At 39.7% G+C, this 107,804-nt stretch overlaps 1 protein-coding gene and 1 long non-coding RNA gene across 2 annotated transcripts; one reads left to right on the top strand and one right to left on the bottom strand.

Annotated features, from left to right (window-relative positions):
- The first annotated feature begins 14,996 nt into the window (after positions 1-14,996).
- LOC148187727 (uncharacterized) lies at positions 14,997-44,896 on the top strand. The gene is made up of 5 exons (XM_088086708.1): positions 14,997-15,239; positions 19,049-19,229; positions 19,787-19,877; positions 44,433-44,571; positions 44,678-44,896. The coding sequence occupies exons 2-5, from the start codon at positions 19,111-19,113 to the stop codon at positions 44,806-44,808; spliced, it is 480 nt and encodes a 159-aa protein (XP_087942834.1). The 5' UTR covers positions 14,997-15,239; positions 19,049-19,110; the 3' UTR covers positions 44,809-44,896.
- LOC148187726 (uncharacterized) lies at positions 35,037-93,136 on the bottom strand. Its single transcript, XR_015778461.1, has 4 exons — positions 92,920-93,136; positions 89,937-90,005; positions 64,619-64,760; positions 35,037-35,523 (listed from the first exon to the last, which is right to left on the bottom strand). It is a non-coding gene; the product is annotated as an uncharacterized LOC148187726 (long non-coding RNA).
- Between the last annotated feature and the right edge of the window lie 14,668 nt (positions 93,137-107,804).

Raw genomic sequence — 107,804 nt, 5'->3', positions numbered from 1 at the left:
AGTATGTTTAGGATTATTATTTTTAAGCAGGTTGTTGTTGTTTGTTTAGTTTAGTTATTTAGTTTTTTTCGAAATTTTCTGTGTGTGTGTGTGTGTGTGTGTGTGTGTGTGTGTGTGCGTGCGCTAATTTTTTTGTACTTTTTACTTATTTATTGCCATATTTTGGTAAATTTGATAGAAATCAAGTCAGTTTGCCCAAATTTCAAAGGGTTAATGACAGCCAGTTCGAGAGCGCTCTTTTCAATTTCCCAAAAAATATTTGAAATGATTTTTATAGTATTGAAATGGGGTTTTGTTCTGGTCAGTTCATTTTTTGATGTTTGGATGATGGGCTGTTTTTTGTTTGGTTGGTTAGTTGGCTGATTAATTGTTTTTGTTGACATTGTTTTTATAGAAATGCCTTCTCTTCATATTTTTGAAAGAAATCAAGCCAATTTGCTCAAGTTTTGAAGGGATAATAGCAGCAACTTTCAGGCAAAGACCTGTAAAAGAAATTTCTCTTTGTAATTAGAATTGTAATAGAATTCTTATAATATTGAATCTTGTTTTTATGTTTGTTTGTTTGGTTGGTTGGTTGGTTCATTGTTTTTGTTTGTTTGTTTGTTAATTTTCAGCTAATTTTCTTGTACTTTTTACAAATTTCTTGCTAATTTGGGGATGAATATTTGAAATTATTTTCAGAGAATTATTATAACTTTTAAGCAGTTTTTAGGTCCGTTCCTTGTTTTTGTTTTTCCTTTGCTGTTTTTTGGGTTGATTATTTTGTTTGTTTGCCAAGTTTCACGTAATTTTCTTGTGCTTTTTACTAATTCCTTGTTATTTTTGTGGCCATATATTTTTTAGTTGCTCATCGCCTTCTTCCCATGTTTTTGAAAGAAATGGAGCCAATTTTCAGAGGTTTTAAGGGGTTTAACGGCAGCCACATTGTGAGCAAAGAACCTGTTATAGCAAGTGCTCTTTGCAATTATCCTCCTTTAATTTCAACCCAGGTAGATTGAATTTGAATGTTCGTCCATTTATCAAACTGTCTTGAAAGTGAATTGGTTCCTGCATGAGTTGCTTCCGCCATTAATTACCTCTTTTTTGGCTCAGAAGGAGGGCCAACAGCTGGCTTCAGCTCGCTGCCCAGGTCGTAACCGTTCTCACTCTTTTCTTTGCCTCAGATTTATTCATTGACGTGTATTCTGTTTCTTCTCTCTCTCCCTCTCCTGCAAAAAGAGAAGAAAAAGAGTCTGAAACAGAAGGCCACACAAATGACTTGATTGTGTTCCTTTAATGGCTTAATGAATAACTGCCGGAGAGCCGATCCAGCCGTTAACAGCCAGGCCATCAGTATGCAGGGCCTCACTGCGGGATTTCTATTCTGTCCCGCTGCTTATACTCAAGGCTACCACCCAGCTCGCCAAATGGCACTGATAACAACTCCCATCCTCACTTGTCACTCCCCTTCCCCATCTTATATGTACTTAATCCCTCTTTTTTCTGTCTGTCCTTCCTTTTCTTCCACCTAAGGAAACCAGGCAGATACCATGCCAACTCATGTTCTCCCTGCGCCCCACCTCCTCTGATTTCCTGGAAGCCTTGTTTCCATCTGCTGCTTGGCTTCCACCTCTTCCCCCTCCTGAAATAAAGATTCAAAGTCAGAAACACAAGATTAAGTGAACTTGGATCCAGAGCTGTTAGGAGCACTTATGCTCATTTCTCAGATGGAAATCACTGGCCGTCACTGTTTTCACACCGCATACGGTCGAGAATTAACAGCCGGCTCCAAATCAATCATACACGGTAGTCTCGCTGCATTCTCAATCATCCGTGTAAGCAGCCGTCCAAGCAGGGGCCTCCATGTGCAACAAGCAGAGCCAGAGCTGCGCGGCCTGTGTGGTAGAGACAGTACAGGTCATCCAGTTCCCATGAGCATGTTCTCCTGCGGTGCTGACAGATAGCTTTATCCAGGATGGGCAGGTCCATGCCTGCTCGCACTACTTACTGAAAACCCACCGTGTCTTCCTCTGCGTTTGTGTTGTTTTCCACTTTGTTTTGCTCCTCCTCGTTCAGGGTTACCACTGAGTTCATTCCTCATTTCCTCTGTAATTATCCACACCTTCCATTGTTTTCTCAACACCCTCCCCAGACGTTTTGGAGCGCTCACACCCCAGGTAGTGGAATTATATCTGGGTTGGGTGCCTGCAACATTTTTGAGGCTAATTATTTGTCTAAGTATGTTGATTGCCGTTTCACTCTTGTCCTTTTGACCTGTGTTGAAACTAAGGTAAACTGAACTTGCACTCTGTTAGATTTTCGCATCCTTATCTTCTATATATTACTGTAAATGTGGCACTATTACATTTTCTTGCTCCGAGTCCACTTCACAGGAAACCCAATCTACACATGTAAAGGTCATATCTGTACGTCTCACCCCGACATCACCTCCCCTCGCCCGCATCTTGGGGTATTGCCTGCTGTGGAAGGAACCCACAGGCCTGATCTCATCTGATATCCACAGCCAGCCCCCTCCTCAGATAGGTTAAGAATGATTTCCCTCCCTCCTCTTAGCATCTGCTATTGGTCGTGCTCCCCGTTCCCCCTGATGTTTGCACTCTGGTTGGCCGATCATTGCCGCCGAGGGCCCTTGCTGGAGCCTCCAGGGGATGTTTACGTTGAAAGTATTCAGCCCCCCAGCCTTATCTGATCCCATTCAGATGAATGTCACAGTGTTCAGCAGACCATAACCTTGCCTCGCCACAACATCACACTGCTCCCATTTACTCAAGGCAGGAGCGAGAGAGAGTAAAACATGGGACGGGGGGCAGCATAGGGGTAACAACAGGATTTATGGAACATTACCACACGATGACAAACTCTTATCGAGGCCCCGGTAATGACTTGCGAACAGGATAATCTTTTTAAAAGCTCCTGCTATCTCTAAAACAGCTCTTTTGTGGCTTTCACGCGTGCATGTTGCGGCCAGGGCTTGTTATTTAGAAAAAGCAAAGAGGAATCAATGAGTGCATTGTGACGGGAGCATGAGGCTGCCTGTGTCGATTACTGCAGCGTGGTCTGCACAGGCTTTTACACAATTCTACACTGCTAATCCTCAGAGAGTGATCAGTGTTTTATGAGTGAGAAACACACGTATGATTCGCTCAGACAGTTGCATGTGCGGACTCTATTAGATTGACAGACCTGTTGCACTGGGGGGAGCAGGAAGTTTATGTGATGATATTAATGCCACGTATAATAGTAAATCCTTGCTGCTATGTCAACAACCTGAAAAGGCATGGCTGAAAGATCTCTTCCCAAGCTGTTGTTGACAAAGCTTTAAACCACATCCAGACCCTCTGGTGTCTGTTTTTTGTGTGCAGATAGCAGACACTGCAGAGAGATCCTATTAATAAATGCACAATTATCTAAACAATAAGGTGTGGATAGATGAAGAAATGCATAACCAAACATCGTGCACATTAGGGAGGAGGAAAAGTTAAGCCACGTCTTTTATATGCAGACACGAGAGCACTAAAAGGGATCCAGAAATCCAAGCTATGCCACAAAATGTGTGTGTTTTATGTGCTTCAATGAGGTAATAGAGATGCCAGAGATGCCCTTACTACTTTGAGGCCCTCCCCAGGCTAATTGCCACTGTCCTTTGGGAGATTAGAGCAGGGGAAGGCAGGGATGATTATGAAGGAAATGGCCTCTCATAAGCCGCTGTATGCTCGGCCAGCCGGGCCCAGGGCTGTACAGACCAGAGGTATTCCCTTTCATCGGCGGACAGTGGGAGCCAGTAGAGGATGTAAAGGATACCTGTGCTGCAGCTGACCCATTTCCTGTATTGTTGCTTGTGCATGTATGTGTGTTTATCTGAAGCTGTGTATCCATGACTTTAACTGCCCCGGCCTCTTTCCTGTGAGCGCACAGAGACTATCCTACTGCGTGCGGCTCTCTCGCAGAGCTGCCTGTTTTTGTTTCTAGTCAAGCGGAGTATGTGTGTTTCCTCTCTGTGTAGTCCAACCGGACACACTGTTGCCTGTGTGTGAGAGCAGGGCCATGGGGGGACGCTGGAGGCTCAGAAGCGGCGGGCTGTTATGCTGCGGCCCATGCAGGCCTTTGCTCATGGGGATAAGCACGTGCTATGCTGCCAAGAGAGAACCGGGTCCTGGCTCAGTCTCTCTGCGGTGGTTTTCAAAGGAAAACATCCGCTACGCCGTAAAGCTGAGATGACAATCAATCACAGAAAAGTCATATCTGTAGTGTGGGGTGCAGAGACATAAGCTTTGTTTTATGGCTGCAATTCCTGAGTGTTCAGTTGAGACAAGCACTTTGTCCCAGATGTATTCTTCAAATTCTAACCATGTCAAGAGTATACAGTATGGCAGAATAAAGGAAGAACAAAAGAATTTCGGAATGTGGCATTGATGGACACTGATGTCCTACAGTGCAACACACCATAGAAATGGAGGTTGTTTACAGCTGCTGGGAGTAAACAGATGTGGACGAAGGTGTAACAATTTCAGTGACAGAGCAAAGACACAAAGAAATCAAGAAGTGAATCTATAGAAATAGAAAAGAAAATTTAGAAAATTTCCTGTTAATAAAAAAAAGTGCAGTTCATTCATGGTTTGTAAAAATATGTGCAATAGTAGTTAAAGAATACAGAAAAGTTCTAAAATTGGTGCAGAAATTCACCAGAATGCAGGAAATAAGTGATGACTGATGATTTTGATGCTCAGCATTTTCTGGCAGAGGACCATGAGCCCCCTGTTTTGTATGTGTCCCCCTCAGTGTTGAAAAGAAGCCTAATCCCTTTCCCGATTCCCAAATCAAGACTTACAAATCCTGACAAGTCTTCACCAAATGTAATGCCTTTTTAACAACAGAGTAACAATATATGACAAAAAATTATTCCTTACAGTGTGCAAGATATAATTAAAAAATAATTAAAAATGAAAAGTGTGGCCAGGGCTTGTTGCTGAAAGCTGCCTGGTGTTTTGAGTCTTGCTCCATCATTATCGAATCATGGTCAAAGATGCTTTTTCTTCCGGGCAGCTGACATCGTTGCATCTCTTCCCCCTACACTCGATCCCCAAATTTAGACTACACTCCTTCTAACACAGGTATAAATGGCTAATGTAATGAAGTAAAAAGTAGATTACTGGCTCAGAAATAAACTTGAATAAAGAGAAGAAGCAGTTTTTTTTTTTACTATTACCCACCTCTGTTTATTTCTAAATGAAATGAAAAGATGTGTGTTGTGATGTTCACATCAGCTGATTCTGGAAGTGAGCTATATTGTGGACTTTAATAGTAGCACACTTAAAAAGTTTGAATCTTTGGGCTTGGGGGCAGACATGATGTATTTTCAAGTCAAAGGACTCAAGTCTAAGTGTAGTGTTGAGCCATTGGTGTAAAAATCTAACTCAAGTTGCAAGTCTTTTTTGATTTTGTCAAGTTGAGTCTAAAGTCATCAAATCTGTGGTTTGAGTCCACACTGCTGAACATTAGTATCATTTGTATGAACATATGTGGCATTTACTGTACATTAGTATTAGTGCAGGATTAATACCTTTATTGTGATTCCACTAGGGGGCAGCAGAGCTCTGGAGAACAGATGTTGGAAGTATCTGGCTGTGAGCATCTTCCTCCTCAAGTCCAACCCTTTCCCAACCCCAAAACCCTAATTTAGAATTTGGGGATGTACAATTCCCCAGACCAGTCACCAGATGTACTGTTTATAGATTGGACAATAGAAGTATGTTTTGTAGATGCAGCTAATTAAGATGAAAATTTGTGTCCACTCAATGACCTTATTCAAAACTACATGTGATCTGTTCTGCAGTTCAGTGGCAAATTATATCACTGCATCATCCCTATTAATAGAAATGATGCATGATTATTGGTAAACTAATTAATCTTTTTAATTTAGTCGGTTCAAACATGTGATTTTTGTTTTTCATAGGAAACTAACTAGGCTGCAGAATCTTTGTCCGCATCCCATTGAAGAGTCACATTCCAGTGCGTCTGCTGCGTGTTTCTCTTTGGCTGAGGTGTGTGTTAGTGGGTCATGCAGTGAGAGAGCCAACCAGAAGTCGCAGGTCCATTTCAAAACAGCTCACTGTGTTTGTGCATGACGGCGCCATGTTCCCTCTATCACCGAGACAATCTGACACCAGCGCTGCTGCCTGTTGCCTAATCTGGGAATCAGCGTTTCAGCTATTCCTTCTAGCCACCGCTCAGTGCGGGGAAACCTCCTCTCGGATGTGCCAAGCTCACACTTGTGATAAATATTTGGAGGTCACCGTTCACTGACACTCCTGCTTGATCTCTCTGAGGAGACTTTGAGTGATATTTGATGCAACACAGCTGGGAGAACTGCTGGCACTCTGAAAGTGTATTACATCAGACTTAGACAGGAGTGTAGCAGACAGGGAGAAGAAAGAGAAGCAGGCGGGAAGGATTGAAAGGTTAAAGTGATGAGGAGACAGAGTGCGGAGGAAAGAAGGATGACAGAAGAAGTGGAAAGAAGGGTGTATGAGGGAGGGGCAGGGTGCTGACAGTGTTTTGTTGGAGTTATGTAGATGTAATCCCTTCTGATGGGCAGGTCAAGCTGCCTGCCGAATGCAGAGGCAATGGCCAGCCGTGAGTGAGCGCGCGCACGCAATCACACACAGATGCATGCTGTGTGAGTCTGTGTGCTTGTGTGTCTGTTGAGCCCTCTTGTTGCAATCTGGCAAGACTCATGAAAGGAGGGGGGGGACAAAGGGTAGATTTTCTTTTTCTTTAAGCGGCAAGGGCCGGCCGAAGAGGAAAGAGAGATGGATCTTCTCCAAATGCCACCGTGGGCGTACTAATGCCTGCTTTGTTCGCCACGGTAATTCTATTATGGTAATGGGGGATGAATCCCAGCTTTCTTGCCCTTCTTGCTCCATCCAAGTCTCCTGTCCCCACACCCCCACCAGAGTGTTTCCGTCACAAGAACACAACAGATAAATGGCCCCTAGAGGCCCCTTGGAGATTAGATGCAAAGTCCGACAGTTGCACATATGTAGTGAGTCGTGCAATAGCTTATTTTTAATATTTATTTGAGTCACAAGCAGTTTAAATGTATCATGACAACCTTGTGAGTTTCTGTTCTTCACATTTATCAATAGGTCATTGTTTGCAAATCAGCAGCAGATGAGATGCAATAATGACGTTCTGCCTCAGTAAGGTAAACAACAGGGGAAAATAGCGTGACAGATTTGGAGCAATTTGGAAATCATCCATGACACTACTTTGCCATCGTGCCATCCTCTGGGACTTGCCTTGCACGATGGCATGCTGGAAGAGTACGGGTGGCTGTCAGGCCGCACCCTGAGGCCATGCAATGACTCGGTAAATACCCAGTAATGTTCACTCCACTGGGACTGGCTTCTCTCTCCTCTGGGCAACACTTCACCGCTTTCCCCAGCGGCCCCTCGAGAGCCCCTAATCCCTCCAGCCTGGGAACAACTCCAACATGCAGTCCCTTAAAATGTCTTGGTTTATACATTATGAGATGCTATGAATTACACTTATAGGGACGTATGGAGGGAAAACATGGCAACTGGCAAACATGGCAATGATAAATCTGAAATAATGAAACAGGGCTCTAAGTGAAACCAGGAGGGCTTCGCTGACCCAAAATCAGGGTAACTCGATAGGCCTGCAGAGCTGCTGGAGGCAGGACTTGCTAGTAAAGCCCAGCTGGACCTGCGGGTACCTAACCCCTGTGCAATGTGGAGCTCATTGGAGCCCTGGGAGATCTGAGGAGGGTCACATTCCTGGCCCTCAGAGCAACCCTGGGAGAGATGGTCGGACTGTCGGACAAGGTGTTGGTGAAAGTGAAATTCTTGGCGTGGCTCTTGCTATCTCTTTATTTTTATTCTTCCACAAAGAGTTATGGTCCTATCAAAAGTTAAGTAATGGGAGGTGGAGGTAGAGCTAACTAATGACAGGCAGCTTAGCTTTGATCTGTGATGAGTTATTGCTCCAGACGGGATGAATAAATGACTTAACCAAGACAAATACCCTGCTGTCTTCCACCTCTGGATCCTCTGTCTGTCTGTTCATTCATTAATATACAAGAAAACCAAATAAAGAGGCCTTTTTTAAGTGTGTAGACATAACTGCCTTGTTGTAATTCCCCATATTTGCGTGTTTTCTGAACCCAGTGTGTATGAGGCGCCTCACTACTGTGCAGCCATAAAGGGCAGCCTGTGCACATGAGCGATGGAGCCCCGCTGCCCCAGACTGAGGCGTAGTTGCTTTTTCATTCTGAAAGCGATATAAATTCCCAGCCGGTAATATAACATGTTTGGGTTGGTTAGTGTGTGCAGAAGTGTGTGTGTGAGGAGGAAAAGAGGGCATGTGCGTAGTGTGTGTCAGAAAGAAAAGGGTATTGCAGGGCAGAGAATGAATGGCTCTGTCGCAGAAAGGCGAGCTAATAAAGTAGGTAGTTGAGGGAGGCGGGTAAAAAGAATGCATCTCGTCTTTCGACCCCTTCGCTGTGGGTTGTCATCGAGGGTGAATTAGTTTTTATGCTGAGGCGAATGCAACCAATAAAGCTCCATGCACTGGTCAGGCCATTCCCACCATAACCCCCCCTCACTGCCTGGCGGTGGAAATTGCATTGGCTATGGTTTAGGAGACGCATGTGGCTCAAGTTTCAAGCCTTTGAAATTTTCATCGTCAATAAATTGCTAGATCAAGCAGATTAGTTAAGTGTATTTTGGCTTCTTTTCACAGCTGGGCGACCTTTGTGTGTGTGTCTGTGTGTATGTGTGTCTGTGTGTGTGTGTGTGTGTGTGTGTGAGTGTGAAAATGTAGAGGTGGTTATTCTTGGACTTTAGCTTTGCTTTTCCAGAGCCCTGACCCTCGTGTTGAGCGATGTGACAAAAAAGAAAAAAAGGTGAATTACTCTGAAAAATTAAAGTTTAGGAACACTGGCATATTTTTCTTTTCAGTGTTGGATCTTCCAAAAGGCCACATGGAGGGGATGCCAAAGTTTTTATGGACATTCAAAAATATCAAACATAAGTGAGTGTATGTGGAGTATGAAGAGTACAAGAAAATATAAAAGGCAAAGCCATCTGGGGTACAGTGCAAAAAAAAAAAAAAAAAAAAAGGCTAAGGCGAAATTTATAAATTTGCTATCGTGACTATTTACTGTCTGTCCATCCATCCATTTTCATTCGCTTATGCGGGCTGGGTCAACAGACTGAGCAATGTACTCCAGACATCCCTTTTCCCACCAACACTTTCCAGTTCCTCCTTGGGGACCCCGAGGTGTTCCCAGGCCAGATGAGATATATAATTCCTCCAACGTGTTCTGGGTCTGCCCTGGGGCCTGGAAAACCAGGAAAACCTCTAATGGGAGGCACCCAGGAGGCATCCTGATCAAATGCCCAAACCACGTCAACTGACCTTTTTCAAAGCAAAGGAGCAGCCGCTCTACGCTGATCTCTCTAAGGATGTCTGAGCTCCTCACCATCTCTAAGGCTGAGCCCAGCCACCTCCAGTAGAAACTCATTTCAGCTGCTTACATCCATGATGTCATTCTTTTGATCACTACCAAAGCTCATGACCAATCGGTGAGGGGCAGAAAATAGATGATGGACACTCAGCTCCCTCTTTACCACACAGTCCAGAAACAACACCTGTATCACTGCACCAAAACGTCTGTCCATCTCACGCTCCATTTTACCCTCACTCATGAACAAGACCCCGAGATACTTGAACTCCTTCACTTGGGGCAGTAATTCTCTCCTAACCCGGGGGGAGGGGCAACGCCTACTAAAAATGTGTTCTTTCCATATTTTTTCAATGTTTTTTTGGTTAACGATTGACAGCTTAGTTGTTTATTTTAATTGATTTCTCATTTGTTGAGGGGGCAGTAAAGGGAAGCAAACCCAGGGCCCCAAATGTGCTGGGTCTGGCACTGGTTCTTTTCATCTTTTTCTCAACAGAAAAGTATATGCCTTCAATTGACACGATTAGTGGTGTAGTATTTCACTTTTTCTCTGAGGTCTCAAGAAATCCATAATAACTTGCTATTTGTCTTCTTTCTGCTCCGCGGAGAGTCTTGCATCAGAATCTGTGTGAAAAAGTATTTTATCTTGAAATGCTATAATCCCAAACATTTGTCACAGCAAGTCTGTGAGATTCAGCCATCATCAGATGGATAGGGTGTGCTTTAACACTACCGTTAAAGTCTACTAATACCATATTGAACAAGCACAATACATCACTGTAAAAGAGCCTCTCGCACGGTACTCACTTGACTGATATCTACGTTCGACCCTGTCTCAGTGTAAGGCTTTTGACAGCCGCATTCACAGAGAAACAGCCCGTTCTCTATCAGGCTAACAGCTCCAGTTTAGTCAAACTTGGGTAACAGCTCAATCCCTCCAGCCTTGTGCCTTTTCCCAGGCCTTTTTCTCTGGAAGATGGGAAAAAAAGGGAGGTGTTTGGGACGATAACCCCTCTCCATCACGCGGACACTGGGAACAGAGCAGTGCGGTCTCTGGATAGAGCTGTGGTCACCCCCAGCTAGGAGTTGGAGGAAGAGAGCAAGGGCAGCAAAGGGAGGGCAACGGTGGGGGGATTGATAAAGAGAGTGAATGATTGAGGTGTAGCTGGGAGTTATCTATGTGGTCATATGTTTGACAGAGTCTTTCTGTCTCTCACAATCACTCACTCTGTCATGTGATATCAGTTCTGCTGTGGCGCCAACTTGTTATCTGGCCCACAGAGGCTGATAGGTCTATGCACATTTGGGTTATCATAAATGTGCATTACTACATACCTACTGTATGACTCCACTGGGCTCCACAGATAAGCCCAGACTGTATGCTGACGTCTTTTCAATGTTGATCGGCTTTTCACTCTCTGCTGATAGATATGACATACAGTGCAAATGCAGGGATGGAGGTCACATGCAGCTACTCTTATATATGGGAGCGCTAACAGGGAAAGGACAGGCTCCCGCTGAGCCTGGCTGCTGCACAAATAAACATCAGTCCAGATCCATGAAGGTGGGGAGAAACTCCATCTGTCACCATGCTGCATCGGCCCCCATCAGAGGTAGAGAGGAAGGGAGAAGAGGAAGGATGGAGGGAGGTGTGAGCTTAAATGCAACCCAGGCACTCGCATGATAGATAACAAATTTCACAATGGGGAATGAGGGAATACCATAATGTGAAGCAGCCCTATGAGGGGTGTGCAGTGCAGCTGCACTGACCAGTACAGCTCCAGCAGTACACGAACAGCCACTGCTGCTCTAACTGCAGCAACAGCAGGGACGAAATTCTTTCTTATGCAACAGTGTGTTTGAGGCGTTAACCTGCATGGCATGTTGAAGCATGGTACGGCCTACAGTAACAGCTATACCCGGCAATTAATTTTACTGTACATTTCTGGTAGCTACATGTTCAAAGCCACATAGTAACGCAGTGTATTGGTAAAATATATACAGCCCCAACCCCAAAGCTAGGTAAAAGCAGCACATTGTTTACAGGCAAATCTTCTTCTCAGCATAAATCATGCGGGGACAGGTGAGCCCTTGCAATCATGGGGCAACATAATTGTGGGAATGCTGGGTTTACATAAGGGATTGAGCAAGGCTTCTGTTGAAACAGGCTTGTTGTGATTTCACACTTTGCTTCATGATGCCAATAAAATTATTTTTTGCAGATGTCGTTCTGGTTTTCCTTACTGGAAACCATAAATAGACTTTGTATACATTTTCTCCGCTTCTTTTCATTGCAGTGAAAAATGATTCTTCTGAATGCATCATAATATTTTCTGGAAAACATTTTATAATTACAGTGTGCTCAAAACAAACAAGGATTTTGCTCCATTTGCGGAAAAAATAAGGTTTCGGGGAAAAAAACATCCCCCTCCATTTTGGAAACCAGAGTTCAGAAATGCATGTCTAATCTGTTTCCATGTAAATTTTGACAAATGAACAGAGACGTGACGGTTTAAAGAGTCTTAGGATCCATACACTACGCAGCTGGTTGGGCTTGTTTGCAGATGTAGCATGCAGGGTGCAGACTTTAGCCTCTGCACGGTGCACAACTGAAAAGTCACAAGAGGCGTGGGGATGGATTCGGCTCATTTTTAAATTAAACAAGTCATGCTTTTCCACTTCTCAATCAACGCGTGTGTCTCGTTGCAAATGTACAGGCTATTAATCAAAGCTAATGTAAATACGTTGTGATGGCAGGAAGTGTAGTGGTCTGTCTGTGTGAGCGCTGGCAGTGAGTTCTGAGAGCCCGATAAACAAAAGATAAGCAGGAGAACCAGACAAACAAATGAGACCACTTCTTCTGGCTGCCAGTATCTCCTATATGAACACTGCTCTGATTTTGCTGTTAATGCTTCGCACCATTTGAAGTCCCTATTGTGCCAAGGCAGTGCTGACATACAAAGATGGATGTATTTTTACACTCCTATACAACCAACCGCCCAAACCTCCCCTGAAAATGTTTTGTTAGAGGTAAACTACTCGGCATGTGTGTTTTTGAAACCCACACCAGTGAGAAAAGACTGAACGACGTGTTCCAAAGGATTGGATAAATATTTAATATTCCAAAGCCAGGCCACACCAAAAGCATGCTGAAAGATCACAATGAAACACAGAAATGCACGTAAAGTCTAAATAAAGAAAAAATACCTACATTTGTTTTATTAGGGTCATGATTTTTTTTTTCCCCCCAATTTGTTTCTTCGCTCTGGATTCGTCAGTTGTCAACTTCAAAGCTTTGGCATCCCAGCCAACCACTCGGAGAACAAAAGAGTCTCTGCATGTTGTCATTTTGGAGCTGCTGCCCAGCTCTAGTGTTTTTAGAGATATTATTATTTCATTTGAAAGCCTCTGCAGTGTATATTTTCTCTCTGGGTTCGAACTGTGCTGTTCTTCCTGAATCATGAGCTGCTCTTCTGCTCCCTGCTCCTGTTTGCTTGCTCCTGGCTCGCTTCAGTTCCTCACGTCATGGGCCGGTGAAGCTCTTACATGGGACCCCCCCCACCGTTCATCTTCTTGACTTCGCTCTTGATTCTCAAGAGTGTGTTTGTTGTCATTAACTGGGCTTCCAAACAGGAGGACATGATCCTCTCTGAGCTTCTCTGTCAGGATTTTTTTACACTCACTTATTTAGGTGCATTTCAGAACTTGTAATTCTAAAGTGGACGTTCGGTGTGTAATACATTTTAATACCTCACCTGTGACTGCCCCCCCCCACCACCACCTATATCATTGCCAAATGTGTTTCTGCAAGTGTGTGCATCTATACCATGAATGCGTTCGTATGTTGAGGTCATTACTTCTTTGTTCATGTCTGTGTGTCTGCTGCGGTCTGTCTGTCATAGCTTGGGAATCGGGGGTCAGCACATGCTTTTAATAAGGCAACCTCTGGCTTTGCCAGACGACTGCACACTGTTCCCCCTCCTCTGTTTTGTTCGCGCTCCTTCCCTTCCCTTCTCTGTAACTTTTTCTCTCACTGCTGCAGAGGAGACGGCTCACTGGCTCCACACAGTGGCCGAGATAAACCTCATACAAGCTTACTGTATCCTCATTTGCTGTGGTTGGATATAACTAAGCACATTTACTCTAAATTTACTTTAAATACAATTTTGAGGTACTTTTTGAGGCTGCTTGACCATTTCCTTTTCATGCTAATTTACATTTCCCCTCCACAACAATTCATTCGAATAAATGCACTTAATACTCCACAACATTAATTCTACAAGTGTAGAACTTTTCAGATTAATACAGCAACAGTAATGTAACAATGAATTATCAAGAATTAAACCGGTGGTTCATGGCATTTTTGGCTTGTAACCCTTTAGCAGTCTCTGGTTGGTGCTCCTTGACACATGTCAGATATCTTTGAGTTGTTCCAACAAGAGTTATCCCACTCTAAACTTCTCAAAATGTTTCATTCAAATAACAGTTTGAGACTCACTGAGACTAATCTCTGTGTTGTTGCTCACAAAAAGCAGAAAATTAAGTAATATTCCAAAAAATAAATTCTATTAAATAAATTTCTCCTTTCCTACATAGTAATTGTTGACCCTGTGGAGTGCGCCTGATAACCAGGTTTAGAAACCACGATACTATATACTACTACTACTACTACTACTACTACTGCTGCTGCTACTACTATTACTATATAGAGAAGTTAAAAGTATCTATTCCTGGAGTAAAACTGTAAAAGTAGGCCTTTACAGTGATGCATTAATCTTAACAATCTTATAATGTTATATATGATAAAATGTCAGTCATTGGACATTGGACATTTTTCAGCTGAAAAAAATACTTTAACTTATGATATTTAAAAGGTATACTAAGTAGGAGTTTACTTTTGCAAAAAGTATTGTGAGTTAAAGTGAATTCTTTGGAAATTCCTGCATAGTATATCTTTCAATATTTTAAAATTAGGACATTTTTTGTCTTTGGCATGTGGGACTCTAAATACAGGACATTTCCTTGTACTGGTGTAAATTTGAATACAGTGTGGTGTTGGTACTTTTGCAAAAGTAACATGACAAAGTACTTCTCATGACAAAGTACTTCAAATTTCTTTCTTTTCTTTCTTTCTTTCTTTCTTTCTTTCTTTCTTTCTTTCTTTCTTTCTTTCTTTCTTTCGTTTGCCCTTTATTTCACTGATCACTTTTTTTATCTTTGAAAAGGTTGATTTAAAAAAATTAAAAGAAAAATCACCTAATGCAGTAAGTGTGTGGAACTTGTAAAATACTGTATGTTCTTGTATTTCAGTAAAGTGATCCATTAATAATAATCTTTTGTCTTCTATGATATTACAAATGTAATTTTTTTCCAATTTGGCTTGCTCTACAGTCTTAATTTTCTTGTTTCCTTTCCTTGATTAATATTTCTTTCATTTCCTGCCGCTTTGCGCCTGTCTCGCCTCCTTACCCTGGTTTTTCCCGTTGTGTCTATCAGGTGAGAATAAGTGACAGTTGGAGTGACAGGCTCATTAGGGCTTCATTACATGGCTGCTTGGACAGGAGGAGGAGAGAGGCCCAGGAGATGAGCTATAAAGCAGGACTGGCTGACTGGGCGACCCCAGCAGGCCGCTGCCTCACAGATGGCCTCTGGGATGGAAAGCACACCTGGGCCAGGTGAGCTTTTCCATGAAGAAGGGCACTGGGTGCAGTCTGCAGAGAAAGCGGGGGCGGATTCTTCACATTCAGCCCTGGAGGTAAGCCTGAGGCACTGCTTCATAAACACTGCACACATAATACACTGACATGCATGTACACATACACACGCACTGTCTGCCAAGGGTGTTACAGCAAGTTTAGAATTTTCAACAGGTCTACTCAACTAAAAGAAAACAGAGCGAACAGTGAAATTACTTTTCCAAGCTTGAATAATGAGAATTAAGACAAGACACAAGTCGTGACATGAGGTTTTCACATTACATGTTTTGGGCTGCTCCTCCTTGAACTGCACCACACCTCTGAATCCTGTCAATCGACAGGAAAACTTGAAAAGTCATAGCTGATTGTTCTGCAGTTGGATTTGAGTTCAACGCCTGGCAACAAATGTCAGTTTGTTTTCTTGGGGAGCAACTGAGAAACGTATCTCGAACTGCGGCGATTAAGGCATTGAGGAACCATTATGTAGTTAAATTAAGTGGTTAAATGGAGACCAGCTTGCCATTCGCTTTTAAAAGATTTGAGGGTAAAGATCGGGTAACAGCTTTAAATCGAGTAAAGCCCTTGGTCAAACAATGTTTACACATGATTCATAATGTTTAGAGGATTACATCTGCGGAATTCAGCAACATCATTAAAACAGAGTTTTGTGTGCCTCTTTGAGCTGATATTAAAATATTTTCCACTGGTAATTTTGTACAGTTTAAAGTTCTGCAACAAAATAATACTGGCTAAGGGCTAATCCTCCTCCATGGTGCTGCTGTCCACTTCATTATTGGTTCTAAATACTTTAGCCACTGTGCAAAATACTGATTGTGATGGTGTTTTGTGTCAAAATATAAGAAAGTCCGTGCAAGCAGGTTTCACCACCTCTCCTGGGCCCCTTGCACTTTCCTAATGGTGATAAATGAGCCACGTTGAGTCTGTTGGGGTCTTACTAAAACAGGCTGCACCCAGAAGTGTGTGCCAGTGAAATATATCTTAATGAAGGAAATGTGGCTTCACTGAGACTTACAGCTGCCACAAGTATGCGAGAGTGCGCTGTTAAATGTAGTGTGAGTGAGTGGAAGAGGTTGGAATAGGAAAGCATAGTGAGCGTGACGTTAGATTTGTGTCAGTGTTATATTGTGTGTGTTTGTGTGCGTGTGTGTATAAATCTTCCTTGACTGTGGGATTCCTCTGCACTTTCCTCTACACCTTAAGAGGTGTAGGCCACAGCTATCACTCACAGTAATGTAAATGTAGTGCAGAAAAGTGTATATTTAAATATATATCCAAACCAAAAATGTGGCCCCTTTTTTGACTCAGTGTGTTTAGTGACAGGATGATGAACATCTGAATTTTCCAGGGTCATGATGTAATATTAAGGTCTTGTAATTACAGATTATAAATGAATTGATCTGTTTTGTAATTCTTTGCGAAGCTATCTCTTTGGCAAAAATGCTGCAGATATCTTGTCAATGGGTGTTTTAGAGCTATGGTCTATTTTTTCACTGTCTGCATATTGTTTAATCCAGATCTTAGGGTCCTGTACCGACCTATTTGTAAATTGGACGTTGGCCTCCAAAGTTTTATCATTTTTTAATTGCTGACAGTTGTAGGCTTTATCGTCAAACACCAAATAGGCACCAACATTAGTGACCAAAAGATCAAAAGAGCTTTCAGGGTGGTCCTTCAAACATGTTATACTATCTCTTAATATACATTTAAGGCTCAAGATCATTAACAAACTTCAGATTTGTAACATAACGCCCTTTGACTTAAGAGCTTCTCTTTAAATGGGCATTTGTCTTACTTTATACCCAACATTTTTGGTGATGAATTATTTACAGACGACAATCTATCTATCTGATGACAGCAAGCTCTTGGGGCGAGGGCCAATATTTTGGGCTGATTCCTCCCCAGTGTGGCTAATCTCCATCAACAGATATCCATATATGAATGCAGATTTTTTTTTTAAAAAAAGCTAACATACATCGATTTTTGCTTTGGAGTATTTAAAAATGTCAGTTCAGCTGAATTTTGGCAGATGAGTGTATCAATGAATAACTGAATTATTTTTAGTGTGGTTAATGCATATGACTGACGTTGTGCAGTAACACAGAAGTAACTGTGATTGCTAACTGAAGTCTAGCGATCCACAGTCAGCACAATATATTCATCCCCCACCACTACATCTTCCTCTTTTCTGTGCCATATAGCTGCTGGATTTTGTACACAATTGTGCATCTCTGTGGTGGCTTGTAACCTGTGTCAGAGGATGCTATCTGCAAAGCCCCTGATAACCCCATGTCCTTTACCCCCGAAACTGGTCTGCAGTCCATTGCAATTCCATTTTAAAAGTGATTTGGTTAGTTGGTCACAGGACAGACTTAGACAGTGAAAAAGGCATTTTGATAATTTACTGACTCTATACCACCTTTTATTACAGTTTCAATGTCTTTCAGTCACAGAGATGAGGAAACACAATGTTTTACTCAAACTTCCCTGCTTCCGTTTCAAAATAAAATCCCTCTGACGTCACTGTTAACACAGTCCAATCAGATGTTGGCAAGGCATTTTATTTTGAAATATTTGCAGGATCGTGTTGCTGGTAATGCAGGACCTTGACTTCGTAAATGAACGGAGTTTGTGCTTACGAAAGTGTAAATACAGAACTCATAGCAAAAGCGCGCGGCCACACAACGCCGCCACTGTGAACACCACGAGCGAGAAACACACTGCAATAAGACCAGGTTGCCGTCACGCGCTGCTTCCGCGTCCACGTGAATGCTGCTCAGTTTGCGTCTGATCTGGCTGGTCGCGTGTTTCCTGAAGAGGCTGGCTGCCAGCGCCGCTAGCATCGGAGGCTGTGCTAGCTTGGACTTCCGGGTTTGCTGCTAAATTCTTTGCGTTGAGGTGATATTTCAGGCTTGAAGTACTCCGATGGTACAAAAACTCATATTGCAGAGCTACTGTGGCTTTCAATGACGCACCGGATCAAAGGACACTGCAGAGCGCGATCAATCAGCGTTATTTTTTATGTGATCGATATTAACGCGTTATTGTGACAGCCTTAGTTCAAATTATTTAGTGCCTGTTAAAAACCAGTTGAAATCACTCACCTCTTGAGCTTACAGCGTCGGTAGGCTTGTTTTTTTTACCGAGCTGGCATATAGTTAAGTCTGCTGTGTTTGTGTTTCAGTGCACATCTCCATTAATGCCTTGGTCAGACTCATTATGGAACTCATTAAGAGAGGAGATGAGGCTATCAGCTGTTGATCACTTGGTCCTCATCAAAACTGGCTTAGCAGTGAGAAAAGAGCCAGAATGAAAAACATGCAAAAGCACCCAAAAGAAGCCAACAGAGAATAGACATCATTTATTTCATATCATAGTTAGAGTTGAACTGATTTCGTGACTGCAGCTTAGGAGCAGCTTCCAGGTCACAGTTTTGGGTTCAGCTTTATGCTTCAGATATCAAATTGACAGATTTATGTGTTGTTTTTTTAACATTTACTTTCCACTGCTGTCTCCATACAAAGCTCCTGTGTTGTACCCCTTTGCGTTAGACTGCATCACTTGTTTTCAACCAATCATCACAGAGAAATCCCATTCAAAGTGAGTCTGAGGTTTTTGAATTTATATCTAAACAGGAAGGCCGATCCCTCCAAAGAATTAAGCACGATTTGGCTCAGACTGCAGGCCAAAAATCATAGAGGAAATATGAACATACACAGACTCTAAACCTCTACTTACAATCTCATCCCTTTTTTCTTTCTCTAACCACTGCTTCTCATTTAATTTTGCCAGTGAATACACAACCACCCTGCATTGGTCTTTTCCTTCATCCCCCTTCTTTTGGCTGCAGCGGTTTCCCATCCCCTGTGCTCAGATGTGACCTTTCACCCTTGGCGGCATACTGACTGCGCGATGGCAGACATGCTGGTGTCTAATGCTCACCGCTCCACATATCAGTTTAAGTCGCGGTCATCTTCGATCGTCACTGTGGCTGAGAGAAAAGAGGAGCTGGATGGAGATGGAGGATGGATGTGAGTATTGTCTTGGCCGCATACAAACTACTGTATTATTGAATTCACTTTTTCCTCGTCCTGTCACTGCTTGGGAGACTAGCGGACGCCTCATCTCTTCCTGCACTCTTCATTACTCCCCTGTTTTTGGGGTTTTTTGTTGCATGGGCTGCCGTTGGTAAGCCTGCGCTGCCACATGTGAAGAGGGAAGGGGAAGGAAAAAAAGGATTGTCATTTGACAGCTCAGAATGCACTGGTTGTTTTTGTATTATTTTTTCATGATGTTTTTGTATCAGTTTAGAAAGTGGTTGGTTCATAAATTTCTCACAGTGGCCACATCCAGTGACACACGGTATTCTTTCTGTGCCACTACTTCCCACGACTGAATACACAAAAAACGCTAAATTAAAGACAGACTGCAAAATAGGAGCGAAATCAGGCACGTCAAGCTGACATTCAAAACCCACGGCAGCCGCATCCCTGGTCATCATAGCTCTATTCGGTGAAATGATAATTATGATAATTGTTCTGTGAACTGTAGCAGTGTGGGGTTGTAATAGTCCCTCTCTCCACAACAGGAACTACTGGGATCTCGGCACCAGCTTGCCAAAACCGCAGAGCTTACACAGCCCTGAGGATGACAAGACAGGGAGAAACGAAAGGGAAGGGGTGAGTGAAGCAAAGAATGAGGCACACTATAGGTTCCCATAAAGACTTTCATATGTCCCGTGCCCTGCGTGCTTGATATTCAGTGACTGCGGCATGGTTTGGCTGCCTGTCAAGGCAATCCAAGAATAATTTCCATGAGTAGAGGAGTGGATCTATGACTCCACAGATCATAGCACTCAGTTAGTCATATGTATCCCATTGATTCGGACTTTTCTTCCCTGTCATTTGAGTGTTTCAGAATCATAGCTGTAACTGACCCAGAAATACAAACCTGTCCGTCAAAACTCTTAAAACAACTCAATGTTTAGACATTTTTGTTAAACTCTTAAAAAAACGTGATAACTGAAAGTACACTGAAATAAAACAAAAAATTTAAAATCCACCCAATATTGTCTTGGAAATGGATTTGTGAAGGCATTGTCAATTAAGACACTAAACAAGTAATATAGAAATAGAGATGGCCAGTTAAAACCCAAATAAAATAGTTTCCAACCAGAAACCATGTCTCTCATATATATAAAAGGCTTACGACTCACAAAGTACCTGGAACATCACGAAAACATTGAATTAAATATTATAATTGAAGATAAATGTAGAGACCAGTGTACAGGCTGTCATAAAAATAGTCATAAAAAGAATTTGAGAGGAAATGAAAATGAGATATTTTAATATGTCTCATTATTTCTTCGTATGTTAAAGAACCTTGTGTAGTATAATGTTGGAGACCGTGTGGAAAAATAGGAGACCACACACATTTCTTCTGGGCTTGCCCAATAATTCAAGGATTCTGGAAAAGGGCTGAAGAAGAAATTTTAGGAGAGGATGTTGCCTTAGATCCGTTTATATTTTTGTTGATGATACATGGCACAGATCAGAATCATAAAGGCCTATAGTTGATACTTTCAGTGATTAAAAAAAAAATATGACTCTGAATAAGAAGGATGCAAAAACATAACCTAGTGGTTGCAGATACTGAAACACAATTACAATGTTGCACCACTGAAAATACCCTACTCTGCTGCAAATTTTTGTAGGTATCTGATTCTTTTTTTTTTCATTTTTATTTATAGATTTTATTTATATATTTAATATAGGTCTTATATCAGGAAATGTTCTGCTGTGTTTAAAATGGAAAATTATATACAAAGTTAAAAAAGAAGAAGATTTACTTCTAGCATCTAGTTACTCTAATTAGGCGTCTGTAGCAGCCAACACAGTGACGGTTTGTCTTCACCATTGTTGGTGGACGTATCTGTGCTTTTAACAGACAATAGGTCCGCCAGGATTTCTTTCAGTCTTGTTTTTGTTCCACACAATTCCATTTTCTAAACTGCAACGCTGAAAGACACTTTTAGTGTTATTGGCAATTTCTCTCTGAGACAGTGGCTGACTCCTCACAGCTTTTGTTTTGTCAGTGTTGATTTGCCACCGTCATGGTAACAGAATGTCATACAGAGGTCCAACAAAGTCATGAATCTCATGACCTGTTAGTGGCACACTCCACGGTCCTCGTGGGACCTTTGATTAGAGCCTTTTTGCTGGCAGCTGCACTGATACACTCGATCTGTTATTATTGGTTACAAAATAAAGACAGTGTTGGCATCAGTTGTTGTTTTTATATATCTGTCTTTATTTGATAAATTAGATATTACACTTTAACTAGAGAGCCAGGCTATCTGTTCCCCCTGCTTCCAGTGTGTATGCTAAGCTAGGACTACCTAGGACGTGCCAAGCGCTACTACAGTTTTAAGCATTTGGCACGATCTGTGTCGTTTTAACTGAAACATTTGCTGTGCTGGGCATGCTCTCACATACATGTGCCCTTTGCGGTGCACACAGTCATTATTCGGAGTTAGATAGAGTTCTGTCTCCTTTCTCTCTAAATCCCCTCTTCATATCCAGTATCCCTTCTGTCTCTGGCTTGCGTCTTGTTTTTCCAGAGCTCTCCTTTAGCACTCTGAGCTGTCAAAGAATGACACTGCACAGCTCTGCCAGGCAGAGGTGAGGATCGAGAAGTGAGATGAATCTCCTTCCTCTTTATCAACACCTCTGTGATGTATGTGGTGCTGCATCTGCGTCCTGTGTAAAGGCACTGTTCTGCTTTAATTCTTACATTCTGCGGCTGCCGCTTCATCTCGTCTGTCCTATGACATCACAGCTATCAGATATTGGACGTGTCAGCAGAGTACAGCGAGAGTCAAAGATTAAACAACACTATTTGACACAAAATAATAATTAACCTGATTCCATGAACCATGCCCGCTTGGCTATTTTCAGATACCGGTCTGATTTGCACATTCTCACCTGCACACGCTCACACACACTCACACACACATAGAGCAGGCATGTTGCCGGTGTCACACACTGGCACAGTCTCAGCTCTCAAGCAGGATTCTGTTTTCTACGTCTAATTTGGGATTTTCAGGCGGGATATGTGCAAGGACAGTCTGTGCATGTTGCCAGGTTTGTGTCAAGATTTCCAGTGCTCCCGCAACGTTAATGGCTGGGCTGTGAATCGTCACCATGGCAATGGCCAACCGTCGCCAGATTGGTGACGTACACCGGTGAGTCCATCCAAGGGAAACAGCAAGTGTGTGTGTATCCTGAGGTGTGTTCAAAGTCCTCTCTGCCCTTCCTTCTCTCTGGTTCCTGAGAATTAGGCAGCGGTGTGAACTGAGGGTCACTGCCAGACTCTGCTTTCTTCATCCACTCCGGAGGGCTCTGGTGGGGCAAACTCTGGCACCTCGCAGCTTTTGTGGAATCCAGCGTCCTGTCTTCTCTCAATTGTGCTGGCACAACCTCATTTAGCGGGACTGATCCTCACCAGGGCAATGAGAGAGCTTAATTTAATCATTGTGTGACTGTGTGGGCACAACACAGATTTCAGAGACAGTATAATGTTGTCGAGACACGGCTGCCTGCTGGACAATTTTGTGTCTGAAAGGTTGCAAGTTCAGTCCAAACAAGATCCAGAATCCTTTTTTTTTTTGCCTTTAGGCTTCATAGTGAATTGAAACCAACCATCCATGATAAAGTGCAAACCACTCAGCAGGAGCTTTATTTTTGTAAAAACAGTTTTACTTAATTGCTGTGACAAGGTTTGCACTGTCACGACAGCAGCCGCTCCACCTTCTTTTCCCTTTCTGCAAACACGTCCATATGTGGGAATTGATGTGCCGTGATGTTTGCTTAAATCTTAATTTCCTCAGTGCCCTCGGCTGGCCCGGCCCGGTCCAGGAACTGCAGCAGCAGTGCAGCGGGGGCCACGCTGCTGGAGGGCAGGAACTCGCCGAACAGGAGGCCTAATTGGCCCGAATGGCTGCAATCAGAGCCAATAAGAGATAAGCGCTGGATTGCTCTCCAGATCGGCAGCGATAGCATTGTGCTGTGTGACCGGGCTACGATTGCGCTGTTGACCAAACAGAGAACAGGTGTGCAGGCTCTCTGCTGCTCAGGTGGCCTTCCCAGCAACCCCTGAGCGAGCTCCGTCACGGCCGGGCCTCACACGCCCTGAGCAAACACACTGAACGCTTGGATTGCTCTGCACTATATGCTTTTATACTTGGAGAGGAAAATCCATCTCCGTGTGACAGGCTTGTTCCCGAGTTGTAGCTGGGTAATCTACAGTACGGAGGAATGTATTCATAACTGTTGGAACAAAGGCAGTCTTAACCTGCTTCCTTCACGCCTAATCGAGCTGTATTGACTTTAGAGATAGGGGGCTGGTTAGACGGATGTTGGCGGGTTGAACCGAGTGCAGTGCGATATATTACTACTTCATTTTTTTGATGGATCACAATGTGGCAGCTAGTGAATAGTATTTTCGTCTTTCCTGTGACTGCTCTGAATACTAATTACAAATCCCCTCCATCCGCACAGCCTCTGCTGAAGCTTGTATTTTTATTTCACAAACAATATATACTGTAAATGTTTGGCTCAGATGGCCAGTCTTTGTTTTGATTAGGAGCCATAAGTGTATAAATATGCCTATAACCTTCTTGGCAAGCAAACCCTCTGACATTAATGGCTTCCAGACGGCAAAGGACCGATGGAGGAATGTTAACAAATTCACATTAAGTATTGTAAACAAAGGAAGAGAAATAGGAAAAAGAATAAGCAGTAATATCAAAACAAACAATTCTTCACTAGTTTCCCTTTTAGACTTCATTTTTCTGTTTGCTTAAGCACATAATATCTTTTCCATCAGTCATTTTAAAGGTCCGGTGTGTAGGATTTAGAGGCATCTATTGGCAGATACAGCACATAATATTCATAAATATGTTGTCATTAGTTCATCAGAAAATAAGAGTCATTGTGTTCATTACCTCAGAATTAGCCATTTATGTTTTCTTCCACAGAGACTGCCACTGGCTCTAGATAGGGCCATTAACGTTTTTGCACGTTTGGTTTGGCCCTCATAGTTCTCCTACATGCTTCTATGCGACATCTGGAGGTGAGCATTGCAACTACCTAAAACTTCTCCGAGTGAGAATTCCCTCAGTATTAATTGTTCAGAAGGTTTTTTACCAGGAGCCGAATTATCCACAGAGGTATCTTCCTCTCCAAAACAAAAGGACTAGGTGGTTAAAACCTGTAAAAACATCGAGTAAAGCAGTTTCATGTTACAAATCAGTGTTTCTCCGACCCTGTTTGGCATGTCGCAGACAGGCTGCCATTCCAGCAACTGCTAATGTGTATTCACCTTGTTTCTGATTCAGACATTTAGGAGGTATATGCGGTGGCCAATTTGTCCACAGAGGTGTCTTCCTCTCCAAAACAAGATGATCCAGTGATTTTTACGGATAAACCCACAGAATAATTTAAGACTAACAATTTAACTGATAACTTAAGATCCAGGCGTTCAGGAGGGTTTTACCAGGTGATTATATGCTAATGAAAATATACTTATGTATATACTTATTTTATTCCATTTCTGCCAATATATGCCCCTAAATCCCACACACTAGACCTTCAATGACGTACATATTCATTCTTGATTTTTAGAAAATAGATTTTGCCCGTGAAAATGTGTGGACACAAAACACTAAATTTGTTGCGTGTCAGTTCCCTTGAATACTGTCACATGTGCGCCGCCCTCTGTGCCAGTGCTGTTTACATCTGAATTTGACTGAGTGAGTGTAACTTTTTCAATAAGAGAGGAAGGGGGTCTTTTAGGGGGGGGATCACATCCTGGGCCAGAGCCCTGCACTCTGTTTCCAAAGCCAGCAGAAGTGATGGGTGTGCTGGGATAATGAGGGGGGTCAGTATCAGAGGGTGAAAGCATTCGGGGATAAGCCATGGCTAATGACGAGGAAGTCCGAGGTGGCTTTGATCTGCACGGGTCCTTTGGCACATCGAGGGAAAGCTGTGTGGTATACCAAGGAGACCCCTAATCTTCTTAGGGATATGCTTAACATTCCTCTACTTTCGGGGACCGAAAAGAGCGCTCCATCTCTCCGTCTGTCCCTTTTAAGGGTGCAATTCAAAACAGTCTGCAGGCCTGCATCCTATTTCGCTGTTGGTTTTTAGGGAAAACCAGAGAGAGCTGTGGGTTGGCTGCTTGATAGAGGGAAGGCCTCTTTTGGTTGCAGTGTGGGATGGTTTCTAGTAAGCTGGAACAGGTTTTTTCAGTGGGTTTTGGGAAGATTTCCGCATCAGTCACTGGCATCGCATAGCTGAGGCTAATTCTTCAGAGGAAATTTTGATTTCATTTTGGATGTGGAAGTCTTTTTCAAAGTGGCATCATCATCACTTCGAGATGATTGATTTCTCCACATGTCTGCAGAGATTAGTTTCGACAAAACCATTCTTTTTTTTCTCTCTCTGCTGTGGTTGGAAGGTATTTATAGATGTGATATTTCCAATTACGCTGAATTGGCCTAAGAGTGACATTAAGCACTATTCTCTGAGGCGTTTTGAGAAAGGACAGAGCTGGAAATTACAATAGCCATGCCAGCCTGCTGCCTGCCTGCGTGCCAGTCAAGGAGAAAAGCCCAAAAAGCAGCAACAAGGACGGAAAATATGGAACAGTCCTTTTTCTCCTCTGGCTGGACTGGCACTGTGAGTCACCAAACAACTGAAATGAGTTCAGCTCAGTTCGCAGCAGGACATGTTTTCTATAAACACTTTCCTCTTGTTTTTTTGCTTTTCTTACAACACCACTTTTATTCTCACAATCGAAATTGGTTTTTTACAGTAAATCCGTGTATAATGAGAAAGACCAACCAGCAAGGCCTTTTGGTCCGGCAAAGCTTTGGAAAAGGCGAAAGTGATGCACCCTGAGACCCCTCTGTCCCGCTCACTGTTAAGCCAACAGAGCATTAGCCAGCCGAGGCCTGCGTGTCTGCAGGGGCTTAGGCCTGCCTTCATTCCCCGTTCTGCAGCCAAAGCCGACACCCCTCCAGGGCATGAGGAGAGAGGAATGCACTCCGCCTCCCCACCCTCCTCTTCTCTCTCCCTCCAGAGGAGCAGGGATGGAGGCCCCTTTATGGAAAGCAACCAAGACCCCAGGCATCAGATCCCTCTGTTTTTCATCCGTCTCTTTACCTCCTCACCCTTTGCTTGCTTTTTCTCTCCTTTGTGCGCGGGCTTGTTTGCAGTGGTAGAGTACACATTGCGGCTGTAGCCGCAGCCTTCCAGAGGGCCGTGGCGAGCTAGGCCGGGGCCCCTGATAAGGGCTGAGCTCGGCTGCTGTGAGGGCCATGAGAGCACAAACATTACACCACTGAGTAAACGGACCCTGGGGCCCACTGCTGAGCGCCTTTTGTTATTGCGGCTCACATGCAGCCGGGTCAGAGCAGATAGAGAATGCAGCTCATATGGCTGGCTTATCACTAAATCCAATCCCGGACCTTGTGGTACAGCCTATTCTTGGAAGTGGGAGCATGTTAACTCTCCGGTTGTTTTTCCTGCCTTTTTTTTTACTGGCTCTTTCAGGGATTTGATGCAAAGCTATTTATAAGCGCGGTTATGAAAGGGCATTTTAGGATAGTCTCTGCTCCAGATGGCTATCTGTGCTGTTTGTTTAACTGTGATAAACCAGATCAATCATTTATTTTGAATATTTGCCTGTGATATTAATGTTTAATTAAAAAGGAAATGGCTCTCCTCAAATCTCTGTTAATCTCGCTGAAACTAATGTTATCTTGCACTGCTGTGGGAAAAACACATCTCCGCCTCAGTTCAGATCAGATAATCTGTAGATGTCCTTGACTTTCTGCTTGTTTTTTTCTTTTAAAAGCACTGAAAGGGATAGGAAACTTTCCTCTCGGTCAGCTTAAATCATATTTACAAATCACACTTCCTGACAGTTATTTACAAAATTACTGGAGATTCCAGCACCATCTAGTGACAAAATAAGATCTGTGTTTGCATCTGTGTTTACTGCTTCTTCTCTGTCTCTGACGCTCATCTCAGCATCTTCCTTCCTGGTGGTGTAGGATGGAGAAGGAAAGAGGAGGCAGGGTGAGTTATAGCGGGAAACAGAGACTTAAGCAGTTGTCTAAACATTGTCAGCACTGTTCCTGGGCTTTAGAGAAAGATCCCCTCGTGTTGCTGTGTGTTCTGTCTGAGGTGACACACTGGAGGCTCTGGTTCCTGTCCTGGACCCTGGTTCCAGCTTTGCACCACTACTTTTAAGCCAGTGGCTCATTGTGGAAAATATATATGTTTGTGTTGCTCATGTTGTTATCGTTTGGTATGTGCAAACTTGGTTCATATCTGGGATTACTGCCTGCTGATTAGACAAGCATATGATTGCCTAAGCAACACATATTGTAGACTACTCTGGAATTCATGGAGCATGTTATTTTTTTCTTCCAAATGATGACTTTGCTGGAATTTGCCTGTAAGGACGCAGGGCCAGCGACCCGAGTCACCGGCTCTGTATGCACATGCCAAACACGCAACTCCAGTTTCCTTGCAGCTCAGGTATTTTACTGGAAGTTCAGGTCACTGTGCCGTTCCAACTCTCTCAGTTCAAGTCCACAATCCACAGCTCGGCGTCTCCATCCAGACTGTGCGGACAGAGTGGTCTCACATTGGTAAACCCATGGCACTTAATGAAAACTGATGACAGATCGGTCATTAGAGCTGCACACAGCAGCCATTTATACCCTTAATCTGTCATACACAGGTGACCTTGGGATCCACGTGTATGCGTGTATGATGGTGCCCCTTCAGGTGTGTTTGCACACTGGGGCTGGTGATGGCATGAATATGATTGTGTACATCGACATTCTTTTGTTAATGAAAATACTTTTTTCACCTTAATTTTACTGTGACAAGTGAGGTGTGATCCTAATTCACAATCGTGTTGTGTTACAAATTAAAAATCTGAAACAGAATCAGCTTTAATGGCCAAGTAAGTGAATGCACATACAGGACTCTGTCTTTTTGTGGTCTCCATGTAGATACACACAGAATATTTATTATATTACTAATTCAAAATGAAATTAAAAATCCCTCCGAAAATGACAACACTTTTGATAAAACAACACTATGTCTGTAATAGCTGGGCCCTGCTGCAACTTTAGTAGAACTTTAAAGCAGCTATAGACAATATTTTTATAAAAGCAATGGATCCAGAGACTATGTGAAATTTGAAAGTGGTTGCTTACAGTGAGAAATCCACAAAGAAATAATCACCTGGCTCCCTCAGCTCTTTGAGCTTGAGTGTTTTAGCATCTTTCAGTCCATTTTTTTTGGTTTTCAAAAAACATTTTTGCTTCACTCTCAGCGCTCCTAACAATGTTATTTCAAGCTGCAGCTGCTTTCAATGAAAAAGTTCTAAAAACATTTTGTAGGCCACTTACTTACTACCAAAAGCAGTAATGTAATGTTAATGATTAGCTGATTTACACAGTGGAGCGTTAGCAGCTTAAGAACCAGAGATTTCCCTCAGAAGTTGGTGGAGACCAAAACAGACATTAAATGAGCAATCCAGTTGCCGCAATAAATGTTGTCATGGTACATTTTTGCAAGCCATGGATATGAAACATCTTTTAACATTTTTTTAATATTTAACATCTTATTATGCAACTGATATGTTGAGACTTTACATTTCTTAACATTTTAACAATGTTGCAGGTAACGTGTGGTTTTCTTAGGCCACAACAACCACTTGGTCATGGCTAGGAAAAATCAGGTTAAGCCAGAAAAAAAAATCACCTTTCCTAGGTGTCACACCATTAACCATCCCCCCACCCCCATGACAAAGTCAGACTTGTAATCAGAACTATGTCACTTTAGAAACATTGATATGAAATGTATGAAACGTAGAAATGTAACATATCCATGGCTTGCAGAAATGTACAGTGCCTACATTTTCTTCTGCCGATTTGGCTAAAAGGAGAATGAATAGTGGACTTCAACTCAACACAAGCCCAAATGAATACTAATTTTGTAATGTAGACAACTGTTTGCTACCGAGTTCGCCATATCAACTTTATAAGATAAACTGATGTCAGTGTCAAGTTTACAGGTTGTTTCACTGCCCCCAAGTAGCCAAAGAGACTCGCGTTTTTGCACAAATGAACAATAACGGAGAAATGCATTGAATAAAATACAAAACTTTCCACCCACAAAACCTATGTAGGCCATAATGCAGTGCAGCCACAGTGCATGTTTTATTTTTTAAATTATAGGCAAACTGCCATTTTTGTCTAAGCTGGGAAAGCTCACCCTCTTGCTGCTGCTACTTTTGCCATCACTGCTGTTCTTTCTGCCTCCACTTATAAATTCATCTTTTACAGACATACACAGGGTTTGTCATTCTCAGAAATGTTGGAAATAACAGCCAGCAGTAGAGGTACTGCAGACGAGGCAGGGTGAAGGAAAGTGGGAGCACTTTAAAAGTAAATTGCAACACGTCCCACATTGCGCTGAGTAAAAGATTGATTACTTACAACACTTCAAGAGAGTCCAAGGATGGAATTTTCCTGTTAGGTGTGCGCCTCAATGCATGTCTGTGTACATTTTCATACATCCAGGAATATAGGTCCTACTTTAGAAGCTGAAAGCTGAACGTGTCCCAGCAAGCAGAGGGTGAGCCAGATGAAAGGTAAATCAAGACAATCTTTGAATTTGGTTAAGTATCCGGGAGGCTTGAGCAACTCAGCTCTGCTTTGTGAAAAAAAGACTTTTAACTTGGAACGATTTTATTTGTCATAAATTACACTTAAACAAGACATTGGGAAGAAATCCAATACACATTCACTTGTAGTCTTTCGAAACAATCGCCTCAGCACAGTTTGCAATGTCAACATGAAACAGATTGAGTCAACTAGATACACTTATTATTGTTTCCTGGTCGGAGCGGAGCTGGAGACGAGCCAGGACGCTTTATAACCCGCAACAACATTTGCAAAACATTGTCTCAGTGATCTCTTGTTTTTGCCACTGACTTCTCCTGGCTCATTAACATGATTAATGGATATCTGAGAAACTAATGGAAATGCCGTTGGATCCAAGCATAGCATTGGATTTCCACGGCTTTTTAATTTCGCATCACTCATTAAGAGAAAGTCATTCAAGTCTCTTGCTGAGATATTAGCTTGAGCGTAATGGCTGTGACTCTAGAGGGAGAGCAAGTTAAAGGTTTTCTTAATGAGCTTTTCTGCCCTCTCATGGAAGAACCACTTCTAATTTCATCCTCTGGAGGCATTTTTCTTCATTTTTCCTCTTAAAGGAATTTAAAAAACACCCGATCCTGATGCATCTGTATGGCTTGATTTCTGGGAATGACTCTGGGCATACACTGTGCCCTCTCCTGCTCCATACCAGAGAAAGTATTACTAACCTTAACCCCTCCTTCTTGTTGCTCTTCCTAATGGGGAATTTCATTTAGCGGAGAAGTGATCTGTTTTGTCTGAGCATAAATTGCAGATAATTGTGCCATTTGGATGCCGGACAGCGGGGTCGCTAGACGAATAGTCAGGCTGGGTGTAAGTGGATGCTTGGGAGTTCATGGTTCGCTGAAGCCAAATGCACAGATACACGTGTGTGTATGTGTGGCTGTGTGTTTTCACTTGGTATGTACTGTGTGCAAGAGAGCGCTCCTCCCAGTGTTTGCTCTTCTATTCACCATGGGTTTTAAAACAGGCCGGCGCTGGCTCAGGAGTATACTTTCTAACTGTATGTAATTGTCCTCTACAATAACAGCCACCATGTTTGCTCTGGCAGCACTCAGCGTACAGACTGTGTGAGAGGGGCTTGGGTCCAGCACTGTAAGGCCCGTGTTTTATTTTCTTTCGGTATCTCACTTCACCGTGGACTGCCAAGAACTGCGAGGGCAATGGGAGTGCATGGAGATATGTGCGAGGCGTTCCTGTATCCAAGCATTTTCCCACTCTAACATCCAACTCTCAAAAATCATAAAGAATGACAGAAAGCCAGTTTTCCTTTCTCTCTCTCTCTCTCTCCCTCCCTCCCTCTCTCCCTCTCTCCGTCACACAGTGGCTGGCACACATGCCAGCAGGTTCAGGGTGAGGCGCTGCAGTGTTGTTTGCCCCTGAGGTGAGGTGACATCCCAGCACAAGCTCAGTCAGGTGCATTTGTTGCAGGGCGGGTTAAGTGGTGCCCCGAGCCAGCATACGGGAGCTTAAGCTTTTTGACTGACAGCTCTTTAAAGCACAGAGCCTGGAGCTGCTCCAGGTGTGAGAGAGAGGCTGAGCTTTAGCACACACAGACTGATTAGGAGCGTCTTCTGAAAGCAGCCCAGCCAGGCTTATTGGAATGATTTATGACTTGTGACATATAGAGAGACAGGTTGATTTATCAGCTCACAGAGAGCTACTCTGTGCTTTGGCAGTGCATTTGGCAGGTTCCTACAGATGAGACAGAGTAATCAGAGAGAGATAAACATTATTTAAGGGTAAGGCAGGCGATACTCTATATTTTTGTTTTTGTCAACAAATCCCAGAATATAACCAAAACCAACAATGACTTGTCCGTGCATCCACAGCTTTACGTCTGTGCCATAGACTGTTGTTCCAAAACTCGCCACATTAATAACAGCCACACTTGTGCTTATTATGTGGTTTTGTAGTTTAGTTTAACTCAACATTCACAGCCTTACTGCACCACATTTACAGTTAAAAAAAAGTTCCCCAAAAATACACTGTTTACTCCTACACTATATACTCATGCAATTAAGCGTGCAGCTGTTTTACAAAACTATTTAGCTTTTTTTTTTTATTTTTATTTTTAACCAAAACTATGTTTTCATGTTTTGTTTTTAATGACATTTTCAGGAGGAATGAGTGGGTATGGGGTTCAGTCCTGTTAGTATGATTTTTTATGATTATGCGTCCTCCATAGGTAGTAGTTGTATGTATCTATGAGTAAGCACATACCTATATATGGCAAAGTGCTTACAAGTTATGTTGAACCATGGATACCTAAGATGGACCAGTGCCAGTAAATTAAGCCACACAAATACATGGCTCATTTCTCAAAGAAGTCTAGTACCTGACATGTTAGTAACTGATACCTACCATCTATGTCATAGTATTGTATAAATACTGCTGCCTTTCCATGTGGTCTGTGTCAGCCAGCTTTCTATGTTTTGTGTTGGTTAGTCCGCTTTTAGTCTTGTCTCTATTTGGACTGACCCGAGCGCTCGTTGTACTCATCTTCATCTTAGTTCATCTATTTATTTGTCTTTGTTTGTGTCGTCCTTGTTTAATGTTCTTGTATTCCTTGTAATTGTAATCATAATTGTATACTTATACTCTTACTCGTATTAAACTTGTACTGATTGAAGCATCAACCGGTGTCTCCATGAAGTCACTACAGAAAAATCAGCCCATCAAGCCCCACAAAAAAAGGGGGAAAGTTTGTTATTAACAAAAATTCAAGCTATTGCCAGCCTAATCCTTTCAATGGAAATCCCAGTTTTATGCAATTTAGGAATAAAAGCCATATCTGAAAAAACTAGACCCATCAGTAAAGACAACAAGGTACTATGGAATAAGTTGCACACAATTGTGCTGCTTCTTATTACCATACATTACTACCTCAAAACAATGCACTAGTATCACAGGGCAAGTTAGGGCAAAACTTTTATGGCACAGAGAGGCGATTTGAGAAACAGACAGTAATCAAAAGTACAGCTAAACAGAAAGAATAAATTCATTAACACAAAGAACACAAAATAACACACTGCCGGAATAAATCATGGACATTAAGGGTCAGTGCTTGTTAAGATAAGCTATAGCAGACAAGTACTAGGACAGTTTTTTAAACATACTATGGTAGGACCATTTTTTATTGCGTACTGTACTATGACCATTTTTTTAAATTACATGCTATACTGTGAAGATGTTTTTTATGACTTACTATACTGTGACATTTTTTTATCACAAACTTGACCGTGACAATTTTTTAAATTACTCTGCTCTGAAAGTTTTGTATTGATATGCTATGCAATGATGACATTTTTACTACTCCTGGTTCTATACTATAGCCACTTATTTAATTGAAAAATATACTATGACTATTATTTTACATACTATGCTATGACATTTTTTTTGTTATGCACTATACTACATTTTAATTAAACACTAATATATACTGTACTATCACTTTTTTTAATCACGTTCAATACCGTGACGATTTTTTAAATCAAGTACTGTACTTTGACCTTTTTTTTTCAACATACTTAACTTTCATATCAACAAACTATATTCTGACATTTTTTATCACACTTTGCAATTTTTTTGTTGCATGCTATCTGTGACAATTTTTTATCGACATACTATATAATTTTTCTTGGCATAAACTAAACTTTAACATTTTTTTTTTCCAACAAACTATACTATGCTGATTATTTTTTTATTGACGTACTTTACCAAACATTTTTTTAATTAACATACTGTACTGTGATGATTTTTTGTGACATACTTAATTATGATTTATCTTCACATACTATACTAGTTTTTAATTATTATTTTTTTATTGCACGTGGCAAGTTGTGTACAACATACTATACTATGATCATTTCTTTATTACATATTATACTGTGACCATTTTCTATTGACATACTACAATGTTTCATACATTCGATTTTTTTTACGACATACTATATTGATTATTGTTCTCATCGGCAGACTACATTATGACGATTGTTTTGATTGACGTACTATACTGATTTTTGTTTTTATAACATTATACTGTTAGGTTTTTTATAACAGACCATACTATGAGCGTTTTTATCGACATACTATATTTGAATTATGTTTTTGTCACATACGATACTAAAACAATAGGTTTATTATATATTATACTATGACCATTATTTATGACATACTATTTTTATGGAAACACTACACTATTATAACTTTTTTATAAATATATTTTTCTTTGATAATTGAATCACATTTGATATGTGATATGTAGATTTCTTATTTTAATTTTTTTATTTTCCATACAAAATTTTGGACTATGACTTTTTTAATCAACAAACTACTGTGACCATTTTTTCTTTTTTTTATGTAGTATACTAAGACAATTGTTTTTCTAGAAATGCAATGCTATGACATTTCATTAATTACATACTAAACTATGATACCTTTTCTTTTTAAGACATATTATACTGACATTTTTAAAATACATGCTATTATGTGACCTTTTTTTTATCACAGATTATACTAACACTATTTCTAGTATTTCTAGATATACCATACCATTACCATTTCTTGACCACATACTATACAATATAGTATGCTATGACAGCTTTTTTTTTATCAACATACTATTCTATGACTGCATTTTCATTACATACTATACTATGATTTTTTTTTGTATAAACATACAGTACTATTACCATTTTGCTGCATACTGTACTGTGACTTTTTTGCAGACTTTCTGTATTTTGATGTTTTTCTCATATACTATGATGATTTTTTATTACATAGTATACCATGTCAATTCTATTTATTGCCATAATAAACTATGACAATTTTTCAAAATGTACATACTATACTATCCTGGTTTTCTTTATCACATAGTATAACGTGATGATTTTCTGTAATTGACAAACTAAACTATGACTTTTTGAATTTTTGATCATGATTTTTTTGTAATTATATGCCATACTATGATGATTTTTTTTATCAGCAAACTATATGATGACATTTTTTTTTCTTGACATACTATACAATGACAATTTGTTTATTACATACTTAACTATGATGATTTGATAATGGCATACTATACTACGACAATCTAGGATATACAAATATATAATAAAATATTTTTTTTTTTTTATTAGAAGACAGACAAAGGCAGATTTATTGATCATTTTTTAAACAATGTTTAAAATAAGATGTGCACAGAGCAGTCTCTGATATCCCGTTGCTAAGTGAGCCTCAGTCACATCTCATCCACTTTATTCTCCTGCGACAGAAGAAGGCTTGGTAGAGAAACAGCTCTCGGTACGAGTAGGGTCAGCTTCACCCTGATACCGGCTCTCCTCCTTCTCTTGGTTTGGCACTTTTGGTTTTGTTTCCCCCCCTGGTCTGACTGACCACTCGCTTGTGCCATTGGTGGAGATCCACTTGCAGTCTGCTGCATGCAGTCCAAGACCCTCGAAACTTTTTCCCATGTTATTGTAGAAGTTGTGCTTCAGCATAGGAGGCCATGGACTCTAAAAAATAAAGCAGAAAAGTAGCATGATTTCAGGATATAGCAGCTGCTGCATCTACATGCACTGCCGTCGTGGTAGCACACTATACTATAACCTTTTATTTTTTCATTACCATACTATTCAATGAAAAAAAATTACATACTAAACTGAATTTTTCCAAACATATTAAACTATGACTTTTTATAATAACATGCTATACTAACAATATTATACTATGTATGTGTTTTTATGACGCACTATACTATGAAAACATTTTTATTAGACACTACATACTATATACTAAATTACAAATGACATACTATAGTATGGCTTCTTTCTGCTATTTTGAAAGACATACTATTCTATGGCTTTTTATGCTATTTCTGAAGACATACTAGTACTACTTTTTCATGCTATTTGGATGACATACAATAGCATGAATTTTTTGAGCTATTTAAACAACAAACTATAGTGTGACTTCTTTTATGCCATTATGGACGACATACTATAATATGACATTTTTTACGATATACTATACAATGACATTTTTATCCTATTTTATGCTATTTTTGACGACATACAATAGTATCACTTTTTTTAACCCTATTCTGAATGACTTTTTGATAATATTTTGGACCATACTATATTATGACTTTTTTGTGTATTTTTGGAAGAAATACTATACTATAGCTACTATAATGAGGTACAAAAGTATGATAATATGATGATGTGATATTTTTAACTACATACTATAGTATGGCTTTTTTAATGCCGCTTTGGAAGACATACTATAGTATGTTTTTTTTAATGCTATTTTGGATGACATACTAAAGAATGACTTTTTTTATGATATTTTGGAGGACATACTTTACTATAAAAAAAAACTATATATATAACAAAAAACATAATAATTATAAATTTAAAATTACGATATAGAAAAAGAAATATACTTTTTTAACATTTTCAGCACTTCTCAGCACATTATCTTGTTTTTGACTTTTCTCTTTTGTTTATCTCAGAAATGTTTTAACTCTTTCTAATTTCTTGCTTATTTTTGGGCCATATTTTGTGAAGACATCAGGGATATCAAGAGGAAAAATGACCTGATAAGTGGTTAACGTCATGCCAAAACCCCAGTTATATTTTATTTCTCCATATTTTCTTCCATTTCCATATATTTTTAGTTAAACACTGGGAAAAGGGTTGTTTCCGTTGGCATATTAATCAGGGAGAGGAGTTCTGAGTTATCTAAATGTACAGTGAAAAACATAAGCGACAGAATGAATGAATGAACATGAATGTTGCAGCTATTAAAAATGAATCCGTTAATGGATCGACATCAGTTTTCTTTTGCTGCATTCAGATGCCTTCCTGAATCTATTTTTAATGCCGCTTTGGAAGACATGCTAAAGTATGACTTTTTTTATGATATTTTGGACAAACTATACTTTGACTTTTTTATGCTATTTTAGATGACAGACTATAATATAACTTTATTAAGCTATTTTGGACAACATACTATATAGTATGACTTTTTGATATTTTGGACAGCATTCTTTAGTATGACTTTTTTGTACTATTTTAGACATTATACGATAGTTGTACTTTTTCATGATATTTGGGACGGCATACTGTAGTATGACTTTTTCATGATATTGATTTTTTACATGATATTTTGGACATTATGCTATAGTTTGACCTTTCATAACATTTTGGACGACATCCTAATACTTTTTTATATTTTAGACGACATACTATAGTATGGCCTTTTTGTGCTTTTTAGGACATTATACTTTGGTATGACTTTATAATGACATTTTGGACAACATCCTTTATGTTATGAGTTTTTTGTGCTATCTTAGATGGCATACTAAAGTATATCTTTTTAAAGCTATTTTTAATGATTTACTTTACTATGACTTCTTAGTGCTATTTTGGACTACATACTATACTATATATTATACATTTTGGGTAATTTTTTCAACATGCTATGTCAAGATAAACCACTGAAAACTATCAAAATATGACATGTCCCGAAAGCAGCTGAAAACCACATAAAAATACTATACCTAAGCACATCATAGGATAGAACATTGCAAAAATGGCCCAAAACACCATAATATAGCATGTCGAAAAAAGAAACCGAAACTACCGACTATAATAAAAAAAATGTCAACATAGGACGTGTCCAAAAACAGTTGAAAGCCAGATACTGTAGCATGTTTAGGCATTCGTTGTAGTAGCAGTATAAAAGTGGCCAAAAACACCATAATATGGCATGTAGAAAAAATGACCCAAAAAACAAGGCTATAGTATGGTGAAATGGTCAAAATATGACATATCCCAAAAGCAGCAGAAAACACCTCAAAGTAGCATGAAATAGCATGCCAAAATGTGCCATTATGTAGAATGTTCTAAAAACAGCCAAAAACACCAAAATTTTGCATGTCAAAAAAATGACCGAAAAGGTAAGGCTATAGTAAGGCAAAAATGTCAAAAATTGATGTGTCCAAAAAACAACTGAAAACACTCCAAAACATCATGAAATTCATTGCGGAGACACCCCATAGCATAGTTTCATGCAGAAACAGCCAAAAACACCAAAATTATGCATGTCAAAAAATGACACAAAAGGCAAGGCTATAGTAAGGCAAAAATGTCAAAAATTGACATGTCCAAAAAACAGCTGAAAACATCTCAAAACAGCATAAACTAGCATGCAGAGAAACGCCATAACATAGTTTGATGCAAAAGTGGCCAAAAACACCAAAATAATGCATGTCCAAAAAATGACAGGAAATTTGGCAAATATGTCAAAAAATGACATGTCCCAAAAACAGCTGAAAACATCTAAAAACAGCATAAAATATGTTGCAGAGACACCTCATAGCGTAGTTTGTTGCAAAAACTGCAAAAAAAACCCCACAAAAAAACCCCACCAAAATTATGCATGTCAAAAAAATGACAAACAAGGCAAGGCTATAGTAAGGCAAAAATGTCAAAAAATGACATGTCCCCAAAACAGCTGAAAACACCTCAAAACAGCATGAAATAGCGTGCAGACAAACGCCATAACAAAGTTTGATGCAAAAACCGCCAAAAACATCTAGATTATTCATGTAAAAAAAAATGACCAAAAAAGCAAGGCTATAGTAAGGCAAAAATGTCAAAAAATGACATGTCCCAAAAACAGCTGAAAACACCTCAAAACAGCATAAAATAGCGTGCAGACAAATGCCATAGTATAATTTGTTGCAACAATAGCCAAATACACCATGATATGGCATGTTGAAAAAATGAGCAAAGAGGCAAGGCTATAGTAAGGCAAAAATGTCAAAAAATGACATGTCCCAAAAACAGCTGAAAACACCTCAAAACAGCATGAAATAGCCTGTAGGGAAACGCCATAACATAGTTTGATGTAAAAACGGCCAAAAACTGCAAGATTATCCATGTAAAAAAAAATGACCGAAAAGGCAAGACTATAGGAAAGCAAAAATGTCAAAAAATGACATGTCCCAAAAACAGCTGAAAACACCTCAAAACAGCATGAAATAGCGTGCCAAGGCACGCCATAGCATAATTTGTTGCAAAAATAGCCAAATACACCATGATATAGCATGTTGAAAAAATGAGCAAAAAGGTAAGGCTATAGTAAGGCAAAAATGTAAAAAAGTGACATGTCCCAAAAACAGCTGAAAACACCTCAAAACAGCATGAAATAGCGTGCAGACAATGACCATAACATAGTTTGATGCAAAAACGGCCAAAAACAGCAAAATTATGCATGTCAAAAAAATGACCAAAAAGGCAAGGCTATAGTAAGGCAAAAATGTCAAAAAATGACATGTCCCAAAAACAGCTGAAAACACCTCAAAACAGCATGAAATAGCCTGTAGACAAACACCATAACATAGTTTGATGTAAAAACGGCCAAAAACAGCAAAATTATGCATGTCAAAAAAATGACCAAAAAGGCAAGGCTATAGTAAGGCAAAAATGTCAAAAAATGACATGTCCCAAAAACAGCTGAAAACACCTCAAAACAGCATGAAATAGCCTGTAGACAAACGCCATAACAAAGTTTGATGCAAAAACGGCCAAAAACGCCTAGATTATGCATGTCAAAAAAATGACCGAAAAGGCAAGGCTATAGTAAGGCAAAAATGTCAAAAAATGACATGTCCCAAAAACAGCTGAAAATACCTCAAAACAGCATAAAATAACATGACAAGGCACGCCATAGCATAATTTGTTGCAAAAATAGCCAAATACACCATGATATAGCATGTTGAAAAAATGAGCAAAGAGGCAAGGCTATAGTAAGCCAAAAATGTCAAAAAATGACATGTCCCAAAAACAGCTGAAAACACCTCAAAACAGCATGAAATAGCCTGTAGGGAAACGCCATAACATAGTTTGATGTAAAAACGGCCAAAAACTGCAAGATTATCCATGTAAAAAAAAATGACCGAAAAGGCAAGACTTATAGGAAAGCAAAAATGTCAAAAAATGACATGTCCCAAAAACAACTGAAAACACCCCAAAACAGCATGAAATAGCTTGCAAAGGCACGCCATAGCATAATTTGTTGCAACAATAGCCAAATACACCATGATATAGCATGTTGAAAAAATGAGCAAAAAGGTAAGGCTATAGTAAGGCAAAAATGTAAAAAAGTGACATGTCCCAAAAACAGCTGAAAACACCTCAAAACAGCATGAAATAGCGTGCAGACAATGACCATAACATAGTTTGATGCAAAAACGGCCAAAAACAGCAAAATTATGCATGTCAAAAAAATGACCAAAAAGGCAAGGCTATAGTAAGGCAAAAATGTCAAAAAATGACATGTCCCAAAAACAGCTGAAAACACCTCAAAACAGCAGGAAATAGCCTGTAGACAAACACCATAACATAGTTTGATGTAAAAACGGCCAAAAACAGCAAAATTATGCATGTCAAAAAAATGACCAAAAAGGCAAGGCTATAGTAAGGCAAAAATGTCAAAAAATGACATGTCCCAAAAACAGCTGAAAACACCTCAAAACAGCATGAAATAGCCTGTAGACAAACGCCATAACATAGTTTGATGTAAAAACGGCCAAAAACTGCAAGATTATCCATGTAAAAAAAAATGACCGAAAAGGCAAGGCTATAGTAAGGCAAAAATGTCAAAAAATGACATGTCCCAAAAACAGCTGAAAACACCTCAAAACAGCAGGAAATAGCCTGTAGACAAACACCATAACATAGTTTGATGCAAAAACGGCCAAAAACGCCTAGATTATGCATGTCAAAAAAATGACCAAAAAGGCAAGGCTATAGTAAGGCAAAAATGTCAAAAAATGACATGTCCCAAAAACAGCTGAAAATACCTCAAAACAGCATAAAATAACATGCCAAGGCACGCCATAGCATAATTTGTTGCAAAAGTAGCCAAATACACCATGATATAGCATGTTGGAAAAATGAGCAAAAAGGCAAGGCATTAGTAAGGCAAAAATGTCAAAAAATGACATGTCCCAAAAACAGCTGAAAACACCTCAAAACAGCATAAAATAGTGTACTCAGACACCCCATAGCACATTTTAATGCAAAAACGGCCAAAAACACCAAAATTATGCATGTCAAAAAAATGACCAAAAAAGCAAGGCTATAGTAAGGCAAAAATGTAAAAAAAAAAAGACATGTCCCAAAAACAGCTGAAAACACCTCAAAACAGCATAAAATAGCCTGTAGACAAAAGCCATAACATAGTTTGATGCAAAAACGGCCAAAAACAGCAAAATTATGCATGTCAAAAAAATGACCAAAAAGGCAAGGCTATAGTAAGGCAAAAATGTCAAAAAATGACATGTCCCAAAAACAGCTGAAAACACCTCAAAACAGCATAAAATAACATGCCAAGGCACGCCATAGCATAATTTGTTGCAAAAATAGCCAAATACACCATGATATAGCATGTTGAAAAAATGAGCAAAAAGGCAAGGCATTAGTAAGGCAAAAATGTCAAAAAATGACATGTCCCAAAAACAGCTGAAAACACCTCAAAACAGCATGAAATAGCGTGCAGACAAACGCCATAACAAAGTTTGATGCAAAAACGGCCAAAAACGCCTAGATTATGCATGTCAAAAAAATGACCGAAAAGGCAAGGCTATAGTAAGGCAAAAATGTCAAAAAATGACATGTCCCAAAAACAGCTGAAAATACCTCAAAACAGCATAAAATAACATGACAAGGCACGCCATAGGATAATTTGTTGCAAAAATAGCCAAATACACCATGATATAGCATGTTGAAAAAATGAGCAAAAAGGTAAGGCTATAGTAAGGCAAAAAACTAAAAAAGTGACATGTCCCAAAAACAGCTGAAAACACCTCAAAACAGCATGAAATAGTGTACTCAGACACCCCATAGCACATTTTAATGCAAAAACGGCCAAAAACACCAAAATTATGCATGTCAAAAAAATGAGCAAAAAGGCAAGGCTATAGTAAGGCAAAAATGTCAAAAAATGACATGTCCCAAAAACAGCTGAAAACACCTCAAAACAGCATGAAATAGCGTGCAGACAAATGCCATAACAAAGTTTGATGCAAAAACGGCCAAAAACGCCTAGATTATGCATGTCAAAAAAATGACCGAAAAGGCAAGGCTATAGTAAGGCAAAAATGTCAAAAAATGACATGTCCCAAAAACAGCTGAAAACACCTCAAAACAGCATAAAATAACATGCCAAGGCACGCCATAGCACAATTTGTTGCAAAAATAGCCAAATACACCATGATATAGCATGTTGAAAAAATGAGCAAAAAGGCAAGGCTATAGTAAGGCAAAAAAGTCAAAAAGTGACATGTCCCAAAAACAGCTGAAAACACCTCAAAACAGCATGAAATAGCGTGCAGACAATGACCATAACATAGTTTGATGCAAAAACAGCCAAAAACAGCAAAATTATGCATGTCAAAAAAATGACCAAAAAGGCAAGGCTATAGTAAGGCAAAAATGTCAAAAAATGACATGTCCCAAAAACAGCTGAAAACACCTCAAAACAGCATGAAATAGCCTGTAGTCAAACACCATAACACAGTTTGATGCAAAAACGGCCAAAAACACCTAGATTATGATTGTCAAAAAAATGACCGAAAAGGCAAGGCTATAGTAAGGCAAAATGTCAAAAAATAACATGTCCCAGAAACAGCTGAAAACACCTCAAAACAGCATAAAATAACATGCCAAGGCACGCCATAGCATAATTTGTTGCAAAAATAGCCAAATACACCATGATATAGCATGTTGAAAAAATGAGCAAAAAGGCAAGGCATTAGTAAGGCAAAAATGTCAAAAAATGACATGTCCCAAAAACAGCTGAAAACACCTCAAAACAGCATAAAATAGCCTGTAGACAAAAGCCATAACATAGTTTGATGCAAAAACGGCCAAAAACAGCAAAATTATGCATGTCAAAAAAATGACCAAAAATGCAAGGCTATAGTAAGGCAAAAATGTCAAAACATGACATGTCCCAAAAACAGCTGAAAACACCTCAAAACAGCATAAAATAGTGTACTCAGACACCCCATAGCACATTTTAATGCAAAAACGGCCAAAAACACCAAAATTATGCATGTCAAAAAAATGACCGAAAAGGAAAGGCTATAGTAAGGCAAAAATGTCAAAAAATGACATGTCCCAAAAACAACTGAAAACACCCCAAAACAGCATGAAATAGCTTGCAGACAAATGCCATAACAAAGTTTGATGCAAAAACGGCCAAAAACACCTAGATTATGCATGTCAAAAAAATGACCAAAAAGGCAAGGCATTAGTAAGGCAAAAATGTCAAAAAATGACATGTCCCAAAAACAGCTGAAAACACCTCAAAACAGCATGAAATAGCCTGTAGACAAACGCCATAACATAGTTTGATGTAAAAACGGCCAAAAACTGCAAGATTATCCATGTAAAAAAAAATGACCGAAAAGGCAAGGCTATAGTAAGGCAAAAATGTCAAAAAATGACATGTCCCAAAAACAGCTGAAAACACCTCAAAACAGCATAAAATAACATGCCAAGGCCCGCCATAGCATAATTTGTTGCAACAATAGCCAAATACACCATGATATAGCATGTTGAAAAAATGAGCAAAAAGGCAAGGCTATAGTAAGGCAAAAATGTCAAAAAATGACATGTCCCAAAAAACAGCTGAAAACACCTCAAAACAGCTTAAAATAGCCTGTAGACAAAAGCCATAACATAGTTTGATGCAAAAACGGCCAAAAACGCCTAGATTATGCATGTTGAAAAAATGAGCAAAAAGGCAAGGCTATAGTAAGGCAAAAATGTCAAAATATGACATGTCCCAAAAACAGCTGAAAACACCTCAAAACAGCATAAAATAGCGTACTCAGACACCCCATAGCGTATTTTGATGCAAAAACGGCCAAAAACACCTAGATTATGCATGTCAAAAAAATGACCAAAAAGGCAAGGCGATAATACGGCAAAAAAGTAAAATAGTCACATGTCCCAAAAACAGCTGAAAACACCTCAAAACAGCATTAAAAAACATGCCACAACATGGAATGTTGTTAAAACGGCCAAGAACACAATAATATATCGTGATGAAAAAATGACCAAAAAGGCAAGGCTATAGCATGGCAAAAATGTCAAAATATGAAGTTTCCCATAATCTCCTGAAAAAAACTCAAAACAGCATAAAATAGCATGCCAAGACAGGCCATAAAATAGAATTTTGCTAAAAGGGCCAAACCAATCATAAAAATTCATGTTGAAAAAAAAGTCAAACCATGACATGTCCCAAAACCAGCTGAAACTGTGTTGGTTGTTGTTTTTTGGAGTGATTGTGTGGCTGTGTTGTGTGTATGCTTGGTGTTTGGTGTTCTGTGTCTTCTGTATTGCAGGGACTGGGTGTGGTTTCCAGTGTCCTGGAGCTCAGAGCACACGTCCTCATCTGCATTTCGTCAGCACGCACCTGCCACTCTGCATTTAGGCTTCAGCCTCACCCGACTTCGGCATCAGATTGTTTCCACTGCTACCATGGTAGATTGACCGTCTCTCTCATGAGATTCACTCCTGTAAATTTTTGTGATTCTGGTTGTCTCTACTTCTCATGCTCTTTGTGTTTTTTGTTCCTTCCTGCTTCCAGTGCTTACCACCTCCGAACTCCAGTGCCTCGCCGCACAGCCCTCGCCTTCATGCCCAGCCACTCGTGTCCACCCCTTCCTCGAATCCTCAACACCCTCTGCTTCACCAACCTCACCATCCCCCTTCGCCTAGCATCTTAAAGATTCCCAGTTCCCATTCCCTGACCGCCATTCCTCATCTAACTCCTCGTCATCTTCATTAAAGCCCTTTGTTTGTGCACCTCCAACCTGTCTTTGTCTCCTTTTGGGTCCACCTCACACAGACACAGTGTATACAACTATGACAGAAAAGACCTCAAAAAAGGATAAAATGGCATACCAAGACACACCATAGCATAGAATGTTGCAAAAAGTGCCAACAACACAATAATAAAGCATGTTGGAAAAATGAGCAAAAAGGCAAGGCTATAGTAAGGCAAAACTGTCAAAAAATGACATGTCCCAAAGACAGCTGAAAACACCTCAAAACAGCATAAATTAGCATACCAATTCACGCTATAGCTGAGTTTGATGCAAAAACGGCCAAAAACACCAAAATTTTGCATGTCAAAAACATGACAAAAAAGGCAAGGCTATAGTAAGGCAAAAAAGTCAAAAAGTGACATGTCCCAAAAACAGCTGAAAACACCTCAAAACAGCATAAAATAACATGCCAAGGCACGCCATTGCATAATTTGTTGCAAAAATAGCCAAATACACCATGATATAGCATGTTGAAAAAATGAGCAAAAAGGCAAGGCTATAGTAAGGCAAAAATGTCAAAAAATGACATGTCCCAAAAACAGCTGAAAACACCTCAAAACAGCATAAAATAGTGTACTCAGACACCCCATAGCACATTTAAATGCAAAAACGGCCAAAAACAGCAAAATTATGCATGTCAAAAAAATGACCGAAAAGGCAAGGCTATAGTAAGGCAAAAATGTCAAAAAATGACATGTCCCAAAAACAGCTGAAAACACCTCAAAATAGCATAAAATAGCGTACTCAGACACCCCATAGCATATTTTGATGCAAAAACGGCCAAAAACACCAAAATTATGCATGTCAAAAAAATGACCAAAAAGGCAAGGCTATAGTAAGGCAAAAATGTCAAAAAATGACATGTCCCAAAAACAGCTGAAAACAACTCAAAACAGCATAAAATAACATGCCAAGGCACGCCATAGCACAATTTGTTGCAGAAATAGCCAAATACACCATGATATAGCATATTGAAAAAATGAGCAAAAAGGTAAGGCTATAGTAAGGCAAAAAAGTAAAAAAGTGACATGTCCCAAAAACAGCTGAAAACACCTCAAAACAGCATAAAATAGCCTGTAGACAAACGCCATAACAAAGTTTGATGCAAAAACGGCCAAAAACGCCTAGATTATGCATGTCAAAAAAATGACCGAAAAGGCAAGGCTATAGTAAGGCAAAAATGTCAAAAAATGACATGTCCCAAAAACAGCTGAAAACACCTCAAAACAGCATAAAATAGCATGCCAAGGCACGCCATAGCATAATTTGTTGCAACAATAGCCAAATACACCATGATATAGCATGTTGAAAAAATGAGCAAAAAGGCAAGGCTATAGTAAGGCAAAAAAGTAAAAAAGTGACATGTCCCAAAAACAGCTGAAAACACCTCAAAACAGCATAAAATAGCGTACTCAGACACCCCATAGCATATTTTGATGCAAAAACGGCCAAAAACACCAAAATTATGCATGTCAAAAAAATGACCAAAAAGGCAAGGCTATAGTAAGGCAAAAAAGTCAAAAAGTGACATGTCCCAAAAACAGCTGAAAACACCTCAAAACAGCATAAAATAGCCTGTAGAGAAACGCCATAACATAGTTTGATGTTAAAACGGCCAAAAACAGCAAAATTATGCATGTCAAAAAAATGACCAAAAAGGCAAGGCTATAGTAAGGCAAAAATGTCAAAAAATGACATGTCCCAAAAACAGCTGAAAACTCCTCAAAATAGCATAAAATAGCCTGTAGACAAACGCCATAACATAGTTTGATGCAAAAACGGCCAAAAACAGCAAAATTATGCATGTCAAAAAAATGACCAAAAAGGCAAGGCTATAGTAAGGCAAAAATGTCAAAAAAAGACATGTCCCAAAAACAGCTGAAAACACCTCAAAACAGCATGAAATAGCTTGCAGACAAACGCCATAACATAGTTTGATGCAAAAACGGCCAAAAACGCCTAGATTATGCATGTCAAAAAAATGACCGAAAAGGCAAGGCTATAGTAAGGCAAAAATGTCAAAAAATGACATGTCCCAAAAACAGCTGAAAACACCTCAAAACAGCATAAAATAACATGCCAAGGCACGCCATAGCATAATTTGTTGCAAAAATAGCCAAATACACCATGATATAGCATGTTGAAAAAATGAGCAAAAAGGTAAGGCTATAGTAAGGCAAAAAAGTAAAAAAGTGACATGTCCCAAAAACAGCTGAAAACACCTCAAAACAGCATAAAATAGCCTGTAGACAAACGCCATAACAAAGTTTGATGCAAAAACGACCAAAAACAGCAAAATTATGCATGTCAAAAAAATGACCATAAAGGCAAGGCTATAGTAAGGCAAAAATGTCAAAAAATGACATGTCCCAAAAACAGCTGAAAACCCCTCAAAACAGCATAAAATAGCGTACTCAGACACCCCATAGCATATTTTGATGCAAAAACAGCCAAAAACACCAAAATTATGCATGTCAAAAAAATGACCAAAAAGGCAAGGCTATAGTAAGGCAAAAATGTCAAAAAATGACATGTCCCAAAAACAGCTGAAAACACCTCAAAACAGCATGAAATAGCGTGCAGACAAACGCCATAACAAAGTTTGATGCAAAAACGGCCAAAAACGCCTAGATTATGCATGTCAAAAAAATGACCAAAAAGGCAAGGCTATAGTAAGGCAAAAATGTCAAAAAATGACATGTCCCAAAAACAGCTGAAAACACCTCAAAACAGCATGAAATAGCCTGTAGACAAAAGCCATAACATAGTTTGATGTAAAAATAGCCAAAAACACCAAGATTATGCATGTTAAAAAAAATGACCAAAAAGGCAAGGCTATAGTAAGGCAAAAATGTCAAAAAATGACATGTCCCAAAAACAGCTGAAAACACCTCAAAACAGCATGAAATAGCGTGCAGACAAACGCCATAACAAAGTTTGATGCAAAAACGGCCAAAAACGCCTAGATTATGCATGTCAAAAAAATGACGGAAAATGCAAGGCTATAGTAAGGCAAAAAAGTCAAAAAGTGACATGTCCCAAAAACAGCTGAAAACACCTCAAAACAGCATAAAATAACATGCCAAGGCACGCCATAGCATAATTTGTTGCAAAAATAGCCAAATACACCATGATATAGCATGTTGAAAAAATGAGCAAAAAGGCAAGGCTATAGTAAGGCAAAAATGTCAAAAAATGACATGTCCCAAAAACAGCTGAAAACACCTCAAAACAGCATGAAATAGCGTGCAGACAAACGCCATAACAAAGTTTGATGCAAAAACGGCCAAAAACGCCTAGATTATGCATGTCAAAAAAATGACCGAAAAGGCAAGGCTATAGTAAGGCAAAAATGTCAAAAAATGACATGTCCCAAAAACAGCTGAAAACACCTCAAAACAGCATAAAATAACATGCCAAGGCACGCCATAGCACAATTTGTTGCAAAAATAGTCAAATACACCATGATATAGCATGTTGAAAAAATGAGCAAAAAGGTAAGGCTATAGTAAGGCAAAAAAGCAAAAAAGTGACATGTCCCAAAAACAGCTGAAAACACCTCTAAACAGCATAAAATAGCCTGTAGACAAACGCCATAACATAGTTTGATGCAAAAACGGCCAAAAACAGCAAAATTATTCATGTCAAAAAAATGACCAAAAAGGCAAGGCTATAGTAAGGCAAAAATGTCAAAAAGTGACATGTCCCAAAAACAGCTGAAAACACCTCAAAATAGCATAAAATAGCGTACTCAGACACCCCATAGCATATTTTGATGCAAAAACGGCCAAAAACGCCAAAATTATGCATGTCAAAAAAATGACCAAAAAGGCAAGGCTATAGTAAGGCAAAAATGTCAAAAAATGACATGTCCCAAAAACAGCTGAAAACACCTCAAAACAGCATAAAATAACATGCCAAGGCACGCCATAGCATAATTTGTTGCAAATATAGCCATATACACCATGATATAGCATGTTGAAAAAATGACCGAAAAGGCAAGGCTATAGTAAGGCAAAAAAGTCAAAAAGTGACATGTCCCAAAAACAGCTGAAAACACCTCAAAACAGCATAAAATAACATGCCAAGGCACGCCATAGCATAATTTGTTGCAAAAATAGCCATATACACCATGATATAGCATGTTGAAAAAATGAGCAAAAAGGTAAGGCAAGGTAGTAAGGCAAAAAAGTAAAAAAGTGACATGTCCCAAAAACAGCTGAAAACACCTCAAAATAGCATAAAATAGCCTGTAGACAAACGCCATAACATAGTTTGATGCAAAAACGGCCAAAAACAGCAAAATTATGCATGTCAAAAAAATGACCAAAAAGGCAAGGCTATAGTAAGGCAAAAATGTCAAAAAATGACATGTCCCAAAAACAGCTGAAAACACCTCAAAACAGCAGGAAATAGCTTGCAGACAAACGCCATAACAAAGTTTGATGCAAAAACGGCCAAAAACGCCTAGATTATGCATGTCAAAAAAATGACCGAAAAGGCAAGGCTATAGTAAGGCAAAAATGTCAAAAAATGACATGTCCCAAAAACAGCTGAAAACACCTCAAAACAGCATAAAATAACATGCCAAGGCACGCCATAGCATAATTTGTTGCAAAAATAGCCAAATACACCATGATATAGCATGTTGAAAAAATGAGCAAAAAGGTAAGGCTATAGTAAGGCAAAAATGTCAAAAAGTGACATGTCCCAAAAACAGCTGAAAACACCTCAAAATAGCATAAAATAGCGTACTCAGACACCCCATAGCATATTTTGATGCAAAAACGGCCAAAAACACCAAAATTATGCATGTCAAAAAAATGAGCAAAAAGGCAAGGCTATAGTAAGGCAAAAATGTCAAAAAATGACATGTCCCAAAAACAGCTGAAAACACCTCAAAACAGCATAAAATAACATGCCAAGGCACGCCATAGCATAATTTGTTGCAAAAATAGCCAAATACACCATGATATAGCATGTTGAAAAAATGACCGAAAAGGCAAGGCTATAGTAAGGCAAAAAAGTCAAAAAGTGACATGTCCCAAAAACAGCTGAAAACACCTCAAAACAGCATAAAATAACATGCCAAGGCACGCCATAGCATAATTTGTTGCAAAAATAGCCAAATACACCATGATATAGCATGTTGAAAAAATGAGCAAAAAGGTAAGGCTATAGTAAGGCAAAAAAGTAAAAAAGTGACATGTCCCAAAAACAGCTGAAAACACCTCAAAATAGCATAAAATAGCCTGTAGACACCCCATAACATAGTTTGATGCAAAAACGGCCAAAAACAGCAAAATTATGCATGTCAAAAAAATGAGCAAAAAGGCAAGGCTATAGTAAGGCAAAAATGTCAAAAAATGACATGTCCCAAAAACAGCTGAAAACACCTCAAAACAGCATAAAATAGCGTACTCAGACACCCCATAGCATATTTTAATGCAAAAACGGCCAAAAACACCAAAATTATGCATGTCAAAAAAATGACCAAAAAGGCAAGGCTATAGTAAGGCAAAAATGTCAAAAAATGACATGTCCCAAAAACAGCTGAAAACACCTCAAAACAACATGAAATAGCGTGCAGACAAACGCCATAACAAAGTTTGATGCAAAAACGGCCAAAAACGCCTAGATTATGCATGTCAAAAAAAATGACCGAAAAGGCAAGGCTATAGTAAGGCAAAAATGTCAAAAAATGACATGTCCCAAAAACAGCTGAAAACACCTCAAAACAGCATAAAATAACATGCCAAGGCACGCCATAGCATAATTTGTTGCAAAAATAGCCAAATACACCATGATATAGCATGTCAAAAAAATGAGCAAAAAGGCAAGGCTATAGTAAGGCAAAAATGTCAAAAAATGACATGTCCTAAAAACAGCTGAAAACACCTCAAAACAGCATAAAATAACATGCCAAGGCACGCCATAGCATAATTCGTTGCAAAAATAGCCAAATACACCATGATATAGCATGTTGAAAAAATGAGCAAAAAGGTAAGGCTATAGTAAGGCAAAAAAGTAAAAAAGTGACATGTCCCAAAAACAGCTGAAAACACCTCAAAATAGCATAAAATAGCCTGTAGACAAACGCCATAACATAGTTTGATGCAAAAACGGCCAAAAACAGCAAAATTATGCATGTCAAAAAAATGACCAAAAAGGCAAGGCTATAGTAAGGCAAAAAAGTAAAAAAGTGACATGTCCCAAAAACAGCTGAAAACACCTCAAAACAGCATGAAATAGCGTGCAGACAAACGCCATAACAAAGTTTGATGCAAAAACGGCCAAAAACGCCTAGATTATGCATGTCAAAAAAATGACCGAAAAGGCAAGGCTATAGTAAGGCACAAATGTCAAAAAGTGACATGTCCCAAAAACAGCTGAAAACACCTCAAAATAGCATAAAATAACATGCCAAGGCACGCCATTGCATAATTTGTTGCAAAAATAGCCAAATACACCATGATATAGCATGTTGAAAAAATGAGCAAAAAGGTAAGGCTATAGTAAGGCAAAAAAGTAAAAAAGTGACATGTCCCAAAAACAGCTGAAAACACCTCAAAATAGCATAAAATAGCCTGTAGACAAACGCCATAACATAGTTTGATGCAAAAACGGCCAAAAACAGCAAAATTATGCATGTCAAAAAAATGAGCAAAAAGGCAAGGCTATAGTAAGGCAAAAATGTCAAAAAATGACATGTCCCAAAAACAGCTGAAAACACCTCAAAACAGCATAAAATAGCGTACTCAGACACCCCATAGCATATTTTAATGCAAAAACGGCCAAAAACACCAAAATTATGCATGTCAAAAAAATGACCAAAAAGGCAAGGCTATAGTAAGGCAAAAATGTCAAAAAATGACATGTCCCAAAAACAGCTGAAAACACCTCAAAACAACATGAAATAGCGTGCAGACAAACGCCATAACAAAGTTTGATGCAAAAACGGCCAAAAACGCCTAGATTATGCATGTCAAAAAAATGACCGAAAAGGCAAGGCTATAGTAAGGCAAAAATGTCAAAAAATGACATGTCCCAAAAACAGCTGAAAACACCTCAAAACAGCATAAAATAACATGCCAAGGCACGCCATAGCATAATTTGTTGCAAAAATAGCCAAATACACCATGATATAGCATGTCAAAAAAATGAGCAAAAAGGCAAGGCTATAGTAAGGCAAAAATGTCAAAAAATGACATGTCCTAAAAACAGCTGAAAACACCTCAAAACAGCATAAAATAACATGCCAAGGCACGCCATAGCATAATTCGTTGCAAAAATAGCCAAATACACCATGATATAGCATGTTGAAAAATGAGCAAAAAGACAAGGCTATAGTAAGGCAAAATGTCAAAAAGTGACATGTCCCAAAAACAGCTGAAAACACCTCAAAATAGCATAAAATAGCCTGTAGACAAACGCCATAACATAGTTTGATGCAAAAACGGCCAAAAACAGCAAAATTATGCATGTCAAAAAAATGAGCAAAAAGGCAAGGCTATAGTAAGGCAAAAATGTCAAAAAATGACATGTCCCAAAAACAGCTGAAAACACCTCAAAACAGCATAAAATAGCGTACTCAGACACCCCATAGCATATTTTGATGCAAAAACGGCCAAAAGCACCAAAATTATGCATGTCAAAAAAATGAGCAAAAAGGCAAGGCTATAGTAAGGCAAAAATGTCAAAAAATGACATGTCCCAAAAACAGCTGAAAACACCTCAAAACAACATGAAATAGCGTGCAGACAAACGCCATAACAAAGTTTGATGCAAAAACGGCCAAAAACGCCTAGATTATGCATGTCAAAAAAATGACCGAAAAGGCAAGGCTATAGTAAGGCAAAATGTCAAAAAATAACATGTCCCAGAAACAGCTGAAAACACCTCAAAACAGCATAAAATAACATGCCAAGGCCCGCCATAGCATAATTTGTTGCAAAAATAGCCAAATACACCATGATATAGCATGTTGAAAAAATGAGCAAAAAGGCAAGGCAAAAAAGTCAAAAAGTGACATGTCCCAAAAACAGCTGAAAACACCTCAAAACAGCATAAAATAGCGTGCCAAGACACGCCATAACATAATTTGATGCAAAATAGCCAAATACACCATGATATAGCATGTTGAAAAAATGAGCAAAAGGTAAGGCTATAGTAAGGCAAAATGTCAAAAGTGACATGTCCCAAAAACAGCTGAAAACACCTCAAAATAGCATAAAATAGCGTACTCAGACACGCCATAGCATATTTTGATGCAAAACGGCCAAAAACACCAAAATTATGCATGTCAAAAAATGACCAAAAGGCAAGGCTATAGTAAGGCAAAAATGTCAAAAAATGACATGTCCCAAAAACAGCTGAAAACACCTCAAAACAGCATAAAATAGCGTGCAGACAAACGCCATAACAAAGTTTGATGCAAAAACGGCCAAAAACACCTAGATTATGCATGTCAAAAAATGAGCAAAAGGCAAGGCTATAGTAAGGCAAAATGTCAAAAATGACATGTCCCAAAAACAGCTGAAAACACCTCAAAACAGCATAAAATAACATGCCAAGGCACGCCATTGCATAATTTGATGCAAAAATAGCCAAATACACCATGATATAGCATGTTGAAAAAATGAGCAAAAGGCAAGGCTATAGTAAGGCAAAATGTCAAAAAGTGACATGTCCGAAAAACAGCTGAAAACACCTCAAAACAGCATAAAATAGCCTGTAGACAAACGCCATAACATAGTTTGATGCAAAAACGGCCAAAAACAGCAAAATTATGCATGTCAAAAAAATGACCAAAAAGTCAAGGCTATAGTAAGGCAAAAATGTCAAAAAATGACATGTCCCAAAAACAGCTGAAAACTCCTCAAAATAGCATAAAATAGCAGAAGCCATAACATAGTTTGATGCAAAACGGCCAAAAACACCAAAATTATGCATGTCAAAAAATGACCAAAAAGGCAAGGCTATAGTAAGGCAAAATGTCAAAAATGACATGTCCCAAAAACAGCTGAAAACACCTCAAAACAGCATAAAATAGCGTGCAGACAAACGCCATAACAAAGTTTGATGCAAAAACGGCCAAAAACGCCTAGATTATGCATGTCAAAAAAAATGACCGAAAAGGCAAGGCTATAGTAAGGCAAAAATGTCAAAAAGTGACATGTCCCAAAAACAGCTGAAAACACCTCAAAACAGCATAAAATAACATGCCAAGGCACGCCATAGCATAGCCATATACACATGATATAGCATGTTGAAAAAATGAGCAAAAGGTAAATACATGTCCCAAAACAGCTGAAACACCTCAAAATAGATATAGCCTGTAGACAAAATAACATGATGCAAAAAAAAACAGCAAAATTATGCATGTCAAAAAAATGACCGATAAGGCAAAAAAATCAAAAAGTGACATGTCCCAAAAACAGCTGAAAACACCTCTAAGCTGCATAAAATAGCATGCCAATGCACGCCATAGCATAATTTGTTGCAAAAATAGCCAAATACACCATGATATAGCATGTTGAAAAAATGAGCAAAAAGGCAAGGCTATAGTAAGGCAAAAATGTCAAAAAATGACATGTCCCACAAACAGCTGAAAACACCTTAAAACAGCATAAAATAGCCTGTAGAGAAACGCCATAACATAGTTTGATGCAAAAACTGCAAAAAACAGCAAAATTATGCATGTCAAAAAAATGACAAAAAAGGCAAGGCTATAGTAAGGCAAAAATGTCAAAAAATGACATGTCCCAAAGACAGCTGAAAACACCTCTAAGCTGCATGAAATAGCATGCCAATGAACGCTATATCATATTTGATGCAAAAAAGGCCAGAAACACCTAGATTATGCATGTCAAAAAAATGACCGAAAAGGCAAGGCTATAGTAAGGCAAAAAAGTAAAAAAGTGACATGTCCAAAAAACAGCTGAAAACACCTCAAAACAGCATGAAATAGCGTGTAGAAAAACACCAAAACAAAGTTTGATGCAAAAACAGCCAAAAACAGCAAAATCATGCATGTCAAAAAAATGACCAAAAAGGCAAGGCTATAGTAAGGCAAAAATGTCAAAAAATGACATGTCCCAAAAACAGCTGAAAACACCTCAAAACAGCATAAATTAGCATGCCAATGCACGCTATAGCATAGTTTGATGCAAAAATAGCCAAATACACCATGATATAGCATGTTAAAACAAATGAGCAAAAAGGCAAGGCTATAGTATGGCAAAAGAGTAAAAAAGTGACATGTCCGAAAAACAGCTGAAAACACCTCTAAACAGCATAAAATAGCCTGTAGACAAACGCCATAACATAGTTTGATGCAAAAACGGCCAAAAACAGCAAAATTATGCATGTCAAAAAAATGAGCAAAAAGGCAAGGCTATAGTAAGGCAAAAATGTCAAAAAATGACATGTCCCAAAAACAGCTGAAAACACCTCAAAACAGCATAAAATAGCATGATCAGACACCCCATAGCATATTTTGATGCAAAATAGCCAAAAACACAAAATTATGCATGTCAAAAAATGACCAAAAAGGCAAGGCTATAGTAAGGCAAAATGTCAAAAAGTGACATGTCCCAAAAACAGCTGAAAACACCTCAAAACAGCATAAAATAACATGCCAAGACACGCCATAACATAATTTGATGCAAAAATAGCCAAATACACCATGATATATGCATGTCAAAAAATGAGCAAAAAGGCATAGTAAGGCAAAAAGTATGACAAAAACAGTGAAAGGCAAAAATGTCAAAAATGACATGTCCCAAAAAACAGCTGAAAACATGCAAAATAGCATAAAAACACCCATGATATGCATGTCAAAAATGAGCATATAAGGCAAAATGTCAAAAATGACATGTCCCAAAACAGCTGAAAACACCTTAAAACAGCATAAAATACATAGTTTGATGCAAAAGCAAAAAACAAAAATTATGCATGTCAAAAAATGACCAAAAAGGCAAAGGCTATAGTAAGGCAAAAATGTCAAAAAATGACATGTCCCAAAAACAGCTGAAAACACCTCAAAACAGCATGAAATAGCATGCCAATGAACGCCATAGCATATTTTGATGCAAAAAGGCCAAAACACCTATGATTATGCATGTCAAAAAAATGACCAAAAAGGCAAGGCTATAGTAAGGCAAAATGTCAAAAAGTGACATGTCCCAAAAACAGCTGAAAACACCTCAAAACAGCATAAAATAGCGTGAAAAGACACCATAGCATAATTTGATGCAAAACAGCCAAAAACAGCAAAATTATGCATGTCAAAAAATGACAAAAGGCAAGGCTATAGTAAGGCAAAAATGTCAAAAAATGACATGTCCCAAAAACAGCTGAAAACACCTCAAAACAGCATAAATTAGCATGCCAATGCACGCTATAGCATAGTTTGATGCAAAAATAGCCAAATACACCATGATATAGCATGTTAAAACAAATGAGCAAAAAGGCAAGGCTATAGTATGGCAAAAGAGTAAAAAAGTGACATGTCCCAAAAACAGCTGAAAACACCTCTAAACAGCATAAAATAGCCTGTAGACAAACGCCATAACATAGTTTGATGCAAAAGCCAAAAACAGCAAAATTATGCATGTCAAAAAATGAGCAAAAAGGCAAGGCTATAGTAAGGCAAAAATGTCAAAAAATGACATGTCCCAAAAACAGCTGAAAACACCTCAAAACAGCATAAAATAGCGTACTCAGACACCCCATAGCATATTTTAATGCAAAAACGGCCAAAAAACACCAAAATTATGCATGTCAAAAAAATGACTAAAAAGGCAAGGCTATAGTAAGGCAAAAATGTCAAAAAATGACATGTCCCAAAAACAGCTGAAAACACCTCAAAACAGCATGAAATAGCGTGCAGACAAACGCCATAACAAAGTTTGATGCAAAAACGGCCAAAAACGCCTAGATTATGCATGTCAAAAAAATGACGGAAAATGCAAGGCTATAGTAAGGCAAAAAAGTCAAAAAGTGACATGTCCCAAAAACAGCTGAAAACACCTCAAAACAGCATAAAATAACATGCCAAGGCACGCCATTGCATAATTTGTTGCAAAAATAGCCAAATACACCATGATATAGCATGTTGAAAAAATGACCGAAAAGGCAAGGCTATAGTAAGGCAAAAAAGTCAAAAAGTGACATGTCCCAACAGCTGAAAACACCTCAAAACAGCATAAAATAGCGTACTCAGACACCCCATAGCATATTCTGATGCAAAAACGGCCAAAAACACCAAAATTATGCATGTCAAAAAAATGAGCAAAAAGGCAAGGCTATAGTAAGGCAAAAATGTCAAAAAATTACATATCCCAAAGACAGCTGAAAACACCTCTAAACTGCATAAAATAGCATGCCAATGAACGCAATATCATATTTGATGCAAAAAAGGCCAAAAACAGCATCATTATGCATGTCAAAAAAATAACCGAAAAGGCAAGGCTATAGTAAGGCAAAAAGGTAAATAAGTGAAATGTCCCAAAAACAGCTGAAAATACCTCAAAATAGCATAAAATAGCGTACTCAGACACCCCATAGCATATTTTGATGCAAAAACGGCCAAAAACACCAAAATTATGCATGTCAAAAAAATGACCAAAAAGGCAAGGCTATAGTAAGGCAAAAATGTCAAAAAATGACATGTCCCAAAAACAGCTGAAAACACCTCAAAACAGCATGAAATAGCGTGCAGACAAACGCAATAACAAAGTTTGATGCAAAAACGGCCAAAAACGCCTAGATTATGCATGTCAAAAAAATGACCGAAAAGGCAAGGCTATAGTAAGGCAAAAATGTCAAAAAATGACATGTCCCAAAAACAGCTGAAAACACCTCAAAACAGAATAAAATAACATGCCAAGGCACGCCATAGCACAATTTGTTGCAAAAATAGCCAAATACACCATGATATAGCATGTTAAAAAAAATGAGCAAAAAGGTAAGGCTATAGTATGGCAAAAGAGTAAAAAAGTGACATGTCCGAAAAACAGCTGAAAACACCTCTAAACAGCATAAAATAGCCTGTAGACAAACGCCATAACATAGTTTGATGCAAAAACGGCCAAAAACAGCAAAATTATTCATGTCAAAAAAATGACCAAAAAGGCAAGGCTATAGTAAGGCAAAAATGTCAAAAAATGACATGTCCCAAAAACAGCTGAAAACACCTCAAAACAGCATAAAATAACATGCCAAGGCACGCCATAGCACAATTTGTTGCAAATATAGCCATATACACCATGATATAGCATGTTGAAAAAATGACCGAAAAGGCAAGGCTATAGTAAGGCAAAAAAGTCAAAAAGTGACATGTCCCAAAAACAGCTGAAAACACCTCAAAACAGCATAAAATAACATGCCAAGGCACGCCATTGCATAATTTGTTGCAAAAATAGCCAAATACACCATGATATAGCATGTTGAAAAAATGAGCAAAAAGGTAAGGCAAAAATGTCAAAAAGTGACATGTCCCAAAAACAGCTGAAAACACCTCAAAACAGCAGGAAATAGCGTGCAGACAAACGGCATAACAAAGTTTGATGCAAAATAGCCAAATACACCAAGATAAAGCATGTTGAAAAAATGACCGAAAAGACAAGGCTATAGTAAGGCAAAAATGTCAAAAAGTGACATGTCCCAAAAACAGCTGAAAACACCTCAAAACAGCATGAAATAGCGTGCAGACAAACGCCATAACAAAGTTTGATGCAAAAACGGCCAAAAACGCCTAGATTATGCATGTCAAAAAAATGACGGAAAATGCAAGGCTATAGTAAGGCAAAAAAGTCAAAAAGTGACATGTCCCAAAAACAGCTGAAAACACCTCAAAACAGCAGGAAATAGCCTCTAGAGAAACTCCATAACATAGTTTGATGCAAAAACGGCCAAAAACAGCAAAATTATGCATGTCAAAAAAATGACCAAAAAGGCAAGGCTATAGTAAGGCAAAAATGTCAAAAAATGACATGTCCCAAAAACAGCTGAAAACACCTCAAAATAGCATAAAATAGCGTACTCAGACAACCCATAGCATATTTTGATGCCAAAACGGCCAAAAACACCAAAATTATGCATGTCAAAAAAATGACCAAAAAGGCAAGGCTATAGTAAGGCAAAAAAGTCAAAAAGTGACATGTCCCAAAAACAGCTGAAAACACCTCAAAACAGCATGAAATAGCGTGCAGACAAACGCCATAACAAAGTTTGATGCAAAAACGGCCAAATACGCCTAGATTATGCATGTCAAAAAAATGACCGAAAAGGCAAGGCTATAGTAAGGCAAAAAAGTCAAAAAGTGACATGTCCCAAAAACAGCTGAAAACACCTCAAAACAGCATGAAATAGTCTCTAGAGAAACTCCATAACATAGTTTGATGCAAAAACGGCCAAAAGCACCAAAATTATGCATGTCAAAAAAATGACCAAAAAGGCAAGGCTACAGTAAGGCAAAAAAGCCAAAAAGTGACATGTCCCAAAAACAGCTGAAAACACCTCAAAACAGCATGAAATAGCGTGCAGACAAACACCAAAACAAAGTTTGATGCAAAACGCCAAAACGCCTTAGATTATGCATGTCAAAAAAATGACCGAAAAGGCAAGGCTATAGTAAGGCAAAAAAGTCAAAAAGTGACATGTCCCAAAAACAGCTGAAAACACCTCAAAACAGCATAAAATAACATGCCAAGGCACGCCATAGCATAATTTGTTGCAAAAATAGCCATATACACCATGATATAGCATGTTGAAAAAATGAGCAAAAAGGTAAGGCTATAGTAAGGCAAAAAAGCCAAAAAGTGACATGTCCCAAAAACAGCTGAAAACACCTCAAAATAGCATAAAATAGCCTGTAGACAAACGCCATAACATAGTTTGATGCAAAAACGGCCAAAAACAGCAAAATTATGCATGTCAAAAAAATGACCATAAAGGCAAGGCTATAGTAAGGCAAAAATGTCAAAAAATGACATGTCCCAAAAACAGCTGAAAACACCTCAAAACAGCATAAAATAGCGTACTCAGACACCCCATAGCATATTTTGATGCAAAAACGGCCAAAAACAGCAAAATTATGCATGTCAAAAAAATGACCAAAAAGGCAAGGCTATAGTAAGGCAAAAAAGTCAAAAAGTGACATGTCCCAAAAACAGCTGAAAACACCTCAAAACAGCATAAAATAGCGTACTCAGACACCCCATAGCATATTTTGATGCAAAAACGGCCAAATACACCATGATATAGCATGTTGAAAAAATGAGCAAAAAGGCAAGGCTATAGTAAGGCAAAAAGGTAAATAAGTGACATGTCCCAAAAACAGCTGAAAACACCTCAAAACAGCATAAAATAACATGCCAATGCACGCTATATCATGTTTGATGCAAGAAAGGCCAGAAACACCTAGATTATGCATGTCAAAAAAATGAGCAAAAAGGCAAGGCTATAGTAAGGCAAAAATGTAAAAAAGTGACATGTCCCAAAAACAGCTGAAAACACCTCAAAACAGCATAAAATAGCCTGTAGACAAACGCCATAACATAGTTTGATGCAAAAACGGCCAAAAACACCTAGATTATGCATGTCAAAAAAATGACCGAAAAGGCAAGGCTATAGTAAGGCAAAATGTCAAAAAAAAGACATGTCCCAAAAACAGCTGAAAACACCTCAAAACAGCATAAAATAACATGCCAAGGCCCGCCATAGCATAATTTGTTGCAAAAATAGCCAAATACAACATGATATAGCATGTTGAAAAAATGAGCAAAAAGGCAAGGCTATAGTAAGGCAAAAAAGTCAAAACATGACATGTCCCAAAAACAGCTGAAAACACCTCAAAACAGCATAAAATAGCGTACTCAGACACCCCATAGCATATTCTGATGCAAAAACGGCCAAAAACAGCAAAATTATGCATGTCAAAAAAATGACCGAAAAGGCAAGGCTATAGTAAGGCAAAATGTCAAAAAATGACATGTCCCAAAAACAGCTGAAAACACCTCTAAGCTGCATAAAATAGCATGCCAATGAACACAATATCATATTTGATGCAAAAAAGGCCAGAAACACCAAGATTATGCATGTCAAAAAAATAACCGAAAAGGCAAGGCTATAGTAAGGCAAAAAAGTCAAAAAGTGACGTGTCCCAAAAACAGCTGAAAACACCTCAAAACAGCATAAAATAACATGCCAAGGCACGCCACAGCATAATTTGTTGCAAAAATAGCCAAATACACCATGATATAGCATGTTGAAAAAATGACCAAAAAGGCAAGGCTATAGTAAGGCAAAAAGGTAAATAAGTGAAATGTCCCAAAAACAGCTGAAAATACCTCAACACAGTATAAAATAGCCTGTAAACAAACGCCATAACATAGTTTGATGCAAAAACAGCCAAAAACAACAAAATTATGCATGTCAAAAAAATGACCGAAAAGGCAAGGCTATAGTAAGGCAAAAATGTCAAAAAATGACATGTCCCAAAAACAGCTGAAAATACCTCAAAACAGCATAAAATAGCTTGCAGACAAATGCCATAACAAAGTTTAATGCAAAAATGTCCAAAAACACCTAGATTATCCATGTCAAAAAATGACCAAAAAGGCAAGGCTATAGTAAGGCAAAAATGTCAAAAAATAACATGTCCCAAAGACAGCTGAAAACACCTCTAAGCTGCATAAAATAGCATGCCAATGCACGCTATATCATATTTGATGCAAAAAAGGCCAGAAACACCTAGATTATGCATGTCAAAAAAATGACCGAGAAGGCAAGGCTATAGTAAGGCAAAAAAGTAAAAAAGTTACATGTTCCAAAAACAGCTGAATACACCTAAAAACAGCATAAAATAGCCTGTAGACAAACGCCAGAACATAGTTTGATGCAAAAACGGCCAAAAACAGCAAAATTATTCATGTAAAAAAAATGACTAAAAAGGCAAGGCTATAGTAAGGCAAAAATGTCAAAAAATTACATATCCCAAAGACAGCTGAAAACACCTCTAAACTGCATAAAATAGCATGCCAATGACACCCCATAGCATATTTTGATGCAAAAACGGCCAAATACACCATGATATAGCATGTTGAAAAAATGAGCAAAAAGGCAAGGCTATAGTAAGGCAAAAAGGTAAATAAGTGACATGTCCCAAAAACAGCTGAAAACACCTCAAAACAGCATAAAATAACATGCCAATGCACGCTATATCATGTTTGATGCAAGAAAGGCCAGAAACACCTAGATTATGCATGTCAAAAAAATGAGCAAAAAGGCAAAAATGTCAAAAAAAAGACATGTCCCAAAAACAGCTGAAAACACCTCAAAACAGCATAAAATAGCCTGTAGAAAAACGCCATAACATAGTTTGATGCAAAAATGGCCAAAAACACCAAAAGTTTGCATGTCAAAAAAATGACCAAAAAGGCAAAAATGTCAAAAAAAAGACATGTCCCAAAAACAGCTGAAAACACCTCAAAACAGCATAAAATAACATGCCAAGGCCCGCCATAGCATAATTTGTTGCAAAAATAGCCAAATACAACATGATATAGCATGTTGAAAAAATGAGCAAAAAGGCAAGGCTATAGTAAGGCAAAAAAGTCAAAACATGACATGTCCCAAAAACAGCTGAAAATACCTCAAAACAACATAAAATAGCGTACTCAGACACCCCATAGCATATTCTGATGCAAAAACGGCCAAAAACAGCAAAATTATGCATGTCAAAAAAATGACTAAAAAGGCAAGGCTATAGTAAGGCAAAAATGTCAAAAAATGACATGTCCCAAAAACAGCTGAAAACACCTCAAAACAGCATAAAATAGCATGCCAATGAAACACCATAACACAGTTTGATGCAAAAACGGCCAAAAACACCTAGATTATGATTGTCAAAAAAATGACCGAAAAGGCAAGGCTATAGTAAGGCAAAATGTCAAAAAATAACATGTCCCAAAAACAGCTGAAAACACCTCAAAACAGCATAAAATAACATGCCAAGGCACGCCACAGCATAATTTGTTGCAAAAATAGCCAAATACACCATGATATAGCATGTTGAAAAAATGAGCAAAAAGGCAAGGCTATAGTAAGGCAAAAAGGTAAATAAGTGAAATGTCCCAAAAACAGCTGAAAATACCTCAACACAGTATAAAATAGCCTGTAAACAAACGCCATAACATAGTTTGATGCAAAAACAGCCAAAAACAACAAAATTATGCATGTCAAAAAAATGACCGAAAAGGCAAAGCTATAGTAAGGCAAAAATGTCAAAAAATGACATGTCCCAAAAACAGCTGAAAATACCTCAAAACAGCATAAAATAGCTTGCAGACAAATGCCATAACAAAGTTTAATGCAAAAATGTCCAAAAACACCTAGATTATCCATGTCAAAAAATGACCAAAAAGGCAAGGCTATAGTAAGGCAAAAATGTCAAAAAATAACATGTCCCAAAAACAGCTGAAAACACCTCAAAACAGCATAAAATAGCATGCCAATGACACCCCATATCATATTTGATGCAAAAAAGGCCAGAAACACCTAGATTATGCATGTCAAAAAAATGACCGAGAAGGCAAGGCTATAGTAAGGCAAAAAAGTAAAAAAGTTACATGTTCCAAAAACAGCTGAATACACCTAAAAACAGCATCATCACCATGATGATGATGTTGAAAAAATGAGCAAAAAGGCAAGGCTATAGTAAGGCAAAAAAGTCAAAAAGTGACATGTCCCAAAAACAGCTGAAAACACCTCAAAACAGCATAAAATAGCATGCCAATGCACGCAATATCATATTTGATGCAAAAAAGGCCAGAAACACCAAGATTATGTATGTCAAAAAATTTACCGAAAAGGCAAGGCTATAGTAAGGCAAAAAAGTAAAAAAGTGACATGTCCAAAAAACAGCTGAAAACACCTCAAACTAGCATAAAATAGCGTGCAGACAAACGCCATAACAAAGTTTGATGCAAAAATGGCCAAAAACGCCAAGATTATGCATGTAAAAAAAAATGACCAAAAAGGCAAGGCTATAGTATGGCAAAAATGTCAAAAACTAACATGTCCCAAAAACTGCTGAAAACACCTTAAAACAGCATAAAATAGCGTGCCAAGACACACCACTGCATAGAATGTGATATATATATAGCATGCCGAAAAAATCACCCTAAAAGAACGGCTCTAGTATGGCAAAAATTTCAAAAAATGACATGTCCCAAAAACAGCTTAAAACAGATAAGAAACTGCATAAAATACCATGCTGAGACATGCCATAGAATACAATGTTGCAAAAATGACCCAAAACACCAAAGCAGTTGTGTTTGGCCTGCCGACAGAAAAGAACATTTACATTTCTCTTTAATAAACAATCAATTACTGATCTTTGTCACTCTACTCAAGGGGTGCTATGACCACTTATAATTGCTGATACTATTTCGGAGTTATCATACCAAACTTTACTTCTGTTTTGATCCAACTGTCCAGAAAATGTATGTAAACTGTGGAAAACTGTCAATTTACTAGATATGGATAAAAACCTTTCATATCTTTCACGCCAGTATTTTGATGCTTTTGCTAAGTAAAAACTATTTTTTTTATGGTTTTTAACACATTAGAAAAATCGAATGAATGTTAAAGACATGCTTTGGAAACCTCAAATGAAAATGTAGGTGACTCACAAGCTTTTCTGTGCAGAGGAAGTCGAACAGTCTTGGCCAGTGAGGACGTTCAAATGCGCACAAACAGGCACAGTTGATCTCTGCTTTGTCTGCATTTCACAGCCAAATCCCCAAAACTTCATTAACTTCATTTCCCAAGATGCTGAGGGAGAGAAAAGACAGGAAGCTTTTACCTTGTTGCATTTCTGTTTAAGTACTCAGCATAACGATGAACCAGTCAATGTATGTCTTTATGTTTGGAAAATAAATCTTAAATTCTGAATGCTAATTTGTTGTTCTTAATCTGCTCTCAACGTTGAGTTGTTTATTGTAATAGAACACAAAACTATGACTTTTTTCATGGTTATTACAATGACATACTATATGATTACGATTTTTTAATCATTTTAAAAAATCAATTTTTTTTCAAAATGCTGTGCTATATCAACTTTTTTCATAATTGTTTATGTTTTTGGACAACACAGTATTACTTTTTTATGCTATTCTTGACTATATACTATACATGACATTTTTGTGCTATTTTGGACGACATACTATACTATGACTTTTTTATGTCACTTTGGAAGACATACTATAGTATGGCTTTTTTTAATGCTTTCTTGTATGACATACTAAAGTATGACTTTTTTCAGCTCTTTTGGACAAAATACTATACTACGACTTTCTTTTGACTATTTTGTACAACATACTATAATATCGCTTTTTTAATGCTATTTTAGATAAAATAAAAGTATGACTTTCTTTAGCTATTTTGGACGACATACTATAATATGACTTTATGTGCTATTTTGGACAACATTTTATAGTATGACTTTTTTTATATTTTGGATGACATACTACAGTATGACTTTTTTATGCCACTTTGGATGACATACTATATGAGGACTTTTTTTTTTTGGCTATTTTGGACGACATACTATACTATGACTTCCGTACGCTTTTTTGCCACATACATAGTACATACCATAGTATGACATTTTTGTGCGATTTTTGATGACATGCTTTAGTATGACTTTTTATGCTATTTTGGATGACAACTACAGTATGAAATTTTTGTACTATTTTGGACAACATACTATGGTATGACTCTTTTGATGCTACTTTGAATGACATAGTAAAGATGATTTCTTTAATTAACATACAATACTATATCAACTTTTTTTAATAACATACAATAGTATAATGATTTCGTTTTTCACAATGGTGATTTTTGCAGTACATATCATACTATGGCATTTTTTTCATCACATACAATACTGTGAAAAATTTTTTCATGACAAACCATACTGTGACAATTTTTTTGTGACAAACTATCCTATGACTTTTTATTTTATCGGACTATGCTGTGATCATTATGTTTTTGACATCCCATACTATACAGTTTTGTGTTTCTTTTGGATTCTTATTGTTAGATTTCTTTCTGGATTAAATGTCTTTTTAATAGTGGTTTTATAACTTGTTTAGCCATAATGTGTTAAACACGGCAGTAATACGAAGTCATCACCGGTGACGTTCAGATCAGCACAGGACACACAGGCACCTTCTCAATAATAGAAGAAAAAAATCTATACTAATAAAATATATACTATGACGATTTGTCAAACAACATTCAATACGTTGACTTTTTTTTTTTTTTAACACATACTATAACATGACAACTTTTTAAAAATCACACACTAAACTATGACATTTTTTTTAAATTACAAACTATACTATGATGATTTTTTACAACATTTTTGACTGTTGGGGTAAACCAGTAAACCCCAAGAAAACCCACACAGGAGACATGTAAACTCCACACAGAATGTTCACCGTCAGCCATTTGTTTTGTGCTGACCACTTCACCACTGTGACAGTATGTATACATATATACATGTATTTATATATCCATAACGAAACTTCTTCCTTGTGAAAATTATGTAGTTTATTTCTTCCTTTCGTGACACTCTTAATATTGTACTTGGTTTTATGTTATTGGCTGTTTTTTGTGCACTGTTCATACGTGTTCTGCGTGTGTAGTATGGAGCTGACTACAACTGCATTTCATTGTATATAATACTTTCCTGGTTCAACTTTGACCTACCATACTTAAAATAGTTCTGTGTGCACAGGTTTCCTGTGAAATGAGGCATTATTTTTAACAATTCAAGTGAACTCACTTTCAGTTATTTCTACATCAAAGTGGTTCAGATGATCTGGGTCAACTACAGGCTTGTTTACAACCTGTCCAGTCCTCTGACCTCTCTTTTCTTGCCCCCGGGGCTTTGTTGTAGCAAAGCCACAGTGGACTCAATTCATCTGGTGTCATATAGCCAATAGAAGCTATGGCCAAAATTATAAAAAATAACACTAAATTTGTATTTTAAAAAAAACAGAATCTTCAGTCAAAGTTGTAAATCTCCCAAATAAAAAGCCAGAACCATCCTTCTCCCAGAATTGTCAGAATCATTTAGAGGCCCCGAACTCTGTCCTGGGGCCGCATCACCAGATCACTTCCTGTCAGCGCTGGCAACAGGAAATCAATCACGGCACAAAAGCAATCATCAGCTCGGGCAGCCATCTGCTTCGCCACCACAGCTGAGTGTGTTTTGGCCTATTCAGGAGCTCTGAGAAACATTCCCCGAGAGGCAAACTACATACCCTCTGTCTCCTCCGCTCATGTCAACCCATGTGGGTCTGAGCTGCAGCCACAGGGACCCGAGTGATGGAGCACTGATTTGTAGCCAAGGTGGTTTTCATTGACACATATCAAGTGAGACATCCGAGGCTTGTTATTTCTTCCCTCACCTCTCTATTTCGTAATGTGTCAGCCTTTTTATCAAGCCAAGGCTCTCAGCTCTACATGCCTCACCAGAGCTCGCTATGAACAGTCTGGATCCAAGCACCAGGGGGAACGTGAGGCAACATCTTGGCAGAAGGTCAAAGGTCCACCTTCATTTTAAAGTTCAATGAAGCAATTTGCCTCTTAGCCCTGGAGAGAGACATACCCGGCAAGTCTACAGTGTATTCATCCAGAAAAACAACTGATTAAACCGAAGCAAACGCGTGTCTTTACCCGTGAGACTCCCGTAAAGCCTGGAATTTACACCTGCATCTATTCTGAAAAAAGCCTTCACTACACATAAATCTCAAAACAAAGGAAGAGGTGAATGACATGAGTTCATTCAATTGATTCACACATTAAAGGTTGAAGCGAAAGACGGAGATGCAGGGGGGGTTGGAATTTTCCGTTTAGTGTGATTACTGTCCTAACTCAGTACATGATTCCCTCATGGTGGTTGTTTTTGCGGATGAAAGTCTTGTCCTTACATGCATGCATCAAATTACTGTAAATATTTATGTCCGTCTCTCTTGAATAGAGGCCTACTGTATCGGAAGAGAGTAAAAATGAGGCAAGAGGGGGAAGGAGGAGCCCCGTAAATGGAGTCCTATTTGGATTGTTGCAGTCTTTGGATAATGCCCCATTAATCTCACCTCTCATGTGTGTTTCCCATCACAAAGCATTCTGTCTGGATTCTCATGAGAGAATCAGATAGTTAATCTTTACGGGTTAGCCAAGCTCCATATGGAAAATTGTCTGGCAGAGTAAAAAGGCTCAGCTCGGCCTGTCCTGACAGGCAGTGTGAGGAGACATTTCAACTTGACGCCCGCCTCCCGCCTCCAGCTTCCCGCCTCCCGCCTCCCACTTCTCCTGCGGTTTATCCTGCGTTTTGTTTGTTTGTTTAGTTGGCCAACGCCGCTTTCTGGACGCTTGTCCTCTTTGGTGTGTGACTCTAGCCATAATGTTTGGATTCTGAGTCTCACTTTGGTGTGGTTTTTTTTGGAGGGGGTTCTGCTTTCAAAAACAATGCCACTAAAATAACAACACAGCTATAGGGATTTTGGCACTGCTGGTTCTGCAAGAATAAGAACAACAAGTAACTGGCGACAAATAAATTTTTTCCACTAGATTTTTTTTTTTTCTGTTTGCTACAGTTTTCTCTTAAAAATGTTTGTTTAGTGCTTCAGGTTTTTATTAGCATTAAGCAGCACTGTGGGGTAGCAGATTTGGCAAGAAGCAGCCAGGGAGGCATGGAGTGCCAACCAGCTTGTCAGATGGTCTGTGCTCTGCAGGGGGGAAAGAGTACAGTTTCTCGTATAAACCATCAGTGCTCTGCAGACACACAAATACACACATGCATGCCAGAGTGTATAAACACACACTCTGCACAGACATACACAGTCTCAGTGTCTCTTTTCCCCGTTGGGGGTAGATGTCATAAGTGTTCCGCTTGCCAAAGGAAATCACTGTTGTATTCATGTATGTGAGCATAACTATTATTACAGGGGATGTTTTAAACAGGAGAAAATGGGGGTAATGAATGAGACTCATACATTCCACAATTCCAGTGGTTTTCCCCCGCTCACCCCTCCTCTGAGAAACAATGAGACATTGTCGCTAGAGAGAAGAAATCCCTATTCAACAGGCTGCTGCTGTCGCTGCATTTTTCCTCTCTTTCCCTCTCATGTCTTTCCTCCACTCTCTCCATCTCTTTTTTCTGCACTCACTTTTTCCTTATTTGTCGTGTTATTTATATGAGCTCACCCCGCTCACGCTGGGCAGCTTCAGAATGGAAGGTTCCCCTGGGGGAGGTAGTGGCGGCAGGTTGAGGAAGGTGTGTGTGTGAAAGCAAGTGTGTGACCCACCGGCCACCCCTGCACAGAGGGCCCTTTGTACACGTCCCCGCTTTATAACACCTCCACTCTTCTCTACTCCGCTCTCCTTTTACGCCATTCCCTTTCTCTGCGGCCGCTGCCAATCCTGCCCACCGACACTTTCATCTACACACACACACATATATAAACACACATCAAACTGCCCGGTTTTTATTGTAGGCAGGGATCGCTCATTCTTTCCAGGGAGGGAAGCGTGTCGTGAACTCTGCGGCTCTAAGCCCAGGGCTCTGGCAGTGGCGGCCTGTGATGCAGCCACAAATTCAAACCGGGTCCCCCCGGTCTGGAACATCCTGCTGCTGTGTCTCTTGCTTAGATGGGAATAGCACCCAGATGTGCAAGTATATTATAATGCTTTGGTGTGCTTGCAAATCATAGTATCGATTTCTCCTTTTCCTTGTTGATACAGTCATCTCAGAGGTAACCTAAATGCAACACCAGGCCCTCACCAATCATCACTTCCTTAATTTCATGCTACTATTTTCATACTTCTGTTCCTCTTTTTCACTTCAACTCAACACAAAGATGCTTCATCGGGGTGAAATGGTGATTTGGCCAAAGGGGTTTACACCATGGAATATTATGTTACAGAACTGCATTGAAATGATTACAGTGTGCATTTTTTTATCTCAAGCCTCAGGAATAGCATTTAATAGTCTATGAAGCAATTTGGCATTGTTGCTACACTCATGATGCACACTGGCCCAAAAAGACTTTTTCCAATACAAAATCATTGGAAAAGGCTGAAAGATAATAAATGCATTTTCTAAGCATCATCAGCATCACAAAAACCTCTTTTGTGTTTTCAGAATTTACAGTTCACTCCAATAAGATCATGTGTGCAGAGTGGCATTTTTAGGTCAGTAGATTCACGAGAAGGAAGTCTTGAACATGCATGCTCTCAACTGGCTCGGCTGGAGAAGGACTTACATGCTCTATGGACCCCAAAAACACAGAAGCCTGAAAACATATGTTCCACTTTTATTGGCATGAGTGGACAAACATAATGAAAAGTTGTATCTAGTTTTCTTAATACCTTTATTACTCTCTTGCATTCACATACAGTGAAATACAGTGTATTCACTGAGTGTGCAGCTACTGTAACGCTTCTAATTTATTTTGAACGACGTTGGAAAAATATTCCAAGCACACTGGTTTAAACTAATTTTATGTCCCCACACATAAAGTGTTGCATTTCCTGCAGCAAGATGAGAAAGTTCACTGTTGTCTTCAATAAACGAGATGGTCTGCGGCAAGTTCAGCTCGGAAAATGCTTGTGGTAACAGAAAAGAGGAAAAATTGAAAGCAATCACAAATGACGATTACGTTCTAGGGTTTCTCAAAGTAATTTGAAAATATTTCATGGAGGGAAATACATATAAGGCCACAGGGTGTTTACAAATTATATTTTTATCCAGTATATAGCTTATATAAGATTTTTTTTTTGTGTGTGTGTGCGTGTGTGTGTGTGTGTGTGTGTGTGCGTGTGTGTGTGTGTGTGTGTGTGTGTGAGATGAATAAACACACATGGGTCTTTTTGGTCACCTGACTATTATTATTAATATTCTTATTATTCTTAATCTTATTATTAATAAATTCAGGTTCCTAAACAAGAAAAATAACTTTATCTCACGATATCATTGCATAGGGGTCATTGATATGATGGATCTGCAGAGAATTATCATCCAAAACCGCATCTCTTTGACTTTACAGACCTTCATAAGGAGTTTTATCACATTGTTTACCTGCCTAATCTGAATCTTTACTATTTGTATCCATTTTTGCTGCTCCTATATTGTCATTTTTGGCTAGAACAGGCATCTTTTTTCAGCAACAACAAAAAATAACTAAAAACTCATTGTATACTCCCTGCTCAGCACCACACAGACAGACAGACAAAGTTAGTTATTACTACTTATTGAGCAATAATATTGACATCATATGCAATGTCATTTTTTATTGCTTTTTAAATAGCATGCTAATATAGTTCTATCTTACTTTTGGTGTTCTTAGGCACATGTGTTAGCTTTATTCCTTATACACTTTACTTTCACAACGCTGCTGTTTCTAATCTTATGGAATTTCCTTCTGGATTAATAAAGCTCTACTTTATCTCATATCATTTCATCTCATCGACTAGCTGCATGGCGAACAGAGTAAAACATTGAAAGAGTCAAATATTTTCCACGGTTGTTGGTAGAAACCGAAATAAGACTAAATATGGTAATGATGGTCAGATACATGAATCCAAATTAATTTTAAAAGTTTGGTAAAAACTTACATGGTGATGATATGTCAACACCAGCTGGTTTTCACTGCCTCCATGTGGCCTAAAAAAAAATTAAAAATCAGTCATTGAAGGCTTAATTTAATATTACTTTTTGGTTTTTCAAAACACAAGTAAATTTTAAATTTTGATACCTTGGACAAAAAAAAAATCTGCGGAGCAACAACTTTAAAAAAAAGAAACACTGCAGAGTCTGCAGGGCAACAACCAAAACAACAAGCAGATTTGATGTAACCGCCCTTTAACACATGTCTCTGTCATCACTATGATAAGAGCAGTTCACACATTCCTTTCAAAATGAATAGTTTAATGTTTTCTCCATATGAAAGCACTTATGACATTTGTCCCTTCCATTTTAATGTATACAGATTCAGTTTCACCACAGAATCAATATTTATGCATTTTCCTGTTTCCCTGAATGTGCTACATTTGTTTAGCACGCCTCCAAAGTTTAAATATTTAGTCAACAGAAGAGTGGTGAATGTTTTCCTTTTGAAATAACATTCTGCTGGATATATGAGGAATGTTGACGAGAGGAAGGAGAGAAGCAAAAGATTTATGAAGCTCCCCCTAAAAGTCAATATGGGTTTCAAGTTACATCTATGGCGCTGTGGAGATTTATGTTTAATAAGCTTCAGGTGTTGGCTGGCTTGGGTTTGAGCTGGGGAGGGCAGAGGGGTGGGGGGTGGGGGTTGGATAACTAGCGGGAGTGGAGTGGGTGACCGTTTCACACATGCACATACATCCACACACACACATACACACATCCTGCTCTCAGCCCATTCTTTGCTGTCACAGTCTTAACCGACGCTTCAATTTGCACGGCTGCCTTGCGTCTGGAAAAACAGAGCTACCTTTGTGCCAACCTCTCAAATGGTTTCATGTGGTCGCCCGTATGACAACACACAGCCTGACAGGGGTGAGCAGAGACAAATGGAAAAGCTAATATACGACTAATAAGCAAAGAAGGGGAGGAATGTGCAGGAGAGGTCAGAGGGGAGATTGACAGCAGGTATTAATGGCGCCCCCTCCTTCTGCCCTCCATCTTTTTGCTTTCTGCTGTGTGTTTATGTGAGTGACAGGCACTTTATGCAGGTAGAAGCGTGAAACAAAGGTCAGTCTGTATGTAGAAGGTGTGCCCCCTCCACTAGCTCTTCGCTGTAGCTCAAGGAGGCAGGAAGCAGCAGGGAGGATCTCAACATCATGAAGTGTGTGATGGTGGCGTCACGGGGGTGTTTGGCAACTATACAAAGATGTTTTTTAACAAGACTCCTTCTCCACCTCCACCCACATTTGCCTGGTCTTGCCCCCCCACACACACACACACACACACACCCCACGCCCTTCTACTGCTCCTCAAGCCCCTCAGAGATCCTACCTGTCATTTATAAGCTGATTGTAAATCATCACAGCGAGCATTCCTCCTGACACCTGAAAGAGTCTCAACAAGACGGACCAAAAATGCATTAGAGGCACATTTCAGTATGCATGAATGTGAAATGGAAACACGTGAAATTCAATAGCGGAGAATGTGCTCGCCTATGGCTGTGCAACCTCCCACCCTCCCTGATTCTCAGTATTATTTCCCAAAGAGACACTGTGAGAGAAGGAGCAGCCGTATATAGAAACTCTACCTTAAGCGATGCATCTCTCATTCTTTTCTCCCGCTTAATCTCGCAGTCTCTTGTCTTTCGGTTAGGGTAAACATCAGTTTAATTAAAGCCATTATGAGGACTGAACAGGGCCACCCACAGCAACAGGTCATTAAGTTTGCAAAGCTGAAAATGAGACAAATTAAAAGTAGTCTCTATGGTAAAGAAGTAAATTGGAGAAAACAACTTAATTGCATCTCTCCAAGGTTATTCATCTCTCTTGGGTTATTCATCCTAGTCTCAGGCTGCAGCATCTTCTCTTTTGCTCTGTATTTCAAAACAGGCATGAGAATCCATTGTGTTGCCCTGCACAGAAAAAAGCATCAGTTTCTTTGCCTCCCAAACTAAATACCGAGCTAGAATATAGATTTTCAAGGTTTTCATGGAGAGGAACAATAATATGTGGTGTCCATTTTGTTTAGCAGAGTGGTTAAGGTGGGTTGGGGAGTGATAATTGCAGGTTTTTGTACACAAGGTCACAGCATAGAGAGAAAAGAATAGCCTGTTGATTCGATTGGTCCAACCTGTGGTGGTGTTATTGTATGTTGTGCAAAATGGCACAAGTGGCTCTTATTCAGCAGACACACGCTGGAGGGCCCTGCCTTTCTCCTCAGCACAATGGCACACAATTCCCTGGGCAGTTCTCAGGTGGATCGCCTTACCCATACTGCCTCAGTGGCTCACCTGCGGACCGGCCCAGCAGCTTAAACCTGCTCCAGTCACAAGGAGAAGGTTGCAGTTACAAACATAGAAGCATAGATACATAAACCCAAGCAAAGACCCATTCACACAACACCTGACAGTGACTTCATACTGCTTGTAAAATGGTGTTTAAGCTAACTGGAAAACCCCTTTCTTACATGCATACACATGCTAGCAATTACAAGACATTAGCAGCACACTTTCACTGCATGGAAGCAGTGCATTCAACTGTGTCAAGGGAGAACTGTACACTGTCACCCAAGCTGCTGCTGTAGAGATGCTTTTCACTCTCAGAGCCAATCGCAGGCTTTCCCTCCCGGCTAACTGTCCACGTGCTCACCGAGTTGAACTCTCGAATTCCTGGAGAAGATTGAAACACGACGCTTTCCCAAGACAACAGGGCAACCCAACACTACACACATCTCAAATATACACTCATTATCAAGTTACACCACTGGTTTCTGCAAACGGCCGCGCCACCAAACACCTATATGTGAATGCGCAAACACACACATGCACATTCCAACATTGTGTTTCTTGACAATTAGCTTGGTATGTGGCCTTTTCACCTGGTGGCAGTGGAATATATTCGCCACAAGAAGCGCTGCTTTTCATCACATCAACCCAGCAAATGGTTGCAGTAATTATTCTTGACTCTGACAGTCAGCATGCCCATTCAAGCACTTAGCCTTCCCCTCACCTTTTGTTGGTTTAACATCAGGACCAGGCAAGAAGCTTGGACTTGTACCCTCCACACATTATAATCGTAATTGTGAGGGGATTTTAGTAGCTTGGTCTGTCTATTTTGGCCTGTTTCACCTCAGTTCTTTACAGCTCAGAGACGTCTTCCTCGTGTACAGACACAGATAATTATCCACAGATCCACACGAGATGAACTGTCAGAGTCTCTGCCAGGCGGGATTTACTGTTCACTCTGGCTCCAGGAACAGAGATATATAGAAATGAAAGGGATAAAAGAAAAAATGTGACAATGTGGAGGGTCTGAGCTTTAGTTTTAAAGGTACATTACATAACATTTCCACATTAAAATGTCTAAAAGCAACTAAAACCTATGTTACATAATTTGCTGAGATACTTACATATACCAAATGTTTTCACGTTGTTTAAACTCAGAGAACGCTGACATTTTATTCCAGGTAAACGTGCATTTAAATTGGTCATCTATCTATAATATCGTATATCTCTCATTCTCTCTAGTTGCTCTAATTTATGGGAAAACATAGCAAGTGCCATTAAAAATCCGACACTGTCACAGAATTTTACAAAGTAACAGTAATAGAGCGGGTTTTTTTCTGCCACACAGCATAATTTTATTATTAATCAGATATAATTTTGCAAAATTTGTTGATCCAGCATACTATAATGTATTACTGTGACAAGTGGGCCATGCCAGCCACCAAGCTAATGCATATGGTAACACAACATTTTTTATTAGTATGATGATTCATCATGGTAGTTCATAAGTTTGTAACATATACTTTAATAATAATAATGAGAATCAGAATTGCAGTGGAATTGCTTGCCTGGCGCATATGCTAAAAACATTTTCGAGCTGCCAGGTTGACTTTCGCGTTATGCGGCCCACTGAAAATGTGTTCAGTGTTTCTCCTGCCGATGAGCTCCCACTTGGCTCAGAGACCTTAGACATTTTACATTGAGATGACATTGCAGGTTTTTAAATAGCTTGTCTTTGCTACAGGAAAGTTTTACAAATATATTACAATGAGATGACGATGGCTAAAAAATGCAGACTAGAGTCAAAATCGACCATGTTTGAAGTTCGAGGGGTTTTTGCACTTTTATACTCGTATCTTTTACCATGCTGGTCTGTGGAGAAAATACTATTTCCCCCCTGCTTCAAATCTTAATGCTAAGCTAAGATAACTGGCTGCTGGCTGTAGCTTCATATTTAACAGGCAGATAGGACAGTGCTGTCAATTTTCTCAACTCTAAGTTTCCCAAAATGTCCAAAATGGATGATTTATAAGGGGTGAACAATTTGGTTATCCTAACTAAATCAGGTTGGTAACCTCTGGTTGTTCATTCAATTTGCTTATTACCCCATAGTGAGGGCCTTCTTGGACATTCTTGAAAACATTTATACACATGCTAGCAATTATGAGACATTAGCAACACACTTCAGTGTATGAAAGCAGAGCATTCAACTGTATCCTGGAGAAACTGAACACTGTCACCCAAGCTGCTGCTGCTTTGGAGTTTCTTTTCATTCTCAGGCAGGTAGGTCTCTTAGAACAAGTTGGTTTGAACTGGAATAAATTCTCACTTCAGTAGCAGAAATATAGGCTACCTTTATTTGAGAACACAATATTTTCAATCAAAATCACTGATGAGTAATGCACATGCACATTAATGAACAATGTATGATTAATATTATGTTATAACATATTGCTGGAGAAGAAAGTCCAGTATGGGAAAGTGGATACAACTGGGAAAACATACTTAAAAGAAGAAGAGGGATCAGGAGCATTACAGTCCAGATACCCCGACATGTGGACCAGTTTATATAAAACGAGGGGATTTGTTTCACCGTTCTGCACACAGCATCCAACGGAGCTGATTTACTCGCAGTCTGACCTGGCATAGAATCTAAAAGACAGTGTGATGAATCAAATTTCTGCTGCTATCTGTGTGCCCGGCCGAATTCAATAAAAGATAGTGTGTGTATGTGCACATGCTACTGTGCTTAGGAGAAACAGTTTGAGCTTTTAAAGCCACATATAGAGGATGTTTCTGTAAAGTGATTTCATTTTGGCTGAAGTTTGTGATTTAATTTACTGCAGAATTACAATATGGTTTGGTTTAGGATTTACTGTGAATTTAAAGTGTATTCATATCTATACTGTGCACAAACAGCATTAAAGAAATTACATAACAACAAGAGATGGATGCCATATCACTGTCCACACTTACAACTGTCATTAGGGGACACTTTGTTATTTGTGAGAGGGAAGGCAGTGGTGTAAAACTGGGTAGGCATGTCAAATCCATTTCTACACAATGGGGAGATTTGTGGGGGGTTTTTTTGTTGTTTTTTAAATTCTGGCTTAGCAATGGACATACAATTTTAAATGGTTTAATTTTGTATTTATTTTTAAAACTCCTTGAAATGCATGGTTTAGAACAAAAATTACACCCTTTACCACAGCCAGACACTGTAAAAAAAAGAGAAGAAATTATTGTCAGATAATCCAATTTTAGTTAGTATGTCTAGTTAGTTTAGTTTAGTTTAATTTGTAAGAAATTCAAGTACTGAAGTATGTTATGATTTTATTATTATTTCTTTTGATTAAAATTTGTTTTTCTTTTTATTATCTGTATTGTATAGCTCTGCATCACCTTCAAAGTTTAAAGTTATGTAGTTGGGCTACTGTGAGGGTTTTGCGACAGCAGCTGAATGTAATCCTCACATGCATAGAAAAATGTGAGTGAGCATATGTGTGTCAAAGACACAGACAAAACTGAAGAGAGGGGAAAGGGAGAGATTGCACAACATAAGAAAGATTTGCTATTTCTAAACCTTTTGGACGTCACCAGCCACACAGAGTTGATGGATCTCAACAAGCAGGGATTTGGACTGATACTTGATTCTGTCTGGAGTCTGTTTCAGCACTCCCATTCACCTCATCACTCCGTCCCGAAGCGCAGAGATCTCATTCACCTTTGAACTCTAGAGAACCCCCCTCGTTGACTCTCAAGAGCCCCACAGTCGCCCATTGCCAACCAGGTGCAAAGCTCGGCTTACTTCTGTAAGCGTGGCGTCGTGGCCGATGACGTAAAAGTTTAATGTCTACTTGAATCTAGCCAGAAGGTGGACAGAGATAAGGATGAGAGCTCCACCAGAGAGGGGTAAAAATTCAGAGGGGGCAAGAATCCAAAAGCAAAAAGAAGATTAAAAGGGCAGGAAAATAGATGAGATGAGAGGAAGTGAAAGAGGTTGGAAAAGGTGTAGGAAACAAGAGGGACAGTGCATTAGTCACAGGGTAACTTTAGCTCCCTTTGTGGCTGAGCAGAGAGAGATTTCTCATCAGTGATTTAGCTGGAGCAGATTACAGAAACACTATACATGCCAGACGTGCCATTTGTCCATCTCCCTTCCTTTATGTCTCTGTCTCTGTTTTTCTATAAGCTGTCTCCACCCAAAGATCAGTGCAGGGCAACAGAAATGTTTCTGCTGAGAGTGGACTTTAACATGGGGTCAGGATGGGAATAAACCCAGAATAGTGATCATGTGTTTGATTAATGTAACCATGTCACCTCTCCTTACTCAGCTCAACATTAGTCTTGTTTGACTGAAAACATTTATTTCTGTGGATTGTATTTAAAGCTTTAGCAAGACACATAATGGGTTAAAGCATGTGACCAGTCCTGGGAAATATCTGCAAGTGAGTGATGATCTCATGTTTTTATTTTTTTTTAAATGGAAGGCATGAATGTAAAGTATTTTATTTTTGGGGAGAGTAAACTAATTTTAAAATTCAAAGTGTGAACTTAGAACATGATATAGTTTATTTTAATCTATGTGATTTGAACTTCAAGTTGGGGTCTTGTTAGGTGTGAACATGCCAAACACTGGTGGTTGCCAACAGTGCCTGTTTTGAGAATTCCCACCTTTGGTTTGCATTTTTTGGAATGCCTCTAGCTGGAGAGCAGCAATTATTTTCTGCTAAAGAGATTCAAAATATACATGATTCCTTTTCTGGATTAAGATTTTCCAAAAACATATTTTTAACAGATATGGGACTTTTAAGATGCTGAAACACACCTGAAAGAGCTTCAAAAATAGTCACTACTAGTGATAAATTATCTTGCAAAGATAAGAAAACTGGTGATTTACATGGAATGATTAAAAAGCAAAGTAAGTTATCAACCTAAAAAACATACTGAATACTAAAATAAATTGTTTACAGCAGATTAAACAGGCTAAAGTCACCACACAGACTCTCTTGTACACCTTCAACTGAATCAGACTTTGACTAGTGGGTCCAGTATGTTGTCATGTTTGTGAATTGGTGTACCGTTACTGTTATGTCTGCAGACTGGTCCCGCTGGGGTTTCTCTCTTCTTCTGTTATTGCACTGAGGGGGGCTGCAGTTTTAGTGTAACTGAGGTGTTTGTGCAAGTATATTTGGTTTGTGTTATACATTGTGCATGTTTTAAGGTATTTGCTGCGACCTTATTGATTAAAGGACATTTAAAATCAAAGCGTCTGTCTTTTTCTTTCACTCTGTCCTCTTTTTCCTCTTTCTTTCTTTGACTAGCCACAGTCTCTCACAATCTCAGGGTGCCAGATTGGTGTGAAATGTGTTTCTTTGAGTGGAAGCTAACTCACTTTGTTCATGTGCATAGGTGTGTGAGCGTGTGTGTGTCCGTGTGTTTTGTGTGTAGTTTATCCCCTGCGACTCTGTAGTCTACAAAAACTGTCATCACCCAGCCATAAAGCAGATGCCTGTTGCCCCCATGTGACCCACACAGACCCACAAGGTGATTAACTCGGGTCACCTTCCATACAGATCAACACACTGTCACACACACTGTCGTCACACCCTGAATTTAATCGACGTGGTCTCCCTTTCCATTTTGATAAACACATAAAATCAGATTGCTGTTAAATTTTGCCCGATTATTACAACACAATAAGAAGTGTGTAAAGAGAGATGAAAAAAACCCCACTTCATTTGAAGTGGTGCAGCAACAGCCGTGCAGCATGCAGGTAGTTATGACACGGTGTATTATTTGATCTAACATTGCAGTGCCTTCTGCAGTGTGTCTAAAAGTCAGGTTGGCTTGTGAAAAGCACAGTAAGCTAAAGTATCTTGGTGACATATTATCTGCTATGTAAAGATGTGAAACTTTGCCATGTCAAAAGTCCGATATAATGTGTAATAAAATATAAATTATATAAAGTATATTTAACAACAGTAACATGAACTCATATTTTTTATATATTTATGCATTTTTTAAGTATTATCTTCTTGGGCCTTTGTACAGATTGGTGCAGTGTGTATGGATTGTAGCCTAAGGGTTGTGCTTGTAGGCGCATTTTGTTAACTGCAGACAGGCTAGCTTGCTACTAATACCGGTTCATGTCAGGTTAGCCATTGTTAGCAACACCAGTTGATAACAAATATGCTGAATTTTGAGGGTACATACAGCAAAGCAACATGTTCGCAGATAGAAGTTGGACAGGACTCTGTGTGTGACTGTTTAAATGACACAAAAATAAGATGGTAGTGTTAATCAACAGTATATTGCTACAGCTTTCACTATGACATGCATAGCAGCCATCTTGGATTTTGAGGTCAGGGTCGGTAAGGTTACTCCAATATTCTGAGACAGAAATCAAAGTTTAGGGAGCATTTTGGAAACTCAGAAATTCCAACTTTATAGTGCAAATGGCTGTTAAAAGCTGTTTCCTCACTTCCAGTCTTTATGCTAAGCTAAGCTAAGCTAAGCTAAGCAGCTGCTGGCTGTAGCGTTATAATTATCCAAGTGTGAAAGCGTCTTGGTAAATAAAGAAATTATTTACCACATTCCAAACTATCTTGATAAAAACTGGGCATAAAGGCCTGAAAAAGCTAGTAACATGCAGATTGCAGGATAAGTAAGGAAGAAGGAAAGGGACCCTTGCATAGTAAATGCAACAATCCAGAGACAATTCAATACATTGATAATTCTCCTGCCACTTCTGCCAAGTGTCCCTCTTCCCCTCGAGCCTTTTTAATCAGTGGGAAAGAGAAAGTACTGCTCTTCCCTGAGTGTTTGTTAGCGCGGCTGCATGTGTAGTCTTGCAGGATGACTTCATGTCATCAGTTGCTGTTCTCATTATTTGCGGGTGCTGGCGAGCCTGGCGGGCTTTTCAGATTGTCTCTGCTTTAGGACTTTTTGGCAGGTCCTAAACAGCAGAGAGAGACAAGACTCAGCTCTCAGGAAGACACACTCGCTGCAGGGCAGAATTAAAGACAATAAATACACAAGTTGGAGGAGCTTCACTCAAGTTGTTCTTTTTTTAGCGGTGTCCCCGCCTGGCAGGGTTATTATCCCACCCTGCAGTGACTGTGTGCAGCAACTATTCAGTGTTAATCTTTTCAGTTTGTCCTCCAACAAGTTGGAACACCTCAGTGTGTGTATGTGAGTGTGTGTCTTTTGGGTGCTAACAAGGTTTGTTCCAAGGAGTTGAGTAACTGAGTTCCTCCCCAGATGCAGCAGCAAGCAGGTGTGGAGTTGAATACTTCCCACTGTCTCCTGGTCTAATCCTCTTCTCTACCCAGCGGCTGAAGAAGTTTAATTGTAAGAAATAAATCCTCTAGTTTCGAAACACTGTAATCTTTAAAAGTGGTAAAAATGTCCTGACTCATGCTCAAAACCAGGCCGTAGGCTGCCCCCTTTTATTAGTTTTCCAGCATTTAAAATAAGGACTACGCAGCTTCTCGCCACTGTTTTGTCTTGTTGCAGTATTTTATTACTGCTGCTGTTGCTGATGGGAAGGTGAGCCATCATGTGCCTGCATGTTCAGAAACAATATGAAAGCTGTGAGGTAATGTGAGTGGGAAAAGCAATAAAATAACATTAAAGTAAGTGTTCTTGTAACTTTAATAAATACACCTGTTATTCAATGACTTTGAAAGCAGGCTGCAGGAGGTAAAAGAGCAATTAACTATTTTTCAGCAGCAGCTTATCACAGTGTTGATATTATGACAGATGTCAGACAAAAAGAAAAACATGAAACAACTGCACGTTCAAACAATCATATGACTATGATGACTTTAAACACACCTCAAAACATGAATTATGATTTATTCTTTGCATCACTGCTGATATTTTCCAGCCATAGTTTCAGTTTATTATGGATTTTATTAATACTATAAAAATAAATCTGAAAACTTTAGACTTTCTTCAGATTGTTATTGCAAGCCAAATAACATATCTTTTTTCTCTTGTGTTGTCAAAGTCACAGAATGAAATTGCTGCTTAGTAATGCAGTTGCTTTTGTAAAAGCTCTTCATTGTTGCTGCCTTCAAGCATTAGTTTTTTTTTTCTACAGCAAACTAAATCACCAGAATCAATTTATTTCAGATAATCATTCAAAAGATCTTTTCACTGAATTATTCATCAAAATGTTCAGTTCTTGACTGAACCTCTGACTGTTCGTGGTCCCTCTGACTGATGAGAAAAATTTCACTGTCTGTGAACTGAGAATGGCTGAATGAAAGGTGAAGTTCTACGCTATTATGCACAATGCGGATTTTTTTTCTCGGCACCTTATTATTGAAGAGAATATATGGCACTACTTCCTACTTCAAGACTTTAGGACTTAAATAGGAGAGATTTCTTTGCAAGGGTGGCAAAGGCATGACCAGCCATACGACTCTGCCCCTGATCGGCTTACCCCATCATTTTTACCTAACCAATCTCACCCCTAGTGCCTAAAATTAACCAACCTAACAAAGCCAACTAATGAAGGCAAAGAGTACTAGCTAATCAGAGTGCAGCCGGTCATGCCTTCACTATTCTAGTAAAGAAAATGTGGCAAAAGGCAGAGAAGGAGAGGGACGGGCTTGAGCAACTCAGCAATTGTTTATCAGTAAAGGCTCACATTTCCTTCTCATTCACTCGAAACTGACTGAGTGCCTAACTTAATTTTCAATGTTGGAGCTTTCATGAATGTACCAACAAGCAACATTGATAACAACCATACCATTAGAAAAATACGTACTGTGAAGCAGTGCTGTAGTCAAAACTACCTCAGCCTAGAGGAAGTCATGACCAAGAACATGTGTATCAGACCAAGTCAAGACTTCAAGGGTTTGTGACCTTGTCCAGTTCGGTTCTTGCGGTTGTGTTCTTGAGTGGTCTGAAGTAAAATCCGCAGTCCTCTCTGTCCAAGACTGAGACAAGACTGAGTAATGATGCAGTCAATACTGAGATGAGACCAAACCCTTCAAAAAGTGGTCTCAAGACCAAGACTGATCTTGAGTCATACAACAATCCAATGAAGGATAGTCTTTCAAACCAGCTGAATTTCACGGCATTTTAACCTGAACGATCTGATTCTGTCACATCTGATCTGTGACTCAAAGTAACCACTCTAGTTGAAATTCACCTGCAACTTGCACTTATGAGGCCGACAGGGGCAGTAAGTCTTGCTGGATTAGTAAGTGTTTCAAGCGAGAGGATCATTTGATCCTCCATCCCTCCCCTTGTTTCACAGCAAGCTGCCAAGCAGTCGATAAAGCCGCCCATCCTTTCCTGACTATACCCCTGGGTGAGAGTGATCTACTGTGCAAGCTAGTAAAAATATTTTTTTTCTGTCCCTCTCACTCTCTACTTTTCTTCCTCTCCATCCCTTACCTCTGCTTGTCTGTTATTACCATCAGCCAGGTACCTTTGACTCATACAGAAGGACATGCCTTTAATCGGGAACAACTGACATCAGCGCGTGTGTTAAATGCGGTGTCCTTATGTCTTTTGTCCATGTGGATGGAGGGACCTTGCTAGGCATCTGTCTATAACTCTGTTACGTTCTGTCACATGATACAGCTGTTGAGTATTTGCAAGACTCTGTACCCTCAAAATAGCGTTACCTACTGCTGCAGTCCTACCCAGCACAGCTGAGACTAACCATTTAGCAACACATCCATCACTGTGCTGCAAAGCCACAGTTAAACAAACCGTCTTGGCTGTCTTCTTTATGCTCTGTTTTCCTCTTGTTTGCCTTCTTGGCTTCATAATCTCCTCACATCACCTGATTTCTGATCTCACAGCATCCTGACAGGAAACAGCATCAACTACTTGTATTTTCCACATACCTTTGATTGCCACAGGATTTGGTGATTTATAAACATATAGTAAATTTTAACTGGCATATTTCTGGGAAAAGGGCTCTCTGACTGAAATTTATGGAGTCCAAAACACAAAACCCAATAACATTAAACAATGGGAAAACACACAGGCCTGTGTGTTCAAGCGCACACCCCTGCTGAGAGTTGCTGAACCACTTTCAGGAGCATGAATGATGATTTGCACTTACAAACTACACTGTTATCAATTAGTGCAGCTGGTTTGGAGCATCTCGACTACGCAGGCGTACATAAATCACTCGTCCCGTATGCGCAAGAGAGTCAAAGTCTTTTGTGGGATCAGTAAAAGTTTTGTTTGCCAGAATCAGCCTTCATGTGGATAGGCTCTCCTCTTGGTATACCAAAGCTCCTGGAGCAAAAACTGCTGTTTGTCAAATGAGAAACTTCCAGTGTGGGTTAACTGGAAACATCAGGGCTCTGGTCAGAGCTACAAGAGGCACGGAGAGGCTGCCTTTGGGGAGACAAAACAAAAACATGTTCTGAAAGTGAAAGGGCATGCATTGAAGCAGCACGGAAGGAATACATGCAGGTTTTACAGGAACGCGATAAAGGGGTAAAGTGGTGAAGTGAATAAAGCTGTCCTCCAATCAGGCCATTGTTGGTTTAACTTAACTCAATCCAGCCGTCACCCCTTTATCAAGATCACACATCAAGTTTCCGTGTTCACAGGCAGCTTGACCTCTTCATCTTCATCTGCCCAAGAACTCCCTTCTCCTGACTCCTCCTAACTGCCTAGTTTCTGAGATTTTTATTCTCACACGAGGGCACAAAACTTCAAGTTCACTTGAAAACACAAGCTGGGACACTCTGAGATGTGTTATTGTGCTTTTGTGTGTCACTGAGCGCAGAGATGTTTGCCTTAGGCCTGAAAGGACATAATACAAAGGAATGCAAAGTGAGGCCACACCATGACACACACTACTGTCTTCTGGCCAGCCCAGGGCGGTGTGCACACGAACATGCTGCCAACACCTTACACTGAAACTGGTGATGGAGGTCTTGGTTGATCCAAAAACAACAGGAAGTAGGATTTTTTTAAGTTAATTCATCTTGATTCTGCACAGGACAAGGGGGAGCTCATTTCATACAGTGGATGGGTGGCGGTGGGCCGTAGTGCAGGTGTTAGCATTTTAGTGGCAGGCTTTAAATGCAGCGTTTGTGTGACGCGTGTGTGAGCTCACAGCATGAGGTAATGAGAAGTCGAAATAAAAACAGAAAAAGTGAGCTGAATAAATATACACACATCACTTTACTACAGGCTCATATTAAAAGACAGGAAAACAAATGCAAAGACGCACTTCAGCATGGGACAGATTTCTTTTTTTTACACGTTCTCAGATAAGTGAGATCTACACTGTTTTTATGATTTTATATTGCCTTCTCATACTGTAGCACCTCAGAAGTAGCATATTTAGGGATTCATTGAATAAGCAATGATTGTTTTGAACACAAGCATAAGAATCAGCGTTGGAGAAGTGTTGCAGCTCGAGTATTTTAAGTATTTTCTGTGGATGCTTTTATACATGATACATTTTTTAAGCATTTCAGCAAGGTCCCCAGAGGGTAAATCATAATGACTTTGGTCATTTCCTGGCCTTTTCTTTAGCACCACCATAAGGCTGACATTGGTATTTTTAGTGAAATGTTTCAACAATTATTTGAAGCATTAAAGTTTGGTACAGACATTCAAACTACTTGCAAAACTAATGACATTGCCATCAGCCTCGGCTGTACTTTGTTTTTAGTCCTAATAAGGACTATGGATGGGTGTGTGCCCTGACGATTTTTGAGGAGACTGCCTGTGCTGAGAAATGTCTTTGCAACCCTACTCGCCAACTATTACTAGTGGTCAACATCTGCTTTGGTATTCACACCTGATGAAAAATGTACCTGAATATGTATAAACCATAGTCGAACTTCTGAAAGTCCAGCTGACTTCAAGCTCCTGTCATCTGCAAAGATATACCAAACAGTTTTTTTCTCTATCAGACAGGACAATAAAGAGGCAGACAGCTATAGGGTCGAGAGAGGGATGACACAAGTCACCAGATGCAACTCTGTGATACAGTATATGCCTTAATCATACGGCTATCAGAACACCCAGGTGCCACAAACTTTTTAGAGCTACTTTTCAAGGCTACAGGTGAGTATTTGATACTCAAAAGATGTATTTTCAACGGAGTATTTCTTTACTATGGAGGACTGATGCTTTCTCTCCCCCATCTTTCTCTGTTTCAGTATATAACCCAAAATGCTGAATTAATTTTTTCACTCACTTCACATCAATTTATTAAATCGATGCCATTTTAATATGACTTTACATCACAGAGCTTTATCGTTCAACAGCCTCCAGCTTAGCAGATGTTTGGTACAACTATTCCTGCCGTCTCTTTCTGCAGCTACATATCAATATGCCGCAGAGACAGCCAGCTCCGAACAGGTGTTCCTGCTCACGCATGTGAGATCATGGCTTTACAGGGAGACATTACTGCACTGAGAAGTGAAGATGGTGTCTTTCTTCCACACTCCTCCTCCCCATCTTTTATCCCTCGCATTTCTCCATCTGGAGTTCTATCTGTAACTCATCTTCCATCCATTACCACATCATCCATCAACAATAACGCCAAACAGTGCCTGTCTTTTCCCTTGTAATGCAAACCTAGCAATACTACTGCTCCGACATCCTCGCTGCACACACACACATTGACTTGATCACTGTCTCCAAATCCATCAACCAAGTTATTTTCATGTTAATCACAGAGCCTTTATTGCCTCTGCCGCCCTCTTCAAACCGGCCCGCTCACCTCGCTGCCCGCTCTGAAAAGCTCTGATTGTCCCTTCATTTTCAGGTGCCTTTGGGTGACTCTAGGACTGCATTGTTTACCCTCGGCTCCTGAGATGGGATCCATCCAGCCACCCAGTCAGGTGCTTATCTGATGCAATGGACCATTGATCACCTTCTACCCTTTCAATGAATCAACTCTCTGTCAGTTGAGTGGACAATCATCCACTTGGTAACCTAAAACTAACCTCATATATTGCTGCTTCAGGTTCACTAGACCTCCGCTTGTTGGTGTGCTCCTATTGCTGGATCGGGTTCAGCTGAGAATAAAATGGGATGTTGCATTTCATTTGAGTTGCGTCGATGCATGTCCTGAGTTCAGACATGTAGCAGTATATACCGTATGGCAGCACTTTGGGTGATCATCCCACCAAAGCGATGAAGATGCAGTGATGTCACTCGTAAAATAAACAGAAAAGTTGAAACAATTTCTTCTGGATAAACTCTTTTTCATAAACCCTTTTGTGTTTCGAAAATCCCACCGACTGTTCCGATCCAAGCCATCTCGTCCTCTGAGAAGCTATCATAAACCTGATGAATGACTTTTCATCTGGGCTGTAAATATTTATCCACTGTACAAATCCAAATTCCATTAAGGGAGTAAACATAAACATATTTCTTTCTTTCTTAAGCAGGCATATATGAAATTAAACAATGTAATGCTGACAAAGAGTTCAACTAAGTGCCACCATATGGTCAATGGTGGTTCTCAGAGCTACATTGTTAGTTGTGTGTGCAGTCTGTTTCTGACAACAGCTTGGCTCTCATCAGCCCTTCATCTCCAAACACGCTGCATGTGGTGCTCCCACCAACGCGGCCCGGTTTAAACCCCAAACACGGGAACGGTTTGTAATTTGTCATGGCTGTGTCAGAAATGAACTGATGTGTTTGGGGTTGTGGAAAGCATCCACTGAGGGAGGGAGGAGATGATGAAGGAATTGGTTTGTTGTGGGTGTCAGTGATACAACAAATGGCTCACACACGCTCACATGACGTCCACATCCCTTTGTAACTAGGTTTACGTTAGCCCTAACAACCGCAGGCCCGAGAGGTGCCAAGAAGTGGTGGAGCGGAGGATTGGGGACTTTTTTCTTCGCATTTGGCAAGGAAACTATTTCTCTCTTCTAATGATGCACAACATTTCCTTATAAATAAACGTCCATTTTGCAACTCTATGGCTGTTTATGTAACACAGCTGTGGCTCGAGCTATACTCTTTTCGTGATAGTTTGACATTGTCTGCTTTGGTCCTTAGAACGTCATCCGGCAACTAGGAAGTGGTTTATTTTGTTTGTGCTGCAAAAACAGTGAAAGGGCAAAAGAAATTCCAAGTAAGAAGATCTTATGGCACTAGACACAGTTAAACTGACAATCTGTGCAAAGTTACAATGTAGCAACAAATTACCAGCGTTGAGACTCCATGGGAGATGTGGGATTCCTTATTTTAACAGGGCTTCAACACCCCCTGTAAAATATGTGACATATATAATAATATCACAATATTACAATAGTGCGGAATTGCTTAAAGTTGCCAATTTCGGGAGACAGCCAGCACGTTTTCATCCCAACTTGTCCAATATCACCACTTTGTCAGTGGACCTTCATGTCTAAATATGATGTGCTAGGTACCATCCTGTGTCTGTTCTGGTCTTCTGGGACATTGTGTCAATTTAAATGTGTCGTATACATTGCATCTTATCAAAACACAGTTCTGTTTTCACAGGATATGTTAGGATATGTTTCTGCTTGCTACATGCATACAGACTTTTTTTTAAAAGAAACTTAAAACATATGTGAAACACTTTTTTTATGTTTGTTTTCTTGGATTTAGGCAACAAAAGCACGTAATTAGGTTTAGAAAAAAACATCATGGTTTGGCTTAACAGGAAGCCAACAGTGGGCTGTCAGGTAAAAGTCCTAGATTTGTTGGCCCCATCAACCTCCACTCCCACCGGGTTAGGGTTAGGGTGGGTTAGGGGTAGGGTTAGATGTGAGAACATAATATCCATGACACTTATGAGGTGCCACTAGTTACCATGCAACCAGCAGATTTCTACAAATTGTCATCCCTGACCTGACAGATGCTTGTTTGCGGGGGGCGCAGATTGATGCAGTAGCTTTGAATGTTGTCTACTGAGAGTTCTGAAATGAACTACAAATAGTTAAAATATAGTGCATGCATTTCATATCATGTTTGGGGCTGCACAAAATGTTTCTGAGGGCTGCCATTGACAAACCGGCCACACTCAGCTGCCACCAACTATCCAAATTTATCATCCTTGAGTCCAGTGAGTCTCTCCTGGTTGAACTATAACATAAATAATACATATACAACAAAAATAATAATTGTGCAACTTCACAAATTTGAGCACTAATTCCTGCATCATGTGAAAATGATCACAGACGGATATTTGGTGAGCTCTGCAGAAAGCGCAGTGGGATGTGGCTTACACCACATGCTCCCATTTGTGAATTAGGGATCTCATTAGCCACCACTTGGTCCATTACTGGTTCCGGAACTCATGGCACCAAACTGTCTGCATCCGTGGTTTCTAAGAGGGTGGGGGGGTGAAGGCTAGATGTTGGTACTCCCCTGAGCCTGAGCAGATAGCATCATGCCAAGAGCAGCAGCAGTTAGACCCTGAAACCTAACCACCAGCACCCCCTCCTCTCACCCCCCCGACTTAATTAGGCCATAATTTTACTGTATGCCACAGTGTGGAGATATCGGCCGTGTGGGGAGAGGGAGGTGGGGTGAACGGGGGTTTAACAGCGGTTCCAAAAGTCCCATTAAAGGATTTCAGCAGCTTTTCTGGGCTCACATTGTCATTCTCTCACCCACAAATGCTGTGTTTCAGTGCAGGTCAGCATTCCTCAATACGATCAGAGGTTTGAGATCAATAGCAGCTAGAAAGCAAGAACTGCAGTTTATAATTCCAATGTATGGTTTTGCCATCAGCTTGGAGAAAGTGCTTAACGGCTTCCCCCACTGAGGTGAGCCCTACCTCTTCAAGAATGTGAAAATGGGTAAATAGATTACCATCTCGTCCTTCATACTATTTTCACTGGAGCCCGTCCAGTTGGCTTATTACAGAGAGAAACAATATATCCAGTGTGCAGGCATTATCTCGTCAAAGTTTGGGCAGCAGGGTGAGAAATGTTTGCACACACATACACGCTCTACACTTTCACACATCGGGCAGCTCACGACTGATAATACTCACGCACAACTGTCATCCCGCCATATCTTGTCAGTGTTACTCAGCAGTTTGTTTCTCCGACTGTTCCTCCATCTGGCAAAACAAAGATGACAAGTCAAAAAACCTGCACTGTAAAATCCGACAAGTTGATTTTACTTTTAAAAAAAATTAAAAATTAGGAAACCAATTGCTTTGAAAAATGTGAGTAAATTTAACTGTTAGTGTTAATTTATGTTTACTCTTTACTCTTTAGTTACATTTACTTAATTTTGATAAGTTGTTGGAATTTAATAATGACAAGTTTAATTAAATCAATTTTTCATAAGTTTAAGCAACTTCTGTAAACCAAGTTTACTGAGCTACATATCTGTATTCTGCGGGCTGCATATTAGTCAATTAGTCATATTTGTGTTTTCTATATTTCAAGTTAACAAAACAGAACCGTTACAGTTATGATTGGCAAAATCCTCTGTGTGATGATCACGTTAAGTCAAACTAATGTGGTTTACTGAAGCTGCTAACACTTAGAAAGAACAAGGTCATTCTTACTGTCATTTTTAAGTTGCAACAACTTCACAAAATTAAGTAAATACAACTACAGTTTGAGTAAACTTAACAATTAGATATAAAGTGACAAATTAAGATTACCAGCTGTATTTACTTTCCTTTTTCAAGGCAGACAATTTCCAAGATTATTTTAAGTAGGATCAACATGTCAGATTTTACAGTGCACAACCTGACGCCCAAACAGAGGAATGCGCATCTGACCAATGGAAACCAAGCCATTGTGCACAATAACTCTTTCAGACATAAAACCACATTCGAGCGCACGAGTCCCAATTTTGGTCAAAATGGTGTATTTTAATGCAGCCAGATAATTAACAAGGCAGTAAATTATAGCACAGTAAATGGGCCAGGCTGTTGTGAGACAACCTCTACAGTTAATGGCTTTTATACTCTGTGCATTCTTTCATGGAAGGAATGTAACGGGGTGCAAAGACAGCCAAGAATGACACAGACTCAGTCTCCCAGCACCTTTCTCTCACCTCTCTCCACACTGTGCTTTATCCTCTCTCTCCCTCATCGCGAGTCTGACTCAATCAGTCTTTGTCCATGACTTTGAGGTATCATATAGGCGTGTGTGTGTCTGTATGGATATAGCGCGTGCCTATGTGTTACTATTTTCCCTGTTTAAACACAGCACACTGGTCTCTTTTATTGCTTACGCATATTTCACAACTTTTCCTGCCCTGGAGCGAGAGGAAGACCAAACATCCTCCATCGTAAATTTTCTCCCAGAGCACAACCTGGAGAGTGTGCCACACAGGAAAACACACACACACACACACACACCCACCCACCCACACACACACACACACACACACACACACACACACACACACACACACACACACACACACACACACACACACACACACACACACACACACACATGTGGAGGGTGCAATGGAAACGTAGGGGAGTGAGCGCATCATATATCACAAGCACAAATGAAGATTTTCATTTCAGCAGAAAATATTTATTTATTTTAACACCTACTTAAACAAAAGGATTCCTATAATGAAATGGCTGTTATTGCCCCCCCCAAAACCAGATAACGCATTTTAGCCCATCTCCCCTCATATGAATAAACATGGTATCAATCACAGTGGATGGCGTGGTGAAGTGACCACCCCTCTTCACTTCACCGACTAATGGGAAATCAAATCTGGGGAATGTCTTTAGCTCATTGCTCATCTTCAGGATGCCTGCCCAATTAATTGGATCCAATTCATCAGACATGATTCATCCCCAACACAAACTCATATTTACCTCAGCTGTGATTGATGGGATCATTACAATGATTACATTTGGTCCAAATGTGTTCGTATGACAGCAGCCTTTGTCTCCACGAGAGTCTCCATCTCTGTGTCTCTGCACTGTGGATTCATTTCTGTGTGTGTGTGTGTGGTTGTTATTGTAGGTAGATGGTGTGTAAATGTATCAGTATTGTTTAGTGTGAGTATGCCATTAAGGAAATTGATTCCCTCGCTGCATTTTCTGTGGTCTCGCATGTTCTGTGGTTTTGGTTTTGGGCTTGAGGCAGTGACCAACGACTGGACACCGTCAGGAATTTGTGGTCAGCTCTTTTGTTACACTTACAAGTTTTCGGAGCTTTCTCACACCAAGACGTCTGTGAGGAGCCAGGGCAGTGTGTGTTTGTATTGCCCAGTGTTTATTTGGTGTCTGTTCTGAGTGTGTATATAGATATATCCGTGGTGAAAATGCAAGGGGTACAGGGGGGAAAATTAGATTTCTGTCCAAAGTTGAGTAACACACTGTTTGCTTTTGTGACGACATTCATGTCGGGAAAGGCGGTTAAAGTGGTGGAGTCATTGCTCCATGTTCATTATGTTCATTTTAGCTTGTTTATTTGTTCTGAGGAAAGACATTAAACTGGTGAGACTGATGCCTGGGACACAGAGAGGGGGGCAAAACACTTTCAGAACCATGCATTAACTGTACTCACATATTCCCATATTACTATGCAGGAACCTATCTCTAAAATCTTTTCAAGAAGTCAAAAAGCAGCCACGTTTTAAACTTGCCTGTAACTTTGGGATTAAACAGCAGCTTTTTGAAGACTACATAAAGAGAAGCATGGTATCCCTCAAAGTTTGAACATGAAAAAATTGGATCCACTGGTTTTCATCAACTACAATGAACATTATGCACATGCTATGTGTGCATGCAAATGTAAAGATACAAATACAGTTCAACATGGGGATTTTAGTAGCATCCAGCAGGGAAGGTTGCAGATTGCAGCCATTGTCTGCAGAGGTGGCTTCCTTTCCAAAACAAACAGACCAGGTAGTTAAAAAAAAAAACCTGAATACAGCAGATCCACCTTACAAATCCACTGTTTGGCTCCTCAGAAACAAGCCACAAGCCCAGCAGTTGCTACTGTGTGTTCACCTTTTTCTCTGAGGACTTCATATGTGCTTACCTTTTTTCTGAGACTTTCTGAGAGTTTCACTGGGAGCTGAAGTATCCACACAGATCTCCTTCTCTAAACGTGTAAAGTGATGAAACCAGTGAAAAAACCTGAATAAAGCAGTTGATGCTTTAAATCAGTGTTCTCCTACGTTGTTTGGCTGAGAGCCGGGTCACTAGTCTTACACCTGCTAATGCACGCTCCCTTTCTGTCACTGCCTTCCGGCGTCGCACACTTATGCCGCAAGCACCGACAGAGCAGCGCCGGACTGAGAGCTGAGTTATTATTCTTCTAAAAAACAAGCGGATCCAGTGATTTAAGCCGGCAAAAACACCGAATAAAGACGTGTCACGTTAAAAAAAAAAAAAATCGGTATTTTTGCAGTGTCGCATGTCGCGGAAGGCTGCTAATTATGGTGGCTGACAGACAGACAGACAGATACTTTATCAATTAAAACAGGGAAATTACTGTATCCAGCAGCTCATATAAAATCCACATAAAAACATAGACACAGTCACATTAAAGAAAGACAACTACATTCGAGGTCTATAAATAAATAAATAAATAATTACATAAGCTAGTGTAAATAAAAGTCTGAGTTGGTGTTTCGTTGTCCCTTGTGCAGAAACAACATAGTGATCTGTGTGGCAGAGAGCCTGCTCCCTGTGTAGATATAATCAGCTCATCCTAAAGTAACAAAAATGCAATAATTCTCATTTTTAGGTGATTACACACCACAGAAAACATATATTCAATTTCTGCCAATATGTAGCATTAAATCCTACACACTGAACCTTTAAGCAATGTACATTTTGTGATATGAAATATTTTTTTCAAATGGTTTTTATCGTTGCTTTCCTGTTAAAGGGTCGTCTCCCCATGGCCACATATAAGCGAAAGAAGTGCTGTTGCCAGAAAGTATAAATCCCCCGGCTGAGCACTAATTGCATGATTTAAAGCATAGCTGCTGAACACCTTGGAGAGGCCCCACATTAACTTTGTGTGGACATTATACAGGCAGACCTGCACAGGGACCGGAAGATAGAAAGCAGGGGGGGAGAGGGGAGAGGAGATGAAGGTGGGGGTACAGAGAGGTTACAGTTGCTGATATGAGACCTCAGTGCTAATGGGTAACAACTACTTGATTAGATTAACATACAGCCAAAGCCCCTCCTTTCCTTTTCCTCTTCTCTGTCATGTGGATTTCCCATTTAGTCCCTCGTGCCCATTTCTTTTAACAGTTTTATTATATTGCACGTCATATAAATGACTGCAGTAGCTCATGCTGTCCTGTGTTGTGTGACCTGCACAGCAAGTGGGAACCAATTCAGAGCCACAGGTGAATTCACTCTCATGTATATAAAGATGAGAATGTTGCCTCTTCCTCAAGGGATCAATTTTTGGGAAGTCACTGGTCAGTTTTAGTGGGATGTTGATGAAAGAGAGTCATTAGGAAATAAAAGGCCACTATGAACATGTATTTCTTAGAAAACCTTCAGTTAAATACAAAATATTAGGTGCAAAAAGTAGTTTTTTGGCTCTACTTTGCTTTTTTTTTTTTGTGAACTGCCACTGATGTTCTTTGTCTTTGCCATTCTGTAAGCCTTTTTGTAGAAGGAGAAGAAAAGAGAGAAGAAAAAAATCAGAAATAGGAGAGGAAGTCAGATTAAAGAGTTTCCCAGTTTGCGAGCTAAAGCTCTCTGGAGATGCTCTCCTGTCACTCGCCCTAAGTGCTGTTCCTGGAGGAGTTCTAAAGCTCCCACAATCCACCTCACCACACTCATAGCCATGAGGCCTGGGAAGACCATAAAGCCTTTTTACAAGGTGAGATGACATAAAAACGCAGGGAGAACAGAGCAAGAAGGGGGTAATATCTTGGAGGAAAAAAAGACGAAAAACCTCTCATTTGCTCTCTTTCTTTCTCTATTATTTGTGCTCTCTCGTTGTGTATGTGTGTGTGTTTGAGAATGAATACGTGTGTTCACGTGTGTTTTTTTTTCGTGTGTGTTTGAAGCTGCGTGGCTGGTTTGAATGGGTGGGCTGGTGAGCCGTTCCTTGTCTGCCATCACCCATGTCCACTTACACACACTCTGGGCCTCAGTGGGAATGAAGAGGGGATTATGGCTCCGACTGATCCTGGAGGGGCACGCACTTAACACTACTGTAAACAACAGGGCCATTTGAGTGGTTCACACCAGGCTGAACTTTAGAGGTGAAAGCTGGGGGACACAATCGGACCACATACAGCAGCTTGTGCTGGTCCCTTGAAGTTTACCCCCAGAAATCTAATTAAACTAAATAGAAAAGCAGCAGTTTGGAGGAGGACAAGGATTCATTTTTCCAAAAAGCTTAAACTTATTTTTTCTGCTATTTATGTTTTAAAGGCTAATTTCAGTTCATTACAATTGGGTCTTTTTTTAATCTTATTGCAGATGAAATTGTTTTCACCAAATTAATTGCTGAGATGTGGAAGAAAAAAGACATTGTCACAGCAAGGTCCAATGGGACAAGAAACCAGCATTAAATTATATAAAACACTTTATTTGGAGGTTAAACCACACTCATTACAAAACTCTAAGTACACAATATCAAATTTTAAGAAGTTTCATAAACTGTGATGGGAGATTCAGGAAGAACAAATACGACCTGCATGACAAAGATTACATTGCCGGCAGTACGCTACTAGTTTAGGCCTTTATATAGTGGGGCTTTTTTTGTGCGGATTATTCCCATTTGAATATACGAACAATATTTATATCTTTGTCTTACGTATTTTCACAAAGAACATTAATATGTAATGAAAAATTGATGTAGTTTTTGTTGGACTAAGTAAGATTTTTTGAGCTTTGCCACCACAATTTAAGGCCAATCACATTGTGCCTGTATTTTTAGGATTATAAAACAAAAACACAGAGGCCGTAATCTGAAGCAAGCATGGACGTATGAAACCAAGACAGCAAACTATATTAACTCACTCCAACCTTGTCAAATGCAGCACATACCAGATCCACTTCCTGCATTCTTACCTCTCACGATAAAAGCCCTAAACATATACACTGCATAACTGTGTATTGAACACGTGTTGCAATTTTAGCAAAAGCGCATCACTGCTGGTATGAATAGTTTTCAAATATTTGCAGTGGAGTATTTACATTTTCATGTCATTTATTGGTCACATCCTGGTGTGTAAAGGTGCTTTAGCTCACTAGTTGTGCCAGCTTTGAAACCTCATTCATCACCTTGCGAGCTGCACCTTGAGAGTCACTGAAACTGTGATGCATTTTTACAGTGTGCAGTTTGGATTATATATTCCTGCTCCTCATTTTCTCCTCCGTATATAACGTGGTTCGTCTAAAACCCGTCTGATCATCGTACAGCTCATGTTTTTTACCCCATCACATGTTGTCCTTAAATGGTGGTTTTGCATGAGCCTGCAAAAGATGAGGGCATTTTTTCGGACCCCACTGTGGTTCCAGCTGAGATTGCTGGGAGGTTTGTGACTCAACTCTAAAGCCCCAGAGAGGACATTACGAGGTTTTTGATAGATTGATCAATCACCAGACTACATTATCCAGACCTATCGCTGTAACTTGCTTGTTTGTTGTTTTGCATCAGATTCTCTGAAGTGGTCTCTGCAGGGCCCGGGCTGTTGCTCTTTTGTTTGTGCTCGCTCCCTTTCGATTAGGAAGGCCTCGAGGATTCTACATAATGGCCTCGCTCTGAGAAATGGGATAAAACAAGGCCCGTTCCAGGAGAAGGAGAGCTGGAGATGGGGCTTAGTTATGTTTTTTGCGTGACAGAGGTTCATATAAAAAGATTTTGCTCCATAATTTGCTTGCCTTGGGCCAGCTCCAGAACGACAGAGGAATTTGATTCTGTTGCAGTAGTTGGGGGATGGGGAAGAACAGAAACCTGCCCCACTAAAAACACCCCACACAATATGGTTCACATTTTTCTCCCTTGTACTAAATGTACCATGAATTATCTCGCTTTCCAGTTGAAGGGGAAAACTTTGATTTCATGTCATGTGTAGCAGCAGTGTGGCTGAAGTGCAGCTCTGAGCTCCACAATATACGCACTCCAAAGACTAAATCTGAGTCTGACTGCCAGGCCACTTACTCTGCCACACTCCTTCTGCAGACATACTTCTCCCGCACTATATAGCTCTGGATCCAAAATGTAAACAAAAGCCATGAAAGAAGTGGGTGAGTCAGGAGTCTGCCCGTCTCTGCCTCTTTGCTTAATTGTGTTTGCAGCACCACGTAGTGCTGATCATTCCCATTTGCCTCTGCTGATGACAGCCAGGGCACAGGCTTTCATAAACATAATAAATCACTTTTGATGATAGTGACTCATCTCACACCACCTCTTTCTTTCCTCTTCATTCTGCACGGGCAGCCAAATGCAACCTGAGCAGGTTTCAAACATCATCATCATCATCCAACATAATCAGCAACAAGCCAGATCACAATTACTGATTTATACGTAGAGAAGTTACTAAAGTAGTTTTGTCCTGCACTCCGCCGCTCAGTGTGAGGCCACTCTGCGACTCTCCCATGGGAATGATCTTAAAGCTCCGGAGCCAAGGAATTTCAGCGAAGCACCAGTGGTTTATTTTTGCAGCCCTCTGTGGTGTGTCTCAGCCTGGCTGAGGCAGCTCAGCCCCCCAGCCTGGCTCTGTGCAGCTCACGGAGCAGTTCAGGAAGGGCCCGTCACTCCAGATGGTAGTTCAGTCCCTGCCAGCGAGAGGGTCTGAAGGCCTGGCTGCTGGCCTAGAACCACAACCTCTGACAGGCTAAAGCCTCGGGCCCTTCTAAACCAGCACAAAGCACCTTTTCAGGGGCCTTCTCTCCTTTGCTCCCCCCTCTCCGTCTCACTGCTCAGCCAGGGGCCAACCACCTCATGGAGCCTGGAGGGGGGAGTCTGTTCACAGCAGAAATGGGCTGAGGTTCAACCTACGGATTCATATGTTCCCAGCTGGGACGGATGAAGACATACTTCAGTCTATAGACCATGTATACATCAGAATATAGACATTTAAGTGTGCTGAAGAGAGGCACCGTGGCAATGTTTTATTGATCGGTCTCACATTGATTCAAGACACAGAGTGAGGCTTACTGCAGCAGCTTTAACTCACTCAAGAGCCCAAACTTCTTTGCTGGAAAATGTGAGAAATGGACAAATGTGTCAGGCCTAGAGGAGATGGATGCTAACCTGCAAGTGAACCCAAAACTCACAGCGTGTCTGACTTTAAGCCTGCAGCACACCTTGAACTGTTTGCCCCTCTCTCTCTCTCTCTCTCTCTCTCTCTCTCTCTCTCTCTCTCTGCATGTACAAACTACCTCGACCGCAACACTCTGCCCACACCCATCATTGTCCCAGAGTGAAAAATAAAGTAACAGCATAATGTTGCAACACTTCACTATTGGCAGGTGGCGGCAAACCTGAAAAAGAGTCACAAAGGCATGAAGCTGTAGAGCGAGAAAGACTTTGAGGTAAGTGATTAAGTCAGGAGCTATAATTATACCGTCTTGCCTGGGCAGGACAGAGCGGGCTCTTGTTGTTTCTGTGCAGGAAGGCAGGTATAGAGGCACGTCACTCATTGCACACTTTTATTTAATGACCTCCTTACTGTAATGAATGAGAACTAGGGAGAAAAGTTTCCCTTTACCTGCCTCCAAACTTTCAGCAGCACACAATCACTGGAGTCAGAGAGGGGCAAAGGGGGGGGGGTTGATTGACCAGAGAAAAAAGAGTGATGGGAGGGAGCAGGGAGATGCAAACACAGGCAGAGAAAGAACAAACAAAACGCTGAAAGCATATTTGAAATTGACAAATTGAGTAGGGGGGGGAGTGGAGGGAAATGTTGGCATTCAGAGAAACAGTGGACTTGTTGTTAGCTGGAAAGACTGATGCAGGTGAAAAAGGGGGGGAGGAGGGTCTTATGGGTGATTTATTTCCCCTTGTGATTTATACCCGCTGTCTGTCACCATGGCATTGTCATGGTGATCATTCGTTACTGAGATTGTGAAAACAGTCCACCTGACAGAGGTAGGCGCCAACATTTGCAGCTGAGTATTCATAAACTTTTACTCCTGAACTCTGGTGGGAAATTTTATCCAGTGTGTGTAACATCGTCGTTGTTTAGACCGAGAAATGCTGTGCGTATGTGACCAGGAAACTGTCCATCTTATTCAGAATGACTACAAGTTAAATATTAAAATTTGAAGCCCTCCTAAGGAAGCAGTTTTGGCCCTGAATCATGCTTTTGACAATTCTCCCCTCTGCGTTCACTTTTGGAGACCAAAACAATCCTAACCTCCCTTTTCAATCAATCCTAACCTGTCATCTTCCACTTCCTGCTGTTCCCCTTCCCCCAGCAGGAGTGTGTGAGTGTGTGAGTGTGTGTGAGTGTGTGTGTGTGTGTGTGTGTGTGTGTGTGTGTGTGTGTGTGTGTGTGTGTGTGTGTGTGTGGACTCCTGGGAGCCACATCTTTGACTAACTGCCCTCCTGCACAGTTTCAATTAAACATCATTTATGGGCACTTTTTTTTTTTTTACAAGCGTTTTATTTATTGGCCTGAGCCTGTGTTTACTCATGACAGTAACAGTGCTGGAGTGGTTAACTGTCCTGTGCAAACACTGCCATATATCTCCATCCAGCCTGTCTCCTGACACGGAGGCCAGAGGAGGCAACAGACTCTTTACTGTCAACGACGCACTAACAGCCACCCTTCTCCTCCTGCCAGTAATATACTGCTGTCATTTCAGCTGAACTTGTGAGTTTGTCTTTAAACCTGGCCTCGGATTTTGTTGTTTGATTTAACTACTTTTCTTTTACAGACACATTGTATCATGTGATTCAAACATACAGTAACACCAAGGAACATAACAAGGTAAATAAACTGCAGGCTTACTGCTGTGACTGTGGCTTGGTCAGGTGTCCCTGCAAACAGCTGTCAGCGAAGCCTGAGAGAATAACAGACAAAACACAATAAATACTCATAGAATAAAGCCTTCGAGTATGTGAAAAAACACTGTATCATAGATTAAACCATTATTTCTAAGGCATAACAAATGAACTCATTTTAAAATCACAAACATTTTAACGTAAATCCTTGCAGCTAACCGATTTTTGAATTAAAGGGGCACTCCTCCAATTTAAAATGTCAATATTTATTCAGCAGTCACGTAGAGTAGTTTTAAGCTTGTGAAAACAGCTTTGTGGCTTTGTGGCTCAGAGGGAGCTTTCTAAAGTCTGAAAAATTTACTCAAGGGACATCAACAAGGTATCTGGTCAGGACTTGTGACTACAAATTTTTATGTGAAGCCAATGTTATAAACTGGGTTTATAGGTTTAAAATAAATTTGCCTTCTGTTTATTTTTTAAACATCTGTTAACATTTAAAAAGGACAGTTGAACCCCTAAATAAAGATTACAAACCACAAGTCGAGTTTTTTCTAGTTCCGTTATGTTTGAGAGATGGCAAACATCTTTTCGACCGATATCTCCAACAGTCTACAAATCACACCAAACAATCTAGACTGATAAAAAGCACTACAGGTAAGAGGAACAATATATATTTTTGATCTTGGGGTGACCTGACCCTTTAACCAATACCTACCAAACAAACACATACAAACAATTCAAAAACAGTTACATATGGCTAAAAAATGTTCCAGGCAGGTAGTTAGATTGCAGAAAATGCCTTTATAAGGAAATCTGCTGCATTAATTTTGACCACTCTTTGACCACTCTTTTTCCAATCCCTAATCTCTAATGTTTCTAACTTTAAGCAAGTACAATATTAATTTACTCTTTTAAACTCAGTCTGTCAATAAAAAAAAAAAAAAAACAACTCTGCCTCAGTCACACGCTCGGTCATAATCCCAAATAAATCTGTACTACATGAGGCATTTTGTTTGTCCAGAGGAGGAAAAAAAAAACTTGCCATTGGAAAACCCATGTTTGACACCTTGGCAGAACATTATTAGCATGCGTCAGGGTTTATGGCTTTTGATGTCACCAGTGACATCATCACTTGCGAGACAAGGCACGGGGGAATAGGGCTGACCGATGGGGTTGAGTGTTGTGATTGGCATAACTGGGCAGGGGAACATTATGACTAAGCTCATTTATAGAACACACCCAGAGCTGTAAAACATGCAGAGTTAGCCCAATGTAACAAACCTCACCAGTTTGGAGCCCAATATCATTTTGCAAACTGAAATTCTGTGTGCAGAGCTCAACATTAGCTCCAGTGTGTGCAATATTTAACCTACTTTAATCTACCTAAACAATTTTAAAAAGGCATATTATTCCCCTGTCTCTTTGCTTCAACAAACAAAAGCAGTCTAAACTCTGCTTAAAGATGTTAGTTCTTGAGTTCTGGCAATTCTGCCCTGTTATTCTCCTCTAAACAGTTTAGTTTCAGCTCTTCTCTTTCCACTGATTATACGCCAAGAGCTGTTACCTCAGACCTTTAGACACAGCAAAGTCAGCATATAAATGAACTGGAAGTGGAATCTGTGAATTACAATTGCTCAGACACAATTGCACCATTAGTGAATGTTTAGAAGATCCCACGGGGCAACAAAACCACACACATCGTCGCCTGCACATGCCCAACAGTCCCAAACACACACTCGACTTGTTTATCCTTCCATGCAGAACCAGACATGGTGCCTTGCAAGCCCTTAATCAAACACAAGTAGACCCCTCCTTCTCATGAGCACTGACCTAGCGATGAACCATTCATTATCTGCTACTCGATGCAAATGGTAGGTTGAGGAACGCAGCCTTGACAGATGGATACTCTGACCCCATTGGTCATTGGCAAAGAGTTTAGAGAAATATGTTTTAAATGCAGAAAAAAAATAAGATTACCTTTTTGAGACCTGAGCAAATTGGTTTGATTTCTTTCAAAAACATGGGAAGAGGGCGACAAGCAACTTAACAAAGAAAGAAAATGGCCCAAAGTGAGTTAGAAATCAGTTAAAAGTTACAAGAAAATTACCTGAAAATAAGAGTTTTTAAAAAAGAAAGAATCAATAAATATATATTTTTAAAGGTTTGTCTGTCTTTTTATTTTTTCTATAAAATTGCAAATACATAATAAAAGAATTATAAGTAAAGTTTCCTGGACATTTCATTTTTTCTTTTTTTTCTTTTTTTTTTGGTTATATTTAATAATCCCACCCAGCTAATCTTCAGATAATTTCATTGTCACTCTTTATTCATTCATTTATTTATTTATGCAGTTGCTAGTGAAAGGCATCTGAGCACAGCACAAGAACAGTGATGTCAATCCAGGTGTTAAAGGGTTCACATGTGGATGGGGATGCAGATGTCTTCAACTCAGAAATAAGATTTTGGTAGCAGCTTCACTTTTTAGGCAAAGCTATTGCTTGGTGAGGGGAGATGTTCAGGATTAAGCTGTGGGTACAGCAGTCACTTGGCAGCTTTGTTAAACTTAAAGTCACCCTCTAACTACGCCCACCAGCCTCCCACCCTCTGACCCCTCCTCCTCTCCTGGGGGCTGCTGGGGTCTTATCTCCAGTGGATGTGGGCTCCTCTGGCTTCACACAAAGCCTCATGTTGACATTCCAGCAGACCGAGCCTTGTGCAAACACACCAGGCCCCACCAGATGGCTGTGCGAGGGAGGACAGGGCTAAGACCAAGGACGCAGAGGAGGACAAGGAAGGACATGAAGAAACAGCATGAAAATCGCTTTTAACACCAAAATGTCAGGCTACCCTAGCAACTCATCAGTGTATCTGTCACGCCGCCAGATGTCCCTCTGTCATCTGACAAATCTGTCAACTGTTTGTTGAGCAAAAATCCCTCACTTATACTCACAAGACTGAACAAAAAGTGCTGTTCTCTCGTGTCCTCCAGCTACTGCCCCGTCTCCCGAAAGTCAGTCAAAGCTAATATTTGAGGGTCACTGGGTTAATCTTGAGGGCATTTGGAAACCATGGAGTAAAAACCCCTCCAAATGAAAAACTCATTTAGGGCTTTAACTGAGCGTGGTGGGTCGTGTTTATCAGACGAGGGCAGGAAAGTGTCACTGCTCCATGAGACTTTGGGGCATTCGTGTAGGGGGTAAAATAACATCAGAGCACATCCACATTGTAGTAGACAGTGTTGGGAGGGTAACTTTTAAAACTACAGATAACTAAATACATGCCCTAAAATGTCATTTGTAACGTATTCCGTTTGATTACTCAAAGTAACATATTAAGTACTTTGGATCACTGGAATACTTCAAAATCATCTTGCTGAGCTCATTTGTCAGGGTCTTTTATCTTCTTGCCAATACACTGTTTCCTCACAGCAAGTGTGTTCTGCTCTCTGTCCACAATGAATCTGTTAAAAGGATGTTCCAATTTTTTGAAGTGGGGTTGTATGAGGTACTTATCCATAGTCAGTGTATTACATACAGTCGATGTCACTCAGCACGCCCCCCAGTTTGAAGAAGCAGCCTGGAGTCTGAGGGAGAAGCTAAGCAAAGTACTGCTGTGTATGAGGGTCAGCAACAACGTTTTTAAATGTATTTTCACCTCTCTGTCAGACAGCCTGTTTTGAAGCAGTAGCCTTTAACAGCTTCTGTTTCCCATCTGCTCTCATCAAAGCCACGAGACTCATTGAGAAAAACAGTAAATTTAGCTCAACCAGTTAGTTACTTGGTGTTATTGTGTGACTCTGAACTAACCCTTTAAAACACCGAAGTCACAGAATACTCCAAACTAACTGTTTAAGGCAGTGGTAGACGAGCAGCTTCTGTGTTCAGTGAGCTAAATTTACTGTTTTTCTCAATGGGGTCTGGCTTTGAAGAGTGATATAACAGCTTCATTTTCCTATTGGAAGTCAGTGTCTGACATTTAGGTAAAGCAGCAAAAATACAATATAGAATACACTTTAACTAATACTGATCTGTTTTTTTGGATGGGAATTGCTTAGCTTCCATGTCAGACTCCAGCCTGTTTTGCCAAACTCAGGGCATGTTGACAGACATTTTCTGTTCACTGTCTATAAAAAAAGTACCCCATACAGCCCCACTTCCAAAAATCCAAATTATCGCTTTAAATATGCCCTTCTGTTACATCATGCAAACAAGCCAGGCAGGCTGTCTATCAGGTGTGCAGTTGATTGGAGATATAACCACTAAGAAGGATGGGCCAGTAACGTCCTATTATTCTATGTTTTCATTTTTTAAACACATTTTATATTGTGATATTTACAGGAAATGGTATACAGTATAGCCAGCAGTAGGTAGGTTCTTATTAGCAGCATTTACCAGAACCTTTCAGCTTCCATTTGATGTCAGGTGCCTCCTTGTTTAGGTTTTTGCAGTTAAATAAGAGTTTTCCAAACCTGTCCTCAAGGATCACTTGCCCTGCATCTCATCTCTCCCTGCTGCAACACAGCTGATTCAGATGATCAGTTTATCATGAACTCCTGAAACTGCTCGATAACAAGTCGATCATTTAAGTCAGCTGTGTTGCAGCAGGGAAAGATCTCAAACATGCGGGGCAAGTGGTGCATAAGGAGAGGTTTGGGAAACACTGGATTAAATAATCACTTTTTTCAACTTTACAAATCAGTCATTCCTTGTAAATTTCAAAGCAAAAGACAGGAATGAACAAAAACAGGGAGTCAAACAAAAGTTCAGCTCACAATCACAGCACTGTGTCACTCTCAGCCAGTTCAGGACATTCCAGTGGAAAATAATGCAATCAAACTGATGCTCATTCATGCAGCATTCATTTAGGACATGGTTTAAAAGCAAATAAAACAAAAACAAAAAAGTAAATCTTTAACCCTTTGAAACCTGGATCAACATCACATTGCTTTTGTTGCGTCAGGATTAACGCCTTAAAAACCCAAGCAGATTGGTTTGCTTAATTTTGAAAATTAAAAACACAGGCCCACACATTAACAAAACAAAAAAAAAAAAGAAAAATCCAGAAAAAAGGATTTATGATTATTATAATTTGTATTTATAACAATTTAAGAAATCTAGTTTTTAGTGCTTCCTCTCGGGTCATTTCCTTTTGTGTGTCTTTTTTCCCCATTTTTATTTTTAGGTCATTTTCTTGTAATTTTAAAGTAATTTATTGGTAATGTGTGGGATCATTTCTTATAAAGTTACTCGTTGCCTTGTTCCATGTTCTTAAAAGGAATCAGGCCAATTTGCTCCACTTTTATAGTGTTAAATAATCTATTTTTAAAGACTAACTGTTCAGAATACAACCCAATTGTGACTGTAATGGAATGCAGTCATTCATTTTGTATTCTAAATATGTAATTTAGCAACTTGTACTCCATTACTCCCCAGCCCTGGAAAAACTAACAGCATCAGTTTTTAATTTGGGGCAATAAATGTTGTGCAAAAATATGCTAGGACATGATCACATATGTAAAATTTTAAGTTTAATAGTTGTAGGACCTGTGCAGCATATAAAGATGATCCATGGGTTGTAAAAATACAGTACAGCCACCTTCATAGGGTCATTGAAATGTTCATGATAAAAATTCATGCTGTGTTGCTGAGGCAAAAACACAAAAAAATGAATGCTTTAGTCAGTCTGTTTTGAATCAGTCTTCACATGGTCACTGACTGATGACTGAGGTCATAGGTAACCCATCTATTTATTTACCCTTACATCATTATCAATATGTAAACAAAACTGATAATGTGTCACTTGAAAGAGCTCTGAGTGAGGGCCTGTTGCGTCACATTACTGACATCAGATAATTTGTCTCAATGGCAGCTCCGAGGGCATTTTGTCAAGATGGAACAAACTAATCCTCTATTTGGTTTCCCTGGAGTTCACCCCTCCCTGTCCCCTGCCTGCCTGTGTGTGCCATCAGCCGACAGCACAATAGACAGGCGTTGTGATAAAAACTGTGCAATAGCCAGTGTGGTATCCGGCCGCCTTTCTCTCTGCTCTGCGCTTTAATGAGTGTGTATGGTGCTGTGGTTTATGCTTCCACTCTCTCTTTCCAATCCCCCTCCAATCCTCCAGGGCTGTAGCTGTGCCCCCCCTTATTCTATGGAAAAAGAGGAATGTTTTCTGACTGACTTTTCTCTCCAATCCTTTTTCAGGTTCCGGAGACATGAGGAGACACGTCTATTGGAGGAAGGCTGGGAACCGGTGTGTGTGTGTGTGTGTGTGTGTGTATGTTTATTCAGAACAAGTTCAAACCTGATAATGGAGTGGATCAAGATTTACGTTAAAAACACTTTTTTTTTCTGACTCACCTTGTCAAGAACTATTGTTGCTCCCATTTTGCTGGTTTGAATTTATGATCTATAAGCCCAAATGTTTGACTTCTAAATGATTTGTTATGAATCATTTAAATTTAACGTTTTGTTTGTCCACTACTTGGGTTTACACTTAAATATCTCAGTAACTATTGGATGGATTTTGCAGATGTTCATGGTGCCCAGAGCATGAACCCTGCTGATTTTTTATCCAGTTTCACCAGCAGGTCACACTTCCTACTTCTCCAGAAAAGTATCCCAACACCTGCTTGATAAGGCTGCCACAACATTGTGTACAGTAATGAATGCTTCCCAGATAATGTATTATGTAAATGATATTGGTGGTCTGACTTTTCCTTTAGACAGATTTTGACTGAGATGTCCTGACAACTGCTGAATATAGCATGACCAAAGACTGCTATAAACCAGCAACAGAGTTTGTAATAAAAACTGATGTGAATTACACCAATGAATCTGTTGCATGGGAAGCTCTTTCTAATGCCATGACCTGCTGGGCGACTTAATCTTTGCTGCACTGTGTTCTGAGAACATTCTTTCTACGAGGTTGATAAGCAACCACCATTACACCATACAGACCACATCCATGGCTGCCACTGTCACTTGCCCTCGCTCATAGATCAACTTTGATTAACTTACATCAAATCAGATAAATCAACTATCCACTATGTTGAATTAAATCTGTTCAGATAAGGAAAAAAAGGGTAATCAATCAGCTAATCAGAGCAGCTATTAGTCTGCCAGGAGGCAAACAAAGAGTGTCTGATCAAAGTCAGACAGATCGAGACACAGAGCCACACTGTCGTGACAATGATGAGTCCCCTGTTCATTAACAAAATTGCTTCGGCCAGTGGCTTAAACTCAGTATCTGACTTGATCACATTCACTCTGTTTGCGCTGAGCTTAGCAGTTTTAGCCTTAGCCCATCAGGACAACTTAAGGTAATCTTTTATATAAAATGCCACTCTATCAGACAGTGTACAAAGGCTATGTCCTTGTCACAGCAGCCACAGGTTCCAGTCCAAACTCAGCCCTTTGCTGCCTGTTTTCCCCTCTCTCTTCCCCTTTCACTCTAAAGGTTTTCCTGTCTAATAGAGCTGAAAACCTTAAAAAAATAACCTTTGAATACAGAAAATGAAATGCAGAAAAATTGTCCTCTATCTGAGCCCTGTAGTCAAACGTAACGTAACGGGTGCGGTAGGACCCAACTGCAGCAAAACATAGCAGGTGAGTAGTTGGTAAATACCTTTATTTAGTCTTTTGGCAGGTTGAACGGAGCAAAGGTGAGTATAATCAGATTGCAGGTACGTAGGGACAGTTATCAGTTGTGGGGTGGAGCAGAGTTCATGGGTGGAACAGGGTTCGTAGAGAGACTGGGGTGAGCTTATGTTCACAGGTATTAGCTCAGAGTTTGAGCAGGAAATTATGAACGTGGAACGGACTGGCAGGTGAATGTATCAGGTAAGTTGCAGAAACACTTACAGCAGCTTGTGCGACTTCAGAGAGGGACAGGCAGGGCTTGTTGTCAAGGAGGAAGCAGAGTTGGCGTCAGGCAGGTAGCAGGGCAGATGAATCCAGTAGGAGCAGGAAGCGGGATCAACAAGGACA

The sequence above is a fragment of the Plectropomus leopardus genome, chromosome 13 (assembly GCF_026936395.1).
Source record: "Plectropomus leopardus strain MGB_pleo_1.0 chromosome 13, ASM2693639v1, whole genome shotgun sequence".
Taxonomy (NCBI): Eukaryota; Metazoa; Chordata; class Actinopteri; order Perciformes; family Serranidae; genus Plectropomus; species Plectropomus leopardus.
The sequence above is the reverse complement of the archived record's forward strand: the minus strand, read 5'-3'. Positions and strand labels throughout refer to the sequence as shown.

Bases quoted from the DNA above. Each gene is read 5' to 3' on its own strand.
- LOC148187727 (XM_088086708.1), top strand. From the start codon at position 19,111: ATGGCAGACATGCTGGTGTCTAATGCTCACCGCTCCACATATCAGTTT. The intron at 19,878-44,432 runs GTGAGTGAAGCA...TCTGTATTGCAG, and splicing joins GGAGAAACGAAAGGGAAGGG to GGACTGGGTGTGGTTTCCAG. The intron at 44,572-44,677 runs GTAGATTGACCG...TCCTGCTTCCAG, and splicing joins TTGTTTCCACTGCTACCATG to TGCTTACCACCTCCGAACTC.